The 144179-nt window shown below is 40.8% G+C and overlaps 1 protein-coding gene across 8 annotated transcripts; it reads left to right on the forward strand.

The window, feature by feature from the left end:
• Nucleotides 1–10091: 10091 nt before the first annotated feature.
• On the forward strand, nt 10092–116742 carry LOC308188206 (uncharacterized protein). Of its 8 annotated transcripts, XR_013945246.1 has the most exons (5): nt 10092–13535; nt 70902–71060; nt 71389–71558; nt 89224–89351; nt 90652–92962. XR_013945246.1 is itself a non-coding variant. In XM_080577011.1 (3 exons), exons 1-3 carry the CDS (start codon nt 13348–13350, stop codon nt 116473–116475), a joined length of 411 nt encoding a protein of 136 aa, XP_080433137.1. In that variant the 5' UTR covers nt 10092–13347; the 3' UTR covers nt 116476–116742. The 8 variants fall into 8 exon arrangements, 4 of the variants coding, with proteins under 4 accessions (XP_080433137.1, XP_080433139.1, XP_080433136.1 ...); XR_013945245.1 differs by lacking the exons at nt 71389–71558; nt 89224–89351 and adding an exon at nt 92984–94020 and having other exon boundaries at nt 90652–92250; XR_013945247.1 differs by lacking the exon at nt 89224–89351.
• Nucleotides 116743–144179: the final 27437 nt, after the last annotated feature.

The following is a 144179-nucleotide window of genomic DNA, read 5'->3' on the forward strand; positions in this document are numbered from 1 at the left end:
TATTTAATAAAAGGGCTTCCTCTTTTATTCATGATTCCTGATTCGAAAACCAGTTTGAGTTTCATGGAATACTATGAAAAAGCACAAGGAGAAACTTAGGACTTACTTTTACAAACACTTTATTTTCCCTACTCAGCTTGCCTTAGACACTAAAAAAGGGGCCACTCTTCTTGCTTTTAACTGCTCCCCATAGAGTAATGGCTTAAAATCTTACTCAGTTCCCAGATGTCATGAGTCAAAGGTCCTTGACCCAGCCTCCAGTGTATTAGTTAAGCATATATGACAGTGCCTGGACTCTCTGCCTATTACTGTGCTACCTTTTATCAGGAAGATTTCAGGCACACGGCAACCAGCTTCAGGGACTGGGATCCTCTGTTTTTTTAAGCCACCTCTTCTGTCCATTTTTTCCAAAGGCCGCATGTAGGCACAGCCTTGGAGTTGTCTGCTTTATTTGCCAAGTGAAGCCCAAGAAAGGACACGTTTTCCTTTGCCATGAAAAGTTTTGTCTTTGGTTTGTTATTAAAGCCTCTTTGTGTTCAAGGGTCTCATTTCTTGCTGCAGGGGGAGGAGGTGTAGGATTTCGGGGAAAAGTCTGATAGGTTCAAACACTCCTTATGAAAGGACTTGTATCTTTGGAGGTCCCTGGCTGGGTAAATCAGCCTAGAGACTCAGTGCAAAATCCGCACCTCTTATCCCTCCTTGGTTATTCAGCTCCACTTTTGCCCAGTTAAAAACACACTGTTTTGGAAGGAAGAGACGTAGCCTTCTGGCAGTGATGTATCTCTGAATGCTCACACCAGCTTCCAAAGAAATACAAGTGTCTCTCCATTAAAAAAATACTCTAAAGAAAAGAGAGTGGAGACAGACACACTCCAAGTTTTCATCTCAGTGAAATATCTTTATTCAATGATCAGACTGACAACACGTAACAAGTGAAACTAGGGTATCTCCATAGTCACAGAATATATGTTGCCTGTCTCCACTGCTGACTCTCTCTGGGTAGGCACCTGCTGAGACAATGCTGTAGTCCCCATGTCACAAAATCATACCTGTCTTACTTTGTGACTTTAAACCTCTTCACTGCTCACAGGGGCAAGTTGCTTTTCTGTGTGCATTTGAGTTTAAATGAGATGCACACACATAAATTTATAAGTTGAAAGCTTCCTTATGAAGGCTTTATTTTTATTCTGTCTTATTGTATTGTTCTTTTTATTAAAACTGAAGGCAACGCCAACTGAGAAATATATTTTTATTCTTCTATATAGAAAAACACAACAAGCTCTGTGGTAGGAAATAGAATGAATAACTGACAACTCTTGAAAGGGGATTAGAAAGCATCAGTGTAATGATGCATAAATCCCATGTTTTGCATACAAAGGTTTCTTCAGAAAAAAATGCAGATTTGATATCAAAATGTTTAAGTAATACTGAAAGACTTTAACATTTTCATATTTTTTAATACTGAATTGGGAAAAAGTGATATATACTATTTCATTAACTAAAAAACTAAATACTTTCTTTCTTTGGAATGATTGCTATTTTGGATTTTCTTTTCTTTGTGTGATAGTAAAATAAAGATGAATGGCAAAAAATAGAAGCTTGAAATGCAAATGAACATTTTGCAAATTAAAATAGTTCAGCTGACCCCTTTTTCAAATGATTGAGTTGCTGAAATGTAACAAATTATTTATGTTCAAAACAAGAAATGATTTACTTTTAAATTACCAAAGAATGAAGAAGTTATTTTTCTGCCGAGTTCTAATATAATAGCTTTTGCAGTGTAGTTTGGGGATATTTTTGCATTTCTGCTTGACCTGGAAATGCAAATGATTTTCATTTGTTACAATTATTGTGCTACCTGTCTAATTTAGTCTATATAATCCTGAATGCAGGAAACACATCTTCCCCTGGGGCTGCTGAGCTCTGAAGGCAACTCCTCACCCCAGAAGGCAGCTGTCTAGAAGAAAATCATGCCGCGCTGATTTTGTCAACTCCTCCTGCCCATGACAAGTACATCTAGAGGTCTACAAAGCCTATCAGGTTTTTAAAATATGGCGTGCTTTCAGAAAGTGAAGAGTCCTGGATATGCTTACTCAAAATCAACTATCAATGTTTGGGAGCTTTTGATCCAATATTGCCTGCCTTGAAGAGGAAAACAAAGAGTATTTATGCTGTTGGACAGGAATGGTGCCTGTTCCTGCCCCACTGACCTCTTCTCTGCACAAAGACAGTAACAGGGTGATGTTCCACCTTGCACTCCAAAGCCTCTCCTTTAGCTCCAGCTTCTGTACGTGACACAGAGCTGGAACTGTCTGGTGTTTATGCATTGCACAGAGGCCACAGCTCACAACACTTAATCTCTCAGGGCCTGTGTTCAACCAGCTATACAGAGCAAGTCTAAGAGCTCAGGCAGTCAGAGGTCCAGGTGAATAGGTGCACCAGCAGTTGCTGGCTACAGTGCAGCTGCAAATTGCCCATGTCACCTCTGGAGCCTCGCGTCCTTGTAGGTTGTCTTCCACCCTTTATGCCTTACTGGACTCTGACAGACTCCCCCGTGACAGCTGCTGCGATCTTCTCAAAGCTCAACAGCTGGTAATGATCTAGCAGAAAGCCCACACAGCCTGCCTTCTGCAGTCCTTTTAACCTCAGATTTATTAGCCCTGTTGTCTCCACAGATTTCTCAACAAGCACATAAATTAGAAATATTAATAAAAGGGACACTGTAGGTTTAAACTGATAACATTTATTATTATTTTTTTTTTTTATGGCACAATTATTATCAATTGACATTTAAAAAGGCATCATAATCCATCAAGGTGAAATGGACTCAGAAAGCTATTTATCCCAGGCCAAAAATAATAACAACAGAAGCAGAAGGACTGCAAGAGAGAGCACACAAACAGTTTGAGTCCAGGTCACTGATTACATATTTTGGAGGTGTTTTTTAGCAACTTCATCCTCTGTTTAACCCATTCTCATATTTCATAATTGTGCTTATCCCCTGCCAGGCCCTTCAACTCCTTTATAGTGATTTTTCTCCAAAAATCTTTAGTTAATCCATGATTGGGAGCCTGGTTCTTTGCTCCAAAAAGAGCAGAAGCTGTTATATGTGGGAAGGGCTGAAGAGATCAAAGGTTGTCCTTTTCATAGCAATTCAGGCCTCTGAGCAGCAATTGCCATGGAGAACTGTCCAGCATGGCCATAAACTGTCTTTGATCTGTCTGCTGTTTTGCCGATGGAAAGTTAAAAATAAAGAGAGAATTTGCTTAATTTAGCCCATCCTTGCAAACATGGGAAGAACAGCCATTCTCTCCCTACCTGATTATGAAGGCTACAGAGGCTATTTGTACAGAAATAAGAGCAACCTGGAAGGAAGGAAGGAAGGAAGGGAGGAAGGAAGGAAGGAAGGAAGGAAGGAAGGAAGGAAGGAAGGAAGGGAGGAAGGAAGGAAGGAAGGAAGGAAGGAAGGAAGGCAGGAAGGCAGGAAGGAAGGAAGGAAGGAAGGAAGGAAGGAAAACAGATTTTTTTTCAAATTGGTTGTAGGTTGCTAGTGAATGAATGTCCTTAGTGATGCATGAAAATGAACGTCTTGTGTCCCAGAACAGTTCTTCATCATCCAGATGTACAGAAGGCACTGAGTTCTCCCATGAATCACTAGCACTATGCTGGACTGCTGTTGTTTTGTAGCTGTATCTGCAATTAAAAAAGTAGTCCTTCATGCATTTTCTACTATGTAGATGCCCAGCAGAAGATAATATTCTGAACAGTGCCATGTTGAGGTGTCCCATTTTCCATCAGGGAGGAGACCGGCACTTCCAAATGGGCTATTTTCAGAAAAATGCCTGAAATAAGTGCTCCTAACTTCCATCTGAAGTCACTTGTCTCTCTCCATTGTCAAGAGAGAAAGCCTCAACATGTAGTTTAGATTAATTATCCGAAAGTTAGGTGCCTAGAATACAGTACCACCTTCCCCCCAACCTTCAAATTCACCGTACAATTTTGTGATTGCATCTCTTTCAAAGAGTGAGACTGACCTTATTTTGTCCTGTATGCTTAGCTACATGTGCACTGGACTGTTTTGTTTTGGTAGACAGATTTTTTTTCAGTGTGTTTATATGAAAAACTGCACACACACAAAGTGAACCTAGTAGTAGGCGGGTATCAATGAGGTTAAGCTGCCTACCAGTGTCTTGGTTGAATGGGAAATATTTACACTATACTGTTGGGGTGCAGCTGCCAACTATAGTCATCATTCCTCAGTAGGCTGGTCCAGAGTCATTCACATTCTGGCTACAGGCATACGGAAAGTAGATTTCTTGTCCTAGGACTATTTCGAGATTTCAAGAGATGCTACTACAACAAATCAGTGTGAAAAGTCAAACTCTCAAGGGCTCTCCTCCACTCCCCCCCCAAACAACCAATAACCAATCAAAAAAAAACAACCCCCCAAGCTACTTTTTATTTTCAGTTCTTTAGTCTCAGCTCAATAAAATCCCTTCATTTTGATCATTATTAAAAGTTTTGTCTTGTTATTGATCTTTCAATTATATATTCACTTAATTTTTAAATAAAGATGTAATCTCAAACAAGGTAAATTAACCTTTTCTAAAACTACTGGAGCAATGTGTTTCAACAATCTGAAGGGTTTTCAAAATCTTTTTGAAAAATGAATAGTGAATCCAAACAACGCCAGCCTGGTAGTGTACTGTAGCACTCTGTGTGTGCATAGTAAATGCATGTGTTTGCTGCTGACCCAGTATCCTGGTCACTTCAGTGCAACTGGAAAATCAGCTGTTTGCCAAAAAACTAATTATGAATGCTTTTCCTAAAACATATTTATATTTTGTTATATTATATTACGTATGCTTTTCCTAAAGCAGCTGTCTGTCCTGATTAACAAGTGGCACAGTTAGCCACCTAGTCTTGTTACACAGTTAAATCCACACTGTTTTTCAAAGTCTTTTTCTCTATTTCTGTACCTATTTTCACAATCCAGCAGTCCAGTCTGTGAGGCATCCTGGAAAGCAGCTACAGCATGCATACAGATAATTTATGTGGGAATAAATACATTCTGTATTGCATGTATAATAGGGGTTTTGTCTGTCTGGGATGGTCACAGATTGCAGTGTGTGCAAGCTTGACAACCTTACCTTTCTCAACAATTGCTTTGATTTCTACAAGGGAAAAAGAAAAAAAAAAAGAAAGAAAAAAAAAGTTATGTGCTATAAAGTTTCCAGACAGCTCTGATATCCTGTAAGGATTTTAACTAGTCAACACCTTTCACGATAGGCTTTGCAAATGGTTTTGTGAAACAGTGTTTTAGTTAACAGTAATTAATTCAATGTTAAGACAGATCGAATATTATATGATCACTGCTTGAACCATTTCTTCTCTCAAAGGCAAGCAGGAGACGGCAGCGTGTCCTGCAGAACAGCACATCTGGGCTGCTACAGACCAGGTGGGGACATGAAAATTGTCTTACATCCTTGTCCTCCATTTTAAGTTGAGTCATCCTCATGGTGAACAGATGTCACTGGGTGAGAAGTGATACTTTTATGCATCTGATTTCTATGCAAAGATTCTCCTGTAGTTACCTGACACAGTAAATCCCATGATTTACAAGCCAAGAACAACCTTGAATTTTTGTATATATGGGCTTCTGCAGCTTTGCAGGGTGGAAAAGAAACACAGAAATATCTACAGAAAAAAAGATCCATTAAATTAAAATCAGTTACAGGTGGGCCCCTAAAGCATTTTTTTTCAGGTGATTCATTCTAGAAAGCACAAGAGAAGCTGAGAGTTCTCCTAGCTGCTATAAACTTCACACTTCCCAGGGTGTAGACATGCAGTTTTAAAGAAATGAATAATGGCTGACAATAACTCATGGTTATTCCTGTAGAATACCCTAAGCCCTACTTACTCCAACAAGGTGTAGTGCGTGAAGTGATTGTGATCCATGCTCTGCTGTGCCGAAGAGCCTCTTGCCTGATGAGACCTTAAGTCTAGTTTCAGGACAAGCTAGGAGCCGGGATGGTTTGTACTGTCAAATTTCTCTGTAGGTCCTGAACAGAAATGGCAGGAGGGCATGAAGATGTGTCCTCAGAGCTATACAAAGGGAGTCCCAAGAGGAGAATAAGCCCTGTGTTGACAGTGAAGTGAGAGCAGTAGACAAAAAAGACTTGGGGAAGATATTGGGCAGGAGCATGATACATTGGCAGAACAGACTGGGAGATATTATCCTTGCAGCCTGTCCTGTCAACACATCATCCTTGTCAGTTCTAAAATTCAGGTCAAACTCCATGAAGAGAGAGCAAAAGAAATTGCACTGTAGTGATTCATTAGTTCTGCTTACAAAACTTGGAGAAAATGTGACTTCTAAATTTAGCCAATACATCAAAATTTCAGCCTCCGCCAGGGACAGTTGTGTCAGGCTGGCCAGATGGCAGGATGGCAAAGCAAGCAAACCATCCACTGAGGCCCTGCAACATCTTGGGAAAGCACAAGATATCTGTGTATAGACTAGAGAAGGAAAAACAGCATCTGCAGGTACACCAAAGGAGATGTTCATCCACTTACTGAGGAGACATGACTCCTCCTTGCCTGTCAGTGCTCACCACTCCTGAGCCAGCCATCTCCCAGGCTCCTTCCCTCCACTTTGGTACCACTGCAACTTTACCCATCCTCTCCCTGGGGATTCTAAGAAAATGATGAAGTGCACAATATTCCTAAGCTTTCAGCGTTTTGTTTTGTTTAATGGGCTCCAGTGGGAGCTCCTATTAATCCACTCTGGAGAGAAGAGCTTTTGTTGTTGTTACTGTTATTGTTGCTGTTGTTTGCCCCCTTCTGCCTGAGGCAGGTCATGAATTATGTGTCTGATGTTTTTCCTCAGCCCCTGGACTTCCCTCTGATGTCCCACAGGGGCCCATTAAGAGCTTCCTTGCCACATCCCTCCAGAGAAAGGCCAAGTGCTGAAGTGGCAGAGGCAGGGGAAGAGGGAGGCTCTTGTGACTCAGAAAACTGGAGGATTTTTGGAGGGGTGCAGCAAGCCACCATTAGGATTTGAATAAAGGCAGGACATCTCCATAGCTACAAGAGCCTGTGTGGATCTGCAGGGGGACTGAGATGCACAACAAAATTAATTGTCTAATTACAGGGCAGAAGTGTGTTTTTCCTTCTCAAATTGCCTTCTGGATCATGGTATTTCCAATCATTTAGTTGCACAAGAACTTAAACTTCAAGGAAATGGATGCTTTTGACCTGGAGCTGACAGCAGGCCCATCTGTGGATCCAGCCCACAAACTACACACACCAAAGTTTACTACATAGCCAAAGTTTAGCCCCAGCTGCTAAAGCTGCCTAAGCCTTTGAGGCAGAAAAAGCCCTAATTTTGTTCCCCTAAGTGACACCTGACATAGCTACTTTTGTGCATTTCAAGTGAATTCCTGCAAGAAGCCATCCCATCTTTTTCATGACCATGGAATTTTTAAATGTACTTCTGTATTTTCTGATGTGACAGTGACACAGACTATGAAAACTGTTTAGGCTACATAGCTGTTTTCCTTCCCTTCCCCTCGCCTCCCCTCGCCTCCCCTCGCCTCCCCTCGCCTCCCCTCGCCTCCCCTCGCCTCGCCTCGCCTCGCCTCGCCTCGCCTCCCCTCCCCTCGCCTCGCCTCGCCTCGCCTCGCCTCGCCTCCCCTCGCCTCCCCTCGCCTCCCCTCGCCTCCCCTCGCCTCCCCTCCCCTCCCCTCCCCTCCCCTCCCCTCCCCTCCCCTCCCCTTCCCTTCCCTTCCCTTCCCTTCCCTTCCCTTCCCTTCCCTTCCCTTCCCTTCCCTTCCCTTCCCTTCCCTTCCCTTCCCTTCCCTTCCCTTCCCTTCCCTTCCCTTCCCTTCCCTTCCCTTCCCTTCCCTTCCCTTCCCTTCCCTTCCCTTCCCTTCCCTTCCCTTCCCTTCCCTTCCCTTCCCTTCCCTTCCCTTCCCTTCCCTTCCCTTCCCTTCCCTTCCCTTCCCTCCCCTCCCCTCCCCTCCCCTCCCCTCCCCTCCCCTCCCCTCCCCTCCCCTCCCCTCCCCTTCCTGCCTGTACTAAGAAAGAAAACTTTCTGTAGTAGTGTGCCAACCTGGCCTCCCTTCAAGTGCTCTGTCTGTCTGCTTTTTATCCATAAAATTACATACTGGAAAGTCCCTCTAAAGAACATAATCAGCTGAGGCTGCAGAGTCAAGTACTGGAAAGCTAAAGCAATGCCAGACTTAAGATTGCTTTTGCTCATACATTAAGCGACAAATGCATTAGGATGTACTAAGGACTTTTGGAGATGTTTGGACTCTTGTAGAAGGTGGAAGGATCTGTCTCACAAGCAGGACTGATAAATTACCTGAGAAGTGATTTATTTGCATGAACTGTCCCTCACCTGTGGTACCAGTATCCCTTTCCCTCTGTTGATTTTGTCCATTGTCTGTGTCCTCTACAACTTCCAGGAGGTACTAAAACCATAGTGTCTGTGGCACGCGACACAGCACTCTGCAGCAGACAAGGGAAGAGGAGGAGGAGGAGGCAGATGGGGATTTAGTTCCCTGGTTCAGACAACCTCTGAGAGGGATGAAAGGGCATTTTTCAGCCCAGAAGGCAGCAGAGGAGTTTTGAGCCTGACACTTCTGTTCAGGAGCTTCTAGATGGATCACAGCTCTCTGTGGTTCGTTCATGGCTTATTCAGTCTCCTTTGGTGATGAGCTGTCAGTCACTGCCAGCAAGGCACTGAAAAAGAGCTATAAAAGTAGTGCTGTTTTCTGACCCTTTAAAGGTTTACATGGCCAACCCTGAGGAGAAAAGGAAAATTTACCCACAGCAGGTCAACAGAGGGCAGAGCAGCTGAACGATGCATGGCCAAAGTAAGGCAATGAGAAGCCCTCTTGCCTACCTAAAGGGAAATCTGGCTGAGGATGGGTGAGGGCTGTCAGGGGCAGCTGGTACAGATGCTGTCCCTCTTCCCTCACACCTGTCTAGACTACTGGCAATATAACAAGGTGGTGAGTTTCCTCACTGACTAAATACTTAAGCTTATTCACAGCTTATGTTGCCAAAAATAAAACTAATTTGCTGAAATGTTCCATTTAGTTCTATTATTATGGGAGTAAGCTTTGAAAAATGAAAATGTTTTCAGATTGTCAGTGCTCTTTTAATGAAATTTATGAAAACAGCATAAAGAAAAAGAAAAAAAAAAAAAGAAAACCCTTTACCACCTTTTGTATTTATTTATGAAAAAAGTCCCTTTAATTTCCCTTTAGCTTTAGGTACAGACCTTCCCTCTGCTGGACACTGACAGCAGACTCAAGCAGATGTTGCTCTATCCTTGACATGCAGGCTGAAATTCCATCTTTCCCTCATAGCCATGAGGTATAAAAGCATTTCTCAGTAATGAAAAGAGAGATGTTGTTGTCATCAAAGCAGAGCTGGAGCCCCAGACAAATACCTATGTATTAATCTACCATGGGCATCATGTAGATTTGTTCCTCTTGGCTCTTGCAAAAGCAGGTAGAGACTTGGATGTGCTTTAGCCACAGGAACTTCCCTGTGGACATCAGACAGTAATTGCAATACCTATGACTGGGTAAATATACAAGACAATTGTTGTCAGCTTTGTTTTTGTTTGTTTGTTTGTTTGTTTTACAAATACTGTTCTAAATTTGGTTTACATGCTAATACACCAGTGGTAGAGACAGGACAAGGTTGAGAATCAGTTCATAATTACCTATCACTTTCTATTTTGTTTAACAAGTTTCTTTTACTCACTTGAGGAACCATGAAGAATATGGAGTGCAAACTCACATTACTTCACATCTCCAAATCTGTCACCTTTAAATCAATGCTAGTTAATAATACAGGTAAGCTCTCACTTAACTAACAATAGTGATACAGGAGATACATCTAGCTCCTATTTCATATCCTGACACCGGTTGTTAGGAGTGTTGCTAAATACACAAAACTCTACTGCCAAGGACATTAAAAGGAATTTGAATGCTGGATTCAAGCAGCCTCCTGCATATAGCTGAAGATCTACAATTTCACTTAATCATTTAACTAAAGTTGAAACACTGCATGTCCAGAGCTCTGATAAAAGTAAAATAGAAAGTTCCTTTGATTGAAATGGCAGTTGGAAGAAGTTTGCAGCATATCAGTGCTTCTTCATTAATACCCTAGCGTTAGAACTACCAAATGCATCTGAAATATTCATTTTCTGAAACTGTATTTTAAACTCAAGCTTTCTGAAGATGCACAGTTTGGATTTGGGGTTTAAAGATTTTAATAGAGATATCACATTTCAATAAAAATCCACCTCAGGCACAACAAGCTAAATGGCTAATATTCAGTTAGCTCCACCTTAATATATCAAGGCTACGCAGCACTAAAAAGATTGCATGCATACACACAAACATAGTCATACATAGCCAAGAACTGTTTTCTCTTGGTAATGCAAAGTAATAGAGATACAGATGGCATAACACAATTCACAAAAAAATTGTAAGACAGCTGGCACTGAATGTGTTTGAAATAGGGTAGTGAGCATACTGGGAGGATGTAATAGAGTAGAGGATGCGGCGAGAGACCATGTCAGTGCAGACATGCCCAAGCCAATGTCCAGCAGAGCCAATGTTCTCCATGTGACTGTGCAGCACCATGCAGATGACCTGTCTGAATGTACAAATAGTATATCTGTTCCTGTGGAGCACCCGCAGGTGACTCTGCACAGTTAAGACCCAGCCTGGGTAATAGGCATACAGAGAATCAATAAGAGCTGCAGCATAATCTCTTTATTTCCTGATTCACCATCAGAAAAGATACTCTCAAACTTCCACAAAAATCCTTCCATTAAGAAATTTTCACCACGTGTCACTGAGTTAATCACATCCAGAACACTTCAGTTCAAAGAAATTCAAGAGTCTCTGTGGACCTGCGAGACTCTACTTTTTTTTTTCTTTTTTTTTTTTTTTTTTTGTAACAAAGATCAGTGCAGCTTATATCTCTCTTCTATTTGCATCTGGAGCAGGGAGAAAGACAGACAAACAATGTCTTAAACGTCATGTCCAAGCTGGTTGTTTAACCTGACTTGAATCTGCCGGCTGGCAGTTTCTTTTTAGTGCTAACGGCCAGCTTCTCCTCCCACTTCTGTCTCCACAGTGAATTGTTGACAAATCTTTCCAGCAACCTTTTTAAAGACCAAATGCATACAAAGTGTTTTAGAGTGAGGAAAAGAGAGACGGTGAGAGAATCTACATGGGCTTGTGGCTGTGATAACTGCAGTTTGAGAGTATTTTTATTTTCTTCCAGAGAGAGAGAGAGAGAGAAGGGGGGTGGGGGAGAATGACTACAAGCATGTGCTTAGCTACCTTCTGCATGACAAAACACAGCCAACAAATTATCTGCCTACTTTTTTATGTCCATGCAACCAAGATTCCTGCCTAGGGTGCTGGCTTAGTATCTCTGGACCACAGCTCAAGTGCTGGACTTCAAGTGCACTGGAGACCTTTACATGTGGAGGAAGCCAGGCTAATGCACTTTCTGCGTTGCTAATGTAGGCTTAGTTCATGGCTGAGAAAATCAGTAGAGTTTGACTCAAATTAATAGAGTACAGTGGGAACATTTGAGGGTACACAATCAAAAGGAGTGGATCCATTTGCAATTTGTTCAGTGTACCTGAATCTCATGGTGACTGGCCTGAAATGCTAATCAGGTCAGGTTTTGCCTTTTTGGCTTATAACTGCAAGTTTTACAAGGCTTTCTGAACGAGGATGATTTAATGCCTCATTTGGCACCTGAAGTTTCACCCACACCAAACAGTGTATGTACTACATCAGAGGAAAGGGGAATGGCTCAGTGTCTGCACAGCCCCTCCTCAACATCATGGCTGCGCTCAACCTTGCAATAGGTCTTCTCTACACACAGCTGAAACATGTAGCCTTCAGACCAATAGTCTGCAGTCACAAATACAGATTGGAAGCTGTGGATTAGGAAATACGCCCCAAATGCATGTGATGAAATTTTCTACTAATGTGGGGACTGCAGATGTATTATTCACTGGATTTGTAGTCTGTGTTTGCTTAATTCTCCTAAATGTAGCTTCTACCTGGACTCCTCAAGGCACTAGGCTGAGATTACAGAGCACTTTAGCACTTAAGAACCCCCTTGTGCTAGGTGTTGTACAAATACAGAACAAGGAGACACTTCTGAATGATGAGAGGTGCCCAGTGAATGTTATGAAAATAAAAACATTCCAGAAATCTTGTTATGTCTTCATGCTGCCTCTGGTGGAATGGGCTGCACTGAAATGAGCTAACCCATGGCTGTAGTCAGACCATTTGTATCTGAACTTCCTTCTTGGTGCATCATGTCAGCGCCATATACTGCAGAGATGTACAGGCTAGCTTTAAACACGTGGGTTCATGCAGGTAGTATTGTGCTGAACTTTGCTTTGCTGAGATGCTGTTTCTAAGACCCCTGGAAACATCTGGGTTAGCACAGTGTCCCAAACAGGATACTTAGGTTTACTCCAAGGAGTGTGCCTAGTGAATGAGTTATCTCTTACAGCATTGGCTCTTGTATGAACACACAATGCTGCCCAGAAAGAGGGAGGTGAACCCTCAGTTCCCCATGCCGTCTCAGAGCAAGTGAAGAATAAACTAGAAAGCTACTACTTTTTTTTTGGCATTTCTCAGTCTGCACTGTACACCATAGACAGCTAGTCTGCCAGCAGCTAACAGCATGCTAGCAAAAGCCCTAAGCTCTGAGTTATGGTAGAGAAGTTCCCAGGCAAAAGAAACTACGATGGTAGGGTCCTGGGCTCCCTGTTCATTAGCTATTCCTCTTCAAGAGCTCCCAGTTCCGTTTTCTCCTCCCACCTCCCTTTGGGGAGAGCAAACAGGATTTATTTTTTTCCTGTAAAAGTATTCATCTCCTGCTGCTGCTGGACACCACATAAATTCTACAGCATTGTGATGGCGCCACAGTTTGGGAAGGGATTAGAGCAGTGAGTGCAGCAGGGTACCACCGGCATTGTTAGCAGGAGCTGGAATCGGGAACTGTACCACTGCCGCATTCCTCTCCAAAAGCTTCAAACTTTGAGCTCCGGGAGCGCATCCTGCACTGCCCGTGCACTCTGGGAGCTTTATCTCGCAGCCATCCGGCCCCCTGGCCAGGCAGCCTCCTTCCCTCCCGCCGAGCGGTCTGTTTCCTGCTCCCTCCCTCAGTAACACCGAGGCGTGGTGTTACCGTGACCGCGCCGAGCCGGCCACAAGGCGGCCATGCCCACCGGCGGCCGCCAGAGGGCGCCGTGCGCCCGGCCGGGCCCCGGAGCGGCCGATGGGCTGGTCCGCGCCCTGCCGCGCCCAGGCGGGGAACGGGGGCGCCGGGGGGCCGCGGGTCTCCGCCGGCCGCAGGGGCGGGAGGAGCTTGTCCGGGAGGCGTGGGCGGGAAGCGGAAAATTTCCATGTCGTCCCCCGCTGGGGCCAGGAGGCATGGCTCTTGGAACGGACAAAGACGGGGAGAAGGTGTGGATGAGCGCTATCTAGCAACTTCTGGATGTCTCTAGAAGGAATAGGGGGCAGCCATATGGCCTGGGTACCCCAAAGAGAGAGGGTGGTATGGGGACTGTCAGGGTGTCCCGGTGCTTTAACAGGTTAGGAGGTAGGGGAAGTTTCATGGCAGCTGCAGGTGGTTGGTGTAATTCCACAGGCACTACTCAGCATGCCACTAAACCCTCTCTTTCAAAAGTAGTTGAATAGTGATTTGGCATAGCCGGCTGCTGACATAACATTATTTACAGCAGTCAAAACTAAAACTGTTTGTGAAGGCTTGCAGAAGGAGCCTGAAATACTGAGTGATTGGGTAATAAAATGGCAGATGAAATTCATTGTCAATAAATGCAGACTAATGCATATGGAGGAGAACAACCTTAACTGTATGTGCACAGTGATGGACTCTAAATGAGCTAATACCACTCAGAAGACAGATTTTAGAATCATTACATATAATTCTTCCTAAACATCAGCTCAAACATAGCAGTGGTCAAAAAGACAAATGGAATATTAGAAATTATTAGGAAAGAAATGGAGAACATAGTAAAAAACATTCTTTTTGTTACCATGCAAACCTGTGCTGTGTTCTCATCTTGAATGCTATATGCAGTTATGGTCTGTCAGGAAAAAAAAATAAAGGCAAAAATATCTTGAGGTAGGTGTGGAAAGGACAGAATTAGAAACTTCATAAAGAGGGTGACAAGGTTGACAGGAGAGAGGGAACAATTTATTAAACAGCATGTTTAGTAGAAGAGCCATAGGTACTCAGGAGACAATGAAAGTGTGGAACTCATTGCCCCGGGAAATTTTAAAAGCCCCACGTGTAATTAAATTAAAACAACAACAACAAATAAAGCTGAGGACATTAGGCCAAACAAAGGCTATATTTTTGGAGTGATGCAGATACAATTACAAGCTCAGGAAGTAGTGTAGTTTCTAGCTCCTGGAAATTTATATTGGGATTGGAGTAGTCACTATATCCCAGTACTGCTTCTAACGTTCTCTCTGATTATTTTTTCTTTTCTTTTTATCTGTTGGGCTGCACAGACCTTTGCTTTGAACCAGCATGGCCATACTTATATTATTATGCTACAGATATAGAAATATTTTGGTCCTAAGGAAAAACAATGGCAGAATTCATTGATTTAAAGAATAGGGAAATCAGTTCTGCCACTAGCTGGGTCATGTCTCACTGTGCGAGGTGTTGCATTGATTGAAGCAAGACTGCTGGCACAGCATGAGCAGCTTGTAACAGGTAGCTTTGAGCTACACAGAAAGTATCAGTGACTAAGAGTGGGATTCATTTCAGCTAACTTTAGCTGGTGTTAAGAGCTAGGTGCTTATTCTTTAGGCAGCCGAGGTACTTCTTCCTGTCGCAGCATTTCCACAGTACCAGATTTGCCAGAGGAAACAAGGACAAAACACATATCATGTTCCCGGAAAGAAAAGCAATGAAAACATTAAGAGCATAAGTCACCTCTCCTGCTTTTCAACACCTGAAATAAGAAATTGATATGGTGGGGTATGGACATCTTGGGGTAAAGACATGAAGTAAGAACTTACTTTCCCCAACAAAAATAAATGTGACACTTTGCTCTTGGGATGTAACAGAGTAAAGATGTAACAGATGTCTCAGAGACAGGACAAATGAATAAAAAAAAAACAGAAACAGCATTTGCATTAGAAACATAAATATTTTAGTTTGGTACAGGACTACAGAATAAGTATCCCCCTTTAGGCCAGTGGTGAACTGCTGGAGAGTTGCAGCTGCTTTTCCTAGCCAGGGTTGCATCCCCAGAAAGAGCTTCTCCTAGTAAGGAAGCAGGAAGTAGTACTCCTCAGAACTGGATCCTAACTACTAGAACAAGCGTGACTTAGATTAATAGTAGACCAAAGCAAAGCAGAATGTTGCATAAGACAGTACAAAAGAAAAGATACTTGTCAGGAAGAAGTGGAGTAGGTCTGGGGGTTGGTAATCAGGATCTGTTCCAAGGATATTGAATCTCTTTTTTTTTTTTTTTTTTTTGTAATTGCTTATGTAGTGGCTGGTCTCCAGTTCTTCCCCTTGTAGTGAGGCTTTTTTTGTTTGCAAGAGAAAAGCATAATGGATCAGACATTTGAGTAAGTAATGAAAACCTAGCATATTTGTTCCAGAAACAATTAGGAAAAATGGCAGACAGCATTTTAAAATCCTGAAAAACTTCACAGCTTAGAAATGTTTCTCCCATTTTCTCCAAATCTCAAGCCTTATTTACTTTGTTTTTAAATGGTCATTCAGTAAATTTTTGTTGTTGTTTGTTTGTTTTGGGGGAATATATATATACTTATTTATGTATTTATAAGCATAAAGGAAAATAAAGGGATAATCTTTTCAGAGGTGAGTACATAGGGCCTGCCAGTCAGCTGGTTTCTTTGGTATACACAGTTAGTTCATATTAATTATCATGTATTGCAGTGGTGCTTAGCAGCTGCCACTGAAATTGAAGTTCCCTTGTGCTGGATCTGTAAAAACATGAAGGAAGAGTCCTAGCTTTGAAGCCATCAGAGCTTAACTAGGTAAGAGAAGCCATGACAGTAAAGAGGAGACATGCCTCCACAGTTTAATTTCTTTGACTAGCCTTTTAATTTGTAAAGGAACATCCACCCAAAACAGTGCTTGATTAGAAATCTCTGGCCAAGCTAGTGCCTTGAAACAGCCCAGGGCAGTACCTACCACACAGCGGCCCTAGAACAAGCTCCAGATCCAGAAAATCCTTACAAATGGGGTGCTGTGCCTGTACCAAGTCCCTCCTGTGACCCAGGCCAGTATGGGAGAGCTGACATGCCGGTGTGGTTTCCACCTCTACAGCAAGTCTGTGGAGAATTGGCAGAAGCACTATCATCCATCTTGCCTGGAGTGATAAACATGCACCTGAACCTGCCTATGTGTCCCAAATGAAGAAGTCCTCTGTACGCCTTAACCACAAATGTGGTCACATCTAATTGCATGCCATCTACAGTGGAACACAATCTCTAGGAAGAAATCATATTTTTTTTTTCAGTGTATGTTGGTTTTAGCTACACCTACTGTTTCTATATGTTTTCTGGGTATCATGTTCTTTTTGTCAAAAAGGAAAAAAAAGTTGCTATTAGTGCTCAATGTTATTTCAATATGATGGTAATGCATGCATTAACAATGCATAGGTAGATTAGATATTTAACATTCAGTTGTAGTTCTGGCACAGTTTGAGGGCATGAACTGTAGCCAAGAATATATGGATTCTTAAAACTGTTTCCTGTGCTAAATCTCAGCATCAGCCTGTCCATAAGTAATGAGAAGAAGGACGATGTAAAATAATGGTATTGTTCAAATAGTGTCACCTCTCCCTCCCCCACATTTTTTAAAGAAATGTATTGCAAACATTCATAATGAACCTGGCTATCTTTCTCATGTTTTCCTTTTTTCCTCATCCTGGTGGAATCAGTGCTCTATATTACTCTTTAGATTCAAGAGATTATAGCAATCTTCTCTGTTTTTCATTAGTTGAGCTGATTCTGTGCAAAAGCTGTTTAAGATTCATGAATGATTTTGCCTCTGCAAAGAATAGGAATGTAGCTGAGGAAAAAAAAAAAAAAGGAGAGATGTCCAATATTCCATTTTGACCATGGGATACTGATGAGAAACATGCACACAATTAACTTACAGTGAAATATAACAATTTATTCCTTCAAGACTGTTTCCACAGACTGTGGTGTGCTCAGGTCACTGCACCCAAGCCATTTGCATGAGCAGAGTGTTGATGCACAGGCATACTCATGTTTTACTGGGTCTCTGTGGAGACATAAGCTCCCAGCTTATGTCCATACATTTTTCCCAAGCTGGGACTGTTTAGGTCTGTGGTTTCTGCTGCTAGGCGACATTGTTCCAGGCTAAAGTTTCTTATTTTCTCATCGCAGAAACCTTGAAGACAGGACAAATCTCCTGTTCTGTTGGTTGTTCATCCTGAAAGCGGGAGGGAGATGGATCTCCTGTCTGCCCACAGGTCAGCTAAATAGGTGATCCTGCCTGGGGCATGCTGTATGGGTGTCTGGCCAACTCTCCATACTCCAGCAAAGGGTGGACTTGGCCTTGGTAATTCATAGGCCTCATGTCTGCCTACAGTTCACACCTCTGAGTGGATGCAGAGATCATTTTATCTAAGTAATAGTAAGCCTATTGTCATAGACATCTCATAGCAAGAAGAACAGAATAAGTAAAAAGATTCCTACTCTAGTGGGCTTATCATGCTTAAAGGTTCCAGTTACAACAGTCCAATGTGGTGCAGTTCAGTACAGTGCCTTTCAGTACAATGCCTTTGTGCCTCCTGATCCTCCAGGCAATAGGGGAGACTGATGTGAGTGATTCACATATTCTGGATCTGTTCAGGAGACCACCGCTCCCAGTACTGTGTAATGTCTGCTTCTCCTTTGAGGCCTGTTTGTCAAAAGTGTTTGCAAATAACACAGGTCCGTCCTACCTCCAAGCTTTCTCATCCTATTTCTGTAAGGCACTTGGAGCAGGAGTGTAGCACTGAACACATAGTCTGAAGTATTACCTTCAGGCTTATGTTTAGGCACATTCATTACTTTCATTACTTCATTACTTCCTTGGATCAGGGCCTTAGCACCCTGCAGTCACCAAGTGAACAGCCCTAATGTGAAGCCAGTGCCAGCTCTGAGTGGCTAAGCAACAGAACTGGCACATTATATTGATGCTATCTTCTTCATTAAGAAAGATGATTCAAATATCATTATTTCTTGAAAAGCATCCAGCCTGTGAAAAGATTCAGACACTGTTGATCAAGTTACCATGGATTTCTTTTGAGACATTCAAGCTATTAAGAACAAGAATGTTTTGTCTGAAATGCTATACAGAAACCTACTGATAGAAATAATCACTTGCTAGCTGTTACCTTTCATCTTTTGTACACGAGTAGAAGTTTACCATGTTCCTAATTAAAGTGAATTAGATGAATTTGTCCTAGCAAATCAGGGCATTCAGAGCATAAATGTTTTCTAGAAAGGGAAGAGTGAAAGGGTCTTCAAACAGTGAGTCCAGAAGAAAAGATTGTGAAGATGGACAGACATGAGTCATAAAGAAGGGGTACTGTAGGTGTCCTTCATACCTCTGTTTAATGCTTTATCTTCTTGTACAAAGGAAATTAGTAACATTGTACCACAGGCAGTAACACATCTTCATTTGAGAACATAATTTATTGGAACTTTTTAAAGAACCACTCACAAGTGCATATAATGGGAATTGAAGCCTTTGAGGCACCCTGGAACATGTAGGGTCTATCAGCCACATAAAGGTCATTTCTACTCTCTAATCCCACTCTGGAAAGCTTCCCAGATAACCTCTGGAACACAACTGTAACTATAGAAGTAATTATTTTCACTATGTGTTGCCAATAAAACAAAAGAGGGACTGATCCCCAAAATGTATATGGGCTTTGGTTCTCATTTACAAAAAACTCTTTTTACAAACTGTGGTAGCGTAAAATTGATGAAGATGTGAACAAAATTTAAGGAAGTGGGTAAATGGGAGCAGCTGCTCTCCAAGCTGTGGCTAAGAATTTATGTGGGATTGGTAAATGCTATAAGCAGACCTGCAGACCCATCAACCCTCCTCCCTTTAAATCTATCCCTGATGTAACATCAAGGAAAAATGTAAAAAGAAAATAATATTTACTTTCACCTGAAGGTCCTACTTCATTGTAGGGATAATGGGAATAAGAATCAACGTCTTCACACATGAAAGTGATACTTGTTACTGTAAGCCTTTGCCCTGTCTTCCTCAGGGTTATGAGGAGTAACTGTGCCTGGTAGCACAATTGCAGAGTCTCCCTCTGAAGCTGTCTGAGGTTTCGAAATTGTTTCAATCCTTCCCCAGGTTTTGAGAAAGGTTAACACAAATATCTCCTCTTTAATTTTTAATCTAGAGGACACTTAAATGCTGAAACCGAGAGAAGCCCAGATTTCACTCACCTCTCTGAACGCAGCTTGCTCTGGGGCAGAATACAGTCACTTTTTAACAGGCTGTAACAAAACTGCTTAATTGGCTGGGGCAGGACAGGAGGTGACTTAAAATGTAAGAATGACTCCTTGGTGAATATTCCCTCCCCCTCTTTGTGCTGGGGAAGAATCAGTAACTCTATTACAATTCCTTGGGAATCAAACAACTGCAGAGGACAAGCTGAGGCAGAGAAAGAGGAGTCACATTTCTGCACGTCACAAAGGAGATTTAGAGATTCATTATTTAAGCTCGTATCTTCCCACTGGGACTTGGGGAGGATTATGACCTGCCCTCACTGAGAGCAAGGTGACTTAGCTAATTTCTTCATTTTGTTTCCCATGGACTGCACTTCCTCCCACGCTCCAGCTCTCCAGCTTCGTCCGCTGATTTTAGTGGGGGTTCCCAAGTTCTCTGCAGCAGGGCTTCACTTGATGAGGAAGTTGCTGGTATGCTTCATGCATCACTGGGCCTAGTTCTGAAAGGACAAGAATGTGGAGATTGGGTTGGCTCTCACATGGGTCCTACTATTTTGACATGTCACCCTTTTGATACATTGCTAATAGCAAACACTTCATGGCAGCATCTTCAAACAGCTCGTGTTGGGGAAAGGGGAGAGAGGAGAGAGTCAACCTGTATCATCTCCTAAATGAGAAGGGATACAGGATTTGCTGTTCAGTCACGCACTGAAAGAGAACATGTGGTACAAATGACTTGTGCTACACAAAGATAGTGTATCTGATGGTTTTGGGAGCTGTTGAGCTTTCTGGGTTATGTGTACCATCCAGGTAATGCTGCCACACTTCTGACTGGGATTTCCTGGATGGGAACATGCCACATGTGAGGAGCTAGGCAATCCCTTGTGTTATCACATCTGTTATATCTCAGGTCATGGTAGAAGCAGGAAAATCATGAGATCAGCATGCCAGGCTTATGGGGATGGCCAGTACAGTGTCCTGCTGCTTTGTTTTTTGTTTGTTTGTTTGTTTTCTCCAGCACCACAAAATAATTAATTAGATGTGAACTGGCTTTTTGCCTTTGTTCTGCACCTGAACATTTTAGTTCTCCTCCTCCTCAGCTCCCAAGCCGCTGCCTGCTGGCTGTTCATCCTTGCCTTTCTGCCCAAAGAAAGTGGCTACAGTCACTGCTGCCACCTCCTATTTAAACTGATTAGACTAACCCGGATGGTTTTACTTGGCACAAAGAAAGAAATGCTGACACTAACCTCTGTGTTGTCTGGTTCAAAAGGATGCTTAGCTGTAGGGGAGGGAAGGGGTAGGAAGAGGAGGACAGGGGACAAAACAGATGAGCAGTTGAAGTAGTAACACCTAGCAGCACAGCTGGATCTGAAGGAGGATGTCTGTCCACAGCCTCTGAAAGCAATTAGACTGAAGCCTTGAGTCGTCTGGCACATCTGAGAATGAGCGCTACTTATTTTTTTTTAATTAAATTGGGATTTGGATATTTATTCTCATTTCCAGATTGTAACATTCATGGGCTTGTGTGTGCTGTGTTAGGGTTGAAGATGAGTTTGGTTTAATTACTGGTAGCAACCCCTCCATTAGATGCTATGTATCACATGAGAAGACAGTGATGGTGATTTCTAAGGTGAAGTGGTACTTCTGCTGCTTTTCCAACAGTCTACGATGCTCCAAACCAAATCATCTAAATTCAAAGTGACATGGAATTTCTGAAGAGTTCGTCTTTGGAACCTGTTTTTTTTTTTTTTTTTTTTTTTTTCTTTTTTTTTCTCCTGCTTTTTGCATAATCCTTCCTTTACTAAGCTGCCTTAGGAGTGTTGTGCTGTATTCAAGAATACTCATGCCAGGGCATCCTGAGACTGTGTGAAGTACAGCAGCCTTAAACAATGTTTCTTCAAACACTTCTATACATGTTAAATTGTGCATATATGTGGTGAATTGTTTCTTCACTATTTATGATACCCATGTGCATAGTCTTTTGCCCAGCTTTATGAACTTTTCACTTTCTTTTTATATTTTGTATATTTTGTTTATATTGTATATTGTTTTATATTGTTAATTTTTATATTATTTGTTTTTATATTGCTTAGGACTGGAGAACATGATTGCAGTTTTCTATTAGATAAGAACAATTTACCAAAATCTAAACATTTTTAAGGATGTATTAAATTAATCTACATCATCTTGTGTGAAATTGCCTTGGCGAGCATGATGGAAATGTTTTGGTTAAGCTTTATCAAACCAATTTCTAGCTCTAATCTAATAGCTAAACTGCACAATTTTGATTTTTAATATTGAAAGTTTATCTCAGCCTGCCATACAAAATTGAAATGGCAATCTTTATATATATCTGATAGTTGTCCAGTTTACCTGCAACTGTAGTCAGACTGTTCAAGGTGGAGCAGACTGTCCCAGAAGGGATCACACAAAATAACTACAGTGGCTGTTCATTCTGCCACTGTTTTGGACTCTGATGCAAAGGGGGCACATCTAAACTGTACAAACCAAGACAGGCAAGACAATTGCTTGCAGGTTCCTTAATACCCTGGGAAAGGGGATATTAATTTCCTGCTGGTCAATGCAGATATCTCTGCTGTCTCTTCAAGATGCCATACCTGATTTTTTTAGTGTGGTGTCTGGTTCTGCCAAGATGTACTCCTTCCACAGCTTCAGGCATGGTGACGTGGGCAGCTTTTACCCAGCCCTGCAGGCATTGATGGGAAGCTTTGTTGAAAAGCAGTTAAGCAGTCTCATACAGAGCACATAGCAAGACTTGCTGGAGGCATTTGGAGAGCTTGACCATGCACAGAAATCTGTCCCACCACCACCTCCAATCTCTGCCATCATTTCTGCCTTCCCCCAAGCACAAGGCTGAAGGGTCAGTGCTATATATCATTTATAAAATTAAAAAATGGGCAATGTTTTCTATAATTATAACACTCTAAGCCATTCTTATCATTTACAATACAGCTATAGTAAATGATTTAATTGTGTGGCACCTCTTTGCCCCTCACAGCAAGTGCATAACACTTATTAGTTTCAACAGGAGTTATGTGCACATAACTGCAAGAAATGAATATACCCCTTTGATTACAATAAGGTTAGAAGCAGCAGGAGTCCATTATGATTAGCAGTAAAATGAAGAATTTTTCATAAATCATAAATGTTTCTTTATAATTTCCATTTCTCCTTATCCTTTTTCTCTGTGTGCTTCTAAAAATTTTTATTTTTCTCCTAATTCAAGCACTTTGCAATTGTTGCAAAAGCTGTGATTCATTATAAGCCAAAATGAACTTGCTTTTTTTTTTTTAATTTCCAAAGGATCAATTATACCTAAGAGAAAAGGAAAAAAAAAAGGCTAAGAACAAGTGTATTAAAATTACTCTATAATATTTGCCTGATTTGACTTTCTGCTTCTCTTCCCTAGAGCTAGATCTGACTTGAATGTCACTTTGCATCCTTGCAAAGTCTGCCATGTGCTAAAGTTCCCATATGCTTAAATGGCAACGGAAGCACTGTTAGTGTCACCTTAACTTCTCCAAAGCAGTGTAAGGACTAGAGGGAAGAAAATGCTACTGGTAGCTGCACTTTTACAGCTGTTATGACAATATCTGCCCAAGGTAGTACTTGGTAACGTTTTTTTCTTTTGGTTGTGAACCTCTGTTCTGGCAAGGTATTTTCTGAGGTGAAGATGGTATGGGGGGGCTGTGTCTTTTAGTATCCGTGCCTTCTGGAGGTAGGACAGTGGGCTAGGCGGACTGCAGCTCTACTATGTCAGGTCCTGTATTTCAGACATATCTGCATAAAATTGCAATTCAGGCCAGTGCATATGCTGTGCAAACGGCCAAGAATTACATCCTTCTTTGACATTACAGAAGGCATTTGTGCTTGGAGAACAGGGAATTAAAGATCAACAGAGAAAATCTTTGACACTTCAGGTGGAGTTACATATCTCAACAAAGGATGTAGCATTTCTCTGCTGACATAAGCTGTTTTTCCCTAGAACAGATTTGGAACGATATCCTCTGGTACTATCTACTGACCAGTCATTAGAAAGGATTGTTAAGTCTGTTGCCATTTTTGTTGTTTTTTCATAGCTTCTTTGGTGCTGGCTGAGATAGTGCATCAGACATATTGGAATTTGTATCTGGTTCTGGGATGTAGTCATCCCATGTTTCCAAAGGACCAAGATACCCTATGGAGTAACTCTGCTGCCACAAGGAATCACACTATATCTACCATTAAAAAAATATAAAATAATTCCTACCAAGTACTACATGCGTTCATAGCAACAGAGCAACAAGAGCAACATCAACTTGGAATAGGTGAGCTATCGTGACCAGAGGGTTAAAACGTGTGTTCAGCTACATGGATGCAAACATACAGACATAACCTTAGGAAACTAAAGTGAAATCCTGCTGTTATTAACTGTAGCTGTTACAAGTGTATCCAAGATATCTGTCCACATATTGCTGCAATTTTACACTATTTATCTTATCACTCCAAGTGTTCTTCATAAGGTTGACCACTTCCCATTCAAATCATAGTTTTTCCATTGACTTCAGCAGGTGTTAATTAAATCTTGTGAGTAAATAAAACAATTTAGCCAGAACACTGCAGAATGAAAATATGATTTCAGTCAGTTTGAACACTAGAAAGATGGAGTTCGGTGTGAGGATGAATATTTGCTTCCTGTGGTGGTAGGATTCCTTCTAAGAGGTAGAATGGTAGCTTTCTCTTTGGAGGTGAAGGCACTGTTTTTTTGCTTTGCTGTTAAGAGTTGCTCTTCTAAAGAAGCTTTTGCAACACAGCAGAGACCTTTGCCCGAGCTGAAGAATATGGTTAGTGATGATGAGGTCTCCTGTTTAGTGTAGAAAAAGACATGAAAAGCTCTTTTACGTTTATCATTGCTTAAAATTCTACTGGGATTATAGCAGAATGATCCCATGGTGCAATCAAGTAAGCCAGTGCCTTATCGGTTCTTCTAACACCTGCAAACACTAATACCTTTATGCTTCCTGCACTTCGGTTTTCAGAAGTGAACAGAAAAAAAGCCCTGAATTTTTATCATTTTGCTTCCTGCTTAGTTACTTTTTTCTTCCCAGAAGACTTAAAAGCCTGGAATCAAAGCACTAGATGCAAAATGGTATGTTATTTGTATATTTATAAAACCATATTACCAGGTATTAAAGTAAGTGACAACTAGCACTATATTTAAGATGGCAAAACATTTTTTATTATAAAGTTGTTTTTTCTTATATTTCTAGCTTGTGAAACATCCACCTTCTAGGCTAAAATTTCAAATGCTTGGTGAACAGTTTTGAAAAGTTTACTTATAAAGTATTCAGACCATTTCCAACTGAGAATGAGAAGCAGAATACATTTCTCCCATTTTCTCTTGTGACCCTTTTAATCAACTGTTATTGGCAAAATGGCTGATACTTGAAAACTGTGATTTGCCATGGAAATAGCTGCCTAAGTCATAATGCCCAACTTCTTTGTGAAGAAAATTGATTTTTATTTAACTGTTATGAATGTTTGAAAAGCTCATACCAACCATGCATTGTAAAGGCTTATTCTTTTTTATTTATTTTTATTTTGCCTTACAACCCTGATCTTAGAAAGACTTACACAAATGCTTAACTTTACATGCTCTGAGCAGTTCCACTTCTTTCAGCAGGATGACCACAACACATAAAGCCTCTCTGAGGAGCAGGTCTTTATAAAATACTGTTACATGCTTATTTTCTAATTATTGTCATACCCTGCCTGTGCATCTCAATGCATAATGGCCTGGCTACAGTTCAAATGCTGTCGTTGAGTAATGGAATCATAGAATGGGTTGGGTTGGTTAACAATTTAAAACAAGTCTGAAGCACCCAGACTCCCAGCAAAAGAAGCACACTTCTTAGGGTGTACACATTTCTCTCCTACTGTTACGATCTACGGGAAACATGCCCAGTGCAATGAAGGAGAGTACTCCTGAATTTCATTCTGATCTTTTTCATGATTGGACTTCATAGCCTTCTGCCATTTATGGCCTCTTTTTGCTGCTACTCTGAACAAGTGTGGGATCTAAAAGGTGAGAGCTGGAAAGCTGCAGTTTAGGATGCAGTCTGGCTTCACTAAGTAGCCATCCCTCTCCTTGTTCCTGAGGAAGCATTTGGCAGTTGATTGAAAGATGAATATTTGCAATTCCTACTCTGAAGCTGGAACACTAAGTTTTTGGCAAGCCTGGCTGAAACACTAACAAAGGTGTCCAATGCCACAGCTATTAAAGGTGATAAGGAGGCCACCTACTGCAGGAAAAAGGCTGGAAAAGCCTTTTTATGGGGCATTGCCTTCTAGTCTCTGAGCAACTCTTGCAGGTATCTGCAAAAGGAGGTGGAGACAAGAAACACTGAAAGGTAGTTAGTTAGCAAGGATTTGCTTAACAGCAAAACTGAAGAGCTTATGAGTGACATTAGTACATATTTCTTACAAAGAGCTCTAGAAGCACCTCCCAGAGGCCTGTTGGAACACTGTCACTCACTTGGGTGACCCGAGCAAAGGAAAGACAGGTATGGGCTCTGTACGTGCTATATCCTCTGCTGTTTTATGACACTTCCTGTAGCAGCTGTTGACTTGCCTAAGTGGGACAGAGGTGCCCGAGCCAGCCGTTTGCCATCTGGGTATCTCCATAATGCAGTAGTGCATTGAGATGCAAGCTCCAGTCCTTCATTTGAGTCATATTAATGTGACCAAGCTATTAAGCTCTGCCTCAGGGAACCATTACCTAATGTTTCAACAACTGTTTAGGGTAAAATGCCAAGCCCAGATATTGTCCCTACCCCAGCAAACGCTGTAATCACTGGAGTAGAGAGCAATGGTCCATTGTGCTGTTTGACCTGACGATTAACCGTTCCCGTCTGCCTTGTGGCCCATTTTGCATATGGGCTGGGAAAGCCTTACTTATGGGCAAGTTGTTCAACTCAAATGAGTGCTGGGAAAAGTAGGTATGAATCTGTCTTTACTGGGCAGGGAAGGAAACTCAGGTTTTCCACCAGGAAGAGAATGCGCCAAATATGGCTCAGTGCCATATTCAGGCTGCTCTGCATATTGCCCCCCTCTCCCAAAAGCCATAATGTTCGAGGGCCCTTAGGACATGTTCTGGATGCCAGTCTGAGGACATCAGCCCAAATGTTTGGTGCTGCTGCTATGTCTTCTCCCAGTTCTTGCCTTTAGGGACACCAGAGACCCATGGCTGTATTGAGTTTATGTGGCAAGGATTTGGTAGCTGGGGGCTGCAGGGGTGGCCTCTGTAAGCAGAGCCCAGAAGCTGCCCCATGTCAGACCAAAGCAAGCTCCAGCTGGCTCCAAAAGGGACCTGCTGCTGGCCAGAGCCAAGCTAGGGAGTGACGCTGGGCAGGCCTCTGGGAGAGAAGATTTAAGGAAGGGAAAAAAATCTGCTGTGCAACAGCAACTGGGAGAGAGGAGTGAGAAGCAGCCCTGCAGCCCCCAAGCTCAGTGCAGCAGGAGGGCAGGAGGTGCTCCAGGCACGCAGTAGAAGTTCCTCTGCGGCCTGTGCAGAGGCCCCTGGTGGAGCAGGCTGTCCCCCTGCAGCCCATGGGTCCCACACGGAGCAGATCTCCACGCTGCAGCCCCCCCGTGGAGGAGCCCCCGGTGGAGCAGGTGGATGTGGCCTGGAGGAGGCTGCGGCCCATGGAGAGCCCCCTCAGGAGCAGGCCCCGGGCCGGAGCTGCAGCCCGTGGAGAGGAGCCCACGCAGGGGGTCTGGGGGGAGCTGCCGCCCACCCGTGGGAGACCCGTGCTGGAGCAGTTTGCTCCTGGGGGATGGACCCCGTGGTACGGAGCCGTGTGGGAGCAGTGCTTGAAGAGCTGCTGCCTGTGGGCAGCCCCTGCAGGCTCAGTTCGGGAAGGACGGCATCCCGTGGGAGGGACCCCACGGGGAGCAGGGGAGCAGGGGAGCAGGGGCAGAGAGTGACCGTGAAGGAACAGCGGGGATGAAGTGTCAGGGACTGACAGCAGCCCCCATTCCCCATTTGCCTGTGCCACTCAGGGGGAAGACGCAGAAGAGGGAGGACTGGGGGGAAGGTGTTTTTAGTTCTTTTTAGTTCTCATTGCTCTAGCTTGTTAGTAATAGGCAATAAATTATATTAAATTCCTTATGCTGATTCTGTTTTGCCTGTGACAGTGATTGGTGAGTGATCTCCCTGTCCTTATCTCAACCCTTGAGCCCTCTTCCATCATATTTTTTCCCTCTCTTCCTTTGAGGAGGGGAGATTGAGAGCAAGGTTGTTGTGGAGTTCAGCTGCCCAGGGTGAAACCACCACAGTGACAGAGCCAAGAATCAAGAGCCCTGTGCATATTATGCCATCCCTGACTCACATAACAGCTCCTAGGAAGGGATGGAGGGGATAGAGAGGGGTCTGTGCAGGTGAACTGGGTAGGTACATGATAGGATTGTGCTGGGCACAAACACAGTTCATTTTTCATGATTTGCAAATGGCTGTTGGTGATCCATTTCTCAGTGCCTAAGTGGAAGCAAAAGGGTATGTGCGTCACAGTATGTATGCTCTCAGCTTGCACTGGGGGAAAGTGTCAAACCAATTCCCCCCTGTTAGAGGCAGTCAGAGAGCTCATGGACAACAAAGACAGCTTATCTAAACAAAGATGCGGTTGTGTATTGCACACATATCATTTTATCCAGGAGCTATTATGACTCAAGCTTCCTTTTTTTTTTTTTTTTTTTTTTTTCAGCTGATGGCATCATTAGAAGGTTTCTGCTCTGAATTAGAACAGGAACCCTTGAAGGAATAATAGCCTCATGATTCATAGCCTCCTGTTATTTATTTGATCTATAAATTACTTAATCCCATTGTAGAGAGCTCAGGGTGAGGCTGGGGGCTGGGTGTAGTGCAGAGGCTGCCAGTAAGCATTAAGGCCTTGGATGGTGGACTGGCAGGGGCTCGGGCACGAACACATAGCTGGACTGCCTCTCTGGGGCGAGCTTTAAGCTAAGTGGCAGCTTTGTTTGGTGCTGGGGAACTTGCTACCTGCACCTCTTGCTGGTGTACATTTTCCACCAACTTTGAAGAATGGTGAGGTGAGCTGGCCTCACTCCAGTTGAATTTAATCACTCCTAGCTCCTCTAATATTTCATAGCCTTGGTGGTTGTAGAAAACTGTCATTAAACATGCAAAAGCAATACTGACGTTTACTCTGCAAGGAGGGAGAGAACATATGGAGAGAGCCCACGCTTCGTGCACTGCAGCACTTCAGAGACTGGATTAGCATCTCTTTTTTCAGTTGCTAGTCTGGCCTGGAAGGTTTCTTAATTGACTAGTGTTGTTAGCATGGCAGAAACATCAGTGTGGTATTCTGAATGCAGCTGCAAGCATGATCCTAATGCAATTTTATACCTTCTGATGCTTGATTTCTAGTAACTTTCGGTACATTATCACCAATATTCAGCTGTTGACATTGTAAGTGAGGTCACACCTGTTACCAAGATGTCTCTTTATTGGTGACTCACAGTTTTCCATCACTACATCCTCCTCTTGTCCCCCATCCCAGCATTCAGTGGTTGTGTAATAGAGCATTTGCTTTTGTGGCCTTACTCCCTTACTCCATGCCATATAACTTAGGTTAAGAGATAAATACTGCCTACAAAAGCTCCATAAATAATAGATTCTTTTTTTTTTTTTTTTCAGGAAAAAAATCTGTTTTCAAGTACAATTCACAGCTTTTACATAACAGTAAACACTTCTAGGAATGCCATTCTAAGCAGAATGGGAGTGTCTTTCTTTAGCCCTAGTCCTGTGTTTGCAGCTTGATTTTTCCTAAGTGGAAAACACTAAAGTGAGAATGTAAGTAGTAAATAATCATTCTCCGCTAGAGGGAATTATTGCAATGAGTATTTTAGAATCAGTGCTTACAGCACATACTGTACTATAAACGGTAGGAATGGAAGGGGAAAAAAGACAGTTATAATTGGCCTATGGATTTTGCAGTTTCTTCACTCTCTCTTTTTTAATAAATATATACAAGTATGCATATATATTGAATGTACTGAATTATTGCTTCTTCATGGCTTCCTCTAGCACCTTCCAACACTAGAGAGAAAAAGAAATGCCATGAGCTCGAGGTATCTTGATTTTAGGAAAGCCATGGGAGAATCCCAGGCTTGCACATATGCTCTTTAGTTTCAGCATCCTGCATAGCGCTTCTTGGGGTGATGGAAATGGTGTAGGTGTAGTGCCACTGCTTTTGGAGTGAGCTCCGTAACTGTGTTTGATGTTAGAATAAAGTTGGTGTTGGATGGGTTAGACTTCATCTGCATCTACAAGGTGCACTCTGCATCTGTGCAATTCTGTTATTCACCACTCGTTTCCAGAGCAAAAGAAATTAGGGTTATTTTTTTGATAGCTGACTTAGAAACTCAAGGTCAAGTTCTGCTGCTTCTTTGTAGGGTTTTATATCACATCCATTGCTATAGCCTCCAAGCAATTTTTCATGTCAAAAAAAAAAAGAAGTCACTAATCTCTTATAGAGTTTATGGGGCATCTGACAATTTACTTTTTTGGGGTCATCACTCTTTATGGATAGTTGTTCTGTTTGGAGGGAGAGGGAGTGAAGGAATGAGGTAGGAAGAATAAAGGTTTTTGTATTGTTGGGATCACTGATGGCAGTAAAGTCCCCTCCAAGGCAAGCATACTGACATCCCTTAGAGGCCTCCAGAGTGGGAGTGCACTTGCTCCCCACTTGAACAATTTCCACAGAGACTTCCCTTTGATCAGAGCTGTTTTGTTGTCAGTTCTCAGAGGCATCAGCTCAGAAGAGCCCGGCTGTCACCAGGGGTCACAGATTGAAATTTGGTCTTTCACGGAGCAGGGATTCAATCCTTCAGCTTCTTTGAAAAATAAGACTTTGAATTGATGTCAGAGGCTATCCGTGAGCTAAGTAAAGGACTAGAGCAGAAGCTTTGCATGTTTGCTGCAGCTTCAGACATACAGAAAACAGCATTTTATATGAGCTGGAATTGAGTGGCATCCTTAAACTGAGGTCCAGATATGGCTTATTCTAATAATCCATGCTGATGCTGATGAATGCATATATTGTGTTAGCCATATCCTACCCCTGGGAGGAAGAGAGAAAGTTGCCTTGCAAGCTGAATATGGAAAACATGCATTTTTAGAAATTAATGTAAGTCAGTTGCCCAGGCTTAGTGAAAAATTTGGCTGGGCTCTGGAGCTTTGCACCATTCTTGACAAATGGACTTCATCAATGGAGCCACCCTCAAAGCGCATTTGGCCTTGAAATGCCAGCAGGCGGGGCATTTTATTTCAAAGCTGTATCAATTTAGTGAAACCTTCTGTCTCCAGCCTGGCTTGAACTCTGCAGGTTACAAATGCTCCAGCTGTGGCAGTGGATATATTACTGGAGAAGCAGCGTATGTGGGTTGGATATAAAAAGGGGAAGAGCTACTTTGGTAAATAGAGAGTGGGAGGGATGGTGAGAATGACTGCCATGCCTTGGGGTGCTGGACTGTCAGACTGCACCATACGTTAGGTGTTGCTGGGCATGGAGAAAACACAGCAGAAGGCAAACATTCATATAGTGTTTAGGTGCTTCTGGCTCAACAAGTGATCTCTGTTTAGGAGCCAGCAATCAGTCCATGCGCTGAGGGGTATTTGGATGCAGTCATGAGCACCAGGATAGCTGGGGTTGGTTGGAGGAAACAGACCAGACACTTTCCTAAGGCCAACTACTACAAGATTTTAAAGGCTCGGTGGAGAAAATATTTCCATTATTATAGCTTATGTGTGTGGTTACCCAAGGGCAATTCTGCCTGGGAAGCCCTCTCTGTATCTGTGTGTCCCTTAGAGGGTAGGTGCCATTCCAGGCTGAATTGTCTCATGGGGTAAGCATGGGTGGCCCACAAGTGGGAAGCAGATAGTGATAGATTTTGTCCTGGTTCTCTCTGACCTCCTGGTTCCTTCCACTGGTTGGTTCACAGCCCGCATTTGTAGGGATGAATGCAAAGAGATGGAGCAGGTTGTAAGGAACTAAGTGGTGAAGTGTCACAGTGTGGTGTGGGGAAAATAACAGCAGGTGTCCAGTCCAAGGAGAGGATGGTAATCAGGAACAGCTAAAGGCTGGGCAATCCGAGACCTCTTCTCAGCACTGGCTGTGGAAAAGACTGCAGAAAAAACTAGTACAGGGAATGTGAGAAAGTGGTGATGTTGGTGTGGGTCTTTGTGCAGAAGAAGTGCTGAGGGAAGACAGATGCAAGATGAAAGAAGAGCTCCAAACTGATCTGATCTCTTGTTCAACACAAGACATAGGCTTTCATGGGGAGACTTCTTGTGGAGTCTGGCATCTCATGCTGAAAGCAGCTTTTACAGAAAGGCATTCAACCTGACTACCATTTCCCTGGGTATTTTGTTCCAGTGATTAATCATCTGTGCTCCTAAGAAGCTGTGCCCCATTACTACATTGGATTTGCTGGGTTTCACCTTCCGGTAATTAGTTCTTGTTATGTCTCTCTCTGCTAGATTAAAGATCCCTTTTGTAGCCAGTATTTTCTCCCCATGTGGGTAATTATACCCTGTAGCCACACCGCTTCTCAATCTTAGTTTTGATTAACTAAAACAGATTGAGCTCCTTGAGTCTTTCCCTGAAAGGCAGCAGGCTCTTCTGTTCTTTCTTCACCTCCAGTCCTTGAATTATATTGGATGACTCTTCTCTCTGTCCTGCCCAGTTTTGCTATACCTTTCTAACAAATGGATGGCAGAACATGACTCAGTGTTCTTCTGTCAGCAGTACTCAGTGTGGGACATCAGCCATGCCATAACTTTTTTAGTATTTTTATAATAAACAGTATGCTATCAACTTTTTTTTTTTTAATAAAAACCAGAAAGAAGCAAGCAAACAAAAAACAACCACTTTGAACTCTGAACTCCTGCAGAAGTTCAGATATCAGTTGTGCTTGTCCCAAACAGGTCATGTTCAGCTCTTTGTCTGTTATGAATATTAGTACTTTGGGGGATTTATTCTATGGTTGATACAAACTTTGTAAGCTTCACATAAAAATCAAAGGTAGTTTTTATTGTTGTTGTTGTTGTTTTGTTGTGTTTTAAGTAGTCCAGAAATCCAGATTATTACTTTCTTAACTGTCAATAATTTAGTCTTCAGGTTGTGATATGAATTGCTTAAGCATCAGACAGAAATAAGTTTGCTCCACGATATTAACTGGAATAATTCAAACACATCGACTGTTTTCTATTTCACATTCATTTGTTATACATTAGATGTCGTCTTATCGCTTTTGTTAATACATTACCATCAAACAGAGGTTGTCTAGGTGCAGATGAGCTGCTCTTACAGACACATCATTATTTTTCAGGATCCATTGCCTTTGGAGTACTGGATTTCAAGACTTTAATGTTATACTAAACCGAAAGGCTTATGCTGAGGTATGAACATACAGGCATCACAGTGCATGTTCTTCAGGTAAACCTAATCTACAGCAGCAATCACCTAATTCTGATGTAATTAAAAATAGACAGACAGGAAGACAGAGAGAGAAAAACATTCTAACAGATCTGTTGTTGATGACACACACTGAAGGAAACATCAGAATAAACAGATTTAAGCATGGTTAGGAGCTTAGATCATATATTATTTCTTACTGTTTATCACACAAAAGGAAAGGCTTTTTCTGCCAAGCTTGTCTGATTGCTTGTGATGAGATTTGGAGGGCTGCCTTTTGAACAAATGGAGGTTTTTCTCTTCAGTGATCCCAGTCTGGGTGCCTAAACTGGGCATCAGTGAAATGTGACACAAAGCTTCCTTGATCACTGAGCAGGCTTGTGAAGGAAGGTGAGATGAACGGTTTTTGAGAATGGGTGTGAGAGGCACTTTTGCACGAAACAACAACAAAAAAGCTGTCCTGTGCTGTACACTAACTGTCCCATATATGGCATAAAACCATCAGGAACTGGGAATGTTTTTTCCAATGTCACTCTCCACGGAGGGGCACAGAGAGATGGGAGCCTGTTGCAAGGCGGTCAGTGTGAGCCATTTCTGTGCTGACCCACGTGAGCACAGCTCACAGCTGGAGGTAATACCTGCTCCTAAAGGGTGCCTGCAGAAAGATGGAGCAAGCAAATGACACCCCCACTGTACAGATGGCGAGCTGACACACAGATGGCAGTGGCTGAAAAAAAAAGACATAATGGCACACAAGAAATGTATGGTTGAGCAGGGACTTGAGCGTGGTGGGTCGTCCAGGTCCCATGCAGGGGCTGCTGCAGGGGTAGGAATGGCAAGATGGTAGCAGGGACGGGGGGGCTGTCAGGGACAGGGCAAGTGTCTCAAATCAACCCCAGGAGTTGAAACAAAGTCAGCAGTGGGAAGGGACTTAAGCTGGACCACCAATAACACACAGATCAAAGCAGTGCTGTACTTAATCAGTTTCGATGCTGCCTTTGCCATAAGCCAGCACCAGTGTATGTGAGACTCATATGCTCCTACCTGCCAGCCTCATGAGTGCTTTTATGACCACAATCAGCTCCCCTAGGCCGTCAGACACAGTTGTCTAGAATAATCATACAATGGAGGGTACAGGAAAAGAAAGAGAAAGAAAAGAAAACAAGGTAAAGAAAGGAAATGAGAAAGCACTTTGATCAAAGCCTTTTATGGATAGGATTTATTATTATTATTCTAATACCTTTTACCACAGCAGTATGCCTTTCTCAGGCAGAAGATGCCAGCTGGGACAAAACAGGTGCAAAGCTGGTTCACTTTACAACGTGGATCCTTGCCTAATAGGGGCTGAACTCCAGCCATCAAATGCATTTCAATTAGATGCTCAGTTTTGTCCCTGAAATATCAGACAACTCTGTGATTCAGCCAGCTAGGCACATCTTCCAAGCAAAGCCTTTTACACTGCTATAGGTCTAAGCAGACTGTGCCAGGACCCACTCCCATCCTTTGGCTAGTTCATTGCTCCCATAGGAAACAGATTTGGGGAGGGAAGTACAAACACTACAGGGTTTCTGCAGAATAGCTTTGGAAGAAGTCCATGCCAACCCCTATATCCCCAGCCACTTCACTCCAACACAAGGAGCACTAGCATATAAGAATTTCCATACTTCATTCTAGTGAGTTGAGAAACAAACCTGAGTTTCTAGGGCATGCTCCAAAGACCATGACTGAGCATCAGCAGTTTCCTTGGAGTCTAGAGAGGGTCATTACTGAGAGGCGTATTCCTGGAAACTGAATTGGATTTTGCCAGCTCAAGCTATCTCAGAGCACGGGGAATATTGTCAGTAATAGTTCTTCATCTGGAGCCTGGTATCTGGAGAGACTGTTGCCTCAACCATTTTCCAACAAGCAAGAAAGTGATTGTCAACTGTAACAACATCAGGCATGAAACAACAGAGTGCAAGATGTAAGGAAACAGCATCTGGGTTTCATGGTGACTAAAAGAGAAGTACTTTTTTGGCAGGATTCAAGTGACCCTGCAGAGCCAAGGGCAAGACTCTCAGGCAAAAGCTAGTGGACAACGGTAGCAATATCATTAAAACAGTTTCTTATCAGCTGACCTTACCTTCCTATCTGCATTGTCTCTCCTAGCTGAGTGACGCTTTTCCATCAAATGAGGCCAGGAGAAGGAAGGGGGCAGAAATGGCCAGGGCTGCACACTGCACCTGACGCAGAGTTTTCCAAACTAAAATGTCACATCTGCTTCTGGGTAGAAATGGGTATCATTATCTTTTTTTTGCAAATGATAAATTCCAATAGCTTTCCTTAAGTCACAGAGCAAACTCAGGCCACAGCTGAAAAAGTAGTAGCTTACATTCGCTTTAATTGCACATTTTAACTGTTATTAATAAATAATACTACTAAGGGGGAACCTAGATGTCCTGGCTGCAACAAGAGATTTGTTATGGTACATTGCAAGCTAAGTTTACAGCAGAGCTGTAATCATTCTAGAGCCAAGTAGATAAGATGGAAAAAAGGAAAAATGGTATTTTCGTATTGAGACCTAGCTAAGGAATGTCCTGCCTAAAAGCAGTTTTTGCGTAACTGAAATTTTGCCGTGAGAAATTTCAAGTTTGACAAAAAATTCCTCTTTTCCACTGAGAAAATGGAAATGACAGCTCTAGAGCTGCCCGCCTGGCAGGCGTTTGTCAACTTTGTTTTCTGTCTTCAGGGAGGCAATGGCATCAACAAGAGCCATTCTGACAGGCAGAAAGTCAGCAAGCCAAAAAATAAAGTAATAAATTCTGTTTTAACTTTTCTAAAGAGTGTGTGTGTGTGGGGGGGGGGGGGGGGGTGGGGTGACATTCCTCCCTGGAATTTCACTTCTATGGAAAGCATTTGTATTTAATTCTTCCCTTCCAAGTATTTGGGGAGAACAAAAGCATTGAGCTTTGTGGGTGGTGCAACAGCTGAAGTGCTGAGACACATACCATATTGCAAGCCAGGATTTCCTCAGTGATTGTGGCTGCTGAGCCTGACCCAAGCTTTCATAAGAGTTTTTGAGCCTTTACCTAAACACCAAAAAATCACATTTTAAAAGTCAAACTATTGAAATAATTGAGTAATTTAGATCAGAAAGGACACTTCTGAGTCACCTTGTCCAAATCCCCACTCAGAGCAGGGCTGACATCAAAATTAGATCAGGTTGCTCAGGACCCTGTCCACCTGAGCTTTGAAAACCTCTCAGATTGCACAGCCCCTCTGGGCCACTGTTCTCTAGTGCTTAACCCCTCTCACAGTGAAAGTTTGCCTTATAAGAAATTGAAATTTCTGTTGTTGCAAACTGTGACCTCTGCCTCTTGCACTTTTGCTGTACATCCCTTTTAGCAGTAGAAGATAGCAGTTAGATCCCTTTAACCTTATCTTCTCCAAGCTGAAAACAAACAAACAAACAAACAAAACCAAACAAAAAAACAAACAAAAAAAAAACCACAGGTCCTTCAGCCTCTCCCTATGTGGCTCCCAACCATGTAGGTGGTCCTCCATGAGACTCTCTCCAATTTGTCTCTATCTTTCTAGCCCCAAATTGGATGCACCTCTCCAAATGCAGCATTGAGGTTGTCAAATAGAGGGGAATAACCACTTCCCTGGACTTACTGAGGCAGGGCTGTTGGATGTACAGAAGGTGGCTGGAACGGCACATGCCTTTTAAAAGGGATGTGGGTGGGTGTGCAGGGACCAGGAAAAAAGGCCTGATTCCAAGACAGTGCCCAAAAGAAAAGTCCTTATACTGCTATAAAAGGCCTTATATTGCTATAATATGCAGAATGGAATTGCAAAGGCAGCAGTAGAAGCTGCATTGCTCTGGATGTTTTCAAAAGAAATAATTCAGGCAAAATTGGAGGGGTGAAATATTGGCTCAAGTACCAGACATTCAGAAGTAGTTGTAGAAATGAAACCCTCCCTTCTGGTACAGAATACTACTTTAGTGCAGGATACTGTGTAACCAAACAAGGTTTATCATGATTGCTCCAGTCCAGTTAATCTTAACCTGATTTAAAGGTGTGTAATATAACAGGGAGTGGAAAAGTAGCATCACTTACCAAGTCTATCGTTCCCTGGAAGGTTAGCAGAGACTACTCACCACAGCTTATGTTCTCCGCTCCTTAGTTCAAAGGAAGTTCTTCACAGTGTGGGTTAAATCTATGAACTGTAAATCTCCTTATGGTGTGCATTTTTGGCCAAAGCTATACAAAAATGCCTTGGTGGTTTGCTAGGGCTGAGTGCACCAGCCTTTTCTCAGTAGCCAACCACTGACTTACCAGCGTGTCCAACAACAACAAAGGAAGTGAAGCCAAAAAAAAAAAAGTACAGGATTGTCAGAGCTGTTGTGTCAATGTGGTAATGATGAGAGCCAAGACAAGTCTTAGTAAGTGGAAGGGTTTGCAGTGTGAGGGTGATAACTAGCATAGGGGCAGTGAAGGCGAATGTCCTCAAGACAGTGGTGTGATCAGGGCCATGTATGGAACATACTGTGCTCTCCCTCCCTCTTTCTCTTTCACCTTTCCTTCTTCCCCCCTCTCCCCAGAGAAAGACAAATCTAACCAAGTGTTTTCATAGGAGCACTGCCAGTAGAGACCCTGAAAGGACAAGCCAAACCAGCTCATCCCTGGAGTACCCTGAATATTCACACACTGCTTTTTGCTAGGCTGAGCAATGAGGAAGAGAGAGCAATCCATTACTTAATCTCGCTGCCACTCTGAGATTGTTCCCTGCAGTATATTTTACAATGCTTTGTCCAGGCTGGTTTTAAAACATCCAAGTGATGAGACTTCCACCAGTTTACTTGGGGGAGCTGTTTTACAGGCTAACAGACATCACCATTAGCACTATTTCTTGTCACATGCATCAGCAGCTCTCCCATAAATAACTGCTAACACTACAGCTGCTCTACAGGTCCAGGGAAGGTAAAGGAATGCTACTACAACCAGAAGGAGACAATATTCAAATGAATAAAGGAAAAAAGGGGAAAAACAAAGGAAATGTCTGTCTCCTCCAGGAAAGTATGAGGAAAGTATGGTGTTTAGTTGGGTTACAGGCACTTGAAAAGGTGTCAGTGAAATAACTGGTTACCTCCATGCTCATCCCTGAACAAAAGTGAGTTAATCTGACAGAGCGTATTCACAGAGGGTTGCTGAGTTCAGCTGTTCCAGGATCTCATACAGCTGGCTAGACTTCTCCATTCCCCTGTGAGCCCATCCTTTACTAAATTACCTCACGTGTATCATAGAGTAGAAGTCTAACTAGGAAAGTTACTGCAGAGCAGCTTAGAGTCTTCCCTGTTATTGCCATTTCACCTATGGAAATGGACATATGACAAGTGAGTAATGTCTTTTTTAATGTATCTTAGACTACTCTATTGAAAAGTCATTTCCTGCTGAGCAAATTCTCCTTCTGCAGAAGTTGGCACCTGACATGACAGGTGAAAGCTTACAGTCCTGTATGCAACAAGGTCTGCAGTGTACTGCATGAAGGAAAAAAATGCATCCTTCCTGGCGCCTACTGGCACATCAACACCTTTGGTAAACCACAGTATATTCAATACTGATAGTGGCTGTGGCATCAGCAGATGATTTTCAAAGTTCCTTGCTGCAATATTTCAGTCAAGGCCTTCACTTGTGCCCTTTTGCAAGTAACTCAGTAGTTTCACCGGGGCACTGCCACCTCTGCTTCCTTTGTTCCTTGTTAGTCCATGTATCTCTGAATGCATCCTGCAGATGGTATTTCTCTTAGAATACAGCCTCTTCGTGAAACTATTAGCAGGATGGTGCATACAGCACCAGTGATAATCTCACTGAATGACAGACACAACAGCTTTAAAGACAAGATGATGCCTCCCTCACAACAGCAGCGTGCTCTGTAGGGAGAATTCAGCAAATACAGAGCAGCCCATAGTCTGTGGCTTTAGATAGAGACCCCGTCTGACCTCAGGAGTCTGTTCCCTCATCTGATCAATGCAGAATGGTTCCTTAACTCTTTTCTTGTAACGGGACCAGTATAGTTGAAACAGTCCTGGAGCAATGCTTCCCCAGGGGTATTCCTCCACATCCTACTAGAAAGGAAGAAGTTTTTTCTTAACATTCAAACTTAAGAAGTTTGCCTTCTCTAAAGTTCATCCTATTATGCAATGCCCCATTGTACTAAGCCTGCACAAAGTCTTCCTCTCTTGGGATTTTCCTTGAATTTATTTAGAAGTGATTATCATATCTCCTCTTAGTTGTTGCTTTGCCAAGATGTACATAGCTTGCTCTTTTAATCTTTCCATATCAATCAAGCCTTCCTGCTACCTAATAATAATTGTGCCTCCTCTCTGAACTCCCTCCAGCTTTTCAATATCTTTCCAGCTATGTGGTGCTCAGAACAGCACACTAGATGCCAGCTGCATTTGCAGCTGTGTAGAGAAGGCGCTTCGTTCATCTGCTGTGTTGCAGAGCATCTCAAACTAGATTGCCCACCTGTCCTACTGTCTTTCATTGCCACACTTTCAAGAGCCAAGGGAAAACAGGCTTCATTTCTGGAGACCTGTCAAACCAGTGGAAAGTCTCTCTGGATGTATTATGCCATGATTCCCCCTAAGAATTGGTACTACACTCTTCAATGAGCATGCGCTGCCTATTTCTCAGGGGGTGCTGACAACACCATTCTGAATACGGATTAGTTGCTGCTCTCTGTTTTGGTCAGGCTTTTTGTGGCAGCACCATCAGAGCTACAAGCTTCTGCTTGAAGCAATGATGCAGAGCATCTGCAGAGAAAACAAAAATTGTTTTGACTTTTTTAAAAGCTGTATGCCACACTTCAAAATCTTTTCTAGTTTACTTATTTACTGCTTATTCTAGTAAGAAATAAGTCTATGATTTATGCTGTCAGAGCATTCAATTACCAAGCCAAATTCTCAAAACCATAAGCGTGTGCCCAGGTTTCCATCAAAATATTTCTGGTATGATGTAAAGAATTATCACTGAGAATATACAGAAAAGCATTGTGTATACTTGTACTACTATTTAGGGAGCAGTTCTGTATTAGGGTTGAGAGAACAGCAGATGTCTTTGGCTTCTTCAAGCATTGCAATCTATCAAATAATTGGTCTGTCAGAGAAGTGAAATCTTTGTCACTAATTGTAGGTCATGTTAGAAAAAGAAAATCATAAACAGAGTTGTAGGCAAAAGAGAAACAGAAGAGAAAAATGAGACAATGACAAAGAAAAGATGGGAAGAGCCTTCTGGTTTGCTAGCATCTGAGCATGAATAAAGGGCGAGATAAAAGAAAACTATGAAACCTGAGATAACAGAACAGAACAGAACAGAACAGAACAGAACAGAATAGAATAGAATAGTTCAGTTGGTAGGAACCTACAAAGATCATCAAGTCCAAATGCCTGACCACTTCAGGACTAACCAAGTGTAAAAGCCTATAAAGGGCAATATCCAAATGTCTCTTGAACACTGTCAGGCATAGTCATGCTAAAGAAATTTTTCCCAATTTCCAGTCTGAACATCATGATGCAGCTTTGTTGCCTTTCCCATGTATCCCATCATTGGTTACCTCCCTCTCCTTTTGATATCTTCGAAGAAGCACAAGCAATATTTAAAGAAGGTTTAAGAGTTCTCCATCTTCACAGTACTGGAACCACCAGAAGCAGACTGTTGCCACAACATGGGTAATGAAATACTTTGTCTTATGACAGATTACACAGTGTGATATTCATAATCAATAAACAATTTCTGCTGGGTCACTTTGCTTTTTTAGGCTTCCTTTCAAACTGTTAACAAACAGTTAGCATTCATCACTTGAGGTCTGTAATTAAGACTGGATGCATTTCTGAGAGATAAATTCTTGCAGAAGTTAGAATACCTGGCTTCTTGGACGAATTAATTTATTTGGCCTGTATTGTGAAGAGAATGAAACTAAATGAACAATATGGCCTTTTCTGGCCTTAAGATCCCAAACAGTTCTTTCTCATTATTTTTCCTCAAAATATTCCAACAAAGATTTAGAAGTTGCATTACTTCATTTTATTTTTTAAGAACAGTTTTCAGTGCTTGCTCCTCACTTTTCTCTGAATGTTTTTTCCTTTTTATTCATCCCTTCTAGTATTTGAAATCCCCCCTTCCTCCCAGCATTGAATGTGAATTTCATTAATGTGCTGTTTATTTTTCTTCCAGACCAATTAATGAGGGTGATAAATGAGATAGGACATAACACCAATCCCTGTGGCACCCCAGTAGTTACCTCCCCCAAATGAAAACACTGCCATTTATCATTACCATTTGCTAATGTTCTTTCCGCCAATTTGTAGACCCTGTGGCAGTACTCCTACTGAAGCCAATCTGAATTAATTATTCAAGTACGTTCATGGGAGATGCAATATCAAATACTTTATGGAAAACGAAAATGCAGTATACCAACTGAATTGTCAGTAGGCACTACTACTTTAATTCTACTAAAACCTTTTATATCTCTTTGTGAAGATTTATTATTTTACTGTTTGTATTTTAGTGGTGCCAGAAGGACCCAACTGGGCTGAGGACCCATTGTCGTATTTATTACTAAAATTTTATCACCAGCCGTTTAGTGATTCTCTTTTCTCCCCCCCTCTCTCATATTTGCTTCATTTTCACCCCAAGGATAGAATTTAAATTAATGGAACTGTAATTTCCAGGATTACTAACAATTTCTTTTTTTGGAAGTCAGGTACATTTTCTATGTTTTGCATATTTGCTGCTTCCACTTAGTCTCTCTCAAAAAACACTTTATTATGAGTCATGTTTGCATGAAAATAGGCTCCTCTCTCTTCCTCTAGCATGCATCTGCTCCTGCTGTGCATTCCTCACTGGAGACCATATCACTGATAATCCTGTGCCTGAGAAGTCTCAGTAACTTTCATGGAGATGACTGATGTCGCACTTGCAGGATTAAGTAGGGAATAAGCAGCAGGAGCACATCATCTCTCAAAAAACTGAGACCCCATCTTGTCTGTGCAAGAAAATGTCAGAGACGTATTTATTTAAAAAAAAAAATGTAGTGGTGCTTCTTGATACAAGAAAGAAAGCCACTACATGTCAAATTGACAATGCCCTGATTTAAAAGGAGAGGAAGAGGAATGGATATTTGAAAAGCCCAGTTACATCCTGAGCCCAGGGACAGGCAAGCTGTGTGAACAAACCTCACATGCCAACTTTGGTTTCTGGAAGACTCACAAGGGGACTCTTTGCCTGTAAATTTTCAAATTTCTGATTTTATGTTTTTCTTTTGAATAAAGAGGGCTACCTTCTTTATAATCTTCCCTGTGTTGCCTTCCCTGGGACAACCAAGTAACAGTGTCTGGCAGAGAGCCCATTTTCCCTCTGATGCAGAAGAGAGTGCACCCCAGGCTGGAGAATATTTCAAGGAAACACTGGAATCATTTCCTTGGTCAAAGAGCAGAGCTTGGAGGAATTATTTTCCACTGCCCACTAAAACTGCAGGACCTACCTGACTAACCTAATCCCTCCCATTCCAAGCAGTCTCAAATTAGCTGCATTCTTATTTTTTGTAAGATACTTTATCTGTCACAGTACAAGGAACAAAGGTTGCCAGTCCCACTGTGTTCTTACAGGTGTTATGGAGCAATTTCCTTCAGTAAGGTACTTGGTGCTCTGATGGCATCCTCCTTCACCTCCTTTTCTCCTTGAGGAAACTTGGCTGTTCAACAGCCTCTTGCCTGTGTTAGAGCTCTGGGCTCATGCTAGGCTGGGATCCAGATCTCAGATCTAGCCCATCCTGACTCCTGTAACTGACTCTTCCTGACTATTCTTAGTCCTCCAATATTAAGGGAAATATTTAGCACTTCTTTTCCAAATAATATTCATTTTAATCAAAAGATGCTTTGTTTTCCCCTGCACTGATGATTATGTACAAGATACTGATCAGAGGAGGTTAGGCTGTTTCTTAAGCTTTATATGCAGTTAGTAGATTTGGGCTTTTGCATCTAAAACTTCGCATTTGTACCACTCCATCTCAGCAAAGTTCCCCCCTCTGCCCAGCAAATTTTGAGTATGTCCTTCTTCCTTCCATTTTGGCCAACGCCATGATGATTTTAGAGAAAATCTGAAGCTCACAGTGTCATTAGTATAATATGTATATTGTACCTTTCCAGCTTGATGGCTTTCATCCCTATCAATGGGGCTCTAAGAGTCATATGGAGAGGAAATAACTGCAAAATGAGATCTGAATGCATACTTGGCATAAGGAGTATAGTGTACAACTCTTCAGTCAGGTATGTCCAACAAATTTTTACCACCATTTATTTTGTGGTTACGTAGAAGCCGCCATCCTGTATCATCCTACACCCTAGTGTGGCAGCTGTCCCTCCTCCAAAACTTTGTGTTTCCTTATATAATATTTTCCCTGAGGTGGAAGGACTCAGCTTTGTAGAGTGGGGACCATGACTTGTACTCTATTGCAAGGGGATGAGTTTTATATTTCATTAATTAACTCTGAAATAATCCCTGTACTTCAGTTCAGATTTGTTTTCTGTAGAGGCAACTCAAAAGAGGGATGTCTGATTGTGAGTTGCAGTTGAGAAAAGCTCTTAACTTTTTCCCACCTAGAGCACGCAGTTAGAGTAAACCCATTTCTTTTGATGATGTAATCAGGCTGTTAACCCCGAAGGGTTCAAAGCTAGTTTCTACCTGCTTCTCCTTAACCCTCATATTATTCAAGAGTCGATATTCCACTCAAAACAATGCAGTGACAACGAGGTGGAATTGTTTTAATGGTGTTTACTTGTTCTAAATGATGTGCTGTATCCCTGTCTCCCTGTTACATACAGAATCAGATAAAGAAGGGAGAAACTAAACAGCAATGCAGACAGTGAAATCAAAGAAGAGACACTCCTGTTGAGATGAAAGAGAGATTCCAGCCAGCTTCTGAAAACTCACAAATGTAGAATTTTTACTGCCACAGTAGAGATATCTCTGCCAACAAGGACCTAACTGTAAAACCAAAGAAAAAATCCCAAATTGAGAGCAGTTCAGTACCCTTTTCAATACAACCATTCTACCCCCTAAAGAAAGTTTTTGGCCAAAACAAGATATTTTTCTGCTTCCTGTCTCTTTTTCCTCATTCTTTCCAGATTTCATATTCCCAGATGTGGCATTTTTTCCCCCTTTCAATCAAAGAAAATTACTGAAAAGGGAATGCACTTATGTTCATTGCCTTAGGAGAGCAGGTAAAGCAGGGAAGGGGTAGAAAATTCCTCTCTACTCTGATTTACGGGAGTCTTGAAGTTATGCCATTACGAACAGATCAGTAGGGTACATGAACCCAGCTGCAGTGCCGGGGTCCAGGATATCGTCACTGCCCCACCATATGCCCCCCCTCCAGGGGTGTGAGGAGAGGCATAATAATTCCAGTTTTGAATCTCTGCCTTCCTACTTTGGCCAGCTCTCAAAAAATGACTGAAAAGGATTTAGTGCAAGATGTTCTTCTACCTTTCCATTTCTTCAAGCATGCTGTGTTAATATTATGTCCACATGGTGTAACAACAGCCCATGAGGTAGCCTGCCATCTCAAACTTGTGGCCAACCACGATGATTTTCATTGTTGCTTCTCCATTTTCATGTTCTGTTAACTCTTTGTCTGTGGTTGCTCTATAGGCTTGTTTGGGTCACCAAATATTAATCCTGAAGGGGAAGCAGGTGGTGTTGAGGATTTTTGTAAGGAGGGTGAGATTTTAAGAAACTGCCCGAATATGAGAGACTGGAATGTGTGGCTTTGTTTGGTTACTGGTTATGAAACATATGGTTATCTGGGCTTGTGTTTACAGCAAAGGCTGTTTGCCCGCTGGCTGAGCAGCAGCAGGTCTCACATTTTTGGTCGGCTCCTGGGAACTGCTGGGAAGGACCTGGTGACCACTCTCCCTGGGAATGCCAGTGATGTAGGGAAATAAATTTTGGAGACAAAATAGCAGGATCTCTATGGCAACTTTCCCCCAGACCATCCTGGTAATGTGTGCTGGCTAGACAGATGTGGAGAGGTAATGCTGTTGGGAAAATTATGTAAGATAGTTCAAAACCATCAAGACAAGGTAGATGCCTGGAAGGAGGACAACCTGTCCATGCAGTTCCAGCCACCAATGCTGCTCAGGAGGATGCTCACATGAGGGTGTTGAGGAGTACAGGTCTTTGGAAGACTCATCCAGATATTACAAGATCTCTGAATCCTCAGGTAAAGCACAGGACAAACAAATGCATTATGGTGCAGAGAAGAAGAAAAGGGAAAGCAATTTTATGCATACATCTACCTTTTTACTGGAAGCCTAAGAAACATGATGGGAGATACGGATATTTAGATTTAAATGAATATACAGACAGGGAAGACATATTGAAAATTCAGTGGAAGGAAAAGAAGATGGACAACGTGATACCACTTTGCAAAATTATACTGCAAAGACAAAATAGGCTGTATAGATGGAGGGATGATACCATAGCCTAAAGGAAGCTTTGAGTCAAATCAGATTAACTATCAAGCAAACCTTGTCTACAAGTAATAGAAACACTATGAATGAACTCCAGTTCTGTGTAGGAAAAATACAGCAATAAGACTGCATTACTGACTACCTGATGAGGACAGTGATAGAGACTGACACACTGAGGGAGATCAAGGAATTCAGAAATGAGCAGAAAAGAAGACTACAATTGCCCTCATATAGTGGGTAAACATCACTGGGGGGTGAAGTGTGCATTGAACTTTCAGGTATTGCCAATCTTTCTTTCATAGAAGTAGTAAGCAGGGAATTCAAAAGAAGATAAGTTTTGACCAATGTACAGGACTCAGTGACTGTCACAGAGCTGCTGGGAACAGTACTGTATTTAAGCCCAGCACCCTTATTCCTCCAGCAAGAACCAAGAGGCCCACTACTGTAGCCATGAACTTTTAAAAAGGTGAACTACAGAAAAATGGAGGAGGGGTCTTGTTAAAAAGAAGCTGAAATGTGTGATTAAGATACCTAAATCTTTTTGGACAGCACTGAAACTGTTCAAAGATACCATGTTGGATGCTTAGAGAAAACATATACTACTTGTCAGTAGGTGTTTAAGAAAGACCAAAAGCTAACAGGCCTAGCTTAACAGAAGCATAAGAGAGTTTTGCTAGCAATAAGAAGGTGTTCTTCAAAAAACCACAAATTTTTGTCCTGTTGAAAACAAAATAAACCAAAGGGACAGTAAACTGAGAAAGCTGAAATGCAGTAAGAGAGAGGCAAAAAAAAAAAAAGGAATTGTACTTCAACTTGCAAAAAAGCACAAACACTAATTATAAATCATGTTGCTGCATCTTAAAGAACAAGAGGCAAGAGGCTTCTAGAGTGCCTGTAAGGCCAAAGGAAGGTCAAGGACGGGGGGGATCAAAGACAACCAAATCATAGCAGAAAAACTTGTATCTGTCTGACTGGTCTAAACAAGAACTTGGGCAAGTTTCCACACCATTTTTTTTTTTGTGGTTCATCCTTCCATGTTGGTATGTGAAGGTAGTTAACAGCCAGTGGTAATAATTCATATACACTTCTGAAAGGTGTTCTACAAGATCCTCAGTGACAGTTCTTAAAATCTTAGCCTATCATGGGATAAAAGTGAATATCCTTATGTGGATATATAACTGGTCAAAGGATAGGAAAGAGAAGGTACTCTTTCCTAGTATAGTACTTTTTTCCTACTATAGTATTTATTTCCTAGAATAGTACTTTTTTGTAGACAGGTTGGTTGTCAGTGGAGCTTCTCACAGATCTGTGTTTAGACCTGTCCTGCTCAGGAGTGCATAAGTGATCTGGAAAAAAAAAAGAACATTAAGTAAGATGTATGCTAATGCTAAATTATGTTCAGTAACAAGACATGACTGTGAAAAACTGTAAAAGCATCTCACTGGAGCAAGCAACCAGACATAAAGTAACAGCATAGGTAAATCTGAAGCAATGTATACTGGGAAAAACCCTAATTTTACATGTATAATAATGGCTTTTGAGCTGGCTATTACCATCAGGAATGAGATCTTCAGGTAAAAATAGAATAATAGAATAACTACAAAAATGTCAGATCAGGGTGCAGCGGTAGCCAAAAGCAATCAAAATGTTAGAAATTTTGAGGAAGGGTTAGCAATCACAACAGGAAATATCTTTATGCCACTAGAAAACCCATTGTGCACCTGCAGTTTGGAGACTGAGTGCAATCTGGTCCCTTGGTTTCAGAAAGAACATAGCAGAATCAGAAAAGGTGCTACAAGAGCAAAATAATCAGACATGGAATGGCTTTCCCGAAGAGCAACAACAAAATATACAAGGACTCTACAACCTAGAGAAAAGATAATGACAAAAAAGCATAATGTAGGTCTATTAAACATGAGTGGCATGGAGAAGTCCTGGACATTTATGGATAATGTGGTTATGTACTATAGAAAACAAAGAAGTACTGCACACTATGATGCAGTCTTTCCAAACTTGGTGCATATAAGGTGTTTACTGAAATTATGAAAATATCCAGTAATATATCTGTAATCATAGAATAACCATTGATTATTGTAGAACTTCTTAAAACTAAAACACACTTTATATGCCTACATGCCATGATTTTATATCATAAAAAGTGAAAACTGAAATGACTAAGTTTCCAAACATGTCTATATATTCAGTAAATTGGACTGCCCACCAAAAAGTTAGCTTGTGAAGAATTACATGCTGAAATAGCATTCAAGCAGTATTGTAGGAGGAGCTAATATGCTGCAATGATTTAGTTGATAGGCTGAATCCCTGAAAGTCCAACTGGCCTGAGCTGAAAGCATCCCAGGTTGCCAGGTTGCCACATAATGCTAACAAGTTCAATATTACTTTGCATTACAGAGTTGCTCATTGCTCTGTAAGTTGAGACAAGGTAGTAGATGCCTGTTCATTTTTGTGCATGGTTTTGCAAGCGCACAACTTGAAATGGACTCTTCTAATACTAAAAATTATAAATCCATCAACTGTACTTGTTCATAGGGATTGACACTAATTAAAGTTTGCACAGAGAAGTAAGTACCTACACATATGCAGGCGTACACATACACATACAGACAGAAGAAGGATGGGAGTTTTTCTGATTACTAGATGAAATCTCTGTAATATCTCTTGTGCGCAAATAGCAGGTAGGATACACAGGGCATACGGACAAATGAGAAATGCAGTTCCAGCCAAACTAAATATTTTAAAGTACTTGGAAATATAAGTGATATCTGCAAGAACATTCGCAGTGACTTGAGGCAAGGGAGCTGGAGTGGTGAGCCGACAAAAACTAGGGATGGGGAGGCCAGGGTCTGCCTGTCCTAAAGCAGTGACTCTCACAAAGGAGCTCTTACTCGAATCCATGTTTTAAACCCACCATTTTATAGATGCAGGAATGCGTGCCAGGGAAAGCCATTCTCCTGCTGCTGGTAGCAACTGCAGCTACTTAAGCCAATGGGATTGACTTTGTACCCTGCAGCAAGAGAGAATGGCTCCAGGGTCTGTGGTTCTAGTATTGCATGTGGACTTTCTGTTTGTGCTGGAAGGACTTGGCTACAAGCTTGTCACCCCTTCCCAAAACATGAGTCATGGCTGCTCCACATTCTCCCATCTGTAATTGCCTGTTCAGCCCTCTGGAAATATCTATAAATCCAGAGCAGGAGTTGTGATTACCACATCATGTGCCTCTTCCATCTTTATGCTTTGTCCTTCTGTGTGACATATCCAACTGAGCCTGATGCAGAACACATTGCTTCTCCAAGTCCTTCTCAATTATTCAGTACCAGCTGGGCTGAATGCATGTGCAACCCCAACTGCTACAGAGACAATCCTTCTATGTGCAGATGTGTATAAAGAGGTTTCCAGTGCTTAAACAGAGTGTGTGAAACAAAATACGATCTTCAGTTTAGGCAACTGACCTACTGACCTTTAGGGTGCCATCTAACTCGAGGCATAGGCTCACACTGGAACCCAAACTTGACTGATAATATTTACGTACAGGCTGGAGCATGGCAACTTGATCTGTAGGTAAGAAAAAGCAGGCAAAGCTCAAGAGTGCTCCAGCCCTTCATCCTCACATATTCACATCCAATACTGACCAAGATGCTTTGAGACACTTAGCTGCACACAACTCTCAAAACATAAAAAAGTCACCCTGCCCTTCCCTTTACATAGCTGGTCCTAAGGTTGAAGTCTTATGCTGGTGGTCCTAGGTGCGTGACCAAAGTAAATAAAACTTGTCTTGGAAGATGCTGAAGAATCAGCTCAGAAGAGCAAGAATAACCTGTGAATACCATCTTTTCACATGGCAATGCCTGACAGTCCTAGGAAAGAATGGCTACTTGCCCCCTTGAGTATATATATATATATACAAGAGGCTTTGCAGATAATTGAGAAAAGAAGGAATTATAGTTTCATTTTTACATGATACAACTTTTAATGAGATTATTATGGAGAGAACACTTGAATAAAACACTAAGGTCATACATCCAAAGGTATCTGAGCCAGAATAGTGAAGGCTACAAGTAAGAACTGTGTGTTTAATACACTATAATTATAACTGCAAATTGTACTTCAGCCCAAGGCTTTACAGCAAAGCTGTAAAAAGTAAAATCAATTTTAATCTTTAAGGGCACTTTGCTACATTCTTCTTCTTCAAGGCTAAACCCAACTAGGTCAGTCTAGGTAGGAGTGGAAAAATATGAGCTCTTTCTCCCTGAGCAATAAATATTATCTTCAGTATCAAAAGCTGAATTGCTACCAAGTATACTGCATGGCTCCTTGGGGAAGCTCAGCCCTGGGTCTGAGCATCTATCAGAGCTGAACAAAGGCATCCAGGGCAGGGGGAAAGTGCACTAGATCAACAGAAGAAAATTTCTCACCCATGACCTTTGGTGATTACCAGGTAGCAGGAACAGATGATGTTTCATTGGCTTTAATGTGGGTCTGTTTACTACTGCTGTGAACATACCCTTGGGTGGGAGGGTTGCTTATGTGAAACTTTTGTCTTGGGGTTCTCCCATTTCATATCCTGATTGAGGAATGTTCCTTTGACTTGAATGGGTACCAATCCTGCACTTACACACTGCCAACCTTCTAGCCCCTGGCAAAAAAAAAAAAAAAAAAACAACTCTGGCGAGATCACTTGTTTGTGTCATAAAGCTGAGCTCAGAGTTCAGCACTTCCTCAGTGCTTGATTTACACTGGAGATGAGGGAACAAGAACATGGACATAATTAAGTTACTGAAGTGACCTTGTCTTCCTGAACTGCTTCTTGTGTGGTAACTCTCATCCCATCTGAAAATGACCATGTTGCTATGGTTTAAGGAATTAAGAATGGGGATCTTTATTCTCTTCTGCTATTGCTTCTGTCTCTTTTTACTCCACTGAAAAGTGAAAATGCGTTCTTGAGGTAGAAAGATCATATTTCAACACCATAAGTATTTTACTAGAGATAAGCAAAAAGTCTTCCCAGAAGGATCAGCCATGCTTGTTTGGACCTCCAGTGGCCATTTAAGAATGCGCTAGCTGGTAATTCAGTATTAGTAGAGTTGGTTGAATAATATTCAATGGATAATTTATTTGACAAATGTTACTTTTTTTTTTTTTAAATTACTCATCTAGTTTAAAAATATTATTCACAAAGATATAGGACAGAGTGAGTTATTAAATATATTCATCAAATAAGTTGCTCAACAAGTTTTTCAATATATCTGAATAAATTATTCAGCTTATTCATTATTCATTGAGTTCTAATTATTATTTTAAGCACTTATACAGCAATATTAGTGTGCTGGTGTAAGTAATCAGTGACAAAAATGACAAGTCTTCTGATGGATCTATGATATAAGTAAGGCTGGACTAAGTCACAGGAAAATGGGCCTCACACATACTCAGTGGGGAGACTGCTAATAATCTGATGAGTTTTGTATTAGAGATGACAGACTTGTGCTTATGGTCATAGCTCCTAGAATCAAAGAACTCCAGATTATTATTTTTTTTCCTGTATAGCCTGGGATAAACACCTTGTAATGAAAACTTGATATAGTAATGTCAGCATGAATCTAATGGCAGTCTAAGAGAGCAGCTTGGAAGCTTGGAGGGCTCTGAGTCTGAAGCTATTGGAGTATAGCTCCAGACATACAACTCTAGGAGTAGATGGGAAGAGCTTTATTCATCTTAACTACCAGGAGACATTACTACAAATCAGATCTCCCTGTAATACATTAATCACATCTAAGGGATGGAACCGAAAGGTTTTAGCCATGTACTGCATAGCCTAAGGGGTCACAAAGTGGTAAGCTGACCTATTCCATGCCTTTGGCTAGCATTGAAGTCTCAATGGTGTGTTGAGCACCTGACTCCACAAAACACTCAGAAAATAGTTGTGGGTGCTACTGGAGTCTACCTCCTTGTCCAAAAAAATGTCAAAGTTTATTTTTTGGAAGGAAAGTTCTTCTTCGAAGAGCTGATGAGTAATGCTTTTCTGTGGAGTTCTGTTTCTTCAGTTCTTATCCACTACTTTAGTAGTGGAAACCAATTCAACAGAAAAGATGAAACCAGAAAGTGCTATGCTGTTCCCCCTAAATGAGGCTTTATCACAGAGAGGACAAAATTCTTCCTAAAGCTTGTCTTTGAAACCAACACTGGAAAAGACCCGGTGGCTCTCCTCAGCTTTCTGCAAAGCGGGTCAGTTCTTCTGAAAGACAATTTAATTCAAAAGCTGGTGAATTCGAGTGAAATAGACAAAAATTAATTTTCTAATTTGTTCTAATGTTCTAAATCAATTAATCTGGCAAATGCCAAAATTTCTTTTTCAAGGAAATAGATGTTTTCCTTGTTTTTCTCTAACACTGTCAGAATTGGTCTTCTCTAACTTTCTCTGTTAGAAACTAGCACACATATGCATGTGTGTACATTTTCTCCTTTTTTTTCAGTCTTCCCCATCTTTCGCTTTTGCAGTTAATTGAAAATCAAGACTTGTGAAAAAGCATCTGATATTATTGAACTGAGAAAGTTTATGGCATAAAGCAGGCTTAATTTTTTTTTTTTTGAATTACGTGTTACATAGCTGAAAAGTCCAAATTGTCATTTTTGTATAATTCCTTGTGGAATAATTTGTACTAAATGGAACTGGCTTCACAGTCTAGCATGTCTCTCCGGTATTCCAGTTGGTGTAGGTTTTATTATAATTTGGAATACAGGAGACAATTTACTTGAGACTAGTCTGGAACTTTATAAATTCATCAGGGAGGTGAGTTGCATCCAAGAAATGCAAATGCTGTACCACCAGAAGGAAAGACTCACCCCCACCCCTCCCTTTATTTATTTGTATATTGGCCTGAAAGCTTCTTGCCAAACATGAAAGCAATCTTTGAGCACTGAACTGTAACTCTGCTGGGCTGCCTTCTCACTGATAAAACTTGAAGAAGCAATTCATTCTCTTGGGTCTATTTAAGAATTTACAGTGGAGAAAGGGGAAGGGTAGAAAGACAAGCCACATCATACTACCTCTCAGATTCCTGCCTGTTTTTTCAATACATATGATAGAAATGTTGATGGGAGGAATGACCCATGGGAGTGACAGTGTTTCTCTTCCTCCTGCATTGTCATCTTGCCACCTATTTTAGAGGATCGCTTCCCACCATTGCTTTGCTCTCTGAGAGGAGAGACAGGTCAAACATCAAAGCCTCCCGAGGACTCTCTTCAAAGCTGTGAGCTCTAAGGTCTCAAAGAGCAGACCCCCTTACCCACTCTCCTCTCCTCACACACAAGCATACACCCACAACAAATGTTTGCAACAAATTGTTTGCAAATGGTAGCACACAATCTTGCAAGTGCTTTTATTTACACAAGCCCCAGTACTTTTCAGGAGAATTATTACAATAGCTTGGCTGTCAATCTATGCCCTGAGGCAAGGAAGAAAACAGAATATGTGAGGATGGGCATTTTTTGCGAGGATGGGCATAAGATGTGAGGATGGCCTGAGGGCTGCAGGGGAGTGGATTCCATTTTTTAAAAGTTCTTTATGCTAGAAGGAACTGAAAAGCATTAAAGCTTTTTCAAAACTATAGCTCTGCTATGCAGAGCCAGCACGGGAGCACAAGAGTGCCACCCAACAGGGTTGGATTTGTGGTCAGAAAGGGGCCCTTCTGTGCTGCTCAAACCAGTGGTGCTTTTAACCAAAAGCACAAAAGAATGCCTCAGACACAAACGTGGAGTGTCTCCTTGGTTGCTCAAGGGATACACTCCCCTCTTTCCTTCCCAGTTCCCTGAAACAGCAGTGCCACTACTCCCAACTTTCTGTTGGAGCAGAGGCTCCTAGCATGAACTAGGACTAGGACAATCACAAACATTTTTCTCAATTGTTACGTGCTGTGCTCAGGCTGGAATCTAAGTTTTAGCTCCCACATGAGGACCCAGGATTTGGGTAAATACATTGGCCTCAATTCAGATGAAATTATAGATACTTCATGCATCATAACAGGTGTTACTGTGTACTAAAGTTGGTGTATTCACATCCTAAAGTAACTCCACTGCATAAGATGACTCTAGACAGGTAAGACCAGCACTGTAAGGGAATCTCCAGACACTGCCACTTGTGCCAGGGACCAGAAAGAGTTGTGCTCTGTTCCTTGAGCCAACAACTCTGCTCCTGTTGGGTCATCATGGACAGCCTGGCCAACCAGTCTGCTTTTATTCTAGACACTTGATTTTCCCAGAGAGGCTTCTCTGCACACCCAAGAGATATATGCTTAAGATGCAGCTCACCCAAGAATTAACCTTGCCTTTTGCAGACAGGCTGGTTTCATGTGCAGATGGTGGGAAGTGGGACAGAGGGGCTGAGCTGGTGTGAGATGATGAGAATCGGCAGGACTGCAGATGGAGAGCCAGCCTGTAGGGGGAACAGTGATTCATGGCTGTTTTACACTGAGTGCATCTTTAAGATTTACTTTTTAATATCATTTGCATCCAGAATATTGAAAAAAATGGAAACACTGAAAGCCTGAGAAAGAGTCATTGAGTGGCATAAAACAACCGTGCAGCTTAGAAGGAAATGTCACAAGTGCTCTTTAATCCTTTCCATCCACTTGTTTTTTTTGCTGATTTAGGAGCAGTGATGGAGAAGGAACTTTACCTGTGCTATACGAAGTCTACAGAAGTATCTGTCCTGGATGGGATAAAGATATCCTTGCAGTGTTCCTTTAGAACCTCAGTTTTAAAATCAAAGCAAAAAACAAGCCCTACAGCAATGACATCAATACAAAACCCTTGTGATTTATAGAGCTAATCTCAAATGGCACCAGATTGGGTCTGCCACCTGAGTCACAAGGTCTTGGCTTGCATTTATACTCTGTGCTGATATTGTGTGAGCAGGCTGGAGGAAATGCTCTGGGATGTGTCCTTCATGAGACTCCAGCCTGTGGTCCCTTCCTCTTCTAGCAGACTTGCCTGAAGCCTAAGACACCAAGGTACATTCCAAGGACAAGAAATAAGTGGTCTGGCCTGCATCTCTCCCCCTTGTGATACAAGCTCGAAAAGTTCCATGAGAGACGTTGTTTACTGGCAACAGTAACTGTGTGATCACTCTTGGAAGTGCTTTGAAGAAAACTCAGGGAAAAAGAAAAGACTAAAGAAAACTGATTTCTTTTCTTGTGTCTCAGCCCTCCCAAGTAAGATGGATGCTGTTTATTACAAAGCGTTGCTCAATGCTGTCAGGCTCCACGCCAAGGAGTACAAGAGACTGTTTTGTAAGCCAAAAGCATTCCTGATATATTTTGGGATAAGGGACTCTTTCTGGAGTCAAACTGAATGCCTGGTCTTTTGAGATGAAGTGGCAGTTAAGTAATGGAAGATGAGTTACGGCAATAAAAAAGAAGGGGTAACCTAAAAAAAGAAATGGGGTGAAGAGGAGCTTGCTACTGGAGGGGATCTCCATCTTCACTTTCTCACCTTCCTGAGCTTTACAAGCTCTGCTTGATTCACAGGGCCTGAGCTGCAACTCTCTTTAATTCCTCCTGCCACAGCATCCTCCTAGACCTTGGCACCTAATTGCTCCTGTGTTGCACTGCACTCACAGCCTTTCTCCTCTGCTGCATGCTGCTCTCTGTATGACTTAGCTTGCAAAAGCTCTAGGAGCTTTATATCCCCTCCAGCCCCAAACTAAATATCATGGAGACTCTTCAAGCTCTCCTCCCACTGAGATTTCAGCATATCTGGTCTGCTGCCAGGTCACTTTTCTTTCCTTCTACTGGCATTATCTCTGCCTCAGCTAGGATATGGACACATGCTGTTTAAGCCAGCATGGCTTAAAATTGCTTCTTTGTCCATTATGTCAGCAATTCACAAGTCATTCTATGTTTATTTTGGCCCAATGAACCTCAAATATGATTGGGTATTAAAAGAAACATTTTATTTCTTTGAAATACTGACTAAAAACATCCCTGAAAAAAAAACAAAACACTACAAACAACAACAAAACATCAACAAACAACAAAAACAACATGCGAAATGAGATGAGCCAAAGCAAAACTGTCAAACAAAAACATAAAAATTACTGCTGAGCGTTCACATTAAAATCATGAACAACAGGAAATGTGATGGTTTGGTTGAAACAAGGTTTTCAAGCAACAGCCAGACCAGGGAAGTGCGGGAGGATATGCCAGCTTGTGATTGACTTCTACTGAGATGTAAAGGCTCAGAGATGACAGCTGCTCATATCTGAACACAAATTAGCAGCAGCAGTGCTGAAAATAGTAGCATGGGGAAAAGTGCTCCTAACCTTCCTTTTCAATTCCACTTTTCCCTTCATTTCTTACCTCTTGGATGAAAAACTTTCCATGTTTACACTGACACCCTGTGCAGGATTTGATGAACATGCCACGCAACATGTCACATTCCACTTACCAAATGACAAGCACACATGTTCATGCATGTCATGTCTGAATGTTAACTTTTCCTACCTCATCTAGGGCCATAGCATTTGTGAATCTTGCTGTAGTTGGTCTTCCTTGTCTGATCAGACTTGTAAAACTCAAAGCATACTCCTGAATTAGAAGAAACATGAATCCAGAGGCCAGAATGACACAGTTTCTGGAAAAGCAGCCAGAGTTATAATTTCTAGGAAGTCTTTATCTTGATGCTGCCCAGAATTTGGATGCTTCCTGGAAAGTCTTATTTCCAAGAAATACTTTATGACAAGTTACATCATTTTTTGTATAACTGCTAGGAGAGAATATATATATTGGTCACTCCCTTGCTTTGTGCTAATACTGAGACATCTGTAGGTGTTGTTGGATCATAGTGCGTTTTTAGGAGGTCCAAATATACTGCATAGATACATTCTTTTAAAGGTTGTAGCTCACACGGATAAATGATTCACCAGTTAAAATGAAATGATGAACTTTAGCCTTTTTGCAAAGAAGTAGTCTAGTTTCCAGAGACTTTCTTATTATTAATCTATATCAGATGATCATCCCCAACATATTTGTGTCTAAGGGCTAATCACAAAGGAGTATGTGCAACATTGGCTGACCATGGTCAACACCAGCAAGAAGGAAACATGCTGAAAGCAACATTATGCTTCGCTTTTCCAGTCAAATTGTCTCCAGCACTACCCAGTTCCATCTTTCCTGTTCAAGGGTGGGTTTCAGGCTTCATAATAATTGCAACTTGATGGCCATGGCAGCTGATTCAGAGTATTCAGCAAATATATTAAACTCTCTGGGACAGAAAGGCTTGTGTTTTTTTGTTGTTGTTTGTTTTGTTTTTTACAGAACACAAAAATAGGGAACTTGAATCTCTGCATCTGCCATTTGCTATGGGTGAAAAGATTACATAAAAATGAGTGGTCTTTCTCCATCTGCAGCTGCTCAGTGAGTGCACAAAATGCTTTTAAAATGGATGAAAGAGAAAAGAAAGTCATTCATCCTATGAATTTTAGGACAGGTAATCATTAGAGAATGACAGAGAATTTTTATCCTCTGTTTAAAAATCTTAATTTTCTGTGAGAGAAAGAAATAAAGGATTAAATGAAGAAAGAAACATTCAAACACTAGGTTACCCACAAACTCCATTTCTTGTAGAGGAGTTCAGGTTTCTGTCCAGCTTACTTCACCAGAGTTTTAAAGCGTATTACATCCCAGGCTAATGCCCAATTAATAAGATTATTGAGCTGCTCTGTGTTTGGATGGTCCCATCTACTTGACTAATATGGCTTTAATACTGGATTGAAGTCTTTTCCAGAAGAAGTTTTTGACCAGCTTTGGTCAAAACCAATACATTTCCTCAAAGTTTAGCTTCCGTAAATCAGTATTTGCAAGCAAATAAGCAACAAAATATTTTGCAAGGTGGCTGTTGGAACAAACAAGGAATCTTCCACACTAACATTTGGTATTGACATGCAGTTCAGCGAATAAGGTAGTAAAAATATCAAGTACTTGAATAAGAAGATCCTATGAATAACTACGGAGAAAATTTGCATTTTTGTTTAGGGCTGTCTTTGCAACTGTTCTCGATATAATTCAGTCAGCTCAAATCATCTCTCTAAAGAGTATCCTCTCTGTCAACCACAACAGAGAGAAGCGGTTAGGTAATTTTATGTGACTGTGCTATTGAACTCAGCTTCACACCGATGTTAGGACGTCCAAAAAAAAAAAAAGAAAACAAAGAAAAATAAAGTGGGAGGTAGGGTTGGGAAAAATAACTGCACACATGGAAGCAAAAGGACTGCAAAACAACTGCAAGGAAACAACAGTAGTGTGGCATGCAGGGGGTTAAAACCAATAAATAAGAAAAGCCACACAGCAAAAGGCAGTGCACATAGAAATGAAATTCAGTGCTTTTCTGCATGCCCCCCGGACACTGGTTGGGGGTGTACACAGGGTACACATGCTGAACTTCAAGATTATGCACAGCAGTCCAGTAGCATATTTGCTCTGCTGCCTGCTGGTTTGGATCACAACCTGATGATGTGAGTTTCCAGCCCTAACATCGCCCATGCATTTGCCATGGCTTGTATGCCTGATATTTCTTTCCAATAATAACTTCCCTTTAGGCACGGTTATTAAGACCTCCATCACTGTGAAATAGCTTGTGTTCAGTGAGGCAGTCTTTTAATGGGATGTGATGCTGTATAGTGGAGTTTCATCTACTACATTCAAGAAGGTAAATGATAGATTGTTTACTCCCCTAATCCATCTAATTATGGCAGCTTACAGAAAATTGGAGAAAAAGAATTTGTGCCGTAGGTGATGCTGAGAGAGATCTGAGAGCATGTTGATTTAAAAGGCCATAAAGGCATTGTCTAAAATATATACAGAGTAGCGTGCTGATCTCACTATAAGAGACAGCACTGATAATTCAATCCCCACCGGGAGACGGTCTGTTACAAGAGACCGTAAAAATTTCTAGCCTCTTTTGTCTTCCTTTGAAGGATGGGAAACTTGAGAAGGAAGCTGTAGGGCTGTCCTTATAAAGAGACATCTCAGTTTGGATGAGAGAAGGTGTGTGGAAAGGGAGTTACAGCAATGAACGAAGACTTGTGGGTCTGGGGGATGTGATTTCCACCTGGTGCCATGTAAGCCTGCTCCCATGCCGCCTGACCCAGTAGCAGCCCCACAATAGTGCAACACCTTTGTGGGTAGAACAAGGCTTTTGATGTCCCACTGATGTCTCCTATTCACACTGTACTTCACAGAACAGAGGTGGGACAAAGCATCTGATGTTACTTTCTAGAGTGAAATGGAACAGCAAAACCTCACTGAATTTGCAGGGCTGCGATTTTGAAACCAGTAAGCTTGTGAGTGTCCAATGGATTAAGCCCTCCCTGAAATATCCTATCAAGATCTGTCTGTGTGTCTATGGCCAGAGATGTATTTCTTGTTGCCATCTTTCTCAGGAGAGGAAAAAGAATTACTCAGAAAGTGGTGGATCCTTGATGCAACTGTCATTGGGTCTGACAAGCCAGGATGTAGGGTAGGGACATCTAACCTCAAGATTAGTGCTTCTTTCCTCACTGACAGCTACTGTGAGCAAAGAGAATGATTTGCTCTGAGAGCACTGGTACAAGTAAAGTATAATTTCTGTAAGGATATCTTTCCTTGGTCACTGCCTTTAAGGAAGTTTCCTTGGTCACTGTCTTTAAGGAAGTACCAAATCTATCTGAAACATCTTGTCAGGTGTCCCAAGAAGATTCACTGTGTGGATTGACTGAGGCCTTGGCTCAAAGGACACAAAAGCGTGTCTGCTTCACGCTCAAAGGGAGCCTTTTTCATTGAAACTGGTTGGCACCTCCAACATACTGGGCTAAAATTCATCACTGTGTTCCAAATTTACTGGGGAGTGGGAGAGGTGAGGATACTAACACAAAGCATGGCTATGTAAACCTCTTCTAACAAGAAACCAGACCAAAATGTATTTTTGTTTTAGCTTGCTAAGTGAACTGTCAATATTTAGTACAAGCATCATTTTTCTAGAAGGCTGTCTATTCTGCAGCCTTTTTAGTTTATATACTAACTACCATTAGCAAATCTGCTAATTTATAGGTTTGCTTTCCTACAGTTACTGCTTTTTTGCTTCCTTCAACATTTAAAAAGGCTTTTTTCTCTCTATCCCCTCACATTGCCCCCACTTGCCATTATTAAGTGATGTCAGGTGCTTTTAGAGCTCATTACATCTAATTATCTACCAAATAATTAACATTTCTAATAGAAGCTGCCTGTGTTGGATGTCATTGGGGGTGCAGGAGAACAACAAGTAAAACGCTTGACAATTAAAGCTACATTATTATGTTCTTCCCTTTACATTATCTGTTTAATAAATACTTCACTGCGGAAATGGATAGACCAGAGCTCATTTGAGATGAAAATTGTGAACAGCTCCAGATTTCTTTTTCATCTGTTTGCTGTTTTTGATAAGGGGGTGAAAAAAGAAGCCAATTTGAAAAATTAAGGCAAGGAGTAATATAGAAAATATTCTTTCTTACTGCAACCTGCTTGCCAGATGGTCTGCCAGACACTGATACCAGGCTGAGAGAGAAAATCATTATATCTTGTAAATCAGAAATCAAAAATATGTAGTCTGTGGAGTGTGTGTAAGAGATGCCATTTTAGTTAACGGGGAATGAAAGAAGGGTTTCCACAAATACAAGCAGGAAGTGCTCCAGCACGCCTTGTCATGACATGTGGCTCTCAAATCATAAAAACTCCTGCCAAGTCTATAGCAAGTGGAATGTCTCTCCTGTTATGAGGTTGCAAGAGACCAACATAGCATTGCAAAGCTTTCAAGGGAGTTTCAATGCTTCCCTGTGCTTGAGTGGAGGGTTGGGGTGCAGGAAAGTTTTGCTTTTAGGCAGAGCTGTGAATTGGGTTGGGAAGCTAGGTATATCAGGGAAGATATAGTAGTTTACATCTGGTGATGATCTGAATCCTTCCAAACACGGGAGGTAAGGACTTTTCAGGCATAGATTTCACACACAACATGGTTATACCAATATCACAGCACTGGAAGAGGCCAGGCATTGTGTTACCCTATGTGTTATGGCTATGGGCAAAACCCACGTTAAAGCCTGGGCTTAGTTAAATTTGAAGAATGTGATAGTCTGTCCTACCTCCACCTCTTTCTTCCAGACAGTTAAAGATGCTTGTGTGTTCTGCAAGGCCTCAGTTCAGGAGGCACTCACCCTGCAGATAGAAAGTCCCATAGTTCCTTGTCTTGGTGGCAAAGTATCTTGTAATCACCTTTGGCCTGAAGGCTTTGTCCTTTCAGCCATAAACTGACAGTTGCGTTAGGAAGAAGGGAGGAAGAGGAAATAAAGAGAGTCACTAAAGTTCAGTGTTACACAAGGATTTAGATGCCTAAAGGTAGGCTATGTGATTATGGCCCTTGGTATTCTAGATTACAAATAAATCTCCATGCCTGGTCTTTGGAAAAGGCAGGCCCCACTAAAGAGATGTTTAAGGGGCTTAAATGAAAATGCTAAGCAGCAACGTGACTAGAGGTAGCCTAGAGAGGATATCAGCCAAAGGTGTTGCATGAAATTCAGTCTGTCTGCAAGTGTTTCAGTGACCTGCCATCTAACTTTCCCTCTAGGGTGGTAAACATGGAAAGGAGGAAAATGGAGACACTCATAAGAAAAAGAGCATTTTCTTTTGAAACATTCTTCTTTGAAGAACATGAGAGGAAGCAAAACTGATAGTTCACTGGGAGGTGAAGGGGAAGGTGAGAGGAAAGCAAATGGGGTAATGGAAGAGCCCACTGTCTTCTACACATCCCAGATGTTCACAGTCTTCTTTTCCTCTAGTTCCTGAGCAGTAAAAACAAACACGGTACAAATCAGCAGCTGATTTTTTTTTTTTTTTTTAACCAGAAGGAAACAGCACCAAGCAGAATTCCTCCTTCCATATTTTATAATTTATCTGAAGGCTACAGACATCTGTTCAGATGGCCAGGGGAAAAAAAAGCATGAGGGATTTGGGCTAAATTCAGCACCACTTAGGAAAGATGCACCTGGTCTGCCATTTGTTATGTTCTCTCCTCTCTGCTTTATGATTTATATTTTATAAAACCCGTCCATTGTGTCTACCCCCACTTCTCTCCTTCTGTTGCAGTTTGATCAGATTGTAGAGGTTCAAAGTGTACTCCTGTTACTTTAATTAAAGTCATTTCCCTCTGCCCTCCCTGATAGAACAGATGTATTGGAAATCCCCAGGCACCTTCTCTGTGAGCAAAATTGGACACAAAAACATATAACTGCATTAAGACAAATTCCTTGTGCTAATTGCTTTTCTCTATGTAGCAGGGATGTGCTGGAGAGAGAATGCTTCTCTGTGCTAGCAGGTCTATTTTACCACTTGCAAAGAGTTTATAGTGGCTCCCTGAATTCCTTCTCACACCACTTGCCAAAAAAGATCAAGATAACAAAAGCTTCAAGACATATCTGGCATGGCTTTGTACCTTCATTCCATCTCCCACCCATAACCTGGTGATCCCATATCACTGGCTGGTTCACTGAATGTACCACTCCATGTCCAGTGGAGAATTGTTCCTGGTGCATGGCAGATTAGTTAGGTCACATTGTCCCTCAGCTAGGTTTAAGGCTGACAATATGGACTGAGGTAAAAACAGACTTCCAGTATTAAGCCATGAGATGGGAAAGGAAAATACTTTTTTATGATTATTGTCAACAGGAAAGTGCTAGCTTTTGGATTTTCGCCAGCTTGTGAAGTAGCTAATTAGCCTATATGAGCCTGTCTTAGAGAGCATTTAGACCTACGTCTTCCGTGCTATTGGACTTAGCTGCCACTCTGGGCTCTTAGTTGCCTCCTTAACTTTTTCCTTCTCCTCAGCCTTGCTTAACGGAGATTTATTCTCCATATGTTGTTTATAATCCTGAGTTCAGGTTTGATGCTAATTTTCCTCTCTTGAAGCTCCTTTAAAACACTGCAGATATTATGGTGTATGTACCTTTCCTGCCTGAAAGGAGAGCCCTTCCAGGAGAAAAATCTGCACCTCTACAGAGAATAACTTCATCCTGACTAGAAAATGCACAAGGTCTAAGCACAAACACCAACCCACACAGCAAAACAGCTGTGTGGCCAGTAAAGATGACTTTAGCCAATCTAAGCATCATTGGCAGTCTGTGGAGGACAGCACAGAGCTAAGAATAGAGTGGCATGGAGTACATAGTGCTGTTGGTGTTGAGAGAGTAAAGCCCAGTTATGTGCAGAGGTTAAAAGGGAAGTAAGAGATCACAGACTTTGTCCTTGTGTGAAGATGTGTTGTGTACAGTATGTCTATGCTGGCCTGTCCCGGACCACTGACCTTGCTCCCCAGGCAATACTCCCAACCTGTAACACACTCCGTGACTCTGCATGCATGCCAGACAATATGTTAGTGAAACCTCAGGAATGTCCAGCCTTAGCTGCAGCCTCTGGCAAACTCTGTGTTTTATGTGCAGGTAGAGCTGGTTCAGGTACCTCTCCAGAAAGGCACATCCTTTCTGTCATTATTGGATCCCAAAGTCAGACTGCTCCTTAGCTTTCCACCTTCTCAGAAATACAGAGTGGTATAACTCCACCTCCTTCCCCAGAAGCCTATACAGATTTACCGTAACAAGGAGAAGGACAACAGCATTAACAAAGGCCTTTCCCCCTTCTCTGCACATTCATTTCTAGAGACTGTTTTCCTCTCTAATTGTACATGGCACTCTGGGACTTACCATCTGTTTCAGAGCCCTCAGATGAGCAAAAACCAGGCCGTGTCCTAGAGCAGAAGAGGAACTCTGAGCACCACACAGACTTTTGACAAGGCAAGGTTTTGGAGAACATTTTAATTTAACATTATAAATAGTTTTGTCTCTCACTAAGTGCTTCTCAGAAAAGCAGTGTTCTCAGGACTTGAAAGTTTTGCAGTCATTTCCCAAGCCCACTCCTGCTCCAGTCAGTTGTTCTTGGAAAAAGTCCCATTTAACTCTCCTTCCTGGTATTTCAGAAGGAAATACTCATTACACATCACTTTCCTAATCCCCTCTGTGCTGCATTCAGACAATCATTGATATCTGGATTCCCAGTCTTCCCATAACACCTATAGTCAATGTACCATTCCTCAAAGGCCCTAAAATTTCAAGGTTGTGTCTAAATTATTTTAAAGTCTTCCCATTTTCTTATTAAAGGGAAATCATACTTTTCTGTTCAATGGTCTCAAAGCCAAAGTCAGCATGCCCATCACCTGGTCTGTACATTTGGAAATTTAAGGAAATTTAGTCTCTCCATCAAGTTTATATATTTCATAGTTAAAACATCTAGGATGGTAAGGAAGCATTCAGGACAAAGAAGTCATTGTTATTAAAATCTTATAAAATAATAATATTATTCAAGTGTTGAAATCCAATAGTTCAATGATGACAAATATACTAATGCCTGATAGTAATTTCGTTATAAATATAGTGAAAAATCCTAACATACACAGCAGAAGAAAATGAACCCAATGGGAAATGATGACCACCTAATGGATAGATATTAAACAGGATTCCAAAAACAAACACAAAACATGCCTTTTAAAAGAATTCAAAGACAAAACATAAGAAGAAATACCCTTAAGTGTGATTTTTTCATTAAAAATTTCTCAAGCTAGAAGTGTTGTACATTTCACTCTTGCCAAAAATTCTGTGACTATTCATTGCAACACCAGTAATATCAGGCCTTGAAACCTCATTGTTTGAAAGGGGTTGGTGCCTATGTGCTATTTTTAAATCTGGAAAATATTTGCAAGGAAATTTTTTTTTTTTCAAGCCAATTGTCATTCTAGAGTAAGGACAACATACTAAAAAAATGTGCGTGTTTAACAGAGAAGGGAATACAGATGGGGGCATGTTCTGGAGCAAGCACCGCTGACAGATTTACAGGATAACTGATGAGGTTTTGGAAAGCAGGTTGCACAGGATACAAAGGACACCTTGTGCCTGTGAGGGCTGTGAGCAGTGATGCGTATGCTGACAAGGTTTGCACAGCTTGCTTGTGTGTACATTTGCCTTTGCACACTACACTGCAGGTGAGAAAAGGCTGAGCTGGCATGAAGACATGCAGCTTAAACATGACACAAAAAAGAGTTAGTGATCATATATTTGCTGGAGGATTCTACAAGCTTTGGGCATTTCTGGAGCATTACAAGATAATTTAATTGCTACTTCTTACAAATTTGCTTCTTGCATTTTTTTTTATGCTTGGTCACAGAAATATGTTGTTTTTTTTTTAAATTATTATTATTATTTTAAGTTAAACCAAGCAAAATAAATTGGAGCCCTCTGAGTAATGAAAGTATCTTGGGGCAGTGTTTGATGAAAAGGAAAGGAAATCCTAGTGGGGAGAGTAAGAAAAGATTCACTTGTACAAATGTGTGGATACACTGGGCACCCAAAACTTTGGTACTATTCCCCAAACCCTCCCCATTTTTTTTAGAGATCTGCTATCTTTTTGAGTGCCTGCTTGGCATTGTACATGTAAATACGACATGGAATCACTGAAAACGGTGCTTTCCATTTTAAAGCAAGTACCATAAAAGTGAATGATAGTTCTGGAAAGCCTGGCTCCCAGAGCTGAGGAAATATCTGCCTTGAGAAAGACAAAACTGACTACATATATCAGCACCAGCATGAATAATGCCAAATCTCTCACATGCCTGTGGGATTCTACTTGGATTCTTTGCTGTCTTTTATATCAGCTTCAGTAGCAGATTTCGGCAGAACTATGAAATTCCGTACATCTCTTCCAAGTGCAGACAGCTTGGACTCCAGCAATGGATGATGCTGTTATCATCTTTCTGGTAACCATTACTCTTTCCTTTGCCCAGTTGCCTGTTTCCACAAAAGTTAATGGAGGGTAAGATGTCTGAAGACTGCTACTGCTTTCATACCTGAGAGAAACTGAACAATAGCTTTTTTGATCCTGCTGATTTCTCCCAGAGATTCCTGAAGGGCGGTGTGTGTCATTTTGGGGAGGATCGGCGACGATGGGCAGAGGCAGACCTGCTCCTGCAAACTGAGTGGTTGCTGGTGCTGGTGGCAGCCGGAGTCCCAGGTCTCCTGGGCTCTCTCCTCATTAGCACTGCTCCTTCCAGTCTTTCCTCCCCATGCAGAGGAACCTAGATCACAAAATCTCAGCTGTTGTAAAATTCAGGTTTTCCTGCACTGCTGAAAGCTACCTAACTAATCCTTTGACTGCCCTGTGTGCAAAGCGCATTTGCTGTTTCTCCTTTAATACGACAGAAGTGTTGTGAGCATGTGTCTGAATCTGAGGTGGTAGAAGATAGTTTTCCCAATCACAGCATTTTGCCCTCCTGCTATTAACCCTAAATGTTCTCTCGAAAAGGTGGTTTCCTCTTCAGAGATCTTGCAATGTCATGTGCACTTAAAACAGTTCTAATGTTAGAAGTACCCAGACATGATGCCTCATTTCAGTCTTTCATGTGGGAAGGAACAGTTAGAACACACAAAGTGAAGTCCAGAGAGTGCTGTGTTTACCCCGGGAGGATACTGAGAGACTTCACCAAAGAAAAGGAGATCCACTTAACTCCTTTGAGGATAATGATTTAGTTATACTTTTGCACTTCACCAGGGTACAAACATCAACTGAACTGTAATAAATGAGGACAGGATACTTACGGCTCTGGGGGCTCTCAAGATTTTGCAGCTGTTTTGTGGATACAGATTGGATAGTGCTCCTAAAGCCCATAGGTGATTTTTGGAAAAGACGATCTTTATCGTTTCGTGATTAGTGTGCATACAAATAGCTCCTTCTGGAATTCAGATAGTCTGTACTTTTTTTTTTTTTTTTTTTTTTGACAAATGAGTAGGGAAAAGAAGAGGTTAGCTGTGCCTCAGAAGTGCAAATCCTGTTGTTTCTTATCATACTTCGCACATTCTTTGAGGCAGGGGACCATGCTTTTCTTGCATGCTTACACAATGTGATCACCCCATTGCTTTTCTATGTCAAGTGCTACCGGTTATACAAGCAGCAAGCATAGCAATGGAAATCAAGGTTCTAATGGAAATCAGTCCATTGGAAAGCCATTTCTGTCCCAGCTAGCAAAAGCGGTTTCTCCAGGTTAGCTCTCACTGACAGCACAGAAATTTAGCTGTGATTTTCCAGGTGCTGTGATACAGTGTTACTTCAGAATATTTCACCAGAGGCAATTATAGATGAACCAGAGAAACTAGGCTACCTTTTAATCCATTCATCAAAATGTCAGATTGTCCCATACAGAGGCAAAAAAACATATATATATTGCAGCTAGATGGGCTATTCTGTTAGAAATATACTATACGGTATATAAACCTTCCTGGCTAAAGAATTGATCAAGTATCTTATTACACTGGGAAGAACAAAATACAAGAAATGTCCTCTTCAGTGGTTTAACTTCATCTGTGGGCATGCAATTGCTTGGTAGCTCTATTTGTATGGTGTGTCTCTCTCTGGTCCTGGACTAGATGGTTAAATCATTCTAAAAAGAAGTGTATTAAATGGGGATTTAAATCGTTCTAAAAAAAAAGTGTATTAAATGGTGATGGCCACATTTCTTTAAAGTGTTTTCTTGTTGTCTGAAAAATATGTATGCTGAACTTACAGACATTCTTGAACTTCACCAATATCTTCAGTTTTAGAAGATTGCTAAGTATTTACAGACAAATGAGTGTGATGGCTCAAATTACGGTGCACTAGAATTACACAGTACTCTTACTCATTTTTACTCGTTAACACATTCTCTTTTTTATTTTTTTTTCTGTTTAAAAGTTGGTGACTGATCGTCTCAGATGCACACCAGAAAGAAGAAAGAATGCTTATCCCAATGCACTTTATTAGACCTTGAGCCCCTTATTTGATCTTTGACTTTTCCCCAGTTCTCCACGCCAGCACAGTTCATATGAGAAAGACAGCAAAAAACTTTTATAAGAAAGCCTGTGGGCACTTGTGATTTGCTCTGTTGTAGAGGGAGCTGAAGGAACTAGCTGATATTGCACGAGGAGCAGTGGGAGTCTCATCTGTTCCTCTTGGATTTTTCTAGCAGAAGGAATTTGGACAGAAAGGAGCCACTTGGATTATTTTGTCTAGGCTGCCTCCATCACTCACAAACAGGCCATGGATCCTTTTTATAAACTGACTGGTCAAGTACTATCATCTTTGTTAAGCATTTATTTTTTTTTCCCCCTAACACGTTGTTGATTAGGTACCGTCCTCTAAATCCATTTGATCTGGCACTGACATCCTGTAGATTAAGCTGACAGTAGTCTCCCTTCCCATGATGTTTATCACGATGTTTATTGCTATGCAGCCATTACATTCTCTCTCAGACCTCAATAAGAGCTAAGTAAGCCAAGCTATGTTCCTCTCTTACCCAGGGGAAGGCTCAGCATTTCCCTTGTGTTTTAGCCATCCTTTTCTGTGCCTATTCTAATTTACATTAATCCATCCTCAGCATGGCTAACCAGAACTGGACACTCTGCCAAGCTGCAGTACTTGGTATTACTATTGCCTCAATACATTTGGGATCACAGATCTTTATTCCTCTCACACTGGTGTGCCATAGGCAGCCTGTATTTTTCAGTCATCTGCAAGACTTTCTTTAATTTGAACTGTTGATTTTAGTGTGTGACTTTCTATCTTACACTATTCTTCTCAGTGAAAAGACTTTAACAGTTCTCTTATGCTCTCACCTTTATTCTTTGAGTTTATTTCATGCAGCATTTCCCTACTTTTCCTTTTATATCTATCTGTCCTATACAAAATAAATCCCTCAGGACAAGCAACAATGGGGTGCTAAGGGGCAGAGATAAGAAAATCAAGACATAGGCTCTCTGGGCCCTCTTAGCATCATAAAGGATCTATATCCTTTCCTGGAAGACAAATCAGAGCCAATTTGTTTCCTTTTGCTAACTCTCATTTGCTTCAACACATGATTTATCACCAGGGTCTCCTCTTACATCTCTGAAACAAACACCAGATGCTTTCCACTCTTGCTTATTTCTCCAGCCACTTCAGATTCAGCCAGCATCAATTCCAATATCTCAGGGAGGGCCATGTTTGCGCAGCCTGACAATAAAATCTATATCTTTATTCACAGCATTTAGTGAATTCATAAAATGGGGTCGATGGCATCCTAATGGTTATTTCATCTCTGGGTCAATTTTAGGCAGATCCTCAGAATACAGATGCATACAAGCACTAGGGAAGCAAAGACCCCCATCACTGTGATGGCGCAGTGAAGAAGTGGCATGTAAATTAGAAAACAGGGAAGGAAGCTGATCCCTAACCAAACATTGTGCAAGCACTGATTCTGATTTTTCACCACAAAGAGGTGGAGAGAAAAAGAGAGCTCAGCAGCTTCTCCTCCCAGTTTTTGGTGTATCAAGGTAAAAGGCAGAATTTTGGATCTGGTATTGGGAGATAAGTGTTGGAGTGAACTGGGATGGGGCTTAGAGGTGCAGTCAATTTGAATGTCCACAAAGGGAGCAGACACAGCAGTGATTTTGGCTTTGAACTACCTCCCTTTCCATGGATGGAGCGTGGTAAAGTGTGCACTGTTTAGGAGGGTACTGGGAGTTTGTAGCTCACTTTTGAGTGGTGTTCTCTCCAGAACATGTCATCCAGATGTACCTGTGATGCCATACAGTCAAACTGGGTTCACAGACTTCCCCATGCCCCCAAGTCCCAAAGCATTCTGTGCTAGCTGCAGGCCTACTGCTGCTGCTGGAGCAGGGCCCCTTTCACAGCCACCACTTCAGTAGCTGTGGGTGGCACAGCCTCTGTCAGACCTCCTGATCAGTTTTGCACTGAAATATGCAGGTTTGAGATGAAAGGCAAGAACAGAACACAAGAGAAAAATATAGTCACCTAGGGGTGAGGGCAAACACATAAATATGTTTTCTGTTGTATAAAGACTCCTGATGACTATTCCTGCATGCTTCCTTTGTGCAATCGATCTGATGGCACATCTTATGTGTGTTTTTCCAAAAATAAAAAATTTAAAAAATCAAATATAGCATTGATTCTTGGAGGTAAAATAGCAAATGGTAATACATTAAAGCAGACAGTCGTTCCTGAAGGATAGATCTCTAAGAGGCGGGTGTCAGACAAGCTTTCGCTTTGCCCACAGTTTTGGATTGAGAGAACAAACCCCTATGATGTCATCACTAATTTATCAGGCCTTTTCACCTTGGGAGGTGACAATTCGTGAAACTACAGGCTAGGAAAGGGTGCAGGGTGCAAGGTGTAAGGCAACAGGTGGGGAACTTCTAGCAGGGTGCCTAAAGCACAGTCTCTGCTGTTCCACATCTGCTCAGCCAGCCCACAGTTTTCTCTAGGACACTGGTCCAACTTTTGACCACTCTCATAGGGGATTTTTTTTTTTTCCTATTATCTAATTAGAATTTCCTTTATTGCAACTTGCCTGTTGCCTCGCAAGGGCTGAATACAGAAGAAAAATCACTTTTCTTGACCTGCAGGCTACACTCTTGCTCATGCAGTCCAATGTGATGTTGGTCTTTCCAAAAAGGAGCACTGCTGACTTTTGCTCAAATCATTGTACACTGAGATGCCCACAGCTCCCTCCTGACACTGGAATGGGATTTCTCAAAGAAAGCAAGAACTCTTATCACTTGGGGTGCCCATTTATTTTAAAAAAACAATGAAAGATGAAGGAGGTGATAAACACTTCTTTCAAGTATGCTGTACAGATTTGAACCCAAGCCCCAAAAGAAAAGAATTCCTATAGAGCTCTGCTGCATGCCATTTTGAAATCTTTTGAGAATGTTTATTATACTTCTCTTACAGATCCCCAGGATTAATAGTTTTAAATACTTGGATGCAGGGGAAAAGGAAAATAAATATAATTAGCATATTTTTAAAGAAATTGGAGTGCTTTTTCATCTCCATTACTGAGAAATTGAGTCTTCTTTACTTTATATAGATTTTGTCTCTGAGAGCTTTTGTTCGAATGGTATTTGCTACGTAACAAAACTTGATTTAGTGAGGGGATATGCTTAGAAGAGATGGAAGGAAAGTATTAGCATTTCAGTGGAAATTTTAATATACACATTAAATGGCACCAACACTCAGACAACTTGGTGCTTTTATTAACTTAGACTCCTAGTCATTAAATGTTTTTCTTCTACTGTTGCTCCTTCTTTTCCTGCTCATTACTCTGGTGCTACACATCACATAATTTTCTCACATGTGGGATCTCCAAATGGTATAATCCGTGTGTTTTTTTCCACAGTACGTATACTGGACTTATGGACAACGTGATGTCTATTAACAATGAAGGGCAAATAACAATGTCTACCTTGAAGCACAAAGCAGAGAAGCCTTTCCAACATGGCTGTGATAGGACAGTGTGCACCAGATCGATGAAATGTGACACTGCCACTCAGTCAAGGTAAGTTCTGTTACTTGCACTTCTGCAATTGGAACTTCATCCAGTCCCGTTGGTCCTGGCTTGCAATAAGTATCCTAGCCAAAGGCCTGTTTCACTTTCGTGTGTAGAAAGACTCACCCAGGACTACCTCCCTATGGCAAAGAGCACAATGCATTGCGAAGCCAAAAATGATTTGTCTGAATAGGTTTTGAAACATTACTGAAGCAATGATAACAAATGCATAATAATAATAGACATTTCATTCCCTATTCTGATCATCGTTTTAATCTTGGTGACCATAACTTATTTTGAGCCTGAGAGATTATATAAATTTTGTTCTTTTGTACAGGGGAGTAACAATATCATGCCAATACCAACAGGGAACAGATTCATAGATCACAAATCCATATGAATTTGGATTTGTATGGACTCTCAGAGTCTCTGGGAGTCACCAAGTCTGACATTACGCCGGAGATGAGGAACTTCGCTAGGCAGATCCTTCCTGAACAGAGGAAAAAGGTTAGAGCTTTATTTAAAAATTGTCAGAAGTGAAGAAATCACTATCACCACTGGTGAATGTTCCAAGTTGATAATGATCCCCAGTATTCCAAACTACCACCTTATTTTCAATCTGATTGTATCCACTCCTTGCTTCCTAGTCATCAGAATTTGATACTTGGGGAGAAGTCCCTATGCAGATATTTTCTTTTTCTCTCAAAACCAAATCCACTGGTTCTCTGTTTCAAGCTTCTAGGAAGAAACACATCATTTGACTTGAAAAAAAAAAAAGAAAAAAGCCCTCTACTCTATTTCTGTTAAAAATATTTCTTGCTAGTCTGCCAAGACACAAGATAAATTATCCATTGACTGTACCCCCCATATTTTGGTCTTTACAGCAGACATAGCCGGAATCCGTTGCTGTTACTAGTAAGCAGTCACACAGCCAAATAACACATTTACACCATTGATGCATCTCAGCTCAGTAGCTGTTCCTGAGGGAGACAGTGATTCAGGGCTTGATACAATGGAGAAGGATATTCTAACTGCAAATAGTTTCCAGCTGTTCATTTAGTTGTGTATGCTAAACTCTACTAAAACTGAAAAGATGCTGAAATGTCAAAGTCGAATAAGTTTAAAAACAATTACTGAAATTAAAAAAAAAGTGGAAATAGAATAAAAAAGAATCAAGACTGTGGTTACACATTTTTGCAAAAGAGCTGCTCGTCTAAGAAGAAAAGAAAAAAAAAAGCACACCAAACAAAATATGAGGAAGTCTGAAACAAAGAGTTAATGGGTTCAGATCAGTTCTCCAGCATGGTATAATTCTCCATCACTCACTATCACTATATTTACACCTCCCACCTAGCCTTTCTCTTTCCTCTTGCTTTATTCTGTAATGGAAATGCACTGTTGGACTTCTACTGTTGACTTTATACGTTGTTTATTAAGTGTGTAGAACATATTTTGAAAGAAATATGTCCCAGGGTACATCAAGCTATGTCAGACTGATAGGCTTTCTCATACTGTGGTAAGTTGTTGAAGCAGAATTTGCTTGTGGTGAGGGCTAGAATGATTGATCTGTTTGGTGGCTTGAAATCTGTTGATTATAGGGTGTTGTAGCTTATGTAGGTGTGTGGGCAGTTTTCTAGTTTGTATTTCACTGTATTGTATAGTAGCTAGCATAAGCAAGAGGGATATTTTTAACATGTATTCTAACGCATGTTTGAACTTTAGCATATTGAAATCCCTTATTTCCTGTTTAAGGGATATATTTCTAATCACACAGCAACAACCTCTTTTGATGCCCACAGACCTTTCAGAAAAAAATTTACATGATAATTGTATTTCTGAGGTGAAGTAAAAATCAGGCTGGAAAGAAGGCATTTTTACGGCATTGCGAAATGAAAGTAATTAACTATAAACCATTTTTCACTTAATCAATTAACTACTTACCCCTAAAATATTTATAAAAGAAGCATTGTGGATTCTCTGAAGATCGGCAGTGAGACTGCAGGTCTTTTGAGTCTACACTCAAAAGCCTTCCTAAGAAGTACCCTCCAGATAATCAAGTATCTGTGGACTTTGTATAGGAATTGCAAGGGGAAATTTCATAGCTAAGCAGGAGATCAAACAACATTCTCTGTACTTATATTATTTAGAGCTTTCACAGAATTAAAGAACTTTCTTCATGAGCTCTCCAAGCACTTGACAAAAGAATATGTTAGACTTAACCATGGAAACATCACCCTTTCCTTTCTCAGCTGGCGAAACTAAGGCACCATGAAGTTATAGGGCTGGTATTTTTCGAAGTGGGCTGGAATTTCAGGTGCCATCTCTTTGGGATGTTCAGCCTTTGACGCACAAAGGGTAGTTAGACTAGTCACAGTAAGCTGTCTGAGGTCCTGTTCCTAGCCTGCACAGTGGAATAATGCATTGCAAAAGGAGAGCATGACATTCCCACATCATTCTTTTGCCTTTTATTTTTCTCCTACAGTGACACAAAGCTTAGCACAGTCCTCTATGCATTAGCAACCATGATTCCAGATGACCAAGTGGTTCTGCCAATGTGCTTCACAGCCCTGAGGAAAAGACAGACTCTATGTCTATGTTCAATGGGTGGATCAAAGGTCCACCCTGTAGACTGAGACAAGAGTTAGAGGGAGTCACGAAAAGCAATATTGCATTGTGAGGTACCAAAAATATTGCTACTGCTGCCAAAAGCTAAGACAATCTTTCCCTTCTTCCCCTTGTCTTTTACCCAACAGCAAGTCATATCTGTAACACTTGCTGTAGCAATCATTAACCAGCAACCTCTAGAAACACAGGAAAAAGAAAGGTTAATAGCATAATGACATGGAGCCCACTCTATTCCCATGCTTCAACCTCTTAGTCTGTCTCACAGGGCTGTCCACAGACACAGACAGCCATGGGCTGCTGGCTGTCCTTTGAAGGACTGTAGACATTGAGAGCTGCAACAGCTATGTACTCCGTGGTCTTCTATTTGTCCATGTATCCTACTTCCAAAACCTCCTGGAAATTCCCAAGGGTCAACTTCAGCACTTGCCTCCTTGTTTCTCAGAAGGGTGGTAATCAAACTCATTAAGGGATCCATTCTTTACCATTACATTAGGACATTTTGAGAGTAATCCAGACCCATTTCATGTAATCATACTCTTCTCGAATGTGCTACATGATTCCTTCTCTGATAGTACTTAATAGCTGTAAATATACAGAAAGCAAGAGTTTTTGTTTATTTACATTGGGCAGCAGCAACAGTTACGTGCTAGTGGCCCATTATGCAGGGAGTTGTATAAACAGCATCCACAATAAGCTTGTAGACATTTATTATATCCCTCAGGCAATTGACATCTTAAAGTAGAGGAAGCTTTGAAGGCAGATCAAATTAATCCATGTTATAATTCATACCTTTAGATAATTTTGATTAACTCACATATTAAGAAAGTTCCAGAGCATCCCCATGGAAACAGACGCTGAATCTACTTGTCTGCATCCATCTCATAAGATGTTCAGAACAGTAGCCAGTACTCCCAGTGAACTCTTTCAGCAGCACCTTGCTGCTGGGGGGCTGCTAGCTCTGGCCTGCAACGCGCATCTCCATTTGTGCTGCCCAGAGTCTGTACAGGTCTTTTCAGACAGTAGAAAATGAAATTTGAGTTTGTATTTCAAAGAGTGGGTGCAAATTTCATGAGCATATTGTACTAAATTGAGATAGCCTCTCTCTTTCTCACACCTACTGGAAATTGGAAACCTGTGACAAGTGTACTACATGACCACATTGTTTAAATCAGTATGTTGTCATTTGCTGTTGATCTTTGTTTTCAGTTCCAAAATTTTGTTCTTTTCCAAATCTGTTGGAATCAGTTTCATGGATAAGCTTTCTGAAAGCATCATAACAAACGTCATAAAAAGCAAGGAAGAATACTCAATATTGGTGTGGTTCATTTCCTCACATAGAGGATCATAGGATCATAGGATGATTTGAGTTGGAAGGGACCTTAAAGACCACATAATCCCATCCCCCTGCCATGATCAGGGACACCTTCCCCCAGCCCAGGCTGCCCAAATCTCATCCAGCCTGGGCTTAAGCACTGCCAGGGATTGGGCATCCACAGCTTCTCTGGGCAGCTTGTGCCAGTGCCTCACCACTCAGATGCAGCTCAGGATATGGTTGGCTTTCTGGGCTGAAAGAGCACACTGCTGGCTCATGTCAGCCTTCTTGTCAGCCAACACCCCCAGGTCCTTCTCATCAGGCCTGCTCTCAAACCATTTTCCGCCCAACCTGTATTTGTGCTTGGGATTGCCCCAGCCCAGATGTAGGATCTTGCTCTTGGCCTTGTTGAACCTCTTGAGCTTCTATAGGCCCACCTCCCAAGCCTGTCCATGTCCCTCTGGATGGCATCCCTTCCCTCCAGCGTGTCGACCACACCACACAGCTTGGTGTCATCGGAAAACTTGTTGAGGGTGCACTCGATCCCACTGTCCACGTCACTGACAAAGATGTTAAACAGTGCCAATCTCAACACTGACCCCTGAAGAACACCAGTCAACACTGATCTCCACCTGGACATTGAGCTGTTGACCACAACTCTTTAAGTGCAATCATCCAGCCAGTTCCCTGCCCACCAAGTGGTCCATCCACCAAATCCATGTCTTTCCAATTTAAAGACAAAGATATTGTAGGGGACAGTGTCAAATGCTTTGAACAAGTCCAGGTAGCTGATGTCAGTTGCTCTTCCCTTATCCACCTAGGCTGTAACATGCTAACCATGCCTAAACATATCATCACAAAGAAACTGGAAAGTCAATCTGTGTAAGATACTTACAACATAGCATCTAGGAGCCCTGGAGGGTGCAGGTGGGACAGTGAACAAATGTCAGAAACATGCAATAGTCCTGCACTTTGCATATTGCTGGGTAGAATGAGAGACCAGTTTGGCTGAAGATGAGTGTGAAGTAGATTGTGAGGCAGGTCTGGTCTACAAGACAGCAAGTAGGACAGATAGACATGTCTTCTAGTCAGAATTCAGTCTCTGCCTTCAAAAAACTTAAATAGATCTGTCTCATAGAGCACCCCTTATGACAGGGACACTGTTTATGGAGAAAACTATTAGGACCCACTACAACAGAAGTAATCATACATCTACAAAACAGGAATATAATACAAAGCAGAGTGAGAATACCTGCTGTAGAATTAACTAAATTGGATGCAAACCATATTATTTTTATCTACATAAAGCACTTAGTTTTGTTTGTTTGTTTGTGATCCATCTGTATTATATGCAGCAGCAACGTGTTATCCAAAGATAGATTAAGTTAAATTTTTTCTCCTCCCAAGTGGCCATTCCTTACGACTAGAAAACTATCCCTAGGTTAAGGAAATTGTATGTAAGATTTACTGCTAACATTTAGACCATAGTTTTAATTTTTGCACAAGCAATAATAGTATAATACTAATACTTTAACAGGGTTCAAGCTGTAATCCAGGATCCTGTTATTCCTGTCCTTTTGAAAAACTACTGTGTTAAATATTTACCTCTAAATAGCTGAAATTTCTGATATTTCTTTTGCAAAAAATTACCCCTCTTTCATGCTCCTTTTTTTTTTTTTTCTTTTTGGCAATATAGAAACACTATGCACACTTTTTCCTAGCTTGCCTGTTTGATGCCTAGGTCACTTTTGCTGTCAGAATCTATTTATTGAATAAAACTGTTTTGTGTGTTTTTTTTTTTTCTTCTCAAGATACAGTGAAAAATGTGCAAGAGCTCCCAATACAGTGATGTTGGTTACTAGGAAACAAAGTCCCCAGAGACCAGGGTAGGAGCACAAGCCTTGGACCACAAAGATTTATTTTGAGGAGGACCCTACAAGGGTCGGAATTAAAATAATAATAATCCAAAAAAAAAAAAGCTTCTGCTGAAGGACAAATTTAAAAACTGAATTGGGTGTGTATAAAACAATCTTAAAAGAGTCTTCACTTGTCCTGAGAAGATGTTTTATATAATAAATAGACTCTTGGGGTTTCTCTCAAGAAAGGAACTGAAAACATTCTTGAGTAGAAGAAAAAAGATCTGCAGAAACCACCGAGGGTTTTTCTTTTCCTTGGTAGGAAAAAAACTGCTGCTTAGATCTGTACACAGTCATGACAGGTATGAGACCTCTGTCTCTACATGGGCTTATACTGGTTAATACCGTCAGCCTCAAATAGTGAATGCGTGCTTGAATATGGCTTTGGAATATGATCTTTGTTAATATTTGTGATTTTCTTCATTACTGTCAGCTAATTGGCAAAATAATACCTTCAGGATAAAACCCTATCCAAGAATGGTGAGAGTCTTCTATACATTTGTCAAATATTTGCATTTTATGCCCATTCAAAAAAGGAAATACAAGTCAGGTGGAGTCAAGAAAATGAGAATTATAGGAGAGAGTTCATGAAGAGAGTGCGAGACAGCTCAGAGGAACATGGGAAAGACCCACAGCCAGGCCTTGGACATAATGGAAAGGGACGCTTCCCAGGAATCAGAAAAGACTGCAGAATCAGCTACAAATCAGGATGTTATTGCACAGGTTGAAACCAAGCACTGAAGCAGGTGTCTGACTGCAAAACCACAGTGGACACAGGGACACTTGTGTATAAGCATTGTTCCTACACTATTTTTACTCAGTTAACAAGTTAGTACTTGTAGTTAATAGCCTAAAAAAAATCCAGCTTCATTGAGTTTAAGAACTTTTTGATCTTCTTTGGATGGCTTCCTATGAGAAGAACTGGGCACCATCACACCTACCCGACTAGGAATCCTGTCACAATTACACAATTATGTGTTTGAGTTATATTATCCAAAGGTGGTTTTTTTTGTTTGTTTGTTTTGTTTTGTTTTTCCTCCTAGACGGCTGCATGCGTCTTCTATGAGAAAGTCCATAACAGCCAGCAAGGCTATATTGGTTAAAATTCCTCAGTGTGGCCTGGAATATATGCTATATTAGAAATAAACCAGCCAGGAGTCACTGACGGCAAATTTCATCCAGATCATTTACAGTACTGAAGAAAGGCACAAAGTATCAATGTTTCAGTGGTACTTATTTTAGGGAGGGAATTGTAGGGTAAGGGCTTCTGCTTCAGCCTCCTGTAGATTTAACCATCCATCATCCAAAGGCATGTTATAGGTCCCAAAGAGATTTGAAGCAGATGAAGAGTCCTCTGCTCAAGAGCCATGAATACCACTGCAGGAGTAAGAAAATCCCTCTTGGGCCATTTCTAGAGGGACTGTCAGTTGATAACCTATTATATCTGGTCTGCAAGGACCATGTAAGCAAAGTATTGCCTCTGGCTATTTGTCTTAGATATAATTAGTGTGTGTGGGATTCTCTCATGTTTCAAAACAGAGAAAGGAGGTAACTGCAAGAGCCAGCTGGAGCCTGGCCCTACGAAGTTGATGCCAGGCAGTTTGAAACAAACACTACTCTTTCCCACCCAGCAGTTTGAAGTGCTAAATACATCAAAGGCGGGCAGCCAGAAGCACTCATGGAGATATGCACATATGATGTGCTAGATACCAGAAGAGGAGCTACTCTTAATCTTGACAAGTTTTTCTGAGGTGAATAGAAGAATAGCAAGCTCTCTTACACTTTGTTTCAAAAAATATGAAGAAGGTAGTGGGGAAAAAAAGTAAGAAAGTAAGAAAGCAAAGATACCTTCTAGGTCCGTTAGCACCAAGATAACAGTTCTAAAAATGTTTATGGCCACTCTGAATTGGGAATAGAGTTTTGAAACTTAAAGACCTAGGAAGGCCTCATACACATCTTAGTGTGTAAAAGGCTGAAATGCCTCTAGAAGGACAAGAACTACTCCCAGACTGACCTCAAAGGAGAATGTCTGGAATCTATTTGATTTATTCATTTTCAAGCTTGAATTTGAGGGTGAGGATTGCAAATTTGGAGAGAGGAAAATAGTCTCATTTGAATTTTGCTCATGGCTTGACCCTGCTAAATAACTCTTAGGACAATAAATCAAGAACATCAACTTAGCAGAATAGTTTTTTGAACTGTCTAAAGATCCAAACAAAGAAGTGTCATGTTTTACATGAACTCATTCACAACAAATGGCTATGAAATAGCTGGGCAGCTGGTACTAAAATTGCTTAATGTGGTTGATCTCAAGTAAGCCTGAGTAAAATCTAGGAGCAGTGGCTGATCCATAGTTCAGACCACCAAAATGAGATGGTACCTCTTAGTGGATGCTTGGTCCTGTGGAACTGGAAGAGATCCTTTTAAATAATTCTGGAAGCTTGAACTGCTCCCTACGAATGGCTATGTATTCATGTGCTTGGCAGGACATGTGAATGTGAAAGAAACATCTTCTTAGGTGTTAAAATACAAAGGAAGATTGAGGAAAGGCTCTACCAGCTTGTTCTTGTAACAAGTCATTTCAGCTGACTGTCATGATTTGTGGCCTTTGGGTAGCATGTTGGCTGGTATCTGTGAAGGTCTGGCATTTGCATGGTGCACTCACTCCTGTATCCTGTGGGACATGGAGAAAATAGAAGGAAGGTGAGAAGACTCATGGATGAAGACAGTTTAATAGGTGAAGCAAAAGCTGCATGTACAAGCAGAGCAAAGGAAGAATGTATTCATTACTTCACATCATCAGGCAAATGTTTAACTACTTCCTGGAAAGCAGGGGCTTCCCAGCATGCTAATGCTTGGGAAGACAAATACCGTACAAACATTCTCCCCTTCCTCCTCTTTTCCTTGAGCTTTTATTGCTGAGTACAATGTCATATGATATGGAACAGCCCTTTGTTAGGTTGGGTCAGATGTCCTGTCTGTGTCTCCTCCCAATTTATTTCCACCCCATCTACTGCAGGGGAAAGAGTGGGAAAAATACAAAGCCTTGTTGCTGTGCATGAGAGCAAATTCAGTGCCATAGTGGCAGGAGAAGTTTGGAAATTGCAAGAATTTAACATCAAAGTCTTACTGACCTTGTCAGTCACCGGATTTGGCTTCCCAGGAGGAATCAGAGGAAGGTGGCATGAGTCCAAGAACAAACTACTTTTGAAACTTTGTCTGTTCAAGTCAAGGACAAGTTGCCAGATTGTTCAGCTGGAGGTGTCTGCTGTACTGCACAGACATTTGACATTTCATCAAGTGTAGGAAAAGTAAAAATGAAGCATATTATTTTATCTAATGCACTATTTTCTTTGGCTTGATTTTAGTTTCCTTTTTCCTACTTCATCTATCTTCTCTGTACCCAGGCTATTTATATCTTTATTACTTTGCTACCTTCCTTTCGTGGGATGCTCCTGCTGTTTAAATAGGCTGCTAAGAAGTCCACCAGAAGTTGTCAGTTCTGGTGGATAGACCATCAGGGAATTTCTTCCTACAGTCGCATGGAAACTTTCCCATATAGGATTTATGAATAGCGTTAGTGACTCCCTCAACATTACCCTCCCTATCAACTACCCATGAACAATGAAGTGGCTTCTCCCCCTTGGCTTTTCCTTCACACACCAGCAAAACCTTGGCTTAGTTCTTTAAACCTAGCCCTTTTCTGCAATATTTTTTTTTTCTTATGTACCCAAGATGTTCCCACGAAAACTCTACAGGACCTCAAGACCTAAGACAGCTCCCTATCAGAGTTTTACCTAAGCTCCAGTGTTAATGACAATAGTGTTATTTAATACTTAACCACCCCAGTTTGCAAGAAAAACTTTGACAAGCCTTGGAGAAGCTGCCACTTATCAGTAGAAGGACTATTTTGGAAGAAGAGACTAAAGACAGTTTATAATTAATTTACAGGAGTTCAGAAGGAGTGACCTTAAAAGAATGAAATAAGTATAAAATCCGAGAAAATATTCTGACACTGAGATGGTAGCTAGGCATAGGTAAATGATCAACAAACATTTAAGTTAATTATATGTGACCAAGGCATGAAAACAGGAGAAATGGACCCGTTTAAAGTAGTTGACAGGAACCTCATGTCTTTTCAGCATTCTCTGTATTCCTCCTCTAGATTTTTAAAAGTCTCCTGGGCTGCTCACTTCCTGAGTCATCATAATTGTTCATGCATATATCCTGCCCTGTAGAAAAAGTGATTTAATATGAGATCTCTCAGCCATCATGCACTAAAGCATGGCTCAACTTATCTTTAATTTGCTGCAGGCTAACTACGCACACAGATCACGGCAAAGGATCATCTGATGCTATCACCTTGTTCATGAAACTGAACCTTGTACCCAGGCACTTAAAAATACAGGCAAGCTGACAACTGTCAGTAGTCATTTGTAACTACTTTTTCAGGGATAACGATGAGAAAGAGAAGTAAGATGTCATCATAGTAAAGTCTCAAGTAAGGTTTAGATAAATCATCAGAAATGGATCAAAACTATGTGTTTCAAAATGACCAGTTTACAGATACCTGAGTCTATGGAGCTCATTGTCAGTTACCAGACTTAAAAGTACTTTGAACTTTGGAAATAGGTTGCTGATTATTCTGGGGGCTCCAAACCTCCTAAATAATAGATCACCACAATCTCCTCTTGTATCCTCAACAGTCATGCAAAGAAAAGGCAAAGGTTTTGACAATGTTACCTGGGTGAATGTTTTCTGAATTGTATGAGCTTCTAGTGAATCCAGGACAGGATAAAGCATTGGCTCCTCAGCTCTCTTACAGGCTAATAAACCTGCGTCATTAAACAGTGATGGATTGATCACACCATGAAGATTGCTTTAAACTCTGCCTGGTGAGACCATTAGCAAACACCAGCTGAGTCCTTAAGATGTACCATTACTTTCTCCTACTAAGGAGCAGACATGGATGATGCTCTGCCAAGTAGGGTCCAGTCCTGTCTGATTGCTATCCTGAGTATCTTGGACACTTCCTAGGCAAGGCTGAAGGATGTTTTGCATAAGCTCATAATTGCAGAATAGCCCTTCATGCTGCTTTATTCATGCTGCTTTACTTGCTATGCTAGTTCTGCTCCAGGGAAGTGTGATGTTTTGGTGGGACAGAGCTGGGATAACAAGTATGCAGTTGTTCATTATTTGATGCAAGGCGTGTGGAGTACAGTTGGCCTGTGTATTGCCAGTCACTGGCTATTGCAAGGGCACTCTGATTGCTGCAGGATGGCAGAGGAGCCCTTTTAATTTACACTTACGAGGAGCTAGCTGTCCCCACACACTGTTTAATGGCTAGAAAAGAGGTCATTCTTGACTTCACCTTTCTTTGCAATCTGCTCCTTGCCTCCAAGACATAGTTATGCAGACAGGGCCCCTCTCTCCGGGTGAAAATCTGTAGGGACAAATCTGTAAGCACATACATGAACAAGCAAACATAACATGACATGGAGAACCATTTCTCCTCCAAGAAAAACTCTGTGTGTTTGTGTGTTGGTTCCAAGAAGAACACATCTGAAATGGACAACCTCTTCTGCTCCATAAATCTATGCAGGAGAGGCCATAAACTTTCCTTTTCCTAGCAACTCCATCTTTCTGATGGCAACAATAAATCACTAAGGGAATTGATCTCCTAAGCATTGTCCTTTTGCACATGTTAATCATTCTCCATCAGTCCTTTTGCTGCTTGTTTCAGCCAGCAATCATAACCAGGGCTTGGGTGCTGCTTCAAATATAGTTAGGAAGTTTTCATCAAGAGCAAGGACTCTGGAAGGTGATTTATTTTTCTTCATGATCTGTTTTCACCTAAGCCTTACTACAAGTGCAGCCTACACATCTATGAGACAATGGTTCAAGCCTCCTCAGCTGACTTAAATGGCACAAGGGCTTATGGTGTTGACCATTACAGGGGGACTTTTGAGGGCCACTGGAGTTAGAGAAATCTTCAGATTGCAATGCTGTTGCTTTGTTCTGCACGGCTATCTCCTGCTGCACAAGACACAAGAAGGCTCACATGCAAGAAAACAACACAAAACCGCATTTCCCAAAAGATTAAAGCAAAACATAGCTGTTTTCCTGGAGATCCCCCTTGCTCAGTCCTAAAAGGTGCCAAGATAACTAAGAAGTGTTCGTCAGGTGGCACTTCCTCAGCTATATCAGAGAGCATGAATAGTAAACTGGATAGTTGTCACTGGGGTCCGCTAAGTTAAGAACGTGTTTGCATGGGACCCTGGAGCTCAGTGAGAACTCCAAGGAGTGCTGCAACAGGAACAACAGCTGTAGGTTCTGTCTCTTTTTTGGAAATGGGAATTAGTTGATACAGCTTTAAACGAAGGCACGCTCCAAGCAGTTTCATTTTTCACCATTTATGAGTACATGTTTAGAAGAGGTGCTCAAACAGCTTTGAGACTGCCTCTCTAAATTTCAGGTGACTTAGAGGAGGCACAAACTCAGTCTATTTCGGAGCAATTTTAACTTCTTTCAAACTTCTTTCCCAGTATCCCTTGCCCAAATTACTTGGGACAAACCAGTCAGAAACAGTTTATGTGTTTATTTTAGTGCAAATATATTGCTTTGTCCAGTCTCTGGAGGATGCTAATGCTTTGTGACAATTACTCTGAAAAATTGAAAATTTTCGTTTTTATTTTCTTATGAAAGAAGCATATGCAGTTGTAGAAAAATGATTTTGAAGAAATGCAGTCTTAGTATTGTAGTCTGCCAGCCTTAGTATAATATTATTGTACAGATCTCACTTATTTAAATCCTCTCCCAAAAGCATCAAGGTAAACAAGGGTTCATCAGTTTCAAGTGTTTCTTCTACATCTGCAAGAGCAAGTCATTCCTGTGTGCTTACTTAGGACAAAAATAATCTAAAGCAATTCATTTCTCTGAATTTCATCTCTTCTCCAGACTTTATCACCAAAGATTGAGATCAACTGCATGAAGGAATTTAAAGGATGCAATCAGTCCCTTTTTCTCAAGGACACTATATAGCAATGGCCCAAATAACAAGAGTTTCACCGTATACAATTACAAGGCAAAACCCATACAAAGCTGCATACCCAGTAATTGGAGCATGGCACAAACAGAAACTTTTTTTTTTCTGACTGCTAAAGAATAACCTTACATATCAGCACAAGGCCAGTGAAGTCAGGGAAAGTACAGTGATTTATACTGGCTGAGAAACCAGTCTTGGTGCAAACTTTAAAAATCTGTGAAGCTTTTAAGCACTGATACAATGCTCTTTATGCTTTAGGTAGATTTCCTCCTCAGTATCAGTGAGCCCTAAGCAATATAACTACTGGATCTTTTACTTCATGAAAACAGACTTATGCCTGTGCTGTGGTACAAAGCTAATTTAGATGAAAATGATGTGTCTAACTTGAATGGGGAATCATTTAAACACAATTAATAAGTTATGCGATCTTCAGTCTGCCTAAATCATCCATGTTGGGAACATGGCCAGGGGAAAGAGCTGAGCCACTTTTGTACCAAAGGACCCCTTGGCTGCTGGGGAGGACAGTCACCGGAGTTTTGCTGAGCAGGATAAAGATTAAGGAGAGCTCCAAAGATGATCAAAGCCACAGGAGTGCTTTTCATTTCCATTTCCTAATGACAGAGAAAGAAGGTTTCACAAATATTTTAAAACAGAGGAGGCTGGCAGTGGCTTCAGTGTGTCAGCAAGCCTGTCACATAGAGGGACAACCTACACCAAGCGAGGGCATCTGCCACACAGCAGCTATGCAATGCTTTGCTCACTGAACCACCTCTGTACTTCAGAAGAAGGGACTGCTGTAAAAAAAGGCAGCAGTATCAATTCTGCATCAATGCAGGACTCTCCAGAAGAGGACAAATGTCTATTAAAGGAAATTCAGGATTTTTTTGGAACAAGCAAGAAGATCTGGTCCAAAGAGCCTAAATTTCCAATAAAACATCAGAGTAAAATGAGTCTTTGGCAAGAAAAATGCACCCTGTACCTTAGCTGTTTGTTAATTAACCAAGACTTTTACTTTAGGGAATAAAATATTGCCCTTTGCTGTTTGCAGCACTTTCTGCTAACCCAGTCTCTTTGTATATCCTGAACCTGTTGAGCAACCAACGCTTTAAACTGACTGCTAATTCTGTGTTGGTCAAATTAATTTTGAAACCAGATTAATTAAAGCAGATGAAGCTTTGTTTATCCATTATTCATGAAGCTCATTGGAACAGGAGAGAGTGCATTAGCTTTATTTAGGATATTACTTTGCTTTAATGAACTCTTTTTTTTTGCCTCTTAATGCTCCTTTTGAGAAAGAGCTCAGCTTTGTGTTGTTGGATTTTTTTTATTTTTTATTTTTTTTACTTTGGTGGTCTAGTGCAAACAATGCAATTAGCAGATTTTGTTGCTCAAAAAAAGCTGCAGCTGACAATCTCCAGCAGTGACTGCCTCTCACCATAATTCAGGAGAGGGGGAGAAGAGCACATGTGCACGCTGAGCAAGGATCTCCTGTTCATCCTGCCCTGCTGCCTTTAGGGGCTGCAGGGAGGGGTGAGTGTGCTCACACAGCATCAGAGCCAGCAAATCCACAGACAATCAGAAGAGGCTCCTGGATAAATAAACTAGAACCACCTAACTGCAAGCATTTCAACATCAGTGTAGATGATGCAGTGAAGAATTATTTTCCCCACAGATCAGTGATTTATAAAAGCCAACCTAGACATTAGGGAGTGTGACATATGGGTTAGAAAATATTACTGGAAATATTACAGTGTTATATGCACAAATGGTGTATCCCCTCTGGATGTGGTTTAGTTCTAGTAGCTCTGTCTAAAATGATGTGTTGAGACCTGAGATACTACTTGTCTCAGAAATGAATGGCATTTATGTGCAAGTGGTAGACTGGGACTCCTCGGAGTAAAGAAAACAAAAATAGAGCTTTGCTCAAAACTTGCAGTAAGATTGGATTTGTAAATAAAATTAGCTAAGCAAACATAATTTTAAACAAAGGAAAGGTTGTCTTCACTAAGTAGGTTGGACTAAATTAAACAAAATACCAAGATGCCAATTAAACAAGTTACAAAGGCAGGTTTGTATACAAAGATAAAAAGATTGTTTGCAAATTTGGAAAGCAAAACATTTACCACTGCAAAACAGAAAAAAAGAGTGGCAGAACTCACTGCTACAGGATATTAATGAAAAATGATTAAATTAAAGACAGGTTACCTGCATGACTTAGAAAAATGTCCAGGTACAATAGAGAGAACACAGTAAGGGACCTGAATTTATATTTCAGGTTGTGAAGCAACAACAAAAACTAAGATGAAGCTCTCATAGAAAAAAATATTTATTTCCCTCTTATGTATCATGCTTGAAGAACATGATAATAGCCACTGAAAAACAAACAAACAAACAAAAACAACAACAGGATAATAAATCACCTATAGCAATTTCTTGAGTCTCTAAACAGTGTCATCTGAAAGTCTCACAATTTCCATATATTTATGCTCATAATCCACTTACAGTTGTGGGAAAATTATTTCTGTTTTAAAACTGAGGAACTGAGGCGAAAAGAAACTAAGGCTGTAATGTTTTTAGGCACTTAGCTACTGTGATTTCACACAAAGCCTATGAGAATAAGGAGCTGATCTTTGTGTCCAAGGTCTATTCCTCTAGTCACTGCTTTGTGTTCTTTTTAAGATTAGGTGGTCCAAATTGGCTATTATAACATTTTTTTGTGTGCCTATCAACAAGGAAAGTATTTTTTTTTTCCACTTGCTTCAGAAGAGAGGGATGGTTGCTAAGCAAAAGAGTACCCAGCGAGGGAAATGTGAAGTGGTTAGATAGATCAAGGCAAGAAGCTGGAATGATGAAGTGAGAACTTATGTTCCCTTTATTCACAGCACTTTTATTAGTGCTGTATTTTTAGATAGCTGAAGTGTTGTTGTAACATCACCACAGCAAGTACCAGGACCTGGAGAAGAGGCAGGAAAGGACAAAAGGCTGTAAAGTACTGAAGAAGGGGGATAAAACTTACACTAAAACTGTTAGATAGACTTGTGGATGTTGAAGACTAAACCTCGTTTAATGGGGCTGTATATCTGCTTTAGTTATCCTTATGGTCAATGTTATCCAATAAACTTCTATTAAGTAGATTAGTACCAGAGGGTATACTTCCTGTTTATGAGCTGGTAATTACCACATCTTGAGCTAAATAAACTTGTAACCTGAAAGGATGACATTTTTGCAGGAAATAAATTCCTTTAGCCTTGGTGTTTTTAGTGGATGTGGCAAATCTGAGCTAAACAGGGAACACCAGAGTAAATATACAAAGATGCATCAGGGCTCTGCTCTCTCTCTCTCACACTGTATCCAGACACTGGGGCAAAAAAGATGGAATCAGGTTACCTTTGGCATCTACACATCAGTTTTATTTAGGAAGTGTTTTGCCCTCACCTCTGCACAAGTTGCAACAATATTTTTTTTTTTATCTGACAGAATAGGATTTAAAGAGGTCAGCCATCAGCTCAGCTCACTTTGTCTGTCCCTACATGGACACAAGCAGGGATGATGAGGCTGATGCCTATTTGACTGCCCAGTGCAGGACTGATTTTAATGAGTTTTAAAACTAGCTGAAGAGAATTAATATTGAAAGGACTTAGAGCTACTGTACAGGTTCAATAGAAATAGGTCAAAGCACTGACTAAAAGGCCTAAATTTCATCCATCTCTTGGCCCATTTTGGTCAAACCATAAAGTATCACCTAAGAGCGGTGTGAAACTTTGGGTGAAGTGTTGACTTTTCTCAAATCAAGAGGAATTTCACAGCTGCTTTTAATAGATGTGAGGGTTAATTCTGTGTGTCTGCTTGGGAGAATTACAATTAAGTAGTGGAAGGTCTGGTTGTCACAGCCAGTCTGCAAGTCCAGAATAAACAGATTTTTCACAATAGTTAAAAGTAACTGCACTGTTTCTATGTAAATCCCTGCACTTGGATTGGCTAATGGCTGTAAATAGCCAATTAGGCCGCATATGTTGGCAAATTAATTGATGGCCATTTCACTGTGGCTAAGCTGCATAGCAGTCTGCAGTGTGGCTCACTAAGAGCATTCCACCGCTGCTGACTTTAATTGTTATTAGTTTGCATTATATGTTAAATAGGGGAATATTTTAATGTAATAGCTATAAGCACTAAAGCTGAGTGAATAATTCATAGCAAATTATTTATTCAATAAATTTAGCCTCCTTTACTTTTCAATTTTTCAGGAACAATTTTATTATTTTCTCAAAAGAGTGATTATTATCCAGAATTAGTTTCTAATCAGTTTATCAGTGTTACTTGCTCTGCAGATCCTCTGGGTAGAGACTATTTTTGAATAGATCACTAAGCTATATGGCACTGTTGTCTCCCCTGATAAGATGCGTGTTACCCTTCAGCACAAGATTCTGGTGGAGATGTAGGTTTAAGCCAAACTGATTCTGCTCCTTCTGTTGCTAGTTTCCCATGATGGAGGGGATGATGTGTGTCAGCCACAATACTTCTGCCTTGTTTGGGGACTGGCTTACTAAAGTGGTCAGAGAGGTTCAGGCGAGTTCAGCACTGAGAATTTCTGTGTTACTGTGATAAGAACCCCCCATCTTTCAGAAAGCGGGCAGAGAGTATAAGAGATGCAGGAGGGATTGCTTCAAAATCCAGAACTGTTATGAAAATAAAATGCTTACTGATAAATGGTATCTGTCTCACTAAGTGCCAGAAAACCCCAAACACATGCTTTTGTTTTTTGTTCTTTTTTTTAAAATATTTTTTATCTTTTTTTTTTTTTAATATATATTTTTACAGTTCACGGCTAAAGGAAAGCAGCTTGTTGGGTAGAGCCAACAAACAGGAGTAAACAATTCCCCCCTCCTGCATGTAGCTGTAGAGCTGCTCTCTATGCACCTCTCCTGACTCTGCACTTCAGAGCTGAGAGGATTACAGCTTTGCTCTTTACCCTCATCTGGCTTCTCCCAAGCCTGTTTGTGCCATTGCTTCGATAGTTTTGTTGCAGCCCTTCATGCCTCAGATATGTACCTCGGGTCAGGTGTCTGCCTCAGGTATTTACACTTGTACATGACATCTTATAAAAGCAGAGCTCACCAATGACCCTGGGTGGTTAATAAGCCTTGCAATTTCTTAGCGCTTTGCATTGCCCCCTTGCCATCCCCCAGGTTTCCCAGGGGCTCCTCCTGCTCCTCTTGGTGAGGTGCCCTCTGCCTGAAGGGCTCTGTCCCAGAGCAACCTCTCTGTTACTCACAGATCTGCAGGGCAGCACCACGTCCCTCATCTTCCCAACTGCTGAGTGGCCATCAGCATAATCTGTTCTTCATCAGCACAGAGGGGGTCAACTGTTCACCAAAGATCAAGCGGGAAAGCAAATAGTTTGGGTAAGTTCGGCTGACAGTCGAATACAGCTTTATTTAGTAGGATTTGTTTCATACAAATGGCATCCCAAGGTACTTATCAAAGTTAAATAATACATAATAGCAGAGGGAGAAAGAAATTAAGAGGCGCAGGCATGGGAGCAGAGATGTTTTCAGATGAGATTTGAAAGTAGATGGAGAGGCAGTGAGGCAGAAAGAAACAACAGAAAAAAAGACTCTGTTCCAGATGGTGGGAGATACGAGGGGAAAAAGCTTTCACAACAACCATGGTTTGAACATAATTAAGCGCAGAGAGATGACCAGTGCCATTTGGAGAGAAAAATAGGAACAGAGGAAAAGGAGATGGACTGGGAAAAGGTCACAGAAAGCAAATAAAGAAATGACATGGGAGCTGTGGGAGTTTCTTCCATAAATGTCATGGCAGGGATTTGGAAAGCCAATGCACCAGCAAAAAGACTGGTGTGTTCAGCATGGCTGGAGGATGTTGACATGGAGAATTCAAGCAGAAGGGAAAGTCAGATACTGCTGTATCTGTAGGAAAAATTCCTCCAAACAGCTGCATCTGCTTAGACTCTTGCAATGGATTCAGACCCAAAAGTTCATATCCAAGTAGGTTTATATGTAAGCTGTTGCCTTTTCCCCTCCCTCCTGCCAAAGACTTCATTTTTCTCCTTCCTGGGTTGCAAGAAGCAATTCCATTGCAAGGTTGCTGCATGTTCGTTAGACCAAACTGAATTCTTTTTATTATTTTTTATTATTTTTTAAAATCCAATAACCTATGAGAAATATCCAAGGTGCTGCTAGAGATATAGTGGATTATAGTGGCAGTCAAAGGAATGGGTTATATTTCTATTTTCTATGACCTGAAGTTTTCTCTATTTTGCTGGGTAGAAGAAATACCAGTTCAAGGCACACTTCTCTAATACCAGCATGCAAAAGCAAATAATGCAGGAAGACAGTCTGGTGACCAGGCTGCTTCTGTTTGCAAATGCTATGTGGACCACCAACCTCTCTCTCTCTCTCTCTTTTTTTTTTTTTTTTTTTTTTTAGTACAGAATTCCTGGTAAAGGAATAATCTTGTATACAAAGATTACCAGAACAACTTACACATATTCTTTTTTTTCATAGGTGTAGGGACTTCTAGAGATGTTAATATTTAGGACAAGTCATTTTTATAATAATTTATCTATCTGAAATCTACCTTACTATTTCTTTCAGTCTACTGGTCTACAGTGTTATCATATAATATGCAAGAACTAACAAGAACATTTATTTATTTATTTATTTATTATTCTACTTTCAGATGCTCCCAGCTGATCTCAGGTGCTTTAGCTGATATTGGACAACGTCTTCTCAAGCCACATCACCTGCCACTTCGTTAGGTAGAAGCACAAACCATAGAGAATGGAAAAGGGTCCACTTAACTCAGTGTGGTTAAAACCTCTCTATTCTTAGATGTTTTAGTGGTGATCAGACTGCCATCTTCCCTGCTCAGGGCAAGTGTATGAATGTCATGCGTTAAAGGGAAACATATGAGAAATCCTTTTGTCCTCAGATCCTTAATAAAAGAGGAGTTTGTCTCTCTTTTTGAATGGCTGAGATTCTGGCATTTAAAAAAAAAAAAAAAAAAAAAAAAGCAATACTCCTGGTGCAACATACTTATGTGCCAGTAAGCCAATTTCTGTAATTATGAGGGCAGCACACTTTGCTAGTAGGTATTCATATTTTATTTAAAATTTTTACTAAACAGTTTGCATTATGATTACCTTATTAAACAGCATCAACAAAAAGCCTGACTCCTTATTCAACAATGCTGTTATTCAAGACAAGAAAAAGTTGCGCAGTTTTACTTTTATACCCGCAAACATTAAGCAATTCTTAATTTACTTTTTATCAATCCATAACAGATGCCACTTTCCTATGTGCTCTCTTAAATGAAGGTCCTTTCACCTGCTAACACACTTCCCTGCTGCCAAGAGAGAAACTGAGATGGTGCTACTAAATACCAGCAACTCCAATGGCTACACAGACATGAAATGAAACCACTCCATGATTTCCACTCCTGAGTGCAAACAGACATACCAGTATCTGTCCAACTTTCACCAGTCACTGAGTCCTATGCTTTCATCAGTGCTTGTACACCTCTGCTGAGACTTCCCACCAGTAACATACCACAACAAAAAGTGGCACCTGGAAACTGGCAAATTACTCCCCTGTCCATCCATTACAGCAGAAGCTACCCACAGAAATGTTGTGTTGGATATATGAAAGTCTTGTCTTGTAAATTTTTGCAAGTTTATTCTTGTTGGCCATTCTTGTGCTGTTGATACGTAGGGATGCTTCCTTAGTCATGGTCTTGTCAACTTCAGTGACACTGGGAGGTGATGCAAGGTCAAGCAGAAATTTGATTATCTGCTTACTGTACCGTATCATGAAGATCTCTATAGCATTTTGTCACACAGCTCCTGGTAGCTCAGGACACTCTTGGTTTAGGGGTCAGTGTTATAAAAGTATTTGCCGTGGCCTCAGAGGCACTTCACTACTTGTGTTACTGAAGAACTGGAGTGAGCAGGATAGGGCAGAGTCAGTCTTGGGTAAGAAGCAGATGAACCAGGAGTGACAGATGAGACACACAATGAAGAAAACATTGGACTAGACACAACTACCACATTCCCAGAGGGTTCCTCAAAGCCTCTGCAACACGGACACATGGCACGGCGAGACACAGCAGAGAAATTCATGTATTTTCTAAGAGTAGTTTAAACAGAGTATTACCGGACTGTGTGGCACTTCTAGGGATGGATATTTGTTCAATGGGACTGCTATCCTGCTCACTAAGGGAGTGAGCATTGTATCCCCATGGCACTACATGGGCAAACCTCAAATGGGAAGAAAGGGACAGGTAGGCCCCATGGATTACACAAAGGAGAAGAAATGGGACATGAGCCTTTCCCTTCCCCCTTTTTTTTTTTAGTAATTAGTAATTAGTGCCTGGTTTGTTGACTTTATTATTTTTTAACCTTCCTCTCACCAGCTGACCCTATCTCCTTCTGCCCCATGAAATCTTTTCTTAGCATGATTCAGCCATGAGTGTTATCTCTGAGCTTTTCTTTGTCCTTCCAACAGTAAGAGAAAATCAAGAGCTTTGTCATTTATCTCTGTTTGTATGTTTTGCCACTGCTTTATTTTGCTTCAGTCAAAATCCTCCTTAAAACTACAAGCACCACTGCCTTTCCATTTAGGTGCAGGAGGCAGCAGCTGCCTGGCCCTGGGCACAATTACACTCCAATAGCTGAGGATGGGAGTCAGTGGCAACCTCATTTCCCCCTCAGACTTCATAAGGAAAAATTCATTTCGCATCTCAGCATGGAGGGCTCTGCATAGCCTCCCTCTTCCCCATGAAGAAAGAAGCATTTGAAATGGCAGCAGGCAGAATATGCAGATTCATTTCAGTTGTTTCCTCCTTTTGTTGCTGCTGAGTTTTTCCAGTGCACTCTCCAAACAAATTATTCGCCCTGTCTGTGTGTACTCCCACCACACTCAGGTGTCTAGCACAGAAAGAGACACCCATTTTGTTGTGTTTGTTAAGCACTTGTTTTCCTTTTTTTTTTTTTCTTTTTGTCTTCTGTTTTTAGGAGGGACTGGATAATCAGGGGACTGGTGCTGTGTGAATGAGCTAATCAGCTTCCTGGTCTCCAGAGAACACGTTGCTCGGTGATCATCCACAGCCAGAGAAACTAACCAAGTCTGATGCATCAGACTGCTTCAAATTAAAGACCCAAGTAAATTGTTCCATCATCTGTTCAAAATGTATGGCTTGCTGAAACATACTCTTCCAACCAAACCTAGGTGTCAATCAAGCAGTATAGTATAGTAGGACTTTTTGACCACACTAACCACAGAAGCTCAGATGCCTTCATGGCACCCTGTATGCTCACTGGGGCCTGGGATTCTCCCAAGACATCTGCATAACAGCTGCCACTACCATTGGCTACACTTGTTATTACATTTGCTGTAGCTGCTTGGTTTATAGGTCCCTTTTGCCTCAAGCTAAGTGTTTCATACTGCCCTCCTTTCCAGAATGGGGAGAAAGAAGTACCTTTTTTTTTTTTTTTTTTTTTTCATTTGTGTGTGTTTCTGGGATGGAATGACAGTCTTCTACAACTGCAGAGACGCCTTCTACCCTCATTCCTATTTGGGACAGATGTTTGCTGTAGTGAATATGCATGACATCTTTATGAAACATTTATGTCAAGGATCCCATGTCATGCTACGTTTCTTGTACTATTTAACCCGTCATTAAAAGTATCTTTGAAACATAGCTTGATAGAAGTCTAAAAAATATAATGCCTGGATTTTTAGAAACCAAAATTTACCATGTAATAGTCCACAGTATCAAGTGCACTTTTGTAATCTGGAAATTAAATACATATCTTTTTCAGCCTTTTCAATAGAATATTATTTTGGCATGTTTTTCTACCACCTTACCTTGTTGGAAATAAATGGAAGTCATGTACTTCTGTACATAATAAACAGAATAAAAATAAACAGAAGTCAGTACTACATGGCAGTACTGTGCTTCAGTGAAAACTATTTGAGCTCATGCTCCTGAACAGTGGTTCCCCATCAAATTACTAGAATAGGTATACCATGTTAGACAGAATAAACCAGGATCTTCCATCTCTTGCCGTCCCAAAAGGTGGACTGAATAATGCTGTATGGAGTGTACCTAGAAGATGGTGCTTATCATTTCTGGGGCATGCCGCAAACCACCCCTCCAGCCTGAGCTGACACAGGACAACTGGTTTGAGAATGGTGGAGCCTTCTGCTAGTACCAAGTGGGCACTTGAGCAGATGCTCTTATTTCTGCATAGGTGAAGAGCTTTAGCTGGAGGGATTTGGGCAGCACCCTCTGCAAAGAGAAAAGAATGAAAGGGATAGAAAGTGGGCTTTGCTGAACATATTGTGTGACCAATATGAAGATATCTGAGACTGGGAACATTGCCTGCTGGGCCTGAGCCTGCTGTCTGGATTGAGGATAGAGAACTGGAGATGTGCATGTTCAGAGTGGGTGAGCTGCCAGTACACTTTTGTCTAGGCCTTGGCAATCTTGGAGATCTTCTGTACAAAATAAATTCATAGCTGGACTCTCAACTATGCATCGCAGACAGACTCCAGGAGCCTGGTGCAGATGACGCAGGTGAGGTTTTTATTGCAGGGATCATATGCATGATGGGCCAAGTCCTTTGAGGAAAGAGTCTTACCACATATTTGTATATTGTTGAGCTCTAATATTGTATGGGACTTCTAGGAGCACTGATAACCACAATGACAAGTGCCTTCCTGATTTTCTCACACTGCACAGTTGCCTATAATGTGACCTGTAGAGAAAGCCTTATGGGTATCTGCTAGCAAGGAGGGGACTGAAGAGCAGCTTGGGTCGCTTAAGCTAAAGCTAAACCTAAAGGAGGCAGAAAGTTTAAAAATATGTCTACTTTTTTCTTTCTTTCTTCCTTTTTTTTTTTTTTTAAATGCAATTTTGTCAGATTGTTATGCTAAAAACTCATCTGGGTGAAGGGAAAGGGAGAAAACAGGACATATCCTGTTTTCTGACTGAAATTTTTATCTGATGGGAGCTTCTGAAAGATAACGATGTAATGGATAAAACAAACACACTGAATCTTTTTAGGCCACAGACATCAATCATGTGGTCTCTCAGAACATTTGTACTGACAGGTAAGATATCCACCGTCAATCATGAGGGGCTGCGCAGTGCAGCAGTATTGCAGCAGAGGGGTGATTGGTCTCACTAGCCGGTTTATGCTGAAGGCTGGGAATCAGATGGACAAGCAGTGCCCTTATCAGGCCTGTAATAAAGAACTCTCCCTGGTCCCTGGAGGCTGCTATGAAATGGTTTTCCTCATGTTATCAGGGAGCAGATAATACATGAAGTGCTGAAGTGTTTCTCCTGCTTATTTGAGGAGATATAATAGTACTTTAAGCACTTCAGTAGTCCTCTGTTCAATGCACAGTGACAATGACAAAGATTGAAGAATGCAGCTCAGTGGAGGAGAGACGGTGAGTGCAAGTCCAGTTTTTTGTGTACAGACTACTTCTACTAGCATCACAGTCTGTGAAACCATAAGCACTTCCCAACACTAAGGGACACGAGGTAAAACTGAAAGCCACACACGCAGCACTTTAGGCCAGTCCATTGTGCAGGCTTCCATATATTGTGTCTAATGTTGGCATCCATGTTTACTTTCAGGTTTTTTTCAGGCCTGGACAAGCATCTCAATTTTCTTTTCATGGTGCTGGAAGCAGGGTGGATGGCCATATCTCCACATGAAACAATTCAGCTCACTTATAGCTTCCTCAGGGAGATAAGCACAGGACAGGCTGAAAAAGCACAGGCCGAGAAAACACAGACTCCTTTGCTTCTCTCTTGGCTCTTCCTCACAGGTGCTGTTAGACCCCTTTCACTAGTCATGAAATCTACCACAACATCCCTCCTCCTGTACAAAAAGCCCATTCTGTGTAAACAAAAAGGAGTTGTTCCTACAAGGCAGGTCTGAAAAGTAGAGTTGTATATACAAGAAAGGATGTCAGACACCTGGTATTACGTTTTCATCATGCCCCTGCAAGAGACATGAGAAATCAGTCAAAGACACTTAAGGAGTAATTTTACATGGCTAGGTGATGTGCTGAGGAAGCAAGAGATGTCTGTGAAGGGACACTAAAGCAGTATGGACATAGTCCTGCTCAACCTTCTGCCCCCCCAGCAATTCTCTCTCCATTTCATCCCACATCGTACTGTTTTGACAAGGTCTGTTGAAACCAGTTGTGGTCCTGGCCTGACTGGCAGTGCATTTACAGATGGAATAAAACACAGCATAAGATAGACAAGACACTGTTGTATGTATTATGTACATGGCATATAAAAAAGCTGGAAAGACAATGACTTTCTAAGCACACAGATCTGCATGGAGCCCCTTATGAAACAGACACCCCACATATTCCAGTGTTGTGGGGATATGGATATTTGGATAGTGTAAAGTCTTTTTTTTTTTTTTTTTTTAATAAACATTTTCATGTCCTGGAGTTTGTAAGAGTACTAGATGCCTACATTTACAGGTACAAATTTCACTTCATCAAGCAGTTTACCGGAAGACTTACTGGGAACTTTGTAGTCTCCACTGGGTGTACTATAAATACAACACCTTTACAGCAAAGAATATATAGAAAGATATCTGAGAGACACATTTTGCAGTGAAATTTCTAGTTGTTTTGTGACTAAATGTAATACAATAAAACTGAGCTCTTTGATTATGAACATCCTTGTGTAGCAACACAATGCTACCTGGAATGGCAAAGACTAGATCTCACTTATCAAATGCTTGCAAAACAGCTATGATAAATTTAACATTTTTTTCAAAGAAATTCTAAACCTCCTTATGGCTGAAGTATTGTTTTGTACGTAGTTTCAGTACAAGGTCCTGCAAAGCTGCAAAATCCCTTTTATCCTGCTGAAATGAGCAGACTAGCTGTATCACAAAGTCCAGTAAGTTCACAGTTCATGGATAAATTTGTTTGAGTCTTTCATATTTGTAGGCTATTAATATTAGAACAGAAGCATCTTCTGACTTGAAAGACCAGTCTTTCAGCCTCTTATCATAAATGCTCATGCATGTGACATAACCACATATATACCCCATCTAGCCCTCCACTTCTCATACACATTGAGTCTATGTTTAATTATGATGGAACTTCTGATTGGATATGCTGTTCAAACTGTCTCCAACTTCTATCCACCTTAAAGTTGTATTTTTTTTCCCAATTATCCATTAAGAGTATGGCCATCCACCTCTAGCTATTTGTTACCTGCCATTTTATCTAGACACAAGAACACATTACTTGAGAAAGTCCTTCTTTCTGTTCTCTTCTAGAGAACTGAGGAAAAGAGTCTAGTATTGAAAAGCCCCTTCAAGCTGTGCAGGTTGGCAGTTCAAACTCAGTATTCCTGTCTTTCATAGAGACATACTTATGCTAAAGCAAATGCTATGCCTCTTAAAAGGAAAAAGGCAATCTTCCCCATTCAACCTTATGTCTATGCATGTTTGATTTGCCTTCTGACTGCACTAAAACCATCTTTAAACAGTGTATAATGAGCACAGTGTCGCTCTGCTGTCTTGTAATGCACGATTAGTTTGCTAACAACTTGTTTGAGTAGGCATGTGTGTTGCTTCATGTCTTTAAGATTATGCCTGCACAGGAATAAAAAAAAATCACAATTCTCCTCCTGTTACTCCTACTCTAGCCTTCCTCTGGAGCATTCTCTCTCTCTTATGTCTGTCTTAATTAGATCATGCCAGTCCTAATTTAAGAATGCAGATTTTAAGCAGGGAGAAAAGAAGGAAACACAGAGAAAATGTACTAATTTTAGACAGAGAAAAATGTGTCTTTTTCCATTAGGGAGAGGGAAGAAAGAAAATAATAATAATAATAATAATAATAATAATAATAATAATAATAATAATAATTAATAAACAGAGCAAAACCCACAGACAAAAATTGCACTTTGCAGCTGAAGTGACAATTCTATCAAAGAGTGCTAGGAAATTCATCTGGAAGGAAGTCTACAGGTGAGACATTGCTCTGTTACCAGCCCTAATGGCTCTCTAGCTCTTCTGGCTCAAGATATACTACAGAATAGTATTGCACATTTCTATTTAAACACACCCAAAACATTTTTATAACAGGATTTCTCCAGAGTAAAAAGCTACATGTGTGTCTTTGGGATAACCACAAAGTTCAGGTCTCCAGACTGGAGATTCTTTTCTGTATGTGTGGATGGCATCCCTGCCTATGGCAGGGGGCTTGGGACTAGATAATCTTTAACATCCCTTCCAACCCAAGCCATTCTATGATTTTATGATTTAAAATATAATGTTTAGCACGTGCTGTGTAAGCAACAACTCCCCACCAAACAGATTTTTCTTATAACTTGTATGGGAAAAAAAAATACTCAGCGTGACAAATAAGAATCTGTACTAGGCCATGAATTGGTTTTGAATAAATATATTCTGTGGCTGTGTGCATGAGGAAGGATATTTAAGATGTGCACTGATCTTTGTTTATTACTGTAAATTATTTATTTCTTCCTTTCTGTAGTTGCCTCCATGTATTGACATAAATTATTCACATATGAAATTTGGATCTGAGAAATACACAATCAAAGGGGATTATAGTTTTGTCCCCCCAAATTATCCCTCCTTCAGATTCACCTTGCATTCTTTTACCTCATCTCATCACAGAATTATCAGCTCTGAGCCAGGATATTCTATGCTGATAAACCCAGGCGAATGTCTGGAGATGGAGTTACTGTCCAGCTTATTAATAAGAGATGACATTTGGGAACATTTGTAAAAGTCCATTTTTGCAGGCTACCTGTACAGAATAAAGCAGTGTGTGGGTGGTGTGATCCTCATTCCTCAGGCTAAGTTTCTTTTCTTGATCTCAAATCCTGCCCAACTGCATGTCTTGAGAAAGTAAATTACAAGATTTCAGCCCTTATCTGGACATTGCCCTCCATGCATTTCAAGAGACTGTTTATGCTTACAAACTGATCCCGCTGCTTCCCCTCCCATTGCAGGAAAACAAGTCCATCTGCCAGGGAATCTTCTCTGCAGAAAGTGACTGGGTCCCAGCACGCATATCAGACTGTGATGTTCCTGTAGCTACAGAGTCTGTGCTGGGGTGGGAGAACAAGACAATTTTAACCATCAGACCCAAAAGTAAAGTACACGAATCTGGACCCCTGAGCCCTAGGTTCCTTTTCTGCATTGCAGGGACTGGTGTGGGTTGGGACAGAGGCTGTATGCCATCTAATTTCAAATTTAGGTGATCTGGCTTGTCATCCCTTGTTTCTGATGGCAGCCTTTGTCCATTTGTACAGACGAATTCTTCTGTCACCTAATATGCTGCACTGAGCAGAAGCTTTTGACCAGGTCAAAGACGAAGCCACACAGGAGAATCTACCTGTTCCAAACAGCAAATTCAGAGCTGTCATAAGCTTTAGAAGTAGTCACAGTAGGGGTGGGTAGTGCCTCATCATGGGAGTGACCAACAAAGTGCAATGGGGGTCTTTTATAAACTGCTTTGTTGTGATCACCTGGCGACACAGTCCAACAAGAGGTGGAATGGGTAGAGATGGGTGCTATGCAGTGTGACTGAAGCCAGTCCACTCCAGCTGGAGCTAGCCCTCAGTAGCATGAGCATAGGCCACCTAGCTCTTCTTGGTTTTATGCCAGGAGTCTTTCTTTGCTGTGGATGCAAATGGGAGGACAGATGTAATTTAAGAAAAGAGGTGCAGTAGAAATAGTGCCTTCTGTAGACCAACAGGCCCTAGGTTTCTCTGTTTGGTTCTCTCTTGTTTAAGAAGCTGGATTTTTTATTCCCCTCCCCTGACTGAGCTCACACAGTGATGAGACAATGGAATAAAAGTGACCTGCTTGCTAATTCACAAAAATTCAGCCCATGGTTAAAACATCCTGCCAGACACTCACTCAGTGGGCAGTTCTCTGGAGAATTCCCCATTGCAGCCAGTTGTAGGTGGCTCACAGCAGATCTTGCAGTGCTGGCGAACCTCTTTTTCTTTGGGGACGTAGTTCAATTAGGCTTCTTTTCAGCTGCTGGAGTTTTGTGAAAGGGCTAGAGCAGAAAACTGCTCAGAGGTGCTTGCCTGGCTTTTCTGATACTTCAATCTGTAGTTTAGCCAACTCATCAGATTCCAAGGTAGCAGTGGTTTCTTGTGCCGTCGTAAGAAGTGGGGCAGACCTCGTCAGTCATACTCTTAATACACCCTGAGAGTAGACCCTCTGTACTCTCTGCATGGGAGTTCACCTCTGAGGTCATTCCCAAACATAAGTTGCCTGCTCATTAAATAACGGTATTCGCAGATGGTATATTACAACAATAGAGGTCAGAACCTCAAACATAAAGGCATGTCCCAGTACTCCCTCTGCTTCCTGTGGGTTTTGCAGTCTTCTCTGTTGCAAGGTTGCTATGTGTCAAGCAAGGAACAAGAACAATTTTAGCAAAGTCCATAATATATTATGTTTATACACCAGACAATTCAAAAAGGGAGGAAAGAAGAAGGAGATGGAGAGAGGAAAGGAGGGGAGGGAGGACAAGAAGAGAAGGAGGGCATAAAGGGAAAGAAAACATCTATGTTTCTCTCCTTTTTTTTTCTCTCTTTTTTTTTTTTAGTTTTCAGTCAACTTCATTTGCAAATTTTTGTGATTTTTCTTACATCATGACATTGGTTTTGTTCATACTCAGATAACAATGTCTCTTAAGCAGAAAGCTTTCCCTCTCTATAAAAGAACAGTGGGCAGGAACTGTCTTCTTAAAATAACACAGAGGGCTTGAACTAAACAAATCAGCTTTGTGTAAAGTCTCTCAGGTATGCAGAATCAAAAGAAGAGAACTCAAAGAGAAAATGGAAGAAGACATTAGAAAATAGTAGAACAAAAGAGGATCCAGGCAATGTGTTATAGACACTGACAAAAAAATAAAATAAAAAAGAGCACTACAGAGAACAGACATGGTCTGTTTTGACCTGAGTGTCCTGATCTCTATATTCTGTCCAGAATCAGCTAGAAGTCATTACTTCACTATGTGGAGAGTTCCTGACTATGACCATAGACAAAATTATAAGATGGTATCTGAAAGTAAACTTAAATGATCTGATGTTGACCCTAGGTTCCCATCTAAACATGGTAGGAATACTCCTTTGAGTATTTGATCTGAATTCTGAAATAATCAGAAACATAACTTTCTCTTCTCAAACTGGGTTAGAAAAAAAGCCCAAATATAACATCTTTCTAAAATGCGTCTAATCTGATTTGAGAGATCCTAAACAAAGACATTCCCCCTTCTTTTTCTGGTAAATTATTTTAATGTTTAGCTGACCTCATTGCTAGAAATGGCAAGGTTACCTTCAACCTCCAAAGTTAATCTACTTCAGATGGTATTGTCTATTTATCTCCATCAAGAAAACCTCTTTCTGTAGATGAACACCCATACACAGTGATCCTAAGAATATGTCATTGACTAGCCTACAGTGACTCACTGTCATCCCTGGATACTTGAAGGAAAGTGGAGGATAAACCATCATCCTTCCCCTGGTATATCACCTCAGTTTTGGGCAACAAGATATGCAGGCATTTCCCAGGTGGGAAGCTGCTTCTGGATTATTTTATTTTATTTTATTTTATTTTATTTTATTTTATTTTATTTTATTTTATTTTATTTTATTTTATTTTATTTTATTCTTTTTTTCTAATAAAACAGAGTTGTTTGACTCCTTAAGGTTCCCATTGTTTTTGTTTTGTTTTGTTTTGTTTTCTTTCCTGACACTGAATTGTTTCTGTGGCTTTCTTCAAGTGCCTTTTGACATTTACAGTGTCCTTTCATGAAATGCATGCACAAAGGCAACACTATTCCAGCATGAAATAATCTTGGAAAAATGGAAGGAAGCTCTATGGCAGGCTGCAAAAATATTCTCTTTCTATTTCCTAAGCTAAAACTATGTCAGTGACAAGGCACTGGGACTCAAACCCTCCTGACTAAAAATCAAGAGCAATGCTGGCAGCCTGGGGATTATCTCAAAAAGAAAGTGAAATTTGTTAACTTTCTGGGCCTGTCAGTTCCTTTGCTTGGACTATGTATGCACTATGAAAGACTTGATGACTTCTGCCAGTTTAACTTCCGACAGGTAACTTCTGTAAGAGAATTGGACTCACAGTGGGTTTACTGACTTCTGTTATGGGTGCTATTAGGTGGGCTGTGTTTCCCCATGACCTAGCTAGGTCCACATTTTAGACCTGTTAAAGTTAGCTATCCCTCTCATGCTTTTCATATTGCCTTGTACTTTTGGCTTAAAGCACACTGTGCTAAATCAAACAAAACAAAACGCACCTAGCAAGACTGCACTATTGCCTTTGTTTTCCTTCCAAAGCTGAAAAGTGTCCTTGCATTGTCTGTGTTCTATCTTCCTCTGCCCTCTTCATCAGGAAAAAGCTGCAGAGGAGCTTCAGACTTTTTTGCTTTGAGCTGTGCTGAAATCTGGCTCTGTTAACAAGCAGCCTTTTGATTCTTCTGAACACACCGCAGCTTGGACCCTGTTTTCCTTGACACTCTGCCAAGCCTATTACACATGTCTGAGCAGCCAGGGAAACAGAAGAATTACGATTTCCATTTGGCTTTTACTACTGCTTAGTCTAATTTTTGCTGGCTTTGAAATACAGCAATAGCTTTTATTTTATTTTATTTTTCCCTGTCACTTTGCCATTTTCCTTTTCTTTTTTTTTTTTCTCTCAGAAAAAGAAAGGAAAACAACAATAAAAATTTGATAAAGTGAAATCCCCTTTCCCTTCACTGCTTTATCAAAAAATACTTTTTTGTTCCAGAACAAGATTTCATTATCTGAAAATTTTTGTTGCAGGAAGAAGAGTGTTAATGAGGTCATATGTAATCAGAACATATGGAATTGCCTTACCATTATCTGATTCAACTGCTTTAGAAGGAGGGTGACAGAGAGGTATGTGTGTGTGAAGAGAGGCAGTTGCAATAGCTAATAGAGCATTCCTGTGCCAAGTGAGCAGGAGAGCATGTATCTAAGAAGCACAAGCAGTCGTTGGTAGAGGATATTCACAGCTGGCTATTTAAATGAACGACTTCCCCATCACCCTCTCCCCTTGAGATCCCACTGCTCTTAGTCTTACAATGGACAAAAGGCTGGTTACCTCACCAGGACTAGAGCACTGACTACAGGAAAGTGAGGTTCATATGGTAGCAGATAAAACCTGCAGGAAAGAGGAGGTGGTGGCAGTATGCAAGAAAGCATGGCCAGGACTAGGGTTGTGGGTTAGATTCCCACATTCCTCTTGAGAAAGCAATGTGAGAGGGAGGCCCAGGTTTTTTGCCTGTACAAAAATAAGTGCAGTATAGGGAAAAAGAAGCAGGAAGAGATGTAAATGTGAACAGTTGCAGTGCAATGATGTTGCTAGGATCAGACAGGAGTAGTGAGATAACACATGACAACTGTGGTGCAATGAAGACTTTCTAGGGAGAACAGAGAGGTGAGGCAAGAGCACATGCACAATGCAAAGTTGAAATACACAGAGATCTGATGTAGAACAGGCAACGGGCAACTTCAGTAGCCTTCTGTTAATGAGTGAAATACTGCAGGGGTCTGTCCTAGGATCTGTCATTTTTAACATCTTTTCAATGACCTGGAGAAGCCAAGACAACGCACTCCTATGAAGTCTGCAGATGGGGGGAACGGTCAATACACTTGAGAATTGTGCTGCCATTCAGAAGGGTCTATGTAGGCTCAAGAAATAAGCCAACAAGAGCCTTATGAAATTCAATAAAAACAAATTCAAAGTCCTGAACACAGAAAAGAATAACGTCTAGGAACAGTACAGTCTAGGGACTGACTAGCCGGGGAGCAGTTCAACATGCGCTGGGAGGAGAAATCAGCTCAGTACAAGTGATCCAGGAAGTTTCCAGAATTGCTAGGGTTAAGTAAGTGTGGCAGGAGGGTGGCCTGGCTTCAGTGAGGATTTCTGACTGGGACCAAACAAGAAAGGAACATATGGCAAGTGAAAATGGGGGACCAAAAAACAAGCAAGCAAGCAAGTAAACAAGCAAAAACAAAACCAGGTAGGATATAGAAGAGCAGCATGCAGAGAGAATTAGGAGGGCCAAAATTTGCCTGAAGTTGAAACTGTCAATCGAAATATCTGAAGAGCCTCAGTTTGCTGGCAGATTCTTCTCTGAGGCTTCCCATAGAGTGGTGCCTCAGGGCAGACTCTGGAAAGGAAGGGGGAGGGAGGTGGGATAAGGACCACTTACAGAAAGTAAACATACACATCCTGTGGGTCCTGATGGGGTACATCCAATGTTGGTGAGCAAGCTGACTGATGTCATTGCAAGGCTCTGTCATCTTTGAAAAGCTATGGTGATCAGAGTAATTCTTTTATGACTGACTGCAAAAATTCAAGCAGCACAGCTGCTTTTATTTATTTATTTATTTATTTTAAGAAAAGAGGAAAAAAGATTCTGGGAACCGCAGGCCTGTCCCAACTGTCCGGAAAGATTACAGAGCAAACCATTCTGGAAGCCATGTCCAGGCATAGCAAGGTGACTGAGAACAGCCAGTGTGGGTTTAACAAGGACAAGTTATCACAACAAAACTGATTGCTTTCTCTGATGATATATGACTGACTACAGATGAGGGGAGAGCACTAGGTGTTACTCACCTTGACTTAGTGAGGCTTTTGACAGTTTCCAATAACATCTTTATGGAGAGATATGGTTTGGCTGGCTGGCTGAAAACCATGTGAAAACCTGGACTGCTGAGTTCAGTTTAGGTGTCAGCTGCTCAACAACTAGCTGACAGCCAGCTACTAGCTATGATCTTTGAGGGTCAATAACGGGGCAGATGCTGTGTAGTATTTTCATTAATGACCTCAGCAATGGGTCAGAATGAACTCTTGCTGAGTTTGCAGACGATGGTAGATTGTGTAGAGCACTTGAAACACTGGAAAGCAGAGTTTTCGTTCAGAAGGACCTTGGTGAACTGGAGGAAATGGGCAGACAGAAGCTTCCTGAAGTTCAATAAAGGCAGACACCACATCCTGCATTTGGAACAGAACAGCCACAAGAAACTGCACAGGCTGGGGACTGACTGGCTCTGTGTCTACCCTGCAGAAAAGGACTTGGTCCTGGTGGACGGCAAGGACAAGGTGAGTCAGTAGCACATGGTAGTGAAAGCTAACAGCGTACTGGGGTTTATAAGCAAGATTGTAGCTTCCAGGTTAAGTGATTAGACTCCAGGTCATTGTCAGCCAGCCAAAAGCATGAGTCCTCTAGGAGACAAAGGATTTAAATCTCACCTGATGGCTTCTGGCTGGATGTTTATAGCTTTGTCAGGTGTGCCCAATCTCATGCCCCAAGGTCCATGTGATAACACTCAGCCATAATGCAGACAAGCCCTGCTTGGGATTCCCAACTTTCTGATGTTAGTCAAGGGTCAAACCACATTCTGGGATGTGCTGCTTGCCTGAGTGCCCAATTTTGTGTTGCTGTGCAGAGGTAGTATGAATGGAAACCTATTGGGTGGGACAGAGTGTTTTGTAGCTTTCACAAATACATTTTTATCAGCAGGGGAGGGTGTGTGATCCTCAATATATTAATTTACTGTCCTCAGCAAGTGAAGACTCACTTGACTGTTACAGAGAGGTATTGTGTCTAGTAGTGTCTTTGAGGGCCTGTAACCACCAGTACTTAAAATCAATACTGTATACCCACCATAATATTAGAGACTATAATAAAAACATTTAAAAAAATCTAGGTGGGATGGTATGATATGGAATTAGAAAGCAATGGGGGAAAAGGAGCAACCAGACAGGCAATCTTCACTAGAAAGTAAACTTCTGGTCATCTATTAGTCAGCTTCACTGCTCCTGTTATTAGCATGCTACATACATGGAGCTGGTGGCTGCTTTACTGGGGAGAAGTTGCTGTGCAATATGAAAAACTTGCTACAAATAAATATTCACCAACTTGTGTGAAAAGAAGAGGGAAAAACAACCTGTTCTCTGTAAGATTTTTTTTCTGCTAAATTTATCCTAAGATCCTAGGCAATTAACTTCTTGTAAGAAGAAACCTATTTTGCTCTACAGGGAAAAAAATTCATGCTGCAAAAATATGGTGAAGGTTGAAAGAAATTGAGCTGAATTCACAAGAAAAAAAAAAAGTCAAGTAAAGGGGTCAAGTGAAATTGCTCCATAAAGTGTTCATTTCTATCCTATCTGCAGAGCTTCAACTAGCACAGCAAAAACTCTGATGCCCCATTACCTGTATTTCAAATTCTATCTTCTCAGCAGCTCAGTTCCTACACTGGTCACAGGAAGCTTTACTTGACTATTAGAAAAAAAAAAAAAAAGAGATTAAAAAAAAAAAAGAGAAAAAAAAAGAAAAAAAAGGAAAAAAAAAAGAAAAAAAAAAGAAAAAAAAGAGGGGGAGGACGGAGATCAGATCCCTAAACTTGTCCACTTCAATCCAACCTATCCAAGGACAAACAAAACCAAGTTTGTTTCTGTTTCTGCCTTGCAGGAAGCACCATTTCAGGACTAAAGATTTTCTCTTAAAACAAAACTAAACAAAAATGTATTAGATCCTCCAGTTTCTCTCTCTCTCTCTTTTTTTTTTTATCCCTATTTTTTTTAAAGCAAAGTTAGATTGACACAGCTGCTCCTCCTAGATACAAGAGACAAACCCTTCCAAGATAAGCAGTCCTCCTCATAGCTGAGCAAATATCATTTAACTGCCTACAATCCAAACAGCAGAATCAAGGCTGAAGCTGTAAATAAGGCCTTGAAATCCTTTCTGCCCTAAAAGAGGGGTCATTTTTTGATTGTAGGAGTGGAGTTCCTAATGCCCAATATGTAGAACTGTTGAAGATCAGAAGAGGTCAACCTGAAATGAGTCAATACCTCTCTACATGGCAAGCTGAGGACCTATATATTTGTGATTTCTTCCAACAGTGATCTAGCTGCAGTAACTGACAGTCATCCAGTAACTGATTAGTCAGAGATTACATCTAACAGTGTTATACAATTGAATTAAAGTTGTGAAGATACTGTAGTTCACATTTGTGTCTGTGGATATTCACTTTTCTCGCAAAGTTCCCTTTGCTCCATAGAATAAATTTATCAGCAAGCACAAATAAATTATTCATGTAGAAAATGTTGTGGTCAACAGAATAAGTAAGGCCTAGGAAAGCTATCTTGTCAAGGGTAGTAATTCAAGACAAAATTATGAAGCAAGGATGAGCTGCCTGCAACAGGGGAGATTAGAGCTGACTAGAGTAACCTTAGACGCACAAAAGTAAAAATTTTAGGCAGTGCATAAGAAGACTTTAGCAGTGGCATTACATTTTAACCACAGCAGATTCATTTTTTGTTTTGGATATGGCCGGAAGAACCTGCAGAACAGGTTTATTTCTATTTATTGCAAGATGTGTGCTATATAGACCTGTTAGTTAATTCTATTATTTAATTGTGTTAGGGCACAAAGGCTTGCACTTGCACATTATTACCTATGTGCCTATTATTACCTTACATGCTGACAAAAAGATGGTATGGCCATCCCTAAATATACCCAGCCACGAGTCCTTCAATGGCAGCATGTTGAATGACCCAGCAAGGTAGAGCTGGACTCAACCATTCATATGACACAGTCACTGACAGGGCGTGCCATGTATGTAGAAGAGTTGTGGTGGGTCAGCACAGGCAACAAGGGAGTTCATCTATCAGAGCAAGAGCCCCTTCCACAAGCAGCCCAATTACAGCTGCAATTAAGTACAGAAATCCAATACAAACTGTTTCCCCTGCTTGACTGCATTTCAGGGAACACCACTCTTGTTGAAGGCACCAGCCACTGTATGTAACAATTCGTGTGACTTCACAGAAGAAGCTTTCTTCACTGTTTGCTGACAATGCCCTGTTTCCTTTGTCTGGTCTGAAGACTATCAGTTACCAGAGAAATGTCTTCAGGCCTGATTTGTGGATCAATGAACACATTAATACATACATCTGCTTCCTTCCAGGCAGCCCTGTGTGGTGTCACCAGCTCCAAAGGATTCCCACACCCCTCATATATATCCGTAGCTCTTGCTATACACAGAACAGCTACCTGAATGCCAGCCAAAGCTGGAAGACCTTTAGATAACAGCATGAAAAAAAAACAAAAACAAAAAAAAACACAGAAAGTGACTAACTCAGAAGAAGAGAAAATACTGTGTAAAACAGAGAACAGATTTGGAAGAGTTTTCTTCTTCCAGAGCATAACAAAACACAGTAGTTTACCAACAAGCAGCTCCTTTTCATGTCAAAAAAAAAAAAAAAAGTTTCTTGTCTCGGTTATAAATATGAAAGGGTCAAAGTCTAATGGTGAAGAGACTACAAAGAAAATGGATACAGTTATCTTGTTTGAGCTGGTACAGTACCTGCAACACCTAGGTGTTAACAGCAAACCACTGAATGTTAATACTTGGCTTACAGGTCATGAACACAGGAATTTAAGGGCCGTGTGTGTGTGTGTGTGTGTGTGTGTACTGACCAAACTCACAGAGACAGAACAAGAGACAAAGTTCAAATGGTGCAAAATCGTCATTTAAGCTCCAGTTCCAGAAGGCGGAAGCTGGACTGCAGCATGCAGACCCACTGTCTAATTAATAAAATTAATAGAATCATGGAATAACTTACATATGAAGGAAATTCTAGAGGTCATCTGGCCCAATCCCCACTTCAAGCAGGGCCACCTTTGATTAGACTTCTAAAGGCTCTGCCCAGTAAAGCTCAAAGTACTTCCAAGGGAGTATAAGAAAGGAAAGGAAGAACAATGCTGGGGGGTATCTGAATTAGCATTTCAGAAACTGTATTTAGGAGAGTAGTTGAAGGAATAGAGGGTACGAGCAAGAAAAAAAATAGTTTTGATAAAAGAATTGCTTGATACATGTGAGAGAAGTTGATTTTGTTTGTTGAATGGGGATACAGCTTTCCAAAATATGGCAAACCACATTTTGTGGTATATAGCACATAAATAAGCATAAACAAAGACTAGGGTTAGTACACAGTCACCTCTTGCCATCTCTTCCTTATACAATTGTCTAAGAGAAAGGAAAAAAAATGATTTTTGGATAAAATAGTAGATTTGGAGTTCTTTCTACTTCTTGCCTATTGAACTGATTACTGGTGTAATCTGTTGGGGCCATGGGAGTTTGGTAGAAGGTAGTGTTTTCAATATTCTCTACCAGAAAAGTCTAAACTTAGAGTAGAAAGCAGTGTTATATCATAAGTGACTTCATTATGGTCCTGGAATGTTTTTCTCAGGACTCCAGTGTTCATGACATAAGAGTTGGTGACACTGGGGATTCAACTTCTTTACTGCCATGCCTTTGCAAGAAGCATTAGGTAGGATACTAAATTTATTAACAGAATAACTCAAACAATGGGAGGCAGCAGAGGTGGGGTGGAGTATCTATCTAGAAATATGCCAAAATTGTCATTTACATTGTTTCATCAAAAAGGCAACAATTTTTTTCTACAGGCAAAATTATGAATTAGAATGATCCACGTTAGTTCATTTACAGTTCAATTGGGATGCAAGAAACATCCCCAGTTTTTCAGAGTTAGCTGGGTTACTGCAACTGTAACTACTGAACAAAAAGCATTAAAGAGAGGGTTAAACTCAGAGGAGGTTTGCGATGGAAAGGGGGCTTTTCCTTGCAAGTGCTCTCATTTATTATCAATAAAATCATTAGTTCTAACTGTCCAGGTTTCAATACAGGAACGGGCTTAAATCTTCACTACAGTCTATCTCACAGTATGCAACCATCTCCCATCTTCTTCTATAATTGAACAAAAATCAAACTTTAGCATCATTGAAAGACTAACTCTAAAACATTGTCCTTTTTTCTTTAAAGTATTTAAGAGAAACTGAAACGATTGTGAGTTTATATTTCAGCAGCAAGTTCTCCAATCTCCCGTTAAGTCATTCATCTTCAGTCTATTCCTCCAGCAAGTGTTTACTACTCAGATGATCCATGTATGCCACTGTGCTTATTTGCTGTGTGCCTTGTAAGGCATTTGTCTCTGCTTGCTAACAACAGGTCTTCTAGCATTTCAAGAAACAGACACTAGGAAAACTGAGGGCAGAAGCTCAGAATGCGACCATTGAATGTGTTGCTTGGGAGCTTAAAAAGAGACATCAAACCACACATCACTAAAGTGATCCTTGACAAAAATAGACAAAAACAGGAGTTACAAGTTCAAAAATGTTTGCCTAAAAATCAAAGTCACAGCTCTTTTCTGCTTCAATACTTTTCTTCCAAAGTAAATGCCAGAAGTAACTAGCAAGTATTAAAAAATGCCTTCCACTTTACATTTCCACCACCAGCCGGTGGATGCTGGTCTATGTTTCTGTCAGTAGTTACTTGTAAACCTTTCAAGATGCAAGGGCCACAAAGAAGGAACGGGTATAGAAAGAAGGCATAATAGTAAAAAGTTTACTTGGCCCACCTTGGCTTTACAAAATTAACTTTTCCCTAATCATAGCATGAAATGAATTCACTGTTTTCTTATGCCAGCTGCACAACTAGAGGGATTGTATAGCTTTATCCAGACCTTATTCATACCCAATGGTTGTGGTGGATTTGTCGTTTCAATTATGCATGCTCTGAGAGTAGAAAGCTGAATTCATAATGAAGTTCCAATGCCATCAAGGAGAAAATCAACTTCATATGCTGAGGTACTATACAGAGTATTTTTGCCTTATACCTGCCTACAAAACCATTTCCAAAGACAGCAGGAGGGAGATAAGTCTCATGTATAGAAAAACAACAGTACACTTACTGTGTCTCAGACCCATCCATTGTTGCAAATTGACTCTATAAAATGCACTCCTCCACTTTGCTGAATAGCCAACTCAGCCTTCTCTTCCTTCTCGCTGGGTAATATAACCAACTCCCCAACTTCTTCACCATGTGTCTCTTAATTGTGATGACCTAGTAGCTCCAAAATTCACTCTAGACATACACATCACTTCCAGAACATGATACTCAAATGTGTCTAGCAGAAAATATTCATTTTAGCCTGCAGATAAGACTGAAAATTTTTAAATATTAGAATTAATCTTCTAATTGTGCACCCTCCTCTTAAAGCCCCACTTTTTCTCCAGTATGCTTTCCCCTATCCTTCTTACTCACTGTCAACAGCAAGCATAAATCCAGTTCCTCCACTGCAGTAGAATTGAATGAGTGATGGACAAGCATAAAGTTAACTGTATCAGGTCAAAGTCAAATCTGAGATTATTTCATTTCCCAGACAAAAAATCTATTTTCATGACTGAGGTTATTGACAACACACATGATCTACCAGAGAAATGAATGTAGAACCCAGAATAAACTAGGTAAATCCTTGCAGCCATACCTTTTGTAATAGCCACATTTGAGGTGTAAACTTGTACACAACTACCATCATATATTCAAAATATGTTTCATATTTGTCCTAGAGTTTTGTTTATTTGGTGGAGGAGGGAGGAGAAAGAAGGGGAAAAAAGACTTTCAGAATGCTTTCCATTTGGCTGAAGACACCTCCTTTACTGTTAATCATTTAGCAGGCCTTACAGTGTTTTCTTTCTTTTACCTTGGAAAAACAAACTCATCACTTCTCATTTTTCTCTGGAAATTTTATTGGCCAGAAATGTGACAGCTTTACGAGGCACACGGGCAGTTGTTATGCTGATGTCAGTTGAAAATAGTAACAGTACCTTCTAGCAATGAAGTATGAAAATGATGTGCACTAATTACCTGGTTTTAATTCTTACTACATACTCTTTGGTTTCATGAGTACCTCCCTTATCTCCCCACCTTAAAGATAAAGAAGCAGCAGCCCAAAATAAGTGAAACCTTCTGAATCTAAGTTGTAACAAATTTGAAATGCATCTTGAATTTGAACCCAGGATTCTGATGTAACCACCGGGCTTCCAAACACATAATTCCTCTAGGGGAAGTAATTAAAATAAATAAAAATAGTCAACTCACTTGGCCACTCTGAGATCCAGCTAAAAGGATTCCTAGCACTATAAAGAGAAGACTGAATAGCAACATGTTGATAAAGCCTTTGGTTTTCATTGAATTATAGAATCATTGAATGGTTTGGCTTGGAAGAGACATTAAAGAGACATACAGTTCCAACCCCCATGTCATGGTCAGAGATGCCACTAGATCAGGTTGTCCAGGGCCCCATTCAACCTATCCTTAAATGACTCTCTAGGATGGAGCATCCACAGATTCTCTGGGCAACCTGTTCCAGTGCCTCACCACCCTCTGAGTGAAGAATCTCCTCCTAATATCTAATTTAAATCACTCCTCTTTTGGTTTAAAGCCATTACCCCTTGTCCTATCACTATCTTTTCACGTAAAATGTCTCTCTCCATCTTTTTTATAAGCCCCCTCTAAGTACTGAAACGCCACAGTGGGGTGTCCCTGGAGCCTCCTCTTCTCCAGGCCAAGCATCCTTAGCTCTCCCAGCCTTTCTTTGTAGGAGAGGTGCTCCAGCCCTCTGATCATCTTCATGGCCCTCCTCTGGACCCAGTCTAAGTGATTCATATATTTCTTGCACTGGAGGCCCCAGACCTGGACACAGTACTCCAGGTTTGGCCTCAAAAGGGCAGAGTAGAGGGGAACAATCACCTCCCTTGACATGCTGGCCATGCCTCTGTAGATGCATCCCAAGATGCAGTTGGCCTTCTGGGCTGCAAGCATGCAACTCTAGCTTGTGTCAAGCTTTTTGTACACCAGAACCCCCAAGTCCTTCTCCACAGGGCTGCTTTCAATGCGTTCTTCTCAGTCTGTACTCATGTCTGAGATTGCTCTGACCCAGGTGCAGCACCTTGCACTTGGACATGTTGAATCTTAGGTTCACATGGGCCCACTTCTCAAGCTTATCCAGGTCCCTCTGGATAGCATCCCTTCCTTCTGTTGTTGTCAACTGCACCACTCAGCTTGGTGTCACCTGCAAACTTGCTGAGGCTGCACTCAATTCCATTGTCTCTGTCGTTGATAAAGATATTAAACAGCGCTGGTATCAAGATGGACCCTAGAGAGACACCACTCATCACCAGCCTCCATCTGGACATAAAGACATTGACCACAACTCTCTGGCTGCAGCCATCCAGATAATTCCTTATCCACTGAATAGTCCACCCTTCAAATCCATCTCTCTCCAGTTTAGAGATCAGGATATTGTGTGGGAGCATGTCAAAAGCTTTACAGAAGTCCAGGTAGATGACATCAGTCAGTCTTCCCTTGTCAGCTGATGCAGTCACTCCATCTTAGAAGGCCACCAGATTCGTCAGGCACAATTTGCCCTTGATGAAGCAATATCGGCTGTCTCAGATCACCTCCCTGTCTTGCAAGTACCTTAACATTGCTTCTAGGAGGATCTGTTCCATGATCTTCCCAGGCACAGAGGTGAAACATTGTAAGCTTTGTTTCTTAACTTGGTCGGTCTGATGGCAAGGAAAAGACTGTTTATCTTTAACAATTGCTGGGTGGCCTACACAAAACAAATTGGTTGTTAACTTGATCTTACAAAGAATAGAAATTGAACAAGATAACCATTACAGCTACAAGAATAATTTAGAGTGATTTATACACACAGTGAATCAAAGAGTTTTATTCCTTGCAAAAAAGTCAAAGCTTTCACTGAAGAGGGATCTGTGCATTGGAATAGAATGCAGATAATTCTTTCCCAAATACAGATCTTTTTTTGGGGGGGTGTGTGAAAATTTATGCTCACACGATGCATTATAAGCATAAGCCATGCAAGTTTCATCTGTCTTTGATAATGAACTTGATAGCCACTTGAGACGAGAGCAATGAGCTTATATTAATTTCAATATAGTCTGGATCTAGGCATGCAACAAGAATTATTTTGAAGGTGTTGATCTTCATTATGTCATGACTGATCAAAGATGTCAAAAGGATAAAGGGAGTCTCCCTCTGAAGATCTGTGGGTAAGTTTTGTTCCTTCAAGATCATAACACTAAGGCATCAAGTGGCAGGTGTTTACTTTTTACCCAAAAGTTATGCAAAACACCTTGAAATATTAGCCCTTCCTTCTTATAACTGTAGCTAAAATAAGCTTCCAAATTTTGAAGTGGATTTTCCAACCTCTGGAGGGCTTTAGAGCACCATCCATTTTTCATACTGTAAAGAGAGGATGCCTGTGTCAATCCATTTTAATAGCTGTAATTAGTTGTGTTTCTTGATTCAACAAATACAACTCATTTCATTTGGAAGAAAGGAACAAGAAAAAGTAAAGAACATTGGCTAAGAAGCTTTAAGCCTTTCATGGGACATATGGATATTGCTTCAGCACAGCTTTTAGTCTTTCAGTACCTCAGTTTTCTATAGGTGGAATGGAAGTGCTCAATATTTTCCTGCCCTATACACCAAAGGAGAAATTGCATGTGGAAATAGGTTCCAGTGTACAAGAAGTGCCAACTTTCCCTTCCCTTTTTTGTCTGTCCATCCCTGGACTCTGTTGAAGGAATCCTGCCTGCAGTTATATTAGTGCTGCACCTATAATAGTCTGCTCAAATAAGGCCAAAACTGTTCAAGATCTGGAGAATGGATGTCTATGATAATAAATGGTCAAGCAGGTTATTTCTTGGCAAGCCTTTGCCTATGCAGTGAGTTTCCAAGCACAGTTGATCTGACTCCAGCGGGGTCCCTTGCAAGGAACATAAAAGATGGAAGCAGTGTTCTGGGAAAGCTGAGTGTCTCATCTCTTGGTGAAGAGGATAGAGGTGCTTCAGACTAGGACACTAACAGTTCCTTTGTGTGTTTTTATGAACCTTGAATGTAGAAAGAGTTAGTCAATTGTTATTTTCAAAGATGGAAAGTCTAATAGTTTAAACCAGTAGTTTAAATACATATTTTTTTTCCAATAATAGGTGTTAAGTTAATTGCTCTTACTAGATTTCATTTTTGCTCTTTTGACTTAATATTTTCTAAATGGAATGCAATAAAGATGTGATAAAATTAAGACATGACACTTTTCTTAAAGTGGTCAGACTGTCATTTTAACAAAAAGTTGATAACTTCTTTTGAACAATGATTGCAGTGACGTGAGACATTCAGGTCAAAGAAAAGAAAGACTGAAATCACCAGCCCTGTTTCTTTTACCTTAAAAAGGATGAGAAGAAATTCAGAATGTACCAAAAGGTGCTAATTTTAGTATCCTTGTCCCTCCAAAGAGAAAACAGCTGTCAGTTAGCCAAATGTATTATTTCTTTATCAGTCATCGGCACAATGAAAAGAAAGATGAAAGAATTTGTCTGCCAAAGCCAACATACTGAGGCCTCAGGCACATGGAATACAACCCAAGGCCAAGTCCCAGGATTAGTAATGTAAAGAGTTAGCAATCACAACCTGCCACTTCCACTATTCAAGAAAGCTGTGGTGACTACCTGTTGACAAATTGGAGAGGATTCAGAGAAACTATGCTAGTCAATATCAATGAGAGGATATGTGGCCTTCTAGTGAATGGCTTAAATTTATTCATTGGGTTATGAAAAGGGCTGCTAGATCACAACCTAAAACTATCCACTGGGGGAGTGAGAAAAGGTTCTGAAAGTAAGAAAAGAATCTGACAGTCCTGAAAGGTCCAGATAACTGACTAAAGCTAGGCAAATTCAGATTCAAAATGAGGTATACTTCAGAGCATTGTCATCAGTCAGGAGGACAATTTACTGAAGGATGTATGGACAATCTATCAGTTGAAGTTAAGATGATGTAGCCTGAAAGACACGTGCTTGGTCAGTCAGGAAAAAAAATTCTGATGCACAAATTTCTAGATGTACATTTGTGCCATAGCAATCATAAGATTAGGATCAAAAGTACACTTGTAAATGACTGAGTAAAGCCAAATCTCTTCTTCCTCATCAAAATGCACATGCTATTGGAATTTTCATGCCTAAATAGCTGTAATCAGTAGTCCAGAGACCCATAAAGTATGACCCACTTGACAAAACAGAGGTTTCCAATATCACGTTAACCAATATCATTGTGAGAATTTCTTCTGTCATTTTTGACAAGAGTGGCAATTGGAAAATTTGCAATGACTGGAAAAAAAAATTCCTCCCTCTCTGAAAAAAAAAAAAAAAAGGTAAGGAAGAGAATTTAGGGAACTATAGGTCAGTAAGCCTCCTTTTAGTTCCTAGAGAGATTAATGTAAAAATCCTTTTCGAAGGAGGCATTTGAAGGGCAAGAAGGTGATTGGAACCAGCCAACATGGATTTACTATGGGTACAAATCACCCTGAACAACCCAGTTTCCTTCTGTGATGAAATGACTGGCTCTGTGGATAAGGGGAGAGTTACTCACCCTGACTTTAACGTGTTTTTTTTTTTTTCCACTAGGTCCCCTGGTATCCTCACAGATAAACTGCAGATATCTGCATGGGATGGATTACAAAGCATGTGAAATACTGTTTGGACTACAGATCTCAAAGGACAGTGTTAAAAATACCATACCTTACAGAACTTCTCCATATCTAAAATGGCCTTATTTTTATTTTTCCATGGACTTGGTGTTCCATGTGGTTCTTTAGTGAGGGAAAAAATATTTTCTTCCAGTGCCTTTTTTCCCTCTCCCCCCCCCCCTTTTTTTTTGCACAGATATGAATAGAAATCACTGTATTTATGAGATGGAAGGGTGTAGAGAAGCACTGGGGAGAGCAGGCGAGAAGCATACCTGTTAATTGCACTGAGTTGTGTGCATCATGTACAAGTTATCCTGCTGAAAGCATCTTTGAACTGAATCACTAGGTACACATGCATTGTTCTTCCATACAAAATCTGCCTTGGAGCAACTGGGAGAATGAATTCCTTAGAAAAGCTTCAGGCTTCTTTGGGAAGACATACTGCTTATACAGGAATAGGTAACTTTGGGCTAGATGACTCATACCTGTAAAAATAGCTGAAATGCAGATGAAGAGAAATTTAATCCAAACTGGAATAGAGTGACTTGCTCTGATAAGGCTTCAGGCTAAGAATCATGGTGCAGCTCAGTCCCTCATAGATTTCTGACTTCACCAGTGTTTAATCAGTTGCCATATGTGAATATATAATATACAGAAAGGTAATAGTCACCAGGTTAGCTGAGTTTGGAAGGAGCAGTTTCCAAACTGCAATTGTTCTGGCTTCACCGATTTGCAGTAAAGACTACAGCAACTCCTTGCTGGCCATACCCACATATAGAGAAGCCTTTGGAAAATTATTCAGACATCTGTGTCCTACTTTGAAGTAGGTTGTGTATAGCTCTGCACACATCTATTTATGAACCTCATCTAAAGACGTTTCCATCTTTTTCTGTTAATTAGAGAAAGAAAAATCTCTTCTTAAATGCTTTCTTCTTTCAGCTTTCTTGTAGTTTCCTCTATGTTTCCCTTAATATTAATTTGTCTACAGCACAATACCGAGTCATGGATATATTATTTTTCTGAAATAAAATATGCAAGGCAATTACTAGTCTTTTTGATTTACTCAAAGAAAACTTGCAACGTGTTTTATTTTCTTTCTTCAACTGACACATTCTGAATTGTTAAAAATAATGGAGCTCTTTGAACTGTGTTTGAGGTTAAGGAAATGTAGAAATAAATTAAAAAAAAAGTATTTGCCTGCACCACTTTGGTGATGTCAAATCAACAGATGCTTAGCACCTGAACAGAAATTTTTTTCTTGGAATTTGAGAATTTATGATCATAGCAGGTTAAAGAAGTAAAGGAGTGTTTCATGTCAGTGTTGACTACTCCAGTGCCCATTTTTTGAGCTCTGGAAAGAAGTAGGTACAGTCATACTGATCCCAGTTTACTGATGCACTTCACTAGGAAACCAATCTAATGAGACTTTCTACAGTCAGACTTTTCTTTAGATGAAGGCAGCCATCATTGCTGCCTTCGACAACTGCTGCATTTCCATTGCAATCTGTCTACCGGGCAGAACAGAGCTCCAAGACCAACCACATACACAGCTAGAACTAAAGTAGCCTAATGATTATGGGAGGAAAAATACATGCATTGCTAAATGCAACTTCACCTCTTCCATCAGCAGCACTGACTTTGATACAAATGTCATAGACCCCGAAACATCAATTGCATCTTAATATTTAGCTTGACTGTGGTGCTAAATGGCCATCATTCAGTCTACAAGACAGCTGAAAAAATAAATTGGAATTAAGCTACTAGTAGCAATTGGTCACAGATAGATACTAGGTTTACAACTCCTTAATTTTCTTCTAAGTTAAAAAACTTCAGTCCATCTACTGACTATTCCTGCAGTAGGTTCCATATTATGAAGAATGAAAAATCTGAAGCTATAAGGGAATAAATAAATAAATAAATTGCATTTAACATCAAAGAAAATTCAAGGGCTACTGCACGAAGTGTATTATTCATTTTCATATTTAATTCATTAAACTCCATCTTTTTTAAAATTTAAATAAACCTTACACTATCTATTTTGCTCACTGCCCCAGAGCATTGCAGGTATTCCAGATGTCTCAGAAAACTTACACCTGCTTTGCTACTCCATACACAGGCACTTGAAAAGTCACACACAACTTCTTACACACATAGGCATGCAATATGTATATTTTCATGCATTTTAGAGAAAGCAATGAAAAAAGACTGTCCCTTTATTACTTTTAATATTGCTTTTCTCATTTTATTCTTCCTACCTTTCCCAGACTTTCTTCCCCACTGCCATCTTCTATATCTCCTGTTTTTTTCCCCACAACATTTATCTCCTTTACTTTTTCTATACTTAATACAGATTAGAAATTTGTCAGGCTCTAGAGTGTAATACCATCCTCCCTCCCACCTTTCTCCCTAGAAGAATAAGTGCTCAGCTTCACACCCCCTAAAGATTCCACCTTTACTTTCTTTTCTCCTCTTTCATAAACCCTTCCCTGAATTTTCCCCTTTGCTTCTTCCTCACCACAATTGCCCTTGATTCTTTTTCAGTAATAAAGCTTAAATCTCTAAGCCTCTTCCAGTGCAGTTAAAAAAAAAAACGAAACAAACAACTGTCATTACCTTGGTATATAAGGTGTCAGTGCTAAAAATAGCATTACTTGATTAAAGAAAAGATAACTGAGATGCTCATCCATAGGATTAGTGTCTCAAGAGTAGGCAGGATCAATATAAGGTAGACAATAATCCATCTCTGAGTTTCAGTATTACTACTGCAGAAAATATGATAAAGTGAGAATATATTGTGTCCCTTGTGACAGGAAAATCAAAAAGGAGTAAGATCTGTGAGGAGAATTGCCATCCTGGAAGGTGAGGGGCACATGTTATACTTCTTCTCTAGCATGTGGATTGAAAGAGATGTTGCCCTATGTAACATCTGCAAGGCATATTAGGAAGATGGACACCCATGCGGATTCAGTTATCCTCCCTATTGTACTGACTATCCTGGGAGAGGCAAATCCCCACTGGCACAATGGAAAGCTGGGAAAATGCTGAAAATGTCCGTGATGCCAGGTTCAAATTCATGATGTAGTTCAGAATTTCCTAGGGATTTCTCACAGCTCTTTCTTTTGTGGGGTGGTATCAAAATGGCTTCCCTCACACAGAAGGCCATACAATCAATGTCTTCTCACCTCACCTGCAAAAATACAGAACAGCTTTATCCTCCCTTTCAAAAGTGGTTTAACAATATTACTATATCTGTACACCCTGGTTATGATGAAAAACAGAAGTCAGAAACCTTTCCAGTTTTAAAATGAGTGACATGTAAGCAGCCGCCAATTGGACTACACCCGAAGCGAATAACAGGCTAGAAATGAACCACTGTCTGCCTTGGGATCAGTGGGGGATCTGGATGAACCTGAGGTATGGAATATCCCTTCATTTCCCACCAGCCCCAACTGGCCTAGCTCTGAAACTATTATGAAAGCATTATGTGGGTAAGTCAACCACTTCAAGATAGGTCTAATGGTAAGGATTCTGGAATAACAGGTTCCGCTTCATACAGTTCCCACAAATCTACACACCAAACAAAACAGATTTTCTCGTTGCTTTAGGGAAAGATGTCCAAGGAAGTGATCTACGCTCCTGGGCTAAGGTTGCAGAACCTTTGTTTCTATACAAGGTACATCTTGCACTTCTCTCTTTTTTTTTGGACTCATTGAGGCTCTGTAGCTGTAGGTCCTTGCAGGACTTGAGTGAAAGTGGAAGAGGAAAGAGTCATGAACATCCCTTGAAAGAACAGGTCTGGAAGTGAGAATGACAAGACAAGCATTTGAGTCCCTCAGCGTACTGTGTAGTAGGTAACAAGTGCTTTTAAAGAGAATTTACAGACACAAAGTGCCACCTCTTGCTTCCCCAATGACAGCAGTTTAGAGGAGCAGGCCTCTGTGGTACTCTGAATAGTTAAGCACTGGATTGAGAGAATGCTCTAATATGGAAAAAAAAAAAAAGACTTCTCTTTCAACAGAAAGTATTACATTAAATACATATATATATATTTTCTAGCTCTCAGATTCAGTCAAGCTTGCAAACAGCCATAAGCATGTTTTGGCTAATACCATCCAAATAAGCACAGTGATCAATGACCTTTACCAAATGCTTTCTAAAGGTAAAATTACCACTATTTCTGACCCTTGCAATGACATGCAAGCCTTGCAACAAGCAACAGACACTTTTCACTGTAATATCCGTTGCAACTCATGTGAAGAAGAAGAATCACATGAAAGGGCTGAGGACTAGATAATGAGGGGGAGCCTTCCATAAGTCACAAGGAGAGAGTTAGGAGCAGCTGTATGTTTCACTACCTTTTTGTTTTCTACTGACTTTGATAAGGTCAGGTGTTTTGCAATTGTGATTTTGGAAAACTCTAGACAGGAGGTATCAGATAGACAAGCTCCTCTTGCTTTATAGAGGTATGGAATTACAGTGGAATTACAATTCCCCCTCTCTTCAGTCAGACAACTTAGCAGGTGTTTCTCTTTAGGAAAGATAAGAGAAGAACTGTCATTTTGCAAGTACAGGATTTATCACCATTTATTTTTGTCTTCATGTTTATAACTCAGTGACAAAACCATGAATTATAATTGAACTTTTACAATTAGGAAATTAAGATCCATCCCACAACACTTCTGAGGCTAGGTGATGTCTGACCTCCCAGCCTTCCTGCATTGAAAAATTTTCCAGAGTCTATTGTAAGCAAGTTTATTTACAAAAATTGATGGGGAGCTAGCACTTTGTGACCTCTGGGCCTATCGAAGTTGGTGACAGCTGTCAATATCATACCAGTATTAATGGATAGGGATGCACCTGAAGGCATAGTCCAATGTGAGCCCTCGAATCTAATCCTAAGAACAAACCAGGCCTAAAAACGCACCAAAGAAGGGAGCAGTCATACAGGTATAATTCCTATTCTTTGTATTTTTGCTTGTTTCTTCTTTCACCACAACACAAAACACTCTGAACTGGGTACGGTACATTTATTTACAATATCTTTTTCAGTTTCTGATTGCTTATGAGCTACATATTGCTCAAGAGCTGAATCCCACCCAGAGACAAGAATGCAAGCCATTTGCTTGTATCTTTAGTTTATCAGAGGAAAAAATAAATAAAAACTGCTATGAAAGTCTCACAGCAGGTGTTCAGGATTCTAGTTCTCTAGACCATAGGCATCTCATCTTTCCCTTCCTCATAAATCATCTAGCTTACTTGGTAGTACACTAGAAATATTTTTTCTCTCATTTGTTCTCTCATTCATTTCTCTCTTCAGTTCTCATTGACTCTTGAATGGACTACAGAAGAATAGAAGAGCTACTCTAGAATTCACTTAGAAGTTAAAATATAGGAGTTTCCCCCAGTCCAACAGAGAATTATCATTGCTCTGGAACCTCTTTAGCCATATGAAAATTAACATCAATGGCTACCTACACCAGCTTTCCAGCTACCTTTCCAGAAGTGGTCCCAACTTAAAAGAAACAACTAAAAAATAGAAAAAAGCACTGATAGCTTACCTTTTCTGCCATACATGGACTCACCTACAGTCCCTCATGCAACACACCATGCTTCCACCCATACTGTTGTGGTTATGGTTTACCTGGACTTTAACAAAGCATTTGATATTTTTTCCCATAGCATTCTCCTGGAGAAACTGTCTGCTCATGGCTTGGATGGATGTACTGTTCAGTGAGTTAAACAGTGTCTGGATGGCTGGGCCCAAAGGGTTGTGAATGGAGTTAGATCTGGTTGGCTGCTTATCACAGGTTGTGTTCCCCAGGGCTCAGTATTGGGGTGAGTTTTGTTTAATACTTTTATCAGTGAAGTTGATGGGAGGATGGAGCGCACCTCAGTGCAATTGTAGATGACACCATGATGATAATTAATAATAACACCAACTAAGTGGTCTGACTGAAGAGAGGGGGAATTGTAATTCCACTGTAATTCCATACCTCTCTAAAGCAAGAAGAGCTTGTCTATCTGATACCTCTATCTGTCTGATACCAAAATCACAATTGCAAAACACCTGACCTTATCAAAGTCAGTAGAAAACAAAAGATGCAATTGTAAATGACACCATGATAATGAGGGAGACCTCATTACTCTCTACAATTACCTGAAAGGAGGTTGTAGCAAAGCGAGTGTTAGTCTCTGTTCTCAGGTGGCAAGTGACAGTGCTTGAGAAGGCAGCCTCAAGTTGCAGCAAGGAAGGGCGTTGTGAGAAGTTTCTTCACAAAAAGGAAATTGGAATAGGGTGTCTGGGGAAGTGGTAGAGCTGCTGTCCCTTGAAATGTTTGAGAGACTTGTGGATATAGTGTTTAGGCACATAGTTTAGTGGTGGACTTTGTAGTGTTGTTGGCTGGACTTTATGTTCTTAAGGGTCCTTTCCAGTTAAATGATTCCGTGATTCCATGATTCTAGGATTCCAGGATTCTAGGATTTTGGATAAAGGAATGCTTGAGGGCAAGAAGCTGCTTTTATGGTGTGTTTTGGTGTTACTGGTTAGGCCTTCAAACTTCATCTGGTTTATGACACAGACACCTATGGCTGCAGGACACATCAGCAGAGACTTAACACTTTGCTGAATCTTCTGCTGGTCTCTTGAAACGGCCATCTCTCACTGGAATATTTTACTATGGCTTTGTCTTCAGCATACTCACTAGAGTATCCTAATCAGGTGCAACCCTGAACAACAAATTCTTTTTAAAAAACAATAGTATGTTATGTTACAGATTACACTAGACTATCTGATGAATTTAGTGAAATTAATGTAAGTAAAGTTTAGCCCAGGGCACTGGATGGGAAGTCTAGATTATTTTTCTCGGTTCTGGCCTGGTAAATGAATTTGTACGTTTCACCTCTGTGCCTCAGTTTCCCCATAGATAAAATAGCAGTGAGTTATTAAACTCACTTATGAACTGCTTTTAAAGTATTACTGAAGAAGCCTAGCATGTGAAAAGGTTGGTATTACTGAAGCAAAGGGAATTTTTAAAATGTACAGACCTGTGTTTAAAGGCTTGTAAAGAACTTAAAGACACTAAAATTCCTTCCACTTGTGTGGATCTCATTTGCCAGAAGATGAAAGAAAGAGACAAAGGAGTAATCAGGCACATGCAGTAGGTTGGGCTGTGTAAGTGGTGGGGGCCAGGTGTCTGCATTGTGTTTCCAGTTGTATGAGTATTATGAGCAAACTTTGACAAATATCAAGTTTTCTAAGCAGAATAAAATGTAGTGAATTTCTTCTAGCTGACATGATCTCCCATCAACTGTGTTCTCTACTGCATTCCAAACCCAAATCCCCACAGTATTCCTGCTCATAAAAATACGCCCTACAGCCTAATGGCATTCTCAAAAGTGCAAATGAAGTGTGTGCTTCTCACTGAAACCATGTCTTTTTAGGTGCTGTACAAAACCTTAGCAAGTGTCTATCTTCACCTGCAGGCACCTAAAAAAGCTTCGAAAATGTGGAAGTGAGTCTAAATCCCATCAAATCATCAAGAGTATAGAGGCCATATTCAGAGTGCCTAAAGTGATGTCAAAAATGGATTGAGATGCCTGTTCCTGGGTCTTAGCTTGAAAGTGTGGAGCAGGGGCAATTCCCAGACCTCTCACCATAAGAGACTGATATTATGGCCATGACTGCTTTCATCCATTCACCACATACCCAGGGATCCAAAGGTCTCTGAGCTGTGGATAGCCTGGGGCTGTCTCACTGATCACTGTCATGGTTAGGAGTGTAGCAGGCAAACTGGCTGTATCTGACATGCAAGCACCTCTGAACAAAGGGCATGGGATTTGTCTACCCCTGTGCACCTTTCTTGAGATAGCCTATTCTTGGTATCATTAATTTGCTGTTCTGGCATGATTGTACATGTGCACACTTTATTTTTTTTTCTTTATTTTTTTTTCCCTAAAAATGTGAAGGCAGACCTGTGGGAAAGTGTCCTGCTCCAGCTCTGCATAGAAATGTTCCTGTGGAGGTTCATTGAATCTTTGTTATCACTTAGGCACTTCTGGAGGCATTATGAATGCAGGATGCACTTGGACTGGTTGTCTTTTCCTCATATGCCTTTTCACAAACAGATTTGTCCTTTCCACCCCCTGTCCTCCCACCGCCTTTGATTTCCCTCCACCAGTCCTGTGAATTGCATTGTAGAATTTAGGAATGTGTTAGAAAGAAAAAGCTGTTTTTCTAAATTCCAGTGGTGTGTGCAGCTGAAATCAGCGTCCATTCAGAGTATGTTTATGAAGAATTTTGGTTTGATTTGTAGCTTGTGTAAGCATGCATCAGCCTTGCAAAATAGAAAAGATTGCTTATTGTTCTACATGCATAGAGCAAGACTGCAAGACAACTTCATCCTGTGCATGTACAAAAAATATATATATGGGCCCAATTAATTTTCTTTCATTCTCTGTTATTATCTAGTCCTTGTGTTATGCTGTTTTTGAAATTAAAGTAAGCAGTTTCCAGACCCTTTCCAGAAGATTTAATCTCTATTCCAGTCTGTTTGTGATGTTTGTTTATTTTTGACAGTTTTCTCCGGTGGGACAATGAAAATACACTTGGCAGTTTCAAGTTTAATTTATAAATCATTAAGAAACTTTCCTATGCAATCTAACAGGAAATGGTAATTTTTCTGCATGTCTTGGGACATGCCCTGTAGAAGATGCTAATGCATAGCTGCTCTGCTGTGATAGATTTATTCCATTGGATGACTGAAACAACTTGCAGAAAAAAAGGACTGTATCTTTGACATAGCTACTGAATCAATGAAAATTGAGTTTTAAGACATTTTTTCAGTTTCCTGATTCTTGTGACATTCAGTTGCTGGGAAAGTTCCCATTGGAAGTTAAAATTTCAACTGCCCAACCTAACAGCATCAGCCTCTCATCCTCTCTTTGGGTAAAAAATTAAAATATAAGGTGACAACAGGTTCTTCATGGAATGTGTAAGTAAGCAGTGGAACTGCTTATGATGGATGTTTAAAGTTTAGGTGGACTGGGAAAGCACCGAGATCCTGGAAACTGGGAGCATATTCAGAGGAAATGTTTCTAGGTGCTTAGCCTGCTGCTACAATCCCCCCTTGCAACCCACTATTGGTTGTTTTTGGTGGCAATAAAGCCTTGGTCTGACTTGTCATGAATGTTCTTATGAAAAAGGAAAACTTCCTGGAAGAAGTTCTGGAAAACTTGCAGGAGGAGCTGCAAACTCTTGTGAATTCAATGGAACTGAACCTAACAGGAGGGAATATGGAATCTTTCTAATTAATGTACTGAATTTTCAGGCATCTTTAAGCTCTCAATGGGCTAATCAACTTCATTAATAAGCTCAACCCTGCATGGGTCTCCTCTGATTCTGCTATTAGTGCTACATTGTATTAATAATCAAAATTCCAATTAAATGACAATTTGCAAGTCTGGCTTTCCCATGTGCAAATGAAATCTGAAGTCACAGCGTTTGTTTTCTTTGTGAGGTTTTGTGTTTATTCTTCTTTAACTCCTGTTTTAGAGTACAGTTTATTTGCTCAAAATCTCATTATAGTCCACAACGTGCAGCAGACACTACCTTGTAGTTGTCCTGTTGTTTTATTTTGGTTTATTTTTTGTAATGAATGAAACAATTAAAAATATGCCATTTTGATGAACACCCAGGATTGTGAGAAAGAAAGAAAGAAAGAAAGAAAGAAAGAAAGAAAGAAAGAAAGAAAGAAAGAAAGAGAGAAAGAAAGAAAGAAAGAAAGAAAGAGAGAAAGAAAAAGAAAGAAAGAAAGAGAGAAAGAAAAAGAAAGAAAGAAAGAGAAAGAGAAAGAGAGAAAGAAAGAAGGGAAGACAGAAAAAAGATGGGCTACGTTAATTTTCAGACTGCATGTAAAATTGATCAGAAGTTAGCAGCTGAAACCTGCCGAATGTATACAGGTCCAGACCATGGTTTAAATTCTTGGTTCATTTGCTATAGGGGTGAGATTTTGATGTAAATATCTTATACAAAGCCTTACACATCCTTCAGGAGAAGTTAAACAGTAGCAGAATTATGAGTCTCAGATAATCTTTGAATACTTAAGGACATCTGTTAAAAACTTTGTGCTGCCCTGTGTCACCCCAAAATCTATCTAACGGGACTGGTTTGGTTCACAGAGAGGGACTGGTTTGGTTCACAGAGATGTATCCTGGCATGAAAGAAGTCAAGACATTCACATCTTAGACTATTCCTCTCAGAAGCTTTCCTCTAATATTCATAGCTTAACTGTTGTATATTAAAATCTTATCTAATTACAAGTGCTGGCTCAGACTACATAGTAACTAAAATTTATGATGTTTGGATGTAAGAAATATAGTAATTGTCTGTTACTGAGATTAAAAATTATAGTCACTGATTTTTTAAAATCTCTTCATGCTCTTTTAGTGGCTCTAATTTTTTACGTGCGTTCCTTAGCTGTGAGCTGCCTGGGATAGGTAATATATTTTGTTATTGTTGTCCAAAGAGTTGTCCACTGAGCAATTTGTGTATGCCAGAGAGGAGCTGTGGTGTACAACCATGAAATCTCTAGGGAAGTTAGTATGGACATTAGCCACATTTTGGAAACATCTCCTCCTTTGTGGTCATGTAACGACTTGTTCACTTGAACACAGTCATGTGCTCAGACAGCAGAGGTCTCAGAAGCAAGCCAGCTAGCCAGAAAGTAATGCACCCTGTCTTTGCCAAGTATTAACCATACCTGTCCCCTGTTCTGGAAACCACAGCATTAGAAGAAATGTGTCCGTCTTGGTTTGGGACTGACTGCTGCACAATGAGACAAACTTTCACAAAGCCAGAGCAGAGGCGGGGAACAAAGAAAGCAAGCAGTGGTAAACGTGAACTAGTTATTGGTCAGTCTGACTGGCCTCGTGCTGAAGCTGTGGAATTGTCTTGATTTCAGGATGGGGCAATTTTGCATTCTTAAGACCCCAGGAAAAAGACAGAAGCTGTCACCAACTGTAGTGATGCTGTAACTAACTCCATTGTGCTCTTAAATTCCACATGGTTTGCTTCATAAGGAGGGGCAAAATCTGTAGCCATCCTTTGTCTACCACAATGAAGAGCACACCAATCAGGAGTTTGCATCAGCCTTGCAGTCAGTTTTTCTCTGTGTTCCTACGCTTGCCAGCAATGTCAGTCCAGCAGAAACCCAAGACTATTCCCAAGCTCTCCTACCACTGACATTCTCTGTTTGCAGTTGTGGTCTCTGACATCGTCTCTGGTCAAGCTACAGAGAGATCTTGTAGAGACGAATTCAGGAATTTCTTCTCAAACATAAGGTCTCTGAACAGTTTGGAACCACAGGAAAAAATCTTATGCAACCTAATTTACCACTAAGTTTCTGAAACCTGGCATTTGCATTTCTCAAGCACAGTGTAACTTTGAGATCATACTTCATCCATGTTACTACTGGCAGCAGGGCCAGAATTAGATCAGTCATGTGTTACTAGTGCAGACATGGCCCCTGATGCAGAGGTGGAGGAAGCAAAAGGTAGCATACTGAATGTCACTAAGACCTAGAAACTGCAGGAAAGAGGGATGCCATGCCTGAAGAACATCCCACAGAAATCCTGGGGTCACAGGGAAATATCTTCACACCCTGTGAGAGTCTGGTTCAACCTGCAGCCCTCCAAGCACAGCTAGTTCTTCTGATACAGTCCCTCTTATCATCTTACGTGATCCATGCTCCTTCTACTTACAAGTACTGGTCTCCTCTCAGCTTTTAGCTTCCACAAGTTCTTTCTGTGGCTACTACTGTGCTGGTTCTTCTACAAGAGGCTCCCACAACTGCAGTGCACACCCGCAGACTTTGCCTGAACCAAATGAATTGGTGTCGATGTAAAGAAGGACTTGCTCACTTGCATAAGCTTTGGGGAAGACCAATATTCTGTTGCTCTTGAGCTCTTTAAATAGTTTCAGTCATTGCAAAGTGATGGAGTCTGATCACCTGCCTAATACTGCCCATAATTAATTAATGTTTGAGTTAGAACACGCCTTCTAGAAGACATCAGTTTTTATTTAGAAATAGGATCCTAGCAGCCCACAACATGTAGTCAAAGGAGGATATTAGCTCCAAAGGGGAAGGACTATTATGGAGTGGAATAAAAATGTTCCCATATAATGTATACATCGTCAAGTAATGTAAATCAGGTCAGCATCTCTGAAGCCAGAAGAACTATATTAACTTAATGCCTTTATAGGAATCTGAGTACAGACATTTTCTTTGCTTGTTTTAAAGGAAGGCTTTGGACTTCATTGTAATGCTACTGTTGAGAGAAGAGGTGGGGGATTACGTTTGTTCAGCTATGATGAAGTGTGCTGTACTTTGTACCTGATAAGAATAATGTGTTTATCTATTAGGTGGGTAGTAGGGAAGATTTATGTCTTTAATGATGTATTTGCCTTGCTTTTATGTATTTGGTGTTTTGCAAATGACAACTTGGTAACTAATGCAACTTTGCTTAATTGCATCCCATTTTCTTCAAAATCACTGGGGAAATGAATTTTCAAGGGGACTTCCCTTAAAGGAAAACCTGAAGGAATAAAAATGATCTGCTACATAGACAAAAGAACAAAGAAATGATAGTAAACAAATTAAATGGATGCTAGATTTAAAGTCATTTGCTGTTTTTGCCATAGACTATTTTCCCTCAATGATTTTGAAGGAATAAAGATTATTAAGATTTTATTATTATTATTATTATTTATTTAAAAATTCAGTTAACAATTCAAAGATATTAGACAAGGTGCAATTTACTAATTTGGATTAAGTATGCTGTTTTTTTCTGTAGCATTTATGGTATGCCAGACTTTCAGAACTTGAATAGACAGTGTAGAAGCACTAAACAAGCTGGCTAGTTGGGTTTGAGTAGCAATCTGACTGTAGTGATACAGGTATCACCATAGACAAATTAGGAACACCTGGGACCCAGGGTAATGTTTGGCAGGTAAAACACACGCTTTACTGTTCGGATATATAAAGCAGTTACTTAAAAGTGATCCTAACTGTCTCCTTAGCGCTGGCTCAGAGGCTGCAGTCACAGAGAAAGCAGCCTCCCTGAGAAGCTGACAGTCCAAGGATGCAAAGGAAAAATATGCAAGGACACATAAGGGAAATTTGAGTTATGTTCAAGTAAACCTGATTCACTGTAAATGTCATTGCAGATGAAGCTTTTCAAGAAGGGTGCAAGAGCAGACAGGACCTGCAGGATGAGCTCTGTGCAGGCAGGATGCATCATCTGAAGAAAACTATTGTAAAGATTTTAACTGATGCTCATTTTTCAGATCAGTTGGTGACCTGCTGGCAAGACAGATAGGTCCTGTGGATTCCTTACAGTGAAGGAAGTGCTTTGACATTGCACAACCCACTTGGAGCATGAAATTCATCTATAAAGCCACGGACAACATATGCAAGTGTTAATTCTTTTGTTCTCTTTCCCTCTTCTGGCAGAAACAGTTAGAAGGCATTTTTCTTGACATTGCTCTTTGTCAAAAATAACAAAGTCCAATGGAAAACACTCTGTATCATTTTGGACATTGAAGTACAGCAACAAGGGTTGATCGACAGAAAAACAACAACCAGTACATGATTGAATTATTACAATCAATCATGTTACAGGATCTGAGACAGTGCTGGTGAGCTCTTATCTGAGGCATATCAATACAGTTCTGTTTGAGCAGTATTTTATTAACACAAAGATCCTCCTTCCTGGCAGTGTCAAGCAGCAGAGCATTAGCAACATGAGGAGCTCTACATAGGATTTGGGGGTCTGTTTCTCTGTCAGAGGTGCTCTTTTGCTCCTGGCTGGAGAGGCTCATGAATTTTCTGCAACAGTTTTCATTACAAAAAAAAAAAAAAAAAAAAAAAAGGGCAACAAACAACTCTATAACCAACCAATCAACCAAAAAAAACCCAACAACTTGTTTCAGTAGTGATTGTATTCCTGAAATTCACTTGTCACACTGTTTTCCATGCTTTGTCTCTGACTAAAGATAAATCTTTATCTGAAGTCTAAAATGTATTACAGAATTCTAAAACGTACAGTTCATTTAATCAACATTAAAGATATATTTGGTTACTTTAATTAAAAACTGTTGTTATGTAGCACTCAGGTATTTAGATAGAGCACTTTACTTCATCATGCTGGAGTGATTACTTGCAGTTTTCATCCAGGGTGTCTAGGGCAGGTATTGTATTATTCATATTATAGCTAATCACCTTCTGGCAAGTAAAAAACCTTGCATTTGCTAGCACTGTGATGCTAGCACTCAATCCACAAGAACTTTCTACCAGACACTTTCCCTGTGAATACAAAATTCTCAGGGGTCACAAGGGAAAACAAGGGAGTGAGGTTTTGTCTAGACTACTGTGTAGGCAGACATTGACATTTGTCCATAAGCTGAACTAGGAGGATGCACAGCAGCTCTGATTCAAGAACAAGTGTGTCAGCAGGGGCCCAGACCCAAGGCGATACTGCAGGCCTCTTGCTAAGACATAATAGTTTGAGGGTGGCAGCCTGCTAAGCTGCTGTGCTTATCAATGCTTTAATCTTACACCACCTCTGAGCGATGAGGTCACCCTGATCCTTTAAAATCAGGAGCGGCACAGGCAAGGCAAGTAAAGTGTGCAGCTCTTCTGGATGGGTTGTAGTTTTGCAAAAGTTCACAGCTGGCACAAGTAAAGGAAAGTGTGGACAACACCGGACAGTTTTTGTCACCTACCTGGGAACCTTTTCAGACCCTGAGGGAATCATTGATACACCTGTGTGCTCCTGGGGAGCCCCGTGTCAGACTTAGGGCTTTGGTTAGCAGCCAGGCACTGTTGCCTGAGAATGAAAAATTCATGTGAGGCACGGAGAGGAAAAGCTAATGTAATATTAAAACTAGAAATATCCATTCTGTCAAATGAAATGCCCTGCTGTTTGATCCCATTTACTGGAGTAAGGCTTTATATCAAGGCATCTAGGGTTTTAAATTACATGTCAGATGTAATTTTGCACTGCAGACATGAAATGTGGGATTGTCCTTTAAAGGAAGGAAAAAGCTCAGCTCAGAGTGGCTGACTAATAGTGAGCTCCCTGGTGGAATGGCTCCAAATCTGGCAGCTGGCCACATCTGTGAATGGGGTTTGGAAGGTGGCCATGGACATTGACATCAAAGTCCAGTGCTGACTTGGGTATCTCTGTCTCCCTTGGAAGGCATCCCTGCTTTGCAGTGGATTATGCCAGGAGGATCCAGAAAGGAGAGCACCATCACACTCTCTTTAGGGTTGCATGATAGTACCTGAGCTCAGTTCAGTGAGGAACTGCAGTATTTGTTTATGACAGGACTTCTGCACATCTCATGCAGATAGAAATCAAGTAATCATGCATCATTGTGGGTTTTCTGAGCTCCTTCAAAAGTCACCGGTCTGTGAGCATAATAGCACAAAAGCATGTTTCTTTTCCTTTCCTTTATTGTGGAATAACACTTCTGAATACATATTCAAACTTACTTCAAGAGGTTTTCTTCCTCTTACAAGACATTCATCTACCTGGATTTATTATCCAGTCTTATTGTATCCATGCTAACAGTGTGCCTGTTGGGATTTGAAGATAGCATTAGAGCCTGTGTTTCTATTGTTGCATTGTCTGTGTCTCTGTGCCTGAATTTTCATGCTTGAAGGAATTTTAAGGGTCATTATCTACTTTACTGATGTGATGGGAAGATTCAGTCATCCTATTCTTCACATTAAAAGCCTTGAACACCTAGAGTAGAAGGCAGTCCCCATGGGCAATTTTAATTAGGTTTTTTTTCATTGGTTATCGTCCATACTACATTTACATCTAGAGGTCTGAACACAGATCGGGGCTGCATTGTGCAAGGTTCTGTATGAAGCTGGGGAATGGAATCCACTTCAGCTGATTTCAACTATCTGAATGTGAAGCACATAAACCGAAGTGGTTGAAAGGGTTCTCTCTATACTATAGAAAGACAACAGCAAAGGGATGATCCAGCCCATTCTAGGATACATGTTTCAGAAAGGTGGGATGAGTCTTCTGTGAGTGTCTCTGTCTGTCCATTGACTGTAGCAGACTAAACAGTAAGTTTGTTTTTGGTGCCTTGCTCTCAGGAGGCTCAGGTGAGAATCACTCCTGGTGTGTGCCCTTTTTCACCTCAGAAAAAGACAGCCCTTATTCCAGTTTCTGTCACAAACAATTGGGCAAGTGGGCCATTAGAAAAACAGTACCAAGTGATGAAATGATGTGGTTTCAAAGTAGAGAGGAAGGCAGTGCTCAGACCTCCTGTCCCCTTAGCCTACTCTCCAGGTCATCAGATAACACCAAGCACTTCAACAGTTTTGAAAGGTGGAGATTCAAACAATAGCTCTCTGTCTTGGTGAAGATGAAAGCTGATTTGCACAGGCTGAGGCTGGATACAAAAGGCCACTCTTTGCAAAGAGTTCTTAAACCATTGCATCTTACTTTCCCCATGGAGGAGGCAGAACCTGAGGAGGCATTGCAGATCTTTGCTAAAATCTCCAGTTCTCTCCCTGCAGGAAGCTCTTCACATCAGAATTACTTTTTAGCATGTTGTTTTCCATGTGATTGTCCAAATGAAGCCTTTGATTTGTCACAGTCTGATATCTGCACCAGGTACTCCATCCTCAAGAGCCTGTCCTTGACGGCATTTTAATCAGATGAATGGTCAATTACAGAGTTGGACTGAGTGAGTTAAGCACAATAGAATTTTTTCCTCCATTTTTACTCTCTCTTTCTGTTTACAGATTGTCTGGATTGAGGATTTCCTCAAATGTATTTGTTGTTTGAAATGATTCATACGTTTTGCTAGCAAATAATTCTTAGCCTGTAGACTGTTCACAAGCAATTTGTTGAGGATATTTGGAACGCATGCAATGTTGGTTAGATACATAATTCTCTTCATATTGTTACTGTGCCCTGATTGTATAATTTATATAACAAAATACAGGGCAAATTATGAATTTTACAATTGCTTGCACAATGAGAAATTTACTCTCAGTGAATATTTGCAGATTCAGTCTCAACATTCATTTTTCATGAGCATTCATTCTGGCAAAACTGCTTTGCTATAATATTTCTGATCTTAAACACAGACAAAAGGCAGGGAAAACAAGTCAGCATTCAATGGAAAGTGCTTGCTGGATTCACCCAGGACTGCTGCTGTGTTGTTTTGCCCAGCCCTTGATTCCATTGCTGGTCTGAAGCCTGAAAGTGGCTTTCAGTGGAAACAGAAGAGAGTGAGAAAAAACGGACATCCACATGAGTCCATCACTGGCTCAGTGATTCAGGACTCTAAGTTGTGCATGGCCAGCACACGCCATGCTGCCAATTGCAGCCCTGCACTGACAGCTTTGGAGCATTCCCTTGAGAAATCACAGGCTGTTGGCCTTTTTTTTTTTTTTTTTTTTTTTTTTTAAATTCCCTTGCAGTTGAGCTCTATGAAGTCACTCAAGCAAAGTATGTCAAAGCTTGAAAGCCCTGAAGGCATTATTTATTTATTTTTACAAATTCTGCAATAAGTCACTTTAGATGTTGTGAGGTAGTTTTATAATCTTGGAGATCTTTTTTCTGCTTTTCTGCTCCTTTTAGCTGGAGTGTCCTTAGATTTTAAGTCTCAGAGTAGACTAGGTAACTTGGTGGCTAAAAACCCTACTGTTCACTTGAAAGTAAAGAGAGCACTGAGTAGTGCTCTCGCCTGCTACTGGCCTTCTGCTGATCTGTGGAGATGCAGTGAGTAGACATGCTGGCAGAGCTTTTTTATTGAACCACCCATAAAAAGGAGCCAAAATTTTCAATAAACCTTCTCTGTGCATACCCATGTATGGCCATGAAAAGCACTGGCCTGACACTGAACAACCAGGCAATTTCCCTGAAATCAGCAGTCCATATCCTCCATCTATAGTTAAACCCTATTGTCACTAATTCTGAGTACGATTTTACAAGCCACTTGTTAATGATCAGGGACACACTGTCCTGCCCCAATGCTTCCCCTGGCACCAGAGGGTTGACTTTCTGGACTTTTTTCTCCTGCAAAGCTGGTGTTATGAATTCAAACAGTGTTTACTGTGAGCAGTGGAGCCTTATTTGGCACCATCTTCTGAGATATTCTGGGCTAAATTCTCCTGTTTAGTGTAACAATACTGAAACTGGGGGAATTGCAGCAACATTGAAGTTAGCCATATCCGTACATCTTGGCAACTGATAGTTATATCATGTGGCTTAACGGGCTTGCAGCCATGCACAAGGATTGCCTGCAGCTTTATACATGCATTGCACATGTCCTTGCATCAATGATACACGCTCTGTGGCAGAATACATGCCTTCATTGATGGGGCGGCTGGCCCAGAAATAGATTGCCATGTCCTTAATGGGGGTGTATGAACATGTCTACTCTTGACATGGAAGTGCAAGAGGACAAATTTTCATTTGCCAGCCTGCACAGAGCAGCAGCAGCCTCTCTGTGCTGTGGCTGCTCTCTCTGTACACGCCCGGCTGCAGACTTTAATTAACTTCCCTGACTGAGCTGAGCCGTTGCTAATGAAGCGGCTAATTTTGAGAGCGGGGGGCATGTTCCATCATTTACTGCACTCGTGTGATTCCAGTATCCCATAATACCCTGTTTTTTCCATCATTTAGTTCCTTTTCTTTTCTTTATTCTTTTTATTTTTTATTTATATTTCTAACTCTGTCTTCTTTCCCACATGGGTGTCTGTTCTCTGGCTTCAATTACATTTCTGCAAAAATCTATTTGAGCTGGATACAAAGCTCCAGTTCAAGATTTACCAATATCTAATCTCAGGAGAAAAGTGCCATGCGAGGTAGAAAACCCCAAACTGGATTTATGTGCTCACTTGGAATTAACACAAGTCTCTGAATGAGATTTCTCTCTTTCCTCAGAATGGATTCTGTCCATAACTACTCCGAAGAAAATAAAATAAACTAGTTTTTGTTGTTGTTGTTCACCATTTGCTATTGTCAAGACACTGAGATTTTTGCCAGGGAGCAAAGGTGGCATATCTTGGAGGTTTAATATCTGACACAGCCTCTGGCTGGGTCTCTATATAGGCGTAAACCTCACTGATGCGGCATCCTGAATTTTTTTTTTTTCCATTGCTTTGTGGTTGATTGTGTTATTTATTTATTTATTTATTTATTTTTTAGCTGCATCCTATCCTCAAGCCAACTTGTTCTAGAAACTTCAGATGAAGTTTAGTTAAAAGGTCTTGGAATCAATTTTGAGAGAAGGAAAAGCTCAGAGGGACCGTACTTCTTGGAAACTCAAAAACTTAAAAATGGCACAATCTCCAGAAGATATTGAAAGATTGAGCAGGGGCTGAAGGATGCCCACTTTTCCAGCAAAAAAGACAAATATAACTACAGTCCTTTCTAGTGTTGAGCTTAAAAATCTTCACGTGTAAGATAGGTTTTCCATAGCTGTTTTTTACCCAAAGAGGAATAATAATCCTGCCAGGCAATTCCATTACCTCTTTTTCTGCTTATTTCTCTCTGTCATTCCCAGGCATCTCCCAGGCAGCTTCCCGAAGCTCCTCACAGTCACTGATGATGTGGGAACATCCATCCCAATGTCCAGCTCTTGGGAGCTCTGTAGGAAAGGAGGATCTTGCCACTGTGTCTGCTTGGGTATCGGAGACAAAAGAGACAGCAGAGACCAAGTTAGGAGTGGTGATTACGTCTCAGCACCCTGCAGTAAGCATCAGGTAACCTGTTGGAAGCCACATGACTGTGAAACCTCTTGTGATAACTTTATGGGCCATGGTCTGGAGAAAAAGTTCTGCAGACCACTCACATACTTTCTTATCACTGTCATCCCTTCCAGCCAGGGAAGAGAAAAAAGAGATAAAAGCTGCTGCTGAGTCAAAGGATGAGAAAATGTTTGGGTCAGCAAGGGAAAGGGCTGAGAAAAGCTGCAGTAAGTTGTGAGGAAGGAACGATCCCAAGGTAAGGAAAAATGGAAAGCCAGAGTCAGAGGCCAACCACAGGCAGCACTGGAAGGGAGGCTGTATTAGTAGTAACTATTTGCTCAATTAATTATCATTCATTTAATTTATAATTAGAAATGAAAACATTTTCTTGTGTTTCACTCAGGAAATTTCTTGAGGTGTGGAGTGCAGTTTGCTAAAATGAAAGAAGGTATCTTGTGATTGGAATGTGCTCTGTGCAGAGGGGGTAGTTATGTAAAATCACAGCTTAGAAGTACATTTCTCTGTTCTTAAATCCTATGCACCTAGCCTTCCATGTCATACACACTGCTGGAGGGGAGCTGCCTGGAAAAGCTGCCATGCCATTTGGCAGATTGGGTGAGATTGACATCCCCAGGCTTTTTCAAATAATGCCCCGATTATCTTTGATTTGTAAAGGTGAAGATGTTGCATGAGAGAGCGGGAAAGAAAGGAAAAGTGAGAAATGTGAGAAAGGAGCACACAGAAGGTGAAGCAGCCAAGGCTACGGAAGGGAACAGCTCCACTGTGCCAGAAGCAGAAGAGGCAGCAAGTTCTCTGTCCATCAGAGTAGCCAGACAGAGATGGAGGCTTTTGTGTATATCAAGGAGTTGATGATATATTGCTATCTGGAATCATTGTTCAGATAAAGAATCAACAGAGGTACAGGACAAGAAAGTCCAAAAATATAATTTGAGGTATGTCTTTTATATGTTCTGATTTAGGGCTCAATCTCACTATTAATCATTATTATTATTGCTAAGAAGAAGAAGTAGAACAACAACAACAGCAACAGAGGAAGAGCTAATTCAGGAGATTTTAGTGACCTTTTATTGAGAATTGAGGGACCCCTAAGAAGAAAAAGAAAAATTATGAAATTATCCAGCACAGTCCTCACAGCTGATGTAGACAAAAGAAAGAGATCTGGGAGATGGTCTGCCATCAGTCAGCCAAGGAAGGCTGAGTAACTCACTTGTGCACTCCGAGGGTTCCTCTCCACTCCTCATCTCTGTAAGGCAAAGTGTCTCCCACTGTAAACCTACACAACAGCCAGAATGACAGATCCTGATTCGGGTCTTGGTTTAAAGTTTAGTAATGCTAAAGAATCACAAATAAAAATACCAATAATGAAGTAAAAATAAACAAGACATACAGTGCCATCTTATTAACCATTACCAAAGCTATAATATTTTACTTTTAGCTGTGTATTGACTATATTGATTCGAGCCTTCTTTAAAGTAGTACTTGATTCAAAGACACTCATGTACTTTAACAATTTCTCATTAGAAGGGAACATACTGACAGCAAATATTGCCTCCGGTATAGAGAAGTTAGAAAGTATGCTGGAAGCTTGTGTTTTTGTCCTGCACATTTTAATGCAGAGGAAGAAGTATTGCTGCTAAACCAAAAACAGGAGGTATTTTTAGCTGCTCAACATTAATGAATCAGTGAGCTTCCTATCTTTCATGAAAGTGTGGAGAATATAAAAATATCAGGCTGTATTAAGAAAGTGTTATCTATTAAAAACAGCTGTAGGAATAGAAAACAATAACAAACTCTGCATCATTTGAGCTTCAGCTTCATCTCACTTGTAGACCAGGGATGTTCATGAGTTGGGTCACACAGAGAGCCCTCCAGTGACAGAATAATATACTGCAAATAGGTCCTGTAGGGTTTCAAAACCATTCCTGATTGAGAAGGAGGAAGGTTATCATTATTATAAAAGAGAGAGAGTAGTCTGTAGCATTCAGAAATGGACTGACCTTCTTAGGCACAATTGTGAGTGCCCATTTTCTCCTTGGGATAAGGAGTTGTTTGATGGCAATAGTCCTGCACTACATTGCTCTAGCCAGAAACATTTGCTCACCATTTGCACCTAGACAGAACAATTTTTTTTACCCCCATTTTAAATGAATTTAGCACAGAACCAGAAACTACGCAGGAGAAGGGCAGAGACAAGCTGAACTCATTTTTGTTTACTATTTACATCATCACACTTCAAAGCTGTAGTAAATTGAGAGATCAGGGTTTCATCCGGCTAGGCAATGTATACAGAAAGACAACAAAAACAATAACAATAACAACAACACACACTGCATGACTTTGTTGTTTTTTTTTCCTCTCTTGTTGCTCATTCTGGGAAATACATGGGGTAATAACCAAAAGCCTTACCTCTAACCTCACCAAAGTCAGGATATTTTGATCTTATATAAGGCCAGCAGTGCTTGCTAGTAGTGGTCAGTAGTACCATATGAAAAGAGGTAAAAGAGCCTACCTGTACATACTCCATAGGACAGGCAAAATAGTGTCAGATTTGTGAGGAGATGTGTATCTACATGTGCCTCTTCTTTCTGTCTGGAAGACATGGGCACTAGAGTTACTGCCACTCTCTTGAAGCTACAGCTTCCTGTTTTACCAGTGCTGATGCTTTTAATTCCCAAATATTTTCTCAATCACTTCCCACACTGAAGGAGAACAAAGGTTGCTCTCCAGAGTGACTGTAGATGACTTAGGAAAGAAACTTCTCAGAGAGCCAACACACTCTTCACGCAATGAAGGAACCTCTCAGAAGAGTGAAAGAAGGGCAGGGCTGAGTCAGAGTAATGCCAAGACTGGCTGAGCCTCCTTTCTCTGATGTGCCCAAGAGGGGATACACAGATTAAAAGAAACAGAGACAGCAGACAGGGATACTCACATATGCTAGTGAATGCTCAGGGACTTCCTAAGGCAGGGGCTGCACCCAGAGTAGCCATTAGTGCACCTGCATTACACAGAGGAGGCACAGACGCATTCCTGTTCATATTCCACCTCCTGAGCAAGCTCTCCTACCAGGAAAAGTCTCCACTCTTTGGTTGTACTTGCTTCATCTGAAAACTTTTCTTAACACCCAAGATAAATGGGAGACAATAAAGCTCTGCTTTTATGGCACTTTTCATGCAAAATGGATCCTTAAGCACTTTACTAACTTAAATCACACAGTTAGAGAATTAAATAATGTAAATTTTTATATATATATATTTGGTTTTAATGTATTACTACTTGTTTTATTGCTACTGTCCAAACTGAATAATTCTTTCTCTTCCGTTTTAGTGCTATTATTTAATATTTATATAACAGTGCTGATCAGAGGCCTCAGTAATACCGGTTTAGGTGGTATCCTGACTGAACTGTTGCACATCGTGCTCCTCAGGAGCAGATGCTTCAGAGATGAATTTTGTTTTTACTGAAGTCAGTGGCAAAACTTTCATCAGTTTCACTGAGGTCATTAGAGAGACCTGATCCAAGTATGGACCTGATAACTCTGTGATACCTGGTCTGACTGTAATTGGGATATCTGTGATTTTAAAGAGCCCAAGATCATTTTGTGGATGCTTGACTCCTGAATTTGTAGCAATCAGCTCAGCTCATGCTCAAGTCACAAGCATGACAGGTAGGTCTTTGGTGTGCACCTTGCTGAAAGTCAGCTCAGCATGTGTGTGAAGGACTTTTAAAAACTGGGATTTAGTGGATGCAGAGCCCTGGCAGAAAGCCCTGTTGAGGCAAATAAAGAGCATTAAAATGCTCAGCATCTGTGTAGCCAAGTGGCCAGAGGCATAGACGAATGTGCGGATCTGCTTGCTAGATGATTGGGCACAAGCTTGTGGTGGAAAGGAGTGACTAGCTTTGGTTCAGACATGAGACTTGCTGGGGCCACAGGGCTCACATGTACAAGCTTCAGTGCAAAAATTAAGTGTGTGCTTTATTTCCATGATTATTTCTGGAGTGATAACTTTTGGCTCCCTGCAGTTTGCCAGCAGAGCTGCAGATTCCTGAAAAATTGCTTTGAATGTACTGACCTTTCTATTCTGGGACACCTTTCACTTGTGCCTTAGAAACAGTAGCAAGGCCCAGGGGACCAGAGCCTGCAGGCTGCAAACTGCTGTCCTAGATATTCCCCAGGCTGTTTTGAAGCACCAGCTTTCCCAAGGATGCAGAAAACCTGACCTTAGCACAACCTTTCTGGAGAGGTGGACAGGTGGACCCAGACAGAAAACAAAACAAAACAAAACAAAACAAAAAAACACTTTTGAATGGCTCCAGTGAAGTAATCCTTCACGGACAGTTGCCTATACAAACCACCAGACCCTCTTTCTTTTAATGGAAGTTCCTCTCTATTAATTCTATCTTATCACATGTTGGATAACAGCCAAGTCCCATGTCCAGTGGCCTTTCACAGCCCTTATGTACACCTCTTCTTCCTCGTGTCCTTAACCAAAATCTGCCAGAACTTTTTCAGTGGAAGATTTTATTTTTCTTTTTGTCGATCCAATGAAATAAAACCGTGTCAGGAGACTGTATTGATTTTCTAACACAGTCTGAGGGAAATCAGGTTTCCTGTCAACTTCCTTTTCTCCTGGCTGCCCACCCATGAAATGCTGCAGAGCCAAGTGGTTGCTAGCTCTGGGAATTTCAGAGGAAAAGCGCTCAGAGCAGTCAGAGAGCAGGCACTTCAAATCCTGATAGTTCCCTACTGCCAGTGAGGAGATGCCAGGTCTCCAGGTGACTCAGGATGCACTACAGATTTTATGAAGAAAAATTGCAATACAGTAAAATTTTGGAAGACTTGTCACAAGACAGTCTTAGGGCCTGATCTTAATGGATTGCCCTATCCTGTTAAACACCCATCAATGGTCACATACTGTCTGGTCCTTCGTGTGACAGAATTGGACTCATTTTCATGGCCTTCCACAGTTCACTCCCCTTTTTGATGGGAAGAATTCCTTCTTCCCCACCACTGCCCTGTCTATTCAATGTTTCACCAAAGCCCTCTCAGATTTTGTTCTTCTCTCTGAAAACTCTTGTCCAAAAGATCTGTGCCAAATTAAGACTTTTAAAGAGCTTATTTCCCCACTCTGCTCCTGACACACCTGTGAAACACACAAAGATGCTGTAGAGACGCAGAGAGCAGAATGAATATGTGTTTTCCTGTGAAAGCTCTCACCCTTGCCTCTCCCTGCAGATCGCTGTTGCTTTCTGTAGCATTTCCCTGGAGGCTGCTGTCTGAAAGGCAAACCAGCAAGGGACAAGATGTCTCTGAAAAGAACAAAAGCCCAGAGAAAACCCTGAAGGGCCTTTCCATTCCTGCAGAGAATTATCCTCAAGGAGTCAAAAAGAAACCTCTGAACATCCGAACATCCGAAGAGAAGAGCCCTCTGAGGCTATCAGATCAAGAAAAGCTTTTTCCTTAAATTTAAGTCTTCCTTCTACCCTTGCTTGATTTGGAGTGCCCAGCTGGAGGTTTTTCTGTACTCTAGCCACCAGAGGATAATTCAGAAACATGTGGCCTAGAACGGGGAAATACAGGGAGACCTTTCTTAGGCCATCCCAAGTGGTTTTGTCCATAGGGCCCTTTTCCAACTGACTTTGATTGTTTCAGGTTCTATCTCAACACAACACTTAAACATGGTACCAAAGCTTTCATGCATATTGAAGTTCTGCAGCAGCCAGGAGAGCAGTTGTTCAGTTCAGACAATCATGGCTATGCAACACTGGTACATGATTGGTTTTACAAAGATCCATACTTGTTGGTTTTGAGACCAAACAGAGTTTTCTGAGGTTGCAGTCACACTCTGAAGTTCCGTATGTTTCAAACAAACAAACAATGGCAACAACAACAACAACAACTCTATAAATTAAATTTCAAAATCCAGCAAGTAAGTGAAAGAGACTGTGGAAAGCTTGTAAAATACTGTTTTGTCTCATTTGTACAAATGGCCAGGACAGATTTCATCTTAGTTGTTTTTAATTAATTGCTCAGGTTTTCACCTCTTGCCTGGGAAAATATTCTATGACAATCTTGTAGCTCTAGAGACACACTTCTCCAATACCTCACTCTCTATATTTCTGAATCTTCAGTTCTCATACACTTTTTTTTTTTTCAGTTCTCATACACATCTGCAGGGAAGCCTCTGAAGATCAAGGCAGTCTCGCAGACTGCTCTACCATACGCAAGAGGTTATCACAGCCCCTTGAGCTCTTACGAATGAGTACTCTCTCAACTTTTGACTCAAAAAGACCTAAATACAGTGTTGTATCTGGTTATTTTTATGAGGACAGTCCACACCACACCACCATGCCACTCCTGCACAGGATGATCTTCAGCAGGGCTCCTTTGAAGCTCCTGCCCTGTGGTGTGGTCCAGCAGTGCAGTGCTGTAAGTTCTCTGCCACCATGAGACCCCACATATTGTGGCTATACCTGCAAGTCTTAGTGAGAAAAAGGCCAAGACAGTGTGAGAATGATGCCAACTGTGCAAATTGTGACATGGCATGTGTGGCTTGTCAGAGCTTCAGAGTCTGGGAAACACACTGGTGGTAGCAAATGCCAGCTTGTCCTGATGGCTCTCTTCCCTCCTGGACCACAAATTCATTTCAAACTTCTCAGGAGATGAGGAGAAACTCAGATGCACTCTTTCTAGAATTTCAAGCTCTTCAGCTGGTGATGTTGTTCTGTTAAGAGATGTCTTTATATCTAATTTCCTTTCCATTATAACCTATAATAGGGCAATATTGCAGTTCCTTCTGCCAGACTCTCAAGAGCATGTAGTCTCTGGTGTGTGGGCAATAAAGACAAAATGCCATCTCTGACTTGGTTGTCTTCTCTCCTTAATACTTTAATAGATGCCTAATGTATCTTTTATGTTCAGAAAGAGTTCATTAGTTTACAAATTAGCAGCCTGAAGTGAATTTTGCTACTACTGAGTGAGTTTCGATTTCTAGCAATATGTTTGTTTGAATTTTTATCTTTTAGGATTAGTGTTTATGAATTATAAGTGAGATGAACCACTCCGCTACATAAATTTTTGAGAAATCCACGATCGCGTCCTCTTATTGTCTCTTCTTGCACCCACACCTCCTGCCACTTCTAACTCAAAACCCACCCCACCATTTTCCCTGCTGTCAGAAGAAAATGTTGTATCTTTGCATCTGATTCAGCAAGGCAGATTAAGGAAGTCAAATGAGCTTGAATGAAAAAACTGATGATGACTCTGCACAGTTCACTTTGAGACCAGCTCAGCAGCTGCATCTAAAGACTGAATAATTGCCAATGGCCTTAGGTGACTTGCAAGGTGTGAGACTAAAAGATCAATGTCTAGAGCCTCCTCAGGTGTGAAAAAATACCATAAAAACTGAAATTCCAGGAGAAACAAAAACAAAACAAAACACTTGAAAGAAGTAGATTCAATTAAACAAACAAACAAACAAAAAACAAACAACAACAACAAAAACAAATAAACAAACTAAAAAACAGTTTATGATACAAATCTGGTAATAGACAGCAGTTTGATATCACTGACAGCCTATCTTCAGTTTCTGTTCCTGTCCAGAGAGTTTAATTACTGTTACAAACTCCATTCCTATCAATATTGGAAGCTCTTGGGTAAGGATAACTAAGAAGAGAAAAGTGCTCTGTGAAAAGAAATGTGAAAATTCTACTGAATTTCAGCAACTTATTCCTACTGTATTCTTTGTATTTTGCTTCCTTTTTGGGGGGATGGGGGTTGGGGGTGGGGAATGGTTAATGTGATGAAGCAAGTGAGGTGGAAGAATTATCCAAGGCAGCAAAGGGTTAAGGGAGAAAAGTGCACTACTAGGTTAAGCATATTCTCAGGCCACTTCTGCTGCCAGGCC

The sequence above is a fragment of the Anser brachyrhynchus genome (genome assembly GCF_964034855.1).
Source record: "Anser brachyrhynchus genome assembly, chromosome: 1".
NCBI classification, from domain to species: Eukaryota; Metazoa; Chordata; class Aves; order Anseriformes; family Anatidae; genus Anser; species Anser brachyrhynchus.

What these genes read in the sequence shown, in the direction of transcription:
- LOC308188206 (XM_080577010.1), top strand. Translation starts at nt 13,348, where the DNA reads ATGGGCTGGTCCGCGCCCTGCCGCGCCCAGGCGGGGAACGGGGGCGCC. An exon ending in CGGACAAAGACGGGGAGAAG is followed by an intron (nt 13,536 to 70,901) that starts GTGTGGATGAGC and finishes TTTTTTCCACAG; the next exon opens with TACGTATACTGGACTTATGG. An exon ending in GACACTGCCACTCAGTCAAG is followed by an intron (nt 71,061 to 90,651) that starts GTAAGTTCTGTT and finishes TTCTACTTTCAG; the next exon opens with ATGCTCCCAGCTGATCTCAG.